The 120000-nt window shown below is 39.1% G+C and overlaps 7 protein-coding genes across 8 annotated transcripts in view; 6 read left to right on the forward strand and 1 right to left on the reverse strand.

The window, feature by feature from the left end:
- Nucleotides 1-14497, reverse strand: part of rhpn2 (rhophilin, Rho GTPase binding protein 2) — a 30067-nt gene extending 15570 nt beyond the window's left edge. Inside the window, exons 1-3 of one of the 2 annotated variants that reach the window (XM_060859040.1) lie at nt 14240-14497; nt 9414-9529; nt 96-224 (exon numbers count right to left, since the gene is read on the reverse strand). In XM_060859040.1, the coding sequence (XP_060715023.1) occupies nt 96-224; nt 9414-9529; nt 14240-14308 (314 nt within the window). In that variant the 5' untranslated portion in view covers nt 14309-14497. The remainder of the gene's footprint in view (nt 1-95; nt 225-9413; nt 9530-14239) is intronic. The other variant, XM_060859039.1, reaches the window with a different exon arrangement.
- Nucleotides 14498-39619: 25122 nt separating this feature from the next.
- On the forward strand, nt 39620-45877 carry LOC132838564 (cadherin-1-like). The gene is made up of 11 exons (XM_060858956.1): nt 39620-39770; nt 40042-40156; nt 41017-41270; nt 42020-42154; nt 42234-42389; nt 42538-42682; nt 42784-42956; nt 43192-43290; nt 44212-44292; nt 45178-45333; nt 45463-45877. The coding sequence occupies exons 1-11, from the start codon at nt 39720-39722 to the stop codon at nt 45700-45702; spliced, it is 1605 nt and encodes a 534-aa protein (XP_060714939.1). The 5' UTR covers nt 39620-39719; the 3' UTR covers nt 45703-45877.
- On the forward strand, nt 45696-49285 carry si:busm1-71b9.3 (cadherin-1). The gene is made up of 8 exons (XM_060858960.1): nt 45696-45877; nt 45977-46087; nt 47018-47101; nt 47185-47340; nt 47601-47733; nt 47829-48001; nt 48080-48184; nt 48854-49285. Exons 1-7 carry the CDS (start codon nt 45716-45718, stop codon nt 48173-48175), a joined length of 915 nt encoding a protein of 304 aa, XP_060714943.1. The 5' UTR covers nt 45696-45715; the 3' UTR covers nt 48176-48184; nt 48854-49285.
- A 12655-nt stretch (nt 49286-61940) lies between these two features.
- LOC132838500 (uncharacterized) lies at nt 61941-83916 on the forward strand. Its single transcript, XM_060858826.1, has 32 exons — nt 61941-62099; nt 62288-62396; nt 63561-63814; nt 64433-64567; nt 64647-64802; nt 64957-65101; nt 65265-65437; nt 66391-66519; nt 66695-66880; nt 66969-67213; nt 67300-67442; nt 67529-67753; nt 68071-68289; nt 68442-68572; nt 68666-68809; nt 70387-70588; nt 74201-74355; nt 74545-74653; nt 75830-76083; nt 76846-76980; nt 77060-77215; nt 77370-77514; nt 77678-77850; nt 78806-78934; nt 79099-79284; nt 79373-79617; nt 79704-79846; nt 79934-80158; nt 80473-80691; nt 80848-80978; nt 81080-81223; nt 82296-83916. Exons 1-32 carry the CDS (start codon nt 62049-62051, stop codon nt 82497-82499), a joined length of 5400 nt encoding a protein of 1799 aa, XP_060714809.1. The 5' UTR covers nt 61941-62048; the 3' UTR covers nt 82500-83916.
- Nucleotides 83917-88291: 4375 nt separating this feature from the next.
- On the forward strand, nt 88292-96283 carry LOC132838501 (B-cadherin-like). The gene is made up of 16 exons (XM_060858828.1): nt 88292-88342; nt 88532-88640; nt 89916-90160; nt 90932-91066; nt 91146-91301; nt 91456-91600; nt 91764-91936; nt 92593-92721; nt 92898-93083; nt 93172-93416; nt 93503-93645; nt 93732-93956; nt 94270-94488; nt 94647-94777; nt 94874-95017; nt 96080-96283. Exons 1-16 carry the CDS (start codon nt 88292-88294, stop codon nt 96281-96283), a joined length of 2640 nt encoding a protein of 879 aa, XP_060714811.1.
- A 2322-nt stretch (nt 96284-98605) lies between these two features.
- LOC132838572 (ferritin, heavy subunit) lies at nt 98606-99383 on the forward strand. The gene has a single exon (XM_060858966.1). It carries the CDS (start codon nt 98664-98666, stop codon nt 99195-99197), a length of 534 nt encoding a protein of 177 aa, XP_060714949.1. The 5' UTR covers nt 98606-98663; the 3' UTR covers nt 99198-99383.
- A 3999-nt stretch (nt 99384-103382) lies between these two features.
- snai3 (snail family zinc finger 3) lies at nt 103383-106685 on the forward strand. Its single transcript, XM_060858963.1, has 3 exons — nt 103383-103529; nt 105399-105989; nt 106224-106685. The coding sequence occupies exons 1-3, from the start codon at nt 103451-103453 to the stop codon at nt 106403-106405; spliced, it is 852 nt and encodes a 283-aa protein (XP_060714946.1). The 5' UTR covers nt 103383-103450; the 3' UTR covers nt 106406-106685.
- Nucleotides 106686-120000: the final 13315 nt, after the last annotated feature.

A 120000-nucleotide genomic window follows, 5' to 3' on the forward strand; every position in this document is an offset into this window, starting at 1 on the left:
ATGCATAGTCTTAATATGTCAATAGAATACACTTACAAGGATCACAAGATGACCAATGAACACGTGTGTGTGTGTGTGTGTGTGTGTGTACTTACTGTACATTCTGATAAACCTCTACTGAACTGTTCAGGCCTTCCAGTTGCTCCATAAGAAGCTGCAAGTTGGAGTTCACATAGCTCAGCTCCAGCAGAACCATATCTTTTACTTTATTGTTTGCTGTGGCCCTGAGAGAGAGGGAGACAATGAAAGTGACAGAATTAGTAATTTTTATAATTTCCATCGTTCTTGATAAGTTTTACTCGGTGCCACTTGTTTGTGCTGACACCAGAGAGGACAGCAGTACAGTATGTGCACTCAACTACTCAGTTGAAATCTTTTACTTTTATTGGTCAGTGGTGGCTCGCGTTACTGAAGTTCAAACCCAAACACTGACAAACTGCCACAGTTGGAGCCTTGACTAAGGCCCTTAACCCTATTTGCTCCACAGGCACCCTATCCTGACCCTGCACTCTGACCGTAGCGTCCTAAAAACCAGTGAATTTCACTGTACTGTAATATATGTGACAAATAAAGCCTTCTGTTTTATTCCCAGAAGTCCTGAAGAAAGAAGATAGGCATCTCACAGTTAATGTGTGTCATCAGTTTTAATGAGAACCTCTCTCATACCACCCCCCACACACGCACACACACCCACACACACACTATCTGACCTGCATAATTCTCTCTTATACCGAGCTGCCAACAGTGCTAGTAATATAATACTCAGAAAGAGAGAGAGGGAGAGAGAGAGAGCACAATGTGACCACAAAACTCCAGTTTATGGACCATCAGTTAAAAAAAACTTGCAAAGCAGAATTCCAGGTGTGAACATTAAGCAGCTCATCCAGTTTTTAAAACCATTTATTAGGCCACAAGTCTGGGGCTCATGCATTCACAGGCTCAACATCCTACATAAAAATCTGAAGAAGGTGGAAACAAATTTGTGTCATTTATGTCCCACATACATTCCTCTTCAGGGACCTGTCACTTCTGCTGAGTGCACTTCATTTGTGTTTTGTCTGTAAATATTAGCTGAAAACCTCCAGAAAAGAACAGAACAGCTTTTCACTTTTGACATGACGTTTCACTTGCACTTCGGTCATCCTGTCGAACCTTTAGCAAACTCAAATGAGCAGCTTAGAAATTTCCAGTACACAAATATCCAATACTGGGGAAAGATGTAGCACTTCATTTAAGAACACAGAGTAAATTCCTGCTTGTCATGTCCTTATTTGCAACCCGATGTACAGGCATCTAGATCTTTTGATAAATAGAAAAAATAAGCTTGTACTCAAATGTACTCAAACGAAAAAAATTAATCTGCTGTACTCATTACACTCATTACAATTTGCCAGTTTCTTAAACCTAATGACGGTAGACCCATTGGTTTTAGAGACTAGAGGATGGTTTTAAAGATAAACTCTTATAAAAGTTAAGTTCACTGCAATATCCTTTTAAATATTAGACATGAAAGGGAATGACAGAATACTGCATATTTTTTTGCTGCAACTTAAAAAATGGCCGACAGGGCAGGTGCACTACACGGCACGTACTATGGTCTACTCCAAAGCACACAAATGATCTCCAGGAGCCATTAGCACAAGGGCTTCCCAGAAAAGGCCAGTGAGTCAGTCTTTTATCTTGGCAGATGTCCCAACGTTTCTATGTAAACAAGACAATAACTTGATTCATCTTTCTCTCAACCCCCCAACTTAAAATTCAGCTTGACGTAGTCTGTTTGTTTTAGATAATCCACGTCTCATTGTTGAGAGATTATGGGTTAAATCATTTCACAAGGATTGTACATCAGTGCTCTGCAGTACTAGGTTTTACCTTTAAAACAAAAGGCAGCCAAGCCAAATCTTTATACCTTTTACTCATTTTGATTCACTGCGTATTTGGAAACATCTGTAAACGTTTCTGGAAACATTTCACGTGTTTTCAACTGTCTAAAAACTATCTAGCTCTTATTTAACTGCTAATAAATTTGCAAAATGTAGAAACAAGCCAGGGGGGCATGGTGGCTTAGTGGTTAGTACGTTCGCCTCACACCTCCAGGATTGGGGGTTCGATTCCTGCCTCCACCTTGTGTGTGTGGAGTTTGCATGTTCTCCCCGTGCCTCGGGGGTTTCCTCCGGGTACTCCGGTTTCCTCCCCCGGTCCAAAGACATGCATGGTAGGTTGATTGGCATCTCTGGAAAATTGTCCGTAGTGTGTGATTGCGTGAGTGAATGAGAGTGTGTGTGTGCCCTGCGATGGGTTGGCACTCCGTCCAGGGTGTATTCTGCCTTGATGCCTGATGACGCAGAGGCTCCCCGTGACCCGAGGTAGTTCGGATAAGCGGTAGAAAATGAGTGAGTGTGAGTGAGAGAGAAACAAGCCACGTTTCAGTTCCCGAGTACCAATTATTTTTATGTAAATTTTTAAACATTATACCACAACACTGATACATTCTCAACAGTCAGAAAAAAAGGATTTTATAATTTCTACACAACCGTATATCGATATAGTGACATTTTCTGAGAAGAGAATTTTCTTCAGCATTTATGAAAAGAGTCTTCAGAGTCAGAGTGTGTGAAAAAGTGTGTCATTCTTTAATAAATAAAATGTAATCGTAGTTGTTTGTTAACTGCTGTGACACAAGATGAATAAAATTACTCTGAATGGCCCGGCATGAGAAATAAATCTTTAGCATTACTGTTTATTTTTGTTATTTTGTTCCTCACAAAGAAGTAGTCAATGTTTTCTAACACACACACACACACACACACACATTCTGTGCCTGGAGGATTTCAGATATCACATTCTCATCTAATCTCAGACATGACTTGCCCTGCTTTGGCGTTTTGGAGATCATTTCCTGTTATCAGTAGCTGAGCGCATTTACAACTCCTTAGTTAGTTTCTATGGTAGTATGAAATGCTTTCAATCTTCAGACTAATCTGACTAATCAATCTTTCCATGTCACCATCAAGAAACAAGACAAGAGGAAATGAAACAACTGTTGAGCAGTTCTGTTCATTCACACCATTTTTATATGCTGTATGTTTTTTTTTTCTGTTTCACCCTCACTATGCGGTCTCCCCAACATGCTCTCATATGAAGCAACTTTAATCATCCCATCAATCCAGTCTTTCAGATCTGGGGTTTGGGGGAATTTCCATTTGCATAAAATCCTTCTGGCAGCTGTGACACAACCAGTCTTAATAAGGGTGAGTGTTAGATTAGTGTTTAAGGTGTTGGGCCACTGATGGGCAAGGTTGTGAGCTTGAATCCCAGGTCCCTGATCCCTGAGAAAGGCCCTTAACCCTCAATTTCTCAGTTGTATAAAAAACAAAAAATTATCTCGCTCTGGATAAGGTGATCTGCCAAATGCTTGAAATGTAAATCAGAGCCCAAGTACTCTCAGAATTTTTGTAAATAAAAAACTTATAATCTTTATTACCCTGTCCATTAAAGCCAAATTTATTGAGACTAACACAATGTTTTGTATGTGGAAAGTGCAAAATAACACAACAAAAGATTAACGAAACCTGTTTTGCACGCAACTAACTCAAGAAAGAATGCGGACATGCCAATGACATATGAGAGAGAGAGAGAGAGAGTGAGAGTGAGAGAGAGAGAGAGAGAGAGAGAGAGAGAGGGAGAGAGAGAGAGAGAGAGAGAGAGAGACATTCTGATCAGTTACAACTATTTATACCATGATATCACATTACACTATTTGAAAAGTCTTCACAAAACCTTTTTATTAATTAAATGCCTCTTGGGTGATCAGTATACCTGTGTGAACATGAAAGGTACAAAGACTCAGATAGATCAAAAACACCCGAGTGTCTTTGTATGTTTTTTCTTAATATTAAACTGGAAGTTCAAATTCTCTCCTTGCTCCCAACAAAGACTTACTGGGTTCAAGCTAATAGCAAGCAGTTTATAGCTGGTTCATAGTGGAAAATAGAGAGTCAGTAAACAGTTAGTAAGTTGCTCCAGGAACTTGCAGATATTAACCCAAAATCAAGCAAACTCAGAAGAAAATTCAGAAGTCTAAAACCTCTTTGATTCACGTCTGTCAGACGTTCGTACAGCCATCACAGAAAGTAATTACATGCAGCATGTGTCTTCAATTCAACTAGTTTTCCACACAAAAAAAAAGTAGTAAATAAAATGAAATGCAGCAAAAATAAAATAAAATGCAGCAAAAATCGAAGGTTTTTGGCTTCAACAATCATTTCGAAGACTCTTTGGCTTCAGAGTCTTCGAAATACTGGAGCAAATAATAGCAGTTCCATTTTTCTTTCTTGCTTTCTTTCTTTTAAAGAAACCATAGCCACTTCAGATTTCAATTAACTCACGCTTCCACAAATGGCAAGATTATTTATTTATTTCTTTTGAAATGTGAAATTCCCTTTTTAACTCCCACTTTTTTTTACTATTCCCTACAGTGACGATTATGTTTAGAGCTTTGGCTTGTGTCGATGTGACCTCTAAGGCTTTGCAGTGCCAAGTAGTGTCAAAGTTGAAGTGCTGAACTAAAGTGCTTGCTCCAGGTGTTATATCTCCCATGAACCATTTCAAACTGTTTTCTATGATGTACGTATGTCCATGCAAGAGTGTGAGTATATATAAACATGCCCCTGGCCATAACCACAATGTTAGAATAGTGTTTCCTTGCCACTGGGGCCTCTAAGGGGTTGCCTTTTGTTATCCTGAGGTTCGTCCTCACAGCAACGTTCATCTCAGAAGATGTTCATTAAGGGATTTATTTGAAGTAACGAATGGCATGAAGTTTGTTATGCAGAGAAGGATACTCTATATGTGACTGTGATGGCAGATTATATTAGGATTAAAATTCAGCTTGTTGGTACTGGGTTACTGCATAAACTGCTCAAAACGTGTGGCTCTGATTCGGCGAGGAAAAATAAAGTCAGGCTTATCAAAGGCACACAACCTTCTCTGTGAACCAGACTGTTACTTACTGTTACAAAGGGTTTACATAGTCAAGGTTGGTGATAGAAAACATATGTGAGCCTCTGGGATAATGACCTCCACAAAAAGAGGAAGTGGATTCAGGTTTATAGTTTTTTCGTTAGTGTGTCTAACAATCATTAAAAAATTGGTTGACCATTTTACAATCATCTTCATGTGCAACATGGCATGATCAAAAGAGATCTCCTTGTAACCATGTAAATCTTCATGACAGAGGATTTCTAATGACATCAGGATGTCTAATGTCTGGACTTTTTACTATGTTATATATATATGGCATGATGATTGTAAGAGAAAAGAAGGGAAGTACATACTATATCTATAATATGTACTCAACAATCATCAACCTTTTTTGGGTTTGAAAACAGATTGAAAACATTAGTTCTGTATATTACAGAATGGCAGTCAGAGCTCTGAACTCAAGCTAAAATAAAATGAAATGCTAGAAAGCAAGAATCTGTAAGAAGTAAGCATCCCACGAACAGAGGTGAAATGGGACAATGGAATGGGCAAAACTTTATAACCACTGCAACAGCTTTAAAAAGGGTATCAGGCTTTGACTTGATGGTGCCATATACAGACGTGTGACAAATTAATGGAAAATCTGTCATATATTGGAATTACTGGACTGCTAAAACCTTCCTGAATAAAAAAAAAATCCCCTCATTCAGCAAGCAGCAGTTCTTCATGTTGAAATGCCTTGCTGATGAAAGAGATCTGACCGGAAGGCTACAATAACTTGAATAATCACTGTCGACAGCCATAGTGTGCAAAAAAGCATCTCTATTTGTAAATGCATGGCATGGAGGTGAATGAGCTACAACAGCAAAAGACCACATCAGAACCCAGTCCTGTCAGTCAAGAACAAGAACCTGAGGCTACGGCAGTAGATCTGACAAAGACCAGGTGACGTTTTTTTCCAGTCTTGAATATTAAAATTTATGACCATTTCCAGTCACTATTTACAATTGTATTTATGGCGTATGGAAATTGGTCTTATCCAGAGAAGCTTACAGAAGTTCACTGCAGTCTCCATCAACGTTGTAGAAAGGACATTATTTAAATTTACATTATTTACTGTTCATTATCACCCAAATGAGAATGAGGTTCACTTCTGAGTCTGGTTCCTCTCAAGGTTTCTTCCTCATGTCATCTCAGGGAGTTTTTCCTTTCCACTGTCACCCCAGACTTGCTCATTAGGATAGATATTAGAGATAAAGAATAATTTAATTTTAAACTTTACAATGTTTATTCTGTTTCTATACTTCTGCAAGTGGACAGTGTCCATTGTTAAAAGTTCTAGACAAATAAATTAAATTGAACCGAATTAATACAACAAGAAAAGCACACAGATGCCACATTGTTTTAATGACCGACATGCTAGTTTAAGTGCTTCAAGAATGGCTGTTGACAGCTGTGTGGAAAATATACATAATTTATGTAACACATGGTCAAATACCTTAAACTGGCAAACACTGATGTAGAACATATACAGTAGAGTCCAAAAGTCTGAGACTATTTACATGTAAACAAACGTATGACATTGGCCATGTTAAACCTGTGGTCAGAGTTTCCTTGACATAGCAACCCTTCGTTTGCACATGTAAGTAAAAAATAAAATAAAAAAACACTCCAACATGAAAATTTTATATGAAATTCACGTCAGCTCAAATGTTATTAAGGCAACAAGGGAACGTACCATAATACTAAGAAATTTGAAAATTCGGATCAATATTTTGAAGATTACCAGTGTTCAAAATAGATGGTCTCAGGCATTTGGTCCCCACTGGACATTTTATTTTTTATAGTGCTTTTCACAATGAACTGTGTCACAAAGCAGCTTTATAGAAATCTTAAATAAATGCACACCACAGTCAATGGTGCCTGAAAAAATTAGGAATATTTAATATTTATTAAATAAAATTGTTTGGAAAAAATGTTTATATACTTAATCCATCAGTAGCTCTACATAATATTTGTTATGCAGCTACACAGCTGTCACAACCTTGCACTTTGTAAAACAACAGATGATGTATACTGCTGTGCTGTTAAACCCTATCTGGTTTTATTATCATAAATATACTATCACTGTTAATGCTGAGCATTACTGTGTGAAACACTGCATCACATGTATGAGCACTAGCATTTATTCTCAGACACTTTTTTGTAATCTGTTTTCAAAAACATGGAAAAGATCCTACCTAAGGAAATATTGTCAAAGGTCTAAAATGATTTTATTGTAGGCGTGTTACTCCAGGCGGAGGCACGGCAACTGGCTTTAAAGCTTTTTGTACACCTTCCCGATTACAACCCTGTAACAGGAAATGCAAATCTCTTTTTTCCGCTAGTGAGATTCTCAATGGCTGTGCTGCTAATGACTTAGTTTGCATACTTTTAGAGTGGAACATGTATTCGTGCTAGTGCAGACAGACGTGGTGTACTATTAACAACAGCACAGTTAGTCTGGGTTACTTTTTTAATGGCCAGTGGGTCAAGTGAGGACGACCCTACAGAGCAGCCACAGAAAAGAAAAGAAAAAAGAAAAAAAGTGAAACTGGAAGCCACAAGGACATCAGTAGAACTAATCACATTCTTCAGTAGTAAGACCAGCAAAAGTGTGTGATACTCCTGTGAAACACCAAAAACATAAAAAAAAACTACTATAGCAATAATAACTGATAAGTCTAAAGCTTGAGTTTATGGCTCACTCTCACTCTCCCTCACTCTTGCACTCCCTCGCTCACTCTCGCTCTCCCTCACACACAGACATACTGTACACAGATGCCTACAATAAACTTAGTTTCCTGTTGTGTATGTGCGGTTTCCAGACCACTAATAAAACTCCGTAGCCTGGGGCACTGACCTGCGTGATGTCTTGCCATTTGAACCACTAAGGTAAGGCTACGAAAAACTGGATTCTGGATCAGCACCAAAGGCACAAGGTCCAAAGTTATGAGCTTCGGAACATTGCTGGAAATTCAATAAATCAGCAAGGATCAGAGAGAGAAAACCCTGGCAAGGCTGAACTGGGATAGAAATGAATCAACTTGTCATCTCTTACTTATAATTAAAAAAAAAAATCATCTGAACCAGATGTGGATTTGATCTGCTTTGATGATGGGTGTCTCCCTATTGTTTATTTCTGTTGTTTACCTGGAGCTGGTCTGCTCCTGGCAAGGAATATCGAATTGTATAAGACATTTCATAACAAGAAAAGTACTTTTAATCATTGGGGTCATCGAAAGCCAAAAAAAATAGTCACAAAACTAAAAAAATCCTTATGATGAGATAAGACAAAGTTCGTTAAAGGTTAAAGGTTAATTATCATCACAGCCTTCTCGGATTTAATCAAGAAAGGAAATTACTTCTGGCCTCCCAGTCATAAAAACAGATAAACCATGCAATTATACTTGTTAAAGGAAATCAGGAAATGAATTAGTATTGTAGAAAGAATGAATCATCGCAGGATTCCAGAATCATGCACATCACATGTACAATATCTTTTAAAGAAACGTCCAAATATATGCTCTAATCCAGGAAAGGCAAATGAAATGAACAAGTGTGGAGAGCAAGATGAGAGGAAATTAAATATATTTATTCTAAAAAAAATAAAAGAAATAAGCATTCTCATAATAAACACACAGTCACGGTTACCCACTCAGTTTAACTGCAAGAGGCCAAAGAAGACAAACCCAGATGATCTAACATACTCTAATGTTTGTACTTTCTGTTTATGGACACAGAGCACACACACACAGACACACACACATGCACAATTCTCTCAAGGTGTGTCATTACAATACATGCTGACAAGCATGAGGTCAGCATTTACACATAAGATTTCCAGTGTTCCAGCTCGCTCTTTCACATTTAATACATACTTTATAAAAGCATGCACAAGATATATGTGAGACAAGGGCAAAGTTAAGACTGGATGATTGGCCAGTGTAAACAAGGGAAAAAAGAAAAAAGATTCAAATTTTAAAATGACACATTTCACTCGCACACTCACACACACACACACTCACACACACACACACTCACGCACTCGCACTCGCGCACTCGCGCACTCGCACTCGCACTCGCGCACTCGCGCACACACTCAAAAAAATAAAACATTTTAAGCCTTGAAAAAACTCAAAATGGCAGTTGCTGTTAAACTAGACAGAAGAAAATGTCAACACATGGGTGTTGGCTTCCCTTCATTTCAAAGAATGGGTTTTATGAACTAGGTTCAAAGGCTTGCATATGTATGTGTGTACATGTATATATACAGACATACATGTTTATGTATATATGTACATGTGTATGTGTGTGGGTTAGCAGGTGTACATGCAAGTATGCGAGAGCCACTGCCTTTGTGCACATGTGTGTCTGCATGCATTACATACTTGAGCAGATTCTCAGCCCCCGCTCTCATTCTCATCTGTTTGATGATCTGCTGATTGAGGCTCGCTCTCTGGTTCTGAAGCTTACTGCGGCCGGTCTGAGCCAGTGGGTTACAGCCCTGAGAGAGAGAGAGAGAGAGAGAGATTTTAATCACAGGTGCTCTATAATATAATATAATATAATATAATATAATATAATATAATATAATATAATATAATATAATATAATATAATATAATAATTATAAAAAAATAATTTAATTATGGACCGTCTGTGTTCACATATTTAATACAAAAGTAAAAAACTCATTAAAGATATAATAGTGCCATGCTTTTGGGCAGGATCTTTGTCGTGTCAGCCACCATCACCAGTGGATGTCCAAACACAATTCTGACTAATACACTAATATAATTTAAGAATGTTCCTTCATATCTATGAATTCCTGACCAAATCATAACACAGATGCACTCATAAAAAGAATCAGTATCTACGACTTAGTCAGAGATACCACATGATAATCTGTTATGACTATCAGTTCTTACTCAAAGTTTAGGCATTTTAATACTATACTCTCTAAATGTCATTCACATCCTGTGTACATACTCTATCCACTGTGTCACTGAAGTGTGTCGCACCCATGACAGAGAAATGACAGAGAGAGAATGTGACCGAGTGGAACATTCCCAGCTAAATGACATCACATTCTTCAGCCCCACCTAAATAAAAGCTCAATAAATAGTGTGGGCAGTATCTAGAAAAGCCCTCGCAAAACACCTATGTGATACACAACGCTGAATCACACACCTGGATCATTACACATCTAGAACGTGCTTTTATACATTTGTCATGAACCCTGCTGGAAATTTCTTTATTGGATAGAGAAAGCCTTGCAAATGTTCCTAACCCACTAAAGTAAATATTGTCAAAGTACACAACCGCTAAAAGAACTACAAAAACAGCCAGGTAACTGCTGTTACACACACACATACACACATTTATACACACACATCCTTATCACTTTGTTTGTGTTCCAGCTGAAGCAATGCGATAGGACGCATATTACACCCTTCATGCAAAAAGACAAAAAAAAGTCGGTGAACAGACAAAATGTTCTGAGCCTTCATAGATTTTTTTTCTATCCTGTTTACACAGAGATTAGAAATACGTTTATAGCTTAAACAACTCAGAAAATTACTCTGAAATTCTTGAGTTTTTAATGGAGATTTAAAATGTTTTACTGTGTGTGTGTGTGTGTGTGTGTGTGTGTGTGTGTGTGTGTGTGTGTGTGTGTGTGTGTGTGTGTGTGTGTGTGAGAATCAAACCCTTGTGTATTTCCCTCTGACAGTAAAAACACAGCAATCACATTCCAAATACCAGGCCAACAGAATCTGTGCAAGGTTTGATTTCAGTCAGAAAGTGACTTGACACTGAATTAAATCCACGTGTTAAATGGGTTTTACTGCTTAATACTGATTGCAGCTTTGTTTTGTAGCTGCAGCTAAATTGAGCTATGGAGGTGAGGACTAGAAGGATAAGGCTGTATCTCTGCAGAAACTTAAGGTGCTCTGGATGTTTAGACAGATGAACAAAAAAAGGGCTAAATACTACGTGCAAAAAAAAACAAATTAGACTTGTTATATAATTATTAATCTAAGCTCCAATTTCTACACACATTTGCCAAAGAACCATGTAACTTTGTCACCTCATTTATGCTCAGTCACTACAAAGTACATTATCAGCCTGAAATGACCTTTTTTTTTGCTTTTAGTTTGGATGTGAAATTAAACAAACAAAATATGCCAAAGTCTCCTTTAAAGCTAACATGGCTAACGCCTATTTTATTGCTAGATTTTGAAACCAAACAGCAGAAATTTTTTATAATGAATATTTTAGAAGATTTGTGTGTTTTAATCTAAACAAAACCTAGCAAATTTTTTTTTCCCAAATGGGAGGCATGGCCACTGTGGCTAAATGTGACCCAGGAGATTCCCACCCAGATTATTCTAGCAATCATGCCATCAATTCACTTGCTTTTTACAGAGTCCCTAATAGCACAGAGTTGGTGGATCACTATGGAAAATCTGCCACAAGAAATTATCACGTGAGTGAAACTGTATCAATAGCTGGACCAATAGATAACTTAACAATAGCGTAACAATAGGTTAGCCAGGGCTCTCTCACCCTTTCTCTCTCTGTTTGCTTTCTTATTATCACCTATACAGTTTCTTATAAAAAAGAAACCATGACTAGGACATGTGTACTGTATGTATAACTGGTGCACGATACATTCATTTTACAGTTGATTTTAGTTTGTGTCAGTACACAGGCTCTATAACCACTGCTCTCTTTCTCACTAGCTCCCAAGCTAATCGTTTACTATTTACTGCTCTGTCTGGGACATTGAGACGTAGCTGGGTTATTTTACAATTATACAGCCTCGACAGAAGCCGAAACATCTGCGCTACATTAGCGTGTGTGGTTTGGCTGCATACTGATTTTGGCTAGTTGCGACGTCAACAGAGGAAAGACAAGTAAAACGTGCCGAATCTGCGATTCCTACTCTCTGGCCACAGAGACAGCTGAAGCAACGGTTCAAAACCATCTCCCCAATCTGCTACATTTACCATTATCAAATTACTCGCAACTTTTCAACTCAACTACTATTATCCTAAAATTCTCACTCAATAGATTACTCACCAAAAACTATTATGTCACAGTACAAGCGTGACCAAGCCAAATCTGCACCATACCCTAACCTGCATTACATACATTCACGAAACTATCCCCACCCTCTCATTCTTCATCTACTGGACCATAACCACGCCTCCACTTCTAAGGTGTCCAAACATCTTACACCCACTCTTTAATAGATTGCTTTCAATAAGTCGGTATTAATCAAAAACATTCCCTTACTACTGACTTTCTCATTCAAAACCAACAAACCACATCATATTCTAATCCCTGCAACTATTTTTTATCATGCTAAATACTAAATCTGATGAATAATCCCTGATAATCAATGCCAAAAACAAAAACAAACCCACTTGGATCATCTACTGCCCTAAACAATCTGCCATGCAAATTAGTTATCTGATCTGTGATTTCACTGCCAGTTATCCTCATGTTCTCACTGCATTATACTGACTCACTAGTCCAAACCACATTTATCATTAGCTATGGACCACAAACCATTTTCATTTCATGTTATCATGTTTCATGTTATCTATAAATATTACAAAGACCATTTTTCTATGACCAAAACTTTCAGCTTAAGTGAAACAGATTTTTTTGTTTTTTTACTCCTTCATTCATCTTCAGTAACCACTTTACCCTGGTCATCGTTGCTCTGGATTCAGAGTCATTCGCTTGAACGCTGGCCACAAAGCAAGAATACACCCTAAATGGGACGTCAGTCCATTACAGAGCCACTATTTTCTCCTAACTCAAAATTATTCGCCTTAATACCTTCAGTGTTGAAACATCCCCTGTCACTTTAAAGCTGGATTCTACATGGAAACTTTAACAGTACCAGAATGTTTGTTATGAATTTACTTAAAACAAGAAAGAAAACTAAATGATTTCAATCAGACTGATATCTTTAAGTGCATTCAGTCTCGAACTAGATTATTTAATTATATTTCATTTCCAGTGCAATGGCTGTTTCCCTGTGCAGGCTGTTGCTTGTCCCACAAGTGGAAATGAGAACGGTCAGTTTATGTGAGACGGAGATGTTAAACCCTTTGAGCTCATTGTCCAAATGGCTTCTGGCTAAGATACACTTTACTGCCTCCAGGAAGAACAGGACAAAACAGAAGGGCAGATACAGTTCACAAGCAAAGCTGTGCTTCCACAGAGACAAAAGCCTCTTTTCAGCCCTTGGATACACATACGGTTAGACAAAAAAGAAAACACCACACGGATGAATGAGCAAATATGTGACCACACAGGTTCCCCCGCTCAGATTAAGACCAGCTAAACTAACACAAACATCATGTTTTAGATAATTACAGTCTTCAATTATTGCATATAAACAACCAGATATATCATATCTGGTTATTTGTGCTCAATGTTTAAGGTCCAAACCAAGGTTTGTAGTTGTGCAAAGATAAAATCCATTTTTCATGGGAAGAATGCAGTAATGGAAAGACTCATAGGAATGTGTATTTGGGCAGAAATACTTCAAAGGAACTCATAAGCTATAACTCAGGATGTCCAGTGAGTTATTGTCCATCTCTCTTTCACTCTCAATAGTAGCTCCAACAATCCTTACTTCTCAACAGCATTTATTTCACCGTCTCTGTTTATATTTTTATTTATTATTCAAGAACAATTGCCTTGTTATTCAATCTAGTCATGCTGACTTTTTTAATCACGTTTATGTTTGTCTTCTGTTTCCTTCAATATTTCAGTATTCCTTAAAAAAAATTACATGCAGATCAATTTCAGTCCTTTGGTTCAAGTTGCTGTTGCGTAATTGTCATACAAACATACTGGATTACTAATCTAATATAATCTTTAAAAAAAATCTAATCCAATCAAAATAAAATAAAGCAAAAAGGAAAGCTAAACATTAGGTTTTTATTTCTAATTAATAGAAACCTATTTGTTTTCCTAATTTTTTGGTTGTATGATCACAATTATAAGCCACAAAGGTGTGAAAAATCATGTGGTCTTTCAAAGAAAGGTCAAAATGCCTACTTTAACTTTTTACATAGTGCGCGAATTGAATAGGGATTGATGCAAAACTGGGAAGAAAGTCAGTTCACACAGGTTACTTAACAGACCCAAAACCTAATCGAAAGCCCATCGAAACTCTCTCGCATTCTCACCCTTCTGAAGACGTCTTTCTCTCCCACTCCGTTGCTCTCGCATCCGTTTGGTATTAAGGCGTCCGTCATTTCTGAAATTTCAACCTCAGCGCTTGGCTTCGATCAAAAATCAGAAAGTGAGAAGCTGTTCGTCAGGAGATGTTCCACAACAGATGCGCATTTAAACAGACAGTCGATCCGGAGCTCGTCTTTCGTCTTCCTCCTTTCAAACTCTGATCTTTGTTATGGTCCTGTGGACGCGATCGTGTGTGTGTGTGTATGTGTGTGTGTGTGTGTCGGTGGGTGTGGTAGGTAGGAAAGCCACGCCCCTTTAGTGTGAAGCGTATGCTTGCGCTCACCTGCGCCTCTGTCCGGCATTAACGCACTTCGCCAAACGCGCACGCACTTTCATGTGTCACCGTGCGCAAACTCCCACTACAGCATGATGCTGAAAGAATTAAGGGAACACTTAAATACTATATGGGATCCTGATGCAAGAAATATTTAAACTGAAAATCTTTAATTATTTGATAATGTTCAATGAAACCCAAAATCATCAACCCATTGAGGGCTGGTTCAAAAATCACAGTGAAAATCAAAGTGGAATATTGAAATTAGACTCTAATCCATTTTATATAAATTCCATTATGGAATAGTAGTGTGCAGTCCACATGCACTCCTCACAATGTCCCTGAAAATATAGAGGATTGTGTCCTGTGAGATCTCCATCCAGCCCCATCAGTGAGCTCCTGGACAATTTATGGTGCTACTTGGCCCCAGATATCCTCAATTGGATTGAGGTTTGGGGAATGTGAGAGTCAGTCAGTGGCATCTGGGCCCACTGCACCAGCGTAAGGTCTGACAAAGGCTCTGAGGATTTCATTCCAGTTCCTAACAGCAGTAACAGCAACGTTGGATAGCACAAGGAGGTCTGAGAGTCTCTTATGGAACATTCCATAATAATATATTCACAACCCTTTGCCCATGTATTGTATTAGTGTATTTGCTCTGTATTTATCTATGTATTTATTGTCTTGTGCATTTAAGGATAATGGATGATTAGTGTCTTTCTATATGTGTATTAATGTCCTTAGTGTATAGTTTTACTATAGGTACACTATAGTGTACATCAATGTACAGTATACTATGTGTATACATTGTTTTTTCATATTTACAGTTAAGCTCATACTTGCATAGGAGTAACTTATTTTTTATGAAATTTACCAGTCGGGATTTAAGCCTAATTACAGTACTCAGTAGCGTTGGTTAAAGTGGTAAATAACAAATGTCTCCTTGATTGGAATGTCTCCGAAATGGAAGACTTCCTTCATGACATTGTGGTGGCTCTAAGAAATACTTGGTAATGCCATATGGGCTAACAAATGCACTAGCAGGTTTCCAAGCTTTTCTCACTGAGGTTTTCTGGGACTTAGTTAACATTTGTGTCATTGTCTACATTGATGACATTCTGATCTACTCCAACACTCAGTTTACTCAGTATACTGAGTTTATTTTAATGCCCTTAGCACTGATTGACACTATCATTTACATTCATAGAAGTGCAATGATTTCTAAACACACTATCCAGTGTCATTTTTTCTGCCTTTTAAGTTTGGTTCCTCATAAAATTTCTTCCTCTTGTTGCTACAGGGTTGTTTTCTTGGCCACCATTGCCTCTAGTTTGCTTATTACGGATACATTTCAATTAATCATATTTTATATAAGAAATTCTGTATTGACAATGTCTATCCCACTTTTTATCTGGTGAAATGGAGAGAACTTTATAATTTTGCACCAGTTCAGTGATCTTAATTCCAGACTCTGACATAGCTTATACTTAATATCTTCAGTTATTTTGAGTTTAAGTGAAATTTCTTGCATAAATCTCTTGAAGAATGTGCATTGTAGATTAATTTTATTTAATCTTGAATTAATGTTTAGATTAAGCTAAGTTATCTCACTTAACTGGTTCCCCGTATCTGCTGTCATTAACTTCAAGTTTCTACAGGATTTATCTACCTACACGTGTTGATATCACCATCTTGTGGTAAGATTAAGTGTATTACTTTAGTCATTTATTTCTTGTAGATATTTACCCTACTGTTCTATTACCTTGTCTGCCTTGTGACATTTAGCTATATAATTATTTATTTAAATACTTAATATTCCTGTCTATTTAATTTTAGTATGGTCCACAATACATTGCTCATTTTTAATCTCTGGTATCCTTCTGTTCTTCCATAATTTATTCTGACTCTAAATTCATTCATTCATTCATTCATCTTCTACCGCTTATCCGAACTACCTCGGGTCACGGGGAGCCTGTGCCTATCTCAGGCGTCATTGGGCATCAAGGCAGGATACACCCTGGACGGCGTACCAACCCATCGCAGGGCTCTTACTCTAAATTAAAGAGTTTAATTTTATTTGACTTAAAGACAGCCTAAGTTATTTGTTGATTTTAGATTACAAAAATAGAAAAGTTCACTACACCTTGGGACAATCACAAAGTGATTTGAACCCATATTAAAGAAAATCATACCATTAGTCTTCATTTTCAAGAAAATACAATATATTCTTATTGAAATCACTGTTTTATACAGAACGGTGTCTTTTTTTTCTTGCATTAATTTCAAAATCATGGTTCTAGTAAAACCTTGTAAAGAAAAAACAAAAAACTCTATAAAAGTACCAAGGTCCGGACTTCAATGTTGTCATAGTTTGTTCTGCATTTATATTATGAATACTTTAACACACTGCTTGGATTGGAATTTGCTGCTTAGATTGAAATTTGCCACATTTGTAAATCACATGCACATAAAAGCATTTGGCAGATGAAACTGTTAAACATCCAGGAACCACTATCAAAGAGGAAATCTAATGGCCTTCCTTTTGTATTTGTGCATATGCTGTTTATCTGTTTTTGTTTTTCCAGCTGTCAAAATCCAGGTGTGTGTGAGAGAGAGATTAGGTTAAAGACTTGAATTTAGCTTGGTTGGAGGTCACAATTTAATGCATAGTTACATGTTTATGAATTGGGTGTCCATTTTCATCTGTTTGTGGTTTTTAACCATTGAGAAACACCACTCTAACAGGAATTAGTAGGAGAACAGTTTAGAAACCATCTTTCGATAATGAAGTGAAAAACAAGTCTAGTCATTTTGCACCGCCACTTTTTTTTTGCTGTGATTTAATTACCCACCCACAGTGCATGATCACATATTTGTATATCACTTTTAACAATTGACAATCTATCCCTAATGAGCAAGCCTGAGGCGAGGGTGGCAAGATCAGTGTACCCTGAGATAATATGAGGAAGAAACCTTGAGAGGAACCAGGCTCAGAAGGGAAACTCATCCTTATTTTGATAACACTTCACAGTAAATAATGTCAATGTAAATAATGTCCTTTCTACAACAGTTTATAGTCGAGTTGAATTGTGCAAAAAAGAGCTCCTGAGAAATTAACAGGTCTGAATAATTTCTGAGTTCATTATAGATGTCAGGAACGGCTGGGACTATTCCCTGCCCGGAAACTAGGGGGACATTCTGGTAGGCTTTTTTTATCTGTGCCATGTGCTTTTGTTTTAGTTTTGTGTATCATCTGTTTGCCCAGCCCTATCCTTAACCCGTTCTCGCCACACCTGTTCCTTGTGTCTCTGTGACTGTCCTCCTTACGTATACCTGTTGTCTTGTGCCTGGTTTTTGTTGAGTCCTTGTCTTCGGTTTGTTGTTGTTTCCTGATTCTGTGTTTTGTGGTTCCATGTTCCTAGTGTTTGTAGCCTTTGTTATTTTTCCTAATTACGTTATCCCCACATTTGGGTCTTTTAATCTCTGTGAAGGCACCCGGTTTTCTGACCGAATAGACTGAATAGACAATAGACACTATTTCCTTCCTGCCGAAGTCATCAAATGTACACTGATGTTCACACGAAGCACAAAGCTGACCAATTCAATGACTGTTCAATGACGGTGTGATAGGCTCCAAGTGGTTCTATTTGCAGTAATCCGGGTGTCCAGGCAGATCTATCCCAGCAGAGTGCACCACCAAACGACGGGACTCAAACCAGGGGTAGGGTGTCAGGATGGATCAGGTAGAACCAGAAATGATCACCATGTGTGCTCTTAAGGAGTGCAGCTAAATATCCTCTCGTGATGCCACATCCAGTATGATTGATGAACGGATAAGACGTGAGTTCAGCAGAAGGTGCAGCTGACATTTATTTTCTTCAAATCCACAGTACTTCAACTTCAAGTTTATTCATTTATATAGCACATTTTACTGCAATTTCAATTGTCCAAAGTGCTGCACAATATTACAAAAAACATAAAGTAATATATATCAGACCGATTAACACAAAGAAAATTAAAACAGATAAAAAAATAAAATACATAAAAGCGAAACAGATAAAAGATAATATTAAATAAAATATATAAAAGCATCAAGAAACTATCTCTAAACAAGGTCTATTCTCAACGAACGCTAAATTAAAAAGATAAGTTTTTAACTGAGACTGAAAACCTTCTAAAGTTGAGGCCTGCCGAATGTGCAAAGGGATGCTGTTCCACAGTTTTGGGGCGATGACCATGAAAGCTCTATCGCCCCTCGATTTTTTTGAGGAACGGGGAACTGCCAGTAGAAGTTTATCTCCTGATCTCAGAGACCTGACTGGAGTATGGTACTTTAAGAGGTTGCCGATATAACTTGGGGCGATGTTGTGAAATGCTTTAAAATCCATCAATAAAATTTTTAAATCAATTCTATACTGGACTGGAAGCCAGTGAAGAGTAGATAATACTGGAGTTATATGTGTTCTCTAATTTTTGTGCCAGTTAAAAACCTAGCTGCCGCATTCTGCACTAATTGCAGATGAGATTGATTGTGTTTGCTTATCCCAACATTCAGAGAGTTGCAATAGTCCAGTCTTGAGGTGATAAAAGCATGCACTATGACCAGTAGGTCTTTAGTATTAAGGATGGGTTTCAGCCCGGAGATCAGTCTAAGTTGATAAAAACTACTCTTTACTACTGACTTAATCTGGTTGTCAAAGCTGAAGAAAGAGTCAATAATAACATCTAGATTCCTAACAGTATTTTTTATAGGTATATCCAGTGGGGCAATAGCACTAGACATAGCTTCCTTAAGTTTTGATGGACCAAAGATAATTATCTCAGATTTTTTCTCATTTAATTGAAGAAAATTGTGCGATAACCAGTGTTTGACTTCATCCAGGCAGAGTACTAAAGGCTGTAGCGAGTTCAAATTTCCAACTTTAAAAGGCAAATATAATTGAGTGTCATCAGCATACAAGTGATAAGAGATGTTTTGACGATGACAGATTGAGCCAAGTGGGCTCATGTACAAAGAAAATAAAATGGGCCCCAAAATAGAACCCTGAGGAAGACCGTATTTTAAAGATGCTAGCGAAGAAGAGTTATTTGCAAAATTCACAAAGAATGTTCTTTCATGCAAATATGACTTAAACCAATTTAAAGCAGTCCCCTTGATACCTACTTCATCCTCCAGGCATTTCAAAAGAATCGAATGATCTACCGTGTCAAAGAGATCCACTGAGATCCACTGAGATCCAGCATAATTAAAACAACCCCCAACCCAGTGTCGACTGACATTAGTAGATCATTTACTACTTTAACTAATGCAGTCTCTGTGCTGTGGCCAGCTCTAAAACCAGATTTTAAGCTATTTAAAATGTCATTTTCAATTAGAAAAGGAGTCATTTGAGAAAAACATCTTTTTCCAATACTTTTGTGAGACATTATTCAGCTCTGTAGGGTTACAGCCAGATTTTTTGAGTAAAGGAGAAACCACTGCTCGCTTAAGACAGGGAGGCACCACTCCATTTCTCAGAGAGCTGTTACAATAGATAGAATGCTAGGGCCCAAAATATCAAAAAGATCTTTTAGAAAGTGAGGAGGTATAGGATCTAGGGGAGTATATGATAGTTTCATGTGTTTAATAATATCTTCCAGAGCTGGAAGAGAGACTGAGTCAAAATGATCAAATGTACAGGAGATTGTGGTGGAAAATGCTAGAACACAATATGAAGGCATGATATCTTCTCTGATTAATTCAATCTTCCTTTGGAAAAAAGTCAAAAAGTCCTCACAAGTGTAAAGAGAGGAATCAGTAGAAGTAGCTATAGATGGATTAAGTACTGAATTTATTGTACTAAACAAAGTTTTGGGGCAGTGAGGAGATCTATTTATTAACTCTGAAACATATTTAGTTCTATCAGCTTTAACAGCATACTGATATTTCTTAAGAGATACCTGTAATATTTCAAAAGAAATCTGCAATTTATCACTCTTCCATCTATGTTCAGCTTGTCTGCAGACCTGTCTAAGAGCCCTTGTATCATCATTAAACCAAGGCTGAGGCAAAGATTTAGGCTTTTTCTTCAAAAATAGAGCGATATCGTTTATAATGTCCAAGCAGACAGAATTAAAAGCAACAGTCAATTTATCCGTGTCCATCAAAGGTCCAGCAGTTTCTAGTAACGATGAGATAGGGCTATTTGCATACGCCTTTGCAAAATGATTTGCCGTTGTCTCAGTCATCGAACAAAAATAAACATCTTTAAATGATCTCTTTGGTAAGGCAACGGCTAGATCAAATCTAAAAAATACTGGTCTATGGTCCGATATGAAATTGTCCTCTATAGCCACATCCTTAATAGGTGACCCCATGGATAAAACCAGATTGAGAGTATGCCCACGACTATGCATCGAGAACATTTTGTGTTAGATTAAAAGAGTCAATGAGATCAGAGAACTGGTGACCTAGAGGGTTTGACGAGCAGCACACATGAATATTAAAGTCCCCAACAATTAAGAGGTTGTCCATAATGGGTATGATGTGTGAGAGAAAGTCAGTGAAAGTGAAAGTCAGTGAGCGAAGTCCTGAATGAAATCCTTGTTATATTTAGGAGGAGGATAAATGAAAGCGCAGTAGAGGGTTTGTGCCAGGTTTAGTTTAAACAGCTGTACCTCAAATGAAGAATATTCCCCTGCTGATACAACAGAGCATTTGAAATGGTCTTTAAACAGAGTAGCCACCCCCACAACTCGACCAGACAGTCTTGGGGAGTTTAAAACATTATAGTTTGCAGGTAACAGCTCTGGATGAAAACAGCTGTCTGTCATTCAAGCCATGTCTCAGTTAAAAAATAGGAAATCCAAGTCTTTGGAGACCATGAAGTCGCGAAGTATAAAAGTTTTGTTTCTCACTGACCTCACATTTAGCAAAGCAGCACTGAGTCCAATAAGATCCAACGGGCGAGATTGAGGTAATGATGAGTACTGTAAATCCATTACATAGCGTTGAGCCGACGGTTTATTCCGCTTATGAGGCTTTGCCCACACACGCCGAGTAATGGCCAAAGGATAGACCGGCCGAAGCCATGACCAAACAAACCGATTGTCATTTGCCTGGTTTGCCTGTTTATTTTTTGCAGTTCTCACCAACCAGCCCCCACGCCCCACGTAGGCGTTGATGGCGGCGCGGGGACCTGCCGGGGACCTGCCTACCTTACCAAAACAACTGGAAATACATTTACAATCGACAGCGCCTCCTAGAAATCGGCAGCATGTACAAACAACAGCTGTCGCTGGAGACCACCGAAAGGCTAAGAGGCCTCTGTTTGCTGCGGGAGCCGAAACCCCAGACCGCGGACTCGCCAGAAAGCTGTTCATAGACTTCAGCTCAGCATTCAACACAATCATCCCACAAAAGCTCATTCAAAAACTGCAACTACTGGGCCTTAACCACTACCTCCGTAATTGGATCCTGGACTTTCTAACTGGAAGACCACAGTCAGTGCGTATCGGCCAAAAAACATTGAGCACTACAACACTGAGCACAGGCGCACCACAAGGCTGTGTGCTCAGCCCACTGCTCTTCATGCTGCTGACACACGACTGCACTGCAAAGTTCAGCTCCAACCGCATCGTCAAGTTTGTTGATGACACAACTGTGATTGGTCTCATCAGCAATAACGACGAAACGCACTACAGAGAGGAAGTGGCTCAGCTGGCTAAATGGTGTGAAATAAATAACCTGTCCCTTAATGTAGAAAAGACAAAGGAGGTTGTGATGGACTTCAGGAGAAACTCCATTGAGCACTGTCCACTGACCATCAACAACACAACAGTTGAGAGGTTGGCAGTACAAAATTCCTGGGGGTGCATATCACGGAGAATCTCACCTGGTCCACCAACACACGGTCACAGCATGTCTCCCTCCACCCATCCTCACCACCTTCTACAGAGGAACCATTGAGAGTGCGTTGATGAACTGCATCATTGTATGGCACGGGAACTGCAGTGCAGCTGACCGCAAGACCCTTCAGAGGATAGTGAATGCAGATGCAAAGCTCATCGGCGCCCCCCTCCCCTCGATTGAGGACATCTTCATGAAGCAATGCCTCAGCAGGGCCAACAGCATGGCGGGGGACCCCACCTATCCCTCCTACAACATCTTTCAGCTCCTACCATCAGGAAAAAAGGTGCTCCTGTACATTGCTTCATGAAGTGCAGAACAGTTTCTTCCCCCAAGCTGTGAGAGCCCTGAACTCAAACCTCCACTGCCACCCCTGAAAATACACAGGCCTCCTGTGACGTGACCCACCTGACTGCCACCAGTCACACTCACTTCACTACGGTGGCCGAGAAGTGCAAAACAAATGAACAAATCCGAAAACACAGTAACAAATCTGAAAACAAATTAACAAATCTGAAAACACATTAACAAATCCGAAAACACATTAAAAAATCCGTAAACAAATTAACAAATCCGAAAACACATTAACAAATCCGAAAACAAATTAACAAATCCGAAAACAAAATAACAAATCTGAAAACACATTAACAAATCTGAAAACAAATTAACAAATCCGAAAACACATGAACAAGTCAGACAACCCGGAGACGGTAGGTATCGTTTTTGAATGGAAACTTACCGATCATTGGACAAGACACCTGTCACTCAAGATATACAGATATGGAATCTTATGTGTAATGTGTAAAATTCTCCGTTTAAATATAAGAAAATAACAGAATTAATCCACAGTAATCCATTCCATCCATCCATTCCAACTTTTCCCTGCGGCAGACTGTTGAACTTCATGTATACCTTGAGTGACAGGTGTCTTGTCCAATGATCGGTACGTGTTCCAATCACAAACTATACCAACCTCTTCCAAGTTGTCTGAATTGTCGTTGTGTTTTCGGATTTGTTAATTTGTTTTCAGATTTGTTAATGTGTTTTTGGACTTGTTAATTAATGGTGCTTGCAAAGCAACATTCTTACTATCCTACATACTCTTCCGGACAAACCTTCGGCGCATAACTTGTCCCGCAGCTTTTGTCCTAGACCCATGAATGAGGTGTCAAATCGACCGGCTCATTGAGGAGAGGTGTGCTATTACTTTTCTAAGCGATCCGAGTATCGGTACTTCCGGTACCGGGTCTCAAAGTGGCCTTTTTTCCCATAGACTCCCATTATAAACTTTGGAGGTTTATAACGCGGCAAGCTTTCGAACTATCTACACCAAACTCGGCCAGCTCCTTTAGGGTGATACTCTGAACAAACTTTTAAATTGTTGTACTGACTGGTCTTTCGGTTGTGCCACAGCTCCGCCCCCAAAATATGCAAAATCAAAAAACTTTTTACAACATGGACATGTGACATATTAAAAACACTCAGAACAATGAGGGGAACTTCCTCACATGTAATTTAATGAAGTCACGTGATGTCACGTGTAGCCCCGCCCCCAAAATAAGCGAAATCAAAAAGTTAGCACAACATGGACATGTCATATATCAAAACACTCAGCCCGATGAGGGGAACTGCCTAACGCGTGTTTTGGTCACGTCACGTGACGTCACGTGTAGCCCCGCCCCCAAAATAAGCGAAATCAAAAAGTTAGCACAACATGGACATCATATATCAAAACACTCAGCACGATGAGGGGAACTGCCTCACGCGTGTTTTGGGCACGTCACGTGATGTCATATGTACAATATCAAGGAAGCATTGTAGAGTCTTCATACTTATATTTATTGCTTGAGTGTATTTTTTTGTGTATTTGCTTTGTTTTGTGCTTTTTGTTGTTTTTTGATGTTTAATGTCTGTATGGATGTTGCACCGTTTTGACCTGTGAGACACGACACCTTGTTCCACTGCATGTCTCAACATGTAGCGAAATGACAAATAAAGAAACTTGAACTTGAACTTGAACTTGAAGAAGCATTTATTGAGATTTCAACCATATATAGCTGTACACAGTAAAATGAGACAACATATCTCCAGGACCATGGTGCTATATAGAACAAAGACAGAGCTAGGGACTTAAGTAAGTTTGTACTAGCCACATACACACAAGTGCATCTGTGCAACCTGGCACAAACAGGACAAAAGAGAAAGACAGTGCAAACAAAAAAAAAACAAGACATTACACAAAAGAGATTACACAAAAGACAATACACAAAATCAGCACCAACCAGTGTAAATACTTTGTGTTCTATATTGCATGTGCAGAAATACTGGAATTGTAATGTATTGTGCAAAACAGCAATCGACTGAAATGTGATAGGCAGCATATGCAAAGAGCAAAATCAATGTGCAAAATATCATGTAAATAGTTTGATATGGTGCTGCTGTGTACATGGATGTATACTGGAAGAGTGTGTATTTGGTGTAGGTCAGTGAAGTCCATGCAGTTGCGTGTTTGTGTGTGTTTTTGTGTGTGTTGTGCTCAGTACAGTTCAGTTCAGTTACTGAGGAGTCTGATGGCTTGTGGAAAGAAATTGTTACACAGTCTGGTCATGAGGGCCCAAATATTTTGGTACCTTTTTCTAAACAACAGGAGGGTGAAGAGTGATGTGTGAGGGGTGTGTGGGGTCAACCTCAATGCTGTTGACTTTGCGGATGCAATGTGTGTTGTAAATGTCAATGATAGAGGAAAGAGAGATGGTGATCCGAGATGGTGCAGTTCCCAAACCAGTGAAGCAGCTGCTCAGGATGTTCTCAATGGTCCATCTGTAAAACGTAGTCAGGTCCAGGGAGGGAGATGTGCTTTTCTCAGCCTTTGTAAGAAGTAGAGGTGCTGCTGGGCTTTCTTGGTGATGGAGCTGGTGTTGAGTGACCAGGTAAAGTTCTCCGCTAGATGAACACCAAGACATTTGGTGCTCTTAATGATCTCTACAGATGATCCATCAATGTTCAGTAGAGAGTGGTCAGTCTGTACTCTCCTGAAGTCAACAACCATCTCTTTAGTTTTATCAACATTCAGAGACAGGTTTCTGGCTCTACACCAGGCAGTTAGCTGTTGCACCTCCTCTCTGAATGCTGTCTTGACATTCTTGCTGATGGGATCCCCACAGTCGTGTCATTGGCAAACTTGATGATATGGCTCAATCTGTGCATTGCTACACATTCGTGAGTCACCAAGGTGAACAGCAGTGGGCTAAGCACACAGCCCTGAGGGGCTCCAGTACTGAATGTGGTGGTGCGGAAGATGTTGTTCCCAATCCAGACTGACTGAGGACTCCCAGTCAGAAAATCCAGGATCCAGTTGCAGAGGGAGGCGTTCAGTCCCAGTAGGCTCAGCTTCTCAATCAGGTGCTGAGGGATGATTGTGTTAAATGCTAAACTAAAGTCTATGAGTATTTGTATGTAAGTGTCTTTATTGTCCAGGTGGGTGAGGGCTAATCGAAGTGCCGTGGCAATGGTATCGTCCGTGGAGTGGTTTGGATGATACGCGAACTGTAGGGGGTCCAGTGATCATGGTAGCTGGGTCTTGATGTGCCTCATGTGGAGCTTCTCAAAGCACTTCATTACAATGGGTGTGAGTGGGACGGGACAGTTGTCATTGAGGCAGGACACTGTAGACTTCTTTGGCATGGGGACAATAGTGGTTGTCTTGAGGCACGTTGGAACAAAGCGCTGCTCAGGGAAATGTTGAAGATGTCAGTGAAGACATCTGCTAGCTGTTCTGCACATTTTGTGAGTACCCTGCCAGAAATGTTGTCTGGTCCAGCAGCCTTCTGTGGGTTAACTCTGCGTAGAGTTCTCCTCACGTCGGCCGTGGATTGACAGAGTACCTGATCGTTGGGGGAGGGATGGTCTTTCTTGCTGCTACATTGTTCTGCACCTCAAACCGAGCATAGAAGTCATTCAGTGCATCTGGGAGGGAGGCATCACTATCACAGGCAGGTTGAAGCTGTCTTGTAGTTTGTGATTACTAATAGCCCCATAGATTTCACATAGAGCCAACTTTAGCATTAGCGCTGGGGGGGAATGTACACTCTGACAATGAAAACCATGGTGAATTCTTGTGGTAAATAAAATAGACTGCATTTAACAGTCAAACTCTTGCCGTTTAGTGAGTTTGAGGTGATGTAGTCCAGTTTATTGTCCAGGGAGCAAACATTTGAAAGTAGAATGGATGGGAGAGAGTAGAATGGATGGGAGAGCCGGCCAGCTAGGTTTTGTTTTTAGCCTAGAATGGACACCGCGCTTCCACTTCCTTCAAGAACCGCATTCGGCGTCCCCTCTCCTGTTCCCCGGTATCAGGCGATGCCAAGGAATGGAGGCCTGGTCCCCTAGCAAGTAGATGTTGCGAAGCCTTTCCAACACATCATCTTGCAGGTTGGTTGTTGCAAGATTTCTGTACTGTATTAACTTCTGGTGGTTGTATACATGAACACCACTGTCTCTGGTGTCCATGTACTTTTTTTAGTCAGGCTAAAAACCTAAATAGCACCATATTGTATCTGGATTGGCCTCCTGCCATGCCGCCATCTTAGCATAAAAATGCTGCTCACAGGTGCGGCTCTAGATTGGGTTGCAGCAATTTGGGACTCAGATCCCCAGGTATGAACCTTCTTTAAATACTTCTCTCAATTGTTGAGGGACAGATTCAAATACCCAGCGGGAGGCAGGGATATATCTGTACTGTTGCTTCAGCTGTGCCAATGTTATGATTTGACCTTAGCTGACCAGAGTGAATGGAATGATGCTGCAAAAGCCATTTTTTTGAGAGTGGATCAAGCCTGCGCTACAAGCAGACCTTGCTCGTTGTGGCGAAGATAATGATCTCTTTACATTAATCTGGCAATCCGCTTGGACAACCTCCTCCAAAACCAACCCCCGCCAAAACCATCCTCCGCACTGATCCACATCAGCTTTCCCATGCCTCAAAAGAGTAACCCTAGAGGAACAAACCAGATGCTTGTAACAGCAGTCATGTTTTTACTGTGGTCGCTCTGTGCATTGCTGTTCCAACTGCAATGTAAACAAACCTGGCACTTCAGCCTCTAAGGTGAGCCCCATTCTTAACTCTCGCTACAAATTCTGGTCCAAATCAATCTTGATAACCAATGACACTTTGTCCCAGCCTTAATAGTTTCAGGGTCCACCACCAACCTGATTCACAGAGGACTGGTGAAGGAACTCAAGCTGCCCACCTGCCCTGCCAAACCATGTCCCACTCCTATAAAAAATTACCACTGTGGACAATCAGCCTATTATAGAAGCCTACTTAACTCAGTAAACAGTCCATGTGTCACAACAAATTGGACTTTTTCATGTGAAGGAGATCAACACAGAGCTAAGAACTTAAAGTCCTGGACTCATAAAGTGCATCATGTGCAACCTAGGCAACACCACACCTAAAAGCAACCTGTCTATCCCTGTAACACACGCTGTGAAGGAATATATTGAGGAGACCTTAGCAACTGGCATAATCCAACCTTCAACATCCCCAGCAACAGCAGGGTTTTTCTTTGTTGAAAAAAGAATGAAGATTTATACATGCATGCTAGAGGGGACTCAACACTATACTAGTTCGCTAACAATACCCTCTATCCCTACCCTGCTAAAAAAAAACAGCATTGCTGGTCCAGCATAAGGTATGTTTTGCATGCTGGGACCAGCTTGGGATGGTGGTATGCTGGTCCAGAATTAGGTGCTGGTTGCTGGTGTGCTGGCCAACCAGCCTGGGATGCTGGTGTGCTGGCCGAACAGCCTGGGATGCTGGTGTGCTGGCCGACCAGCCTGGGATGCTGGTGTGCGGGCCGACCAGCCTGGGATTCTGGTGTGCTGGTCAACATATGCTGTCTATGAAGCTAGTATAATCCCAGCAAGACCACAACAAAACCCATTTGTTACATATATTACATATATATATATATATATACACACATACATACACACACACACATTATATATGTATATGTATATGTATAAGTTGTTTAAAATATTTATTGGACAATGACATTTGCCATCACACTGTAATATACACACGTGCACAAATAACGTTACACAATATAACCTTTACAACATACATTTTTGGTCTTAGCTTCCACTCTCTCTTTTAGCAAGTAACAAGTAGTATGTGGTGGCGATGACCATGTTTTTTTAAGAGGTGCTACCCGGAGTCGCTTGCCTTTAGACAACTCCTGCTCTGTCTTCTTTATTCTCTGAAAATTTATAGAAACAAAATAAGAAACAAAACTATATATACATTTATAAACGTATATAAACTATACATTTGTTTATATTGTGCAGTGAACGAGTTACGATAAAACAACTACTGCTTAAGTTACATACCTTTAAGCATTAGTATTTGTGCCCTGAAGAAGTCTTACTTCCATCGTACCCAATAAACCTGAGTTTGGTCAAACATGTCATAGTTAAAGTCCTTAATTTCGCTAGTTGAAACAACTGCCGTGCAGCCGTCATCCAGGTACCTCACTTATGCAAACATTCTGATTCCCAGTGATCAGCAGATTCGTTGTGTAGAAGCGGAAGCTTATTATTTATTTTATTTACACCCCAAAACAAAATCCTAATTAGGGCGGCAAAAACATGATGATCTGGAACACGTGCACTTATACTAATTTCGATAAACACTGTAAGGTATATAATGTAGTCGAAAACATTACGAGATTTATTTTTGGAAAGTGCAGAAACTACATGAACATAGTTGCTTTAAAGGTTGAAAGGCTGGTGCTGGGTAATATCTCTTCACATAGAGATACTAAAAAAACGGACAAACAACTTAACTACTTCTTAATTGAGACAAATGGATTATATATATATATACATATATATATATAATATATATCTTTCAAAAACCATAAACCATCATTCTGTATGATTTATATTCTGCTTCCCTCATGGAGCCCGGGAAGTCAACATTTGTTGGCATTACTATATTTAATTTGTGGAGACACTTTAATCCCTAACGAACGATTTTTAAATGTTTTTATTCTTTGTTATTCAAAGCTTTTTGAGCTTTGTTATTTCAGTTCTTTATTCAAAAGAGGGAGCAAAAGAAATAACACACTTATAATTAAATATATTCCAATATATCGTGTTTTAATCTTATATTAATGTGTTACATAGCAAAAACAAAGCAAAAGCAAAAACACAAGCAAAAACAAAGGTTGTTCCCATAAAGCTCATTCCAGCAAGATCATACTGGTTAACCAGCTACACCAGCCCCGTTTTGCTTGATAACACCATGACTATGCTGGCCACCCATCTATACCAGCACTATACCAGCACTGACTAGCATTATACCAGCACTATACCAGCATGAACGATTAAAAACCAGCCTGGACAGCATGGAATTCATACTGGTTTATGCTGGATTTTTCAGCAGGGTAGTTCCTCCAGCCCTGGAACAAATTTATGAGGCCTGGGTTTTCACCAAATTGGACCTATGAAGCACATAGAATCTGGTTTGCATACAGGAGGGGGACAAATGGAAGACTTCATGGCATCACAGGGGCACTATGTATACTTGGTATTGCTGTATGGGCTAACAAATGCGGCAGCTGTTTTCCAGGCTTTTCTCAAATTTTCTCAGGTTTTCTAAGACTTACTTAACATGTGTGTCTTTGTCTACATTGATGACAGTATAATCTATTCCAACGCTATAAAACAACTTGTTCTCCAGGAACACCATTTCGTATCATGCCTGTTATAGTACTAACTGTATGTCAAAGCAGACAAAATGTGAGTTTCATAAAAACTCTGTCTCCTTCCTGGGGTATATATTCAGTGACCTGAGCATAGAAATGGATACTAAGAAGGTTCAAGTGGTTACCGTATGGCCAGTGCCCACAAGCATTAAAGAACTACAGCATTTTTTTAAGGATTTGCTAACCTATACAGATGGTTCGTTTAAAACTACATCTCAATGGCTGCACCTCTCATGACCCTTCTATGAGTTGAGCCAAGAAAACTCCAATAGCCTCCTGCTGCTCTAAGGTTTGCAAAAGTCTTAAATCTAGATTCACCTCACCACCCATATAATAGGATTTATTTTTTAAATGCATTTATTTTACCGTGCCTTACAGACCTGGAACAAATAATGGAAAAGCTGATGCTCTCTACTGAAAGCATAATTTAGCAAACGATGGTCTCAACCCAGAACCCAATCAACTCCAGTCACTGGTCATCGCTCCCATCTAGTGGAACATTATGGAGGAAATTAAACAAGCACATTTTGCCAACAGACACCAAGGTATGTGTTCAAGCATGCACGTCCACTTCCCATTCCTTGTTGCCCAGTGTTGACATGGAATTCAACTTTCCATTCCATGGCTGCCCATTCATAGCGGTGGATTTTGTAACCAACCTCCCCAATTCTCATGGTCACACCGCAATACAGGAGGCTGTTACCATATTCTTGAGAGCATGTTAGCTGATACTGCTCAAGGGCCGTGCCTCAGCCACAGCAAAAGCCCTGTTCCACCATGTCTTCAGAAATTATGACCGACCAGAGGACATATTTTCAGACAGGAACACCAGTTCACCTCCAGTTCACCTTTTTTTTCTCCAGGGTTTGGAGAGCTTTTTATAAGAGCCTGGGAACTAAAATCAGCCTCATGTCCAGTTATTACCTGCTGTCAGGTGGAAGAGATGAACCAGGAAATAAGTTGCTACCTATGGTCACACCAGCAACACAAGTGGAGCAAATTCCTAAAGGGGTCCAACAGCGGCAGCTTAGAGGACCTGGGATCGAACTCACAACCTTCAGATTGTTAGCCCAACACCTTAACAACTGGCTACCACATGCCTATTTTTCCTTGCCACTGTTGCCTCAGGCTTGCTTATTAGAGATAGATATTAAAGACATATATAGCATTTAAAATTTTAAATTAATATTTTTAAATCATTTTTAAACTGTAAATGTATATATTTATTTCTTTATTTTTTATTCTTTTTTAAAAAAATTTCTTATTATAATTATTACTATCATTATTAATTTTTTCTCTTTTGTTTCTATACATCTATGTGAGACAATGTGAATTAAAAGCACTATATTGAATGTAATTGAATTAATCAGCCAAGACAACTAGTCTGGCTTTCCACTAGAAACCTCTGTCTTTGTTTGCTGTGCAAAAAACCTATCCCCAGAGGCCTTCCTGGAGGTGTTCCTATAGGAGGAGATTCTGTAATGAATCCACCACCCACCACCTGCAAACCAGCAGAAGGAGCCATCTCATGAACAGATTTTTGGGTTGTCTCCTAGAACTTCTAGGTCATTGCTATTTATGCCACACTAGCATTAGCAAATGCTGCAAAGTATTGTCAGCTTTCCCTGCAATTCCAAGACATTCCATTGTTTTCTGTGTTTTGACCTTGCTACTGTTTACCTCTATTTACGAGTTATCTTTGTGATTTGGATTTGTTCACTGTTCTGATGGTTTATTCTGATTATTAAACTTTTTGCCTGTTTGTATTGACCGCGTTTCCTGTTTGCTCTCCTACTGTGTTTGCCCTGTGTTATCTTTAATAAATAAAACCAATATAGATATTTTGACTACTGGCCAAGGATTACCAGGTTTCAAAATTTTGTTTCTGTTGTATCACTTTGGGAGCCACACTTTGTGCCAATAGGTTGGGGAAGGCACAATTATGGATCCAAATGATTAAACGAATTGTTTGAATGTTAAAACCTGTCCTTTCTTGTTTCCAGTAAAGTATTCAAATACTTTAAATAAGAATATAATTGTTTGAAAAATGCCTGTATATAAACCTTGTTGTTTTATATAAAAGGCTTGTACAGACAGTTTTTCAAGCAGACAACTGTCTGTACAAGCCTGTATATAAACCTTGTTGTTTTATATAAAAGGCTTGTACAGACAGTTTTTCAAGCAGACTGTATCCTTATTTAACCTGAAAATAATCAGGTAAAAGTAAAAGTATTTTGCAAGATGATGTGAAGGAATTTCTGGAAAGTACAGGTAACTGCCTTTACATCATCTTGCAAAATACTTTTACTTTTACAGTACCTGTTTATTTTCAGGTTAAATAAGGATACAGTCTGCTTGAAAAACTGTCTGTACAAGCCTTTTATATAAAACAACAAGGTTTATATACAGGCATTTTTCAAACAATTATATTCTTATTTAAAGTATTTGAATACTTTACTGGAAACAAGAAAGGACAGGTTTTAACAGTCTAAAGACAGCTTACAGAAATAGTACATTGTCACTCCCCCAATTTCCTGCTCCATTATTCAGCTTAAATTCGTGTAACAACTGCTTGAACCAGATGGGACCATATTCATGCAGTGAAAACTACACTGTATTACATATGGCTAAACAAGATTCATTTAATAATTCATTACATTTTGCAGAGCTTTTTGTTATCAAATGGAGTCTGCAAGCAGTGTAAACTGGGCAACTGTGATTTTTTTAATCCAGGTAAATTCCTTCTGTTTATCAGTTATGTAACACTGTCAGTTAAGCTGTATGTTATATTTATTTAATATGGCTTAGATAAATGAATTTCGAAAGCAATCGGATACTTTTACAAGGTGATGTGGTTCATCTTCATTCCATATTATGGTAATGAATTCATTGCCTTATGACCTAAGGTAATGTACGAAAACTAAACTTGCCACAATATCAATTTATGTACAATTTAATACAGTTTGATTATTATTTTAAACAAAATTTCAGGCATTAGTTTTAGCTGAATTTAAAATAAAAGAAAACACACCCAATTTTAACTGGAAAGGCTGTTAGTTAGCTAATTTATTTAGTCAGGTATGTGTTACGACCTGCTCTAGGTCAGACCGTAACATACAGGTAAAAAATAAAAATCAGTATGAAAATGAAAGGAGAAAAAAACTAAACGTGGCACGACACAGTTTCACTTCTTGGATTTATTCATTCTTTTTTTCTTTTGGGTGGTGACGGGGAAAGGCCAAGATAATAAATAAAACTCCCTCTAACTCAACAGATACAACTCAGTTAATCTGATCCAAAGAAAAGAAAATGCATGTCCTTCCCTCGCTCCCTATCTAGCCAAAAACAATAATAAACAGAATAACAAAACTGGCACAGACCTCCTACAAACCACCGAACAGGGTGTATTTACAATATCTACATATAACCATATTTACAAAATCTACATGGAAACACATACAACAGGACGCACATACAACGAGGCAGAAAACACAGAATGACTAAGTCAGCACAAGCTCTATAACACACAGTGCTTTGCACAACGTGGTAACACGGCACGCAAGCCACAGTACACAACCATTCAAAACCGGCTATTTCCCTTCCTCTGGAACTCTCGCTGACGTGGTTTAAAAGTCCACCTGAAGTTCCCATCCAGCCAATAGCACGGTGAAGAAGAGGGGCATAGCGTGTCATATGATGATCGTCCAATGAAGTACAGGCGGAAACGTGATGTAATTAGAAGGGTTGAAACAAGAAACAGACACCAAAAGACACCCAGCCACCAGTGACAGTCACAAAAGAGTAAGCAAAATTCCAAGCATACTAAGGCGTAACACCCCCTCCCTTAAAAGTGAATGTCAGGTTCAACTTCAATTATGGCCTCGCGATAACGAATCAGCTACCACATTCTCAGAACCTTTCTTATGCCGAATTTCTAAGTTAAAACTTTGCAGAACTAAAGATTGGTTGTTTTTTGACATACGACTTAAAAACACTAGGGGATTGTGGTCTGTAAAAACCATAATGGGATCATTGCATGAACCAATGTAAACTTCAAAGTGTTGAAGAGCAAGCAAAAGGGCAAGGGCTTCCTTCTCAATAGTGCTATAGTTAAGTTGGTAACGGTTGAACTTGCGTGAGAAGAAACTGACAGGATAATCTATGCCATGAACGTCCTCTTGAATTAGGATAGCACCAGTACCACTTGCGTCTACTTCAAGTTTAAAGGGTTTCTTGAAATCAGGTGCTGCAAGAACAGGAGCACTACATAAAAGTAATTTTACAGATTCAAATGTGGCTTTACAGCTAGAAGACCACACAAAAGGGACTGAACCACGGAGGAGATTTGTAAGAGGCAATACAACATCTGAGAAGTTTCTACAAAAACTCCTATAATACCCAGCCATCCCCAAAAATCGCCTAAGCTCCCGTTTAGTCTTTGGGGCAGGAAAAGTGGCGACAGACTCAATCTTAGCTTCCACAGGGCGAACAACACCTTGCCCCAGGTAGGTCACCGTAGCTTGACCAAACTCTCATTTTGCCCGGTTGAGCATAAGGGAGGCAGCCTGAAGGTTAGCAAACACCTTGTTTAAGGTGCCAACATGGCTGCTCCATGTGTCTGAAAAAACAACCACATCATCAATGTAGACCTCACAGTTGTCTACATTACCTAGGACCTGAGACATAAAACACTGAAATGTAGCAGGAGCATTTTTTAGACCAAAAGCCATAACCGTATATTGGAGGAATCTATCTGGTATGCTAAAAGCAGAAATTTCTGTTGCACATGGGGTGAGTGGAACCTGCCAATAGCCCTTCAGAAGATCCAACTTTGTTACAAACTTAGCACTATCTATCCGATCAACACAATCCTCCATCCTGGGTAGGGGAAAAGCATCTGCTTTAGTTAGAGCATTAACCTTTCTATAATCAGTGCAAATTCAAAAGCTTCGATCAGGTTTGGGAACTAGTATGCAAGGTGAACACCAGGGACTACAGCTAGGCACAGCAAGACCATTTTCAATCAAATAATCGGTTTCTGCTTTCATCATGGCATGCTTTGTGGGATTAACCCTGTACGCATGCTGTTTAACATTATCACCAACATCAATGTCATGTTTAAGAATAGTTGCACGTGAAGGAATGTCAGAGAAAAGTGATGGAAATTGTTGAATAAGACTAATCAAGTCTCTTTGGGCTGGTGGTGACAAATGAGCAAGTTTGACCTGCATATTACACAACCATTCTGAATTTTTCAAATGAGCACCTGGAAAACAAGCACTACCTAGGAAGATCCCATCCATTTCTGGAGAATAATCAGATGGTGGCACTCCCATAGAGACAACAGCTACTGAAATCCCTTATGGAATTTAAGAACCAACATCTGGGGATCGAGAAACATAAGGCTTAAGAATATTCATATGGCAAACACGAGACATCCTTCTACGATCAGGAGTCTTTACAACGTAGTCTGTGTCACTCAACTTAGACTCAATAACATAGGGCCCAGAAAACCTAGCGTGGAGAGCTGAGCCTGGTAAAGGCAATAAAAGCAAAACCTCATCCCCTACTTGGAATGTACGCTCCACTGCTTCCTTATTAAATCGCATTTTCATACGGGACTGTGTTGTAGCCAGCGAGTGTTTGGCTAATTTACAAGCTGCATGAAGATGCTCACGAAAAGGCACTAACATATTCTACGACGCTCTTGACTGGAGATTTCCTAGAGCTCTGAGACAAGAACTCTTCCTGTAACACCTTTAAAGGACCACAAACCGTATGACCAAAGACTAATTCAGCTGGGCTGAACCCAAGTGACTCTTGCACTGCATCTAAAGCACCTTGGGATTCAGGATGGTATGCACTAGATACCTGGTGGTGAATGTGCAGTTGAGTCATAACCTTTCTAAAAAGTGTGGACATAAAATTTGAACCTTGGTCTGACTGGATGTATTTTGGTAACCCAAAGGTGGTAAAAACTTAACAAGGCTCTTAATGATGGCTCTAGACTTTATGCTACGCAAAGATATGACTTCAGGGTACCTAGTAGCAGCACACATCATTGTTAGCAAGTAGGTATGACCAGACTTGGTTCGAGGAAGGGGTCCCACACAGTCTATTAAAATTCTTTCAAAAGGCTCACCCATCCCAGGTATAGGTTGAAGAAGTGCAGGGGGAATAACCTGATTAGGTTTACCCGCTACTTGACAACTGGATTTCATAGCAGGCCAAAAGAAGTGCTTTAATACACGGTTATAAGTCTTTCTCACCCCTAAGTGGCCCGAGAGATCATGGTCATGAGCGACACTTAAAACTTTATGGCTCTATATGGCTTTGGAACCACCACTTGGAAGACTGACCTCCAATCATGTTCCGAGTTTGGAGGTGTCCATTTACGCATTAACACATCATCATCAAAGAAATAAGCTGTTGAATAGTTAGCCAAGTTTTACTTTTCCACAACCACAGCAGTACACTGTTTATCAGTTTATCACATTCCTCCTTCAGTACAGAAATAACTTTAATGTCTGGGTCAGTTTCAGAACTGGGGATCAGATCTTTGCTTTCACACACAGGATTAGTGCTACACATAAATGAGTCTGAAAGATCATCAGCATCTTTCATTTTTTGGGCCTGGACACACGTCACCACACAAGAAGTAAAAACAGAGAGAAATTCGCGTGACAGCTCATCACTTTCATTCAAAGTTGGGTTGTCAGTTACCAAAGGCCAACAAAAAACCTTCCCACCCGCTAAATCGTTGCCCAAAATAAATGAAACCCCCTTAACTGGCAACTGCGATCGAACTGCAACTTTAACAAATCCAGCCACGACACCGGATCGAAGATAAATATTATGCAAAGGTGCATTCACTACCCCAAGTTCAATACCCTGAACCAGAACATCTGTACCACAACTAGACTGGTCCGATAATGGGTGAACACCCTCCAAAATAAAGGACTGAGTGGCTCCAGTGTCTCTCAGACTGCGCACCAACTTAAAATCCAAACCCGTGTCAGAAAGTGAAACCATACCATCCATAATAAAAGGTTCGAATGTAGAATCAACTGAGTCAAGTGAAAGTAAACTGTCAGCGTTGCGGTGGAATATGTGCTAAAGCAACACTTTTCGGACTGTTTTGTGCTTTCTGCCGATTTTTGCGGGTTGTGGGAGATGTCCAGACTCACGACAATAAAAACATTCACGTAACTCACTAATATTTTTAGGAGTATTCACAGAGACCCTCTCGGAAACGTCACGCCACGGAGAAGAAAATACAGTTCGGTGAGTAAGCACAAACTCGTCTGCCAAAACAGCAGCATTAGCCAGCGAAGCGACTTTTTGTTCATTCAGATAAACCACTATTTTATCAGAAAGACACAACTTAAATTCTTCCAACAGAATCAATTCTTTTAACTGCTCTAAAGTAACAAAGTAACTGCTCTAGCGCACCACTGCAAACAAAGCAGATTTCTTACGCGCAAATTCAACATACGTTTGGCTGGTGGTTTTACAAAAAAAAATGTTTACAAAATTTTTGTCGATAGGCTTCCAGAACAAGTTCATATGCCCTCAAGACAGACGATTTCACAGTTTCATAATCCATACTTTGTTCTAATGATAACGCTGAACACACGTCCTGAGCTTTCCCCACAAACTTGCATTGCAATAATAATGTCGAAATGTTTCTAGGCCACTGCAAGGTGGCGGCAATGCGCTCAAAAACAGAGAAATATGTGTCCACCTCTCTTTCCCTAAACATAGGAACTAAGGCAATATGCCTACTAACATCAAACCCAGCAAATTCACTCAAGAGTGCATGAGTGAATGAGAGTGTGTGTGCCCTGCGATGGGTTGGCACTCCGTCCAGGGTGTATCCTGCCTTGATGCCTGATGACGCCTGAGATATGCACAGGCTCCCCGTGACCCGAGGTAGTTCGGATAACTTACAGAGGAGGTTCCTTGGTATGCACACTCTAACACCGGTGACGATGCATGTAGAGGCACAGGCGGCGCAGGTGCAGGAGACGCAGGTGCAGGAGACGCAGGTGCAGGAAATGCAGGCGCCGGAGACTCAGGCGCCGGAGGTACATTAGGACCATATTCTGGCCTCTCTCCAAGTGCAAGCCTTAACTCCAGCTCCTTGAGTTTTATCTCCTTCTTTGCCTCCAGCTCCAAGGTTTGTAAATGTATTAGTTGAGACTGATACTGCTGACGACTTAACTCAAGGTCAAGTTTTTTTAGTTGGAGCGCTAGCATGGGCTCCTCCAGCGGTGAACCTGCTAAAAGCACTATATTGAATTTAATTGAATTAAGCCAAGTTAATGGTTAGCACGTTCGCCTCACACCTCCAGGGTTGGGGGTTAGATTCCCGCCTCCGCCTTGTGTGTTAGAAAAAACCTATCCCCAGAGGCCTTCCTGGAGTTGTTCCTATAGGGGGAGATTCTGTAATGAATCCACCCCCCACCATCTGCAAACCACCAGAAGGAGCCATCTCATGAACAGATTTTTGGGTTGTCTCCTAGAACTTCTAGGTCATTGCTATTTATGCCACACTAGCATTAGCAAATGCTGCAAAGTATTGTCAGCGTTCCCTGCAATTCCAAGACATTCCATTGTTTTCTGTGTTTTGACCTTGCTACTGTTTACCTCTATTTACGAGTTATCTTTGTGATTTGAATTTGCTCACTGTTCTGACGGTTTATTCTGATTATTGAAATTTTTGCTTGTTTGTATTGACCGTGTTTCCTGTTTGCTCTCCTACTGTGTTTGCCCTGTGTTATCTTTAATAAATAAAACCAATATAGATATTTTGACTACTGCCCAAGGATTACCAGGTTTCAAAATTTTGTTTCTGTTGTGTCACTTTGGGAACCACACTTTGTGCCAATAGGTTGGGGGAAGGCACAATTATGGATGCAATGGTCATGGGTCCATGTATGTTGTGTTTCACTACAAACATATGCTATATGTTGTGTTCAGTGAAAATAATAAATGATTAAATGAATTGTTTGAAAAATGCCTGTATATAAACCTTGTTGTTTTATATAAAAAGGCTTGTACAGACAGTTTTTCAAGCAGACTGTATCCTTATTTAACCTGAACATAAACAGGTAAAAGTAAAAGTATTTTGCAAGATGTGAAGGAATTTTTGGAAAGTACAGGTAACTGCCTTTACATGTTAAGGACGGTAAGTCTTGTCATGTTGAATGGCATACTCCCTCACTATTCCCAAATATTCTTATTTAAAGTATCTGAATACTTTACTGGAAATAAGAAAGGACAAGTTTTAACAGTCTAAAAATAGCTTACAGAAATAGTACATTGTCACTCCCCCAATTTCCTGTTCCAGTATTCAGCTTAAATTCGTGTAACAACTGCTTGAACCAGATGGGACCATATTCATGCAGTGAAAACCACACTGTATTACATATGGTTAAACAAGATTCATTTAATAATTCATTACATTTTGCAGAGCTTTTTGTTATCAAATGGAGTCTGCAAGCAGTGTAAACTGGGCAACTGTGATTTTTTTAATCCAGGTAAATTCCTTCTGTTTATCAGTTATGTAACACTGTCAGTTAAGCTGTATGTTATATTTATTTAATATGGCTTAGATAAATGAATTTTGAAAGCAATCAGATACTTTTACAAGGTGATGTGGTTCATCTTCATTCCATATTATGGTAATGAATTCATTGCCTTATGACCTAAGGTAATGTATGAAAACTAAACTTGCCACAATATCAATTTATGTACAATTTAATACAGTTTGATTATTATTTTAAACAAAATTTTTTTTTTCTTGCCCAGGTTCTGTGGTGTGGAATTGGTGAGTCTCAGCAATGTTCTCCTGGATTTGGTTCTGATCTTTTCCTGTTCAAAGTTCCCAGAGAACACCTAGAGAGGGGCACAAGGATCGGCACAAGTAGGACAACCTTACTTCAGCATTTGCATTTCTTATCTCAGTGTAGAGCTAGAAAGATTTTAGTTGTACTCTTTGAAGTTGATAAACAGACTCGCTGACCTCACCATAGGAATGTCACAATACTAGTGTATAAGAAGCTTTTTTGGCACATAATATATCACTAAAATGACACAGAAAACATAAAATAATATATAATACTTAAAATACATACATGAAATAATATATAATATAATACTTGATAAGGGGGGCAAGGTGGCTTAGTGGTTAGCACGTTCGCCTCACACCTCCAGGGTTGGGGGTTCGATTCCCGCCTCCGCCTTGTGTGTGTGGAGTTTGCATGTTCTCCCTGTGCCTAGGGGGTTTCCTCCGGGTACTCCGGTTTCCTCCCCCGGTCCAAAGACATGCATGGTAGGTTGATTGGCATCTCTGGAAAATTGTCTGTAGTGTGTGATTGCGTGAGTGAATAAGAGTGTGTGTGTGCCCTGCGATGGGTTGGCACTCCATCCAGGGTGTATCCTGCCTTGATGCCCAATGACGCCTGAGATAGGCACAGGCTCCTTGTGACCCGAGGTAGTTCGGATAAGCGGTAGAAAATGAATGAATGAATGAATGAATAATACTTGATAACTGACTCATATTAAAACAAAATCACATTATAACTTATTCACCTCACTGACAGTTGTGTTGGATCTGAGTGCTTTGTGGTCCAGATTAGGAAATCATTTATTCACATTTTACTTAACGTGTCCTTATTTACAGCCCCTTTCAAGCTGAATTAATTTCCATTACTACAGTTTCTGCATTCTCTACCTTGTTGACCAATTTTATATCTTTTTTTATGTTTTCTCGGTTGTTTTCAGTTGTTTTCAATGAATGCAGTGGAAGATCACATATTGACTTTATGCCTAGCGACACAGAGTATCAAGTAGACTCGGATGGCACAGTGGTGCTGAAGAGACAGGTTACTCTTCTTAATGGCCATAAGATGTTCTCTGTCCATGCTTGGGACTCCAAGGGAAAGAAACACACTGCATTGGTGAGAGTGGAACACGAGGGTAGAGCTAATCACCTTCAGGAGCAACAGGAAGATGGTGACGAGCTCATGTCAGCACAGGTACACCTCTTATCTAGTCGCATCTCTGCTGGACAAACTGTAGAATTTCCTGTTTGCTGGAAAATAGTTCCAATAGTCCCTTCACAATTTTTGTAGACTTGCTTAAGACTTTAAAGTGACTGTTGGCAGCAAGTTTATTATAATACCTACACTATTACACTTCAGGTTATTTATTTCCTTAAAAAAACGTTTCTGTCCCTTGATTTTGTTTTTCATCTTCTTTGTTTATCTGTTTAAACTGATATGCTTTAGATAAAACTACTTAGACAGAGCAATTCCTGAGTCAACCTCAGTTCTCAAAAAAAAATTGAGTATTAAAACATCTAAGGTGAGTTGAGGAGGAGAGAAATAGAGTTCACCATTCCTCCAATCAGAATGTTAGAGAATGTATGAGGCCCCTTTCCAAAGCAGAAAGTAAAGGTGAGAACATAAGAAACCTGGCTTCACTGAAAATAATTACTGTTTCACAATTCACAATTAACAATTATACACCACTCCTGCATGATGTACAGAATAATTAACAGTTATAAAATCTATTTCATTCAGATAAATTTGTTAAGATCATTGTTTCTACATTAATGAATTGTTTTAAACGTTTGCTTTTGAGCTTTTATCTACAGGTTGTCACAGATTACATCCACCCATGAAAAAGAAACAAAGATTGAATACAGCATCACTGGTTTTGGTGTTGGCAAATTGAAGGAATGTTACTCAACAACATGTTTGTTTTGTTTATTGTTTTTCTATAGCTTCAATCTCCCTCGATTCTGCTTCTGGAGTTTCCAAAATCAAGCGGGTTGCGGAGGAGAAAAAGAGAGTGGGTCATTCCACCGATCAAAATCTTGGAGAACGAGAGAGGTCCTTTTCCTAGTAAGCTTGCGCAGGTATGTAGCGCTAATCTTAATCTGAGACAGCTTTTTCCTGTGCATCTTTTAATATCAAGTTCTCACATTTTGTGCACAGATTAAATCCAGTCATGAAAAAGAAACCAAGATGGTGTACAGAATCACTGGTGACGGTGCAGACCAGCCTCCAGTGGGACTGTTTACAATAGACAAATTCACTGGTCTAATGTATGTGGGGAGGCCTCTTGACCGAGAAGAACAAGATAAATATGTGGTGAGTCCTTTCAGTTTGTTGGTATCTGTTTTGAAGTGTGTTAGCAAACAGTAGAATCTATTGTTGGTTGATTTAAAAAAACCTTGCTCTCATTACAGGATATTGGTGCATGTTTTCGTAATTTAACCTGTTTATCTGTTAACTCTAGCTGCAAGCCCATGCTGAGTCACTTCATGATGTTGTTATAGAACCTGCCATGGAGGTTATAGTTGAAGTGCTGGACAGTAATGATAACCATCCTGTCTTCACCCAAGATCCATTCTATGGCAGTGTACCAGAAGCTTCAAAAATAGGTAGCTATATCAATAATGTGATGTAGCAATCAAGCATATTCTCTGTCCCACTCCACATACAGTCACAAGGTTTCACAATCTTCATTCCCTTCTCCCTAAAGGCTTTGAGTTCATGACAGTCAGTGCCACTGATGCAGATGATCCAAACACTGACCATGCTGCTATTAGGTACTCCATTGTTGAGCAGATTCCACCAGAACCACATCCTAACATGTTTGCGATTAACCCTATGAGTGGAACAATCCGAGTGAATATTGATGGACTGGACAGTAATGTGAGTGCAAGAAATTTTTCATTCATTCATTCATTCATTTTCTACCGCTTTATCTGAACTTCTCGGGTCACGGGGAGCCTGTGCCTATCTCAGGCGTCATCGGGCATCGAGGCAGGATACACCCTGGATGGAGTGCCAACCCATCACAGGGCACACACACACTCTCACAAGAAATCAGATTTTTGTAATTATTTAAGTAGTGGCAGAATGAATAAATAAATGTAATCTTTTTCAGGAATATCATGAATACACTCTGACTATTCAAGCAGTAGACCTGCAGGGAGAAGGTCACCCTGCCACAGGAAAAGCTGTTATTTCTGTTACACACCACAAGGTAAGACAGTTAACAGCTGTGGTTTGCAAAGCTGTCATATAAATCAAAAGCCTTCATATACAATTATTCAATGTTTATTCATTATCAACTTTATTATAAGTGCTTAGTAGTATTTTCTGTTCAGGTTTGTGTGAGTACTGCTGCAGTCTTAGCCCCACTCCCAAATACTCTCATTAGTTGATTCGCATGATAACATATAACCCTTGCCAGTACTGATTAACATCCCACCCCTCCTGTGACCCATGGTTTGTATGTGTATTTAGTGCCAATGAGCAATGGACTTTAATAATAATAGTAATAATAATAATAATAATAATAAATGTGTTACTGCATGATAAAATAATTGTCAGCGGTAATTAATTAATTAATTAATTAATGTGTTAGTGCAATAATAATGCGTCAACGTGGCCAGCCCTATTTATTATATTTGTTTATCAAATATATTTAGACATAGAAGACAAAATTTTTGCATTTACATACTTGTGATTTTGTCTGCTATGTAGTTTCTTGACCAAATATGACTTTTTGGCAGATGATCATATCCACACTGACTTACATTTATCTCATTTATACAACTAAGCAGTTGAGGGCAAAGCTGATGCTGCCAGTGCAAGTGAAAGCAATCCAAATCAACCTGCAACAACAGAAACATTATCTCACAAAAAATATATATTTTATTGGCTGATTTATGGAGTCATACTGCTGTGAGATGTCTATAATCTTTTGCGACACTTTTTCATTAAATTGTGAGACACAACAGGCCTGTTACTGTAAGAAGAGAAGACTAATTGAAGCACATTACATCAGTTATTAATGTCAATTCAGAATTTTTACAAAACTAACAGTCAAGATATATGAAATGAAATACATCGTAGGACCATATCTGAATCATTATTAATATTTGTTTTAATTTAAATCTAGGATACATGGCTGATTCCTCCAATCCGAGTCTCTGAAAATGAAGGGGAATTTAAGGAGCATTTCCCTAAGGAGATAGCAGAGGTCTGTGCAAACTATCTCTAAAATCTTCACTATTAAATACCTCTCAGTATTAACACATTTGATGTATTTTTTTTATTTTACCACTATTTTCCGAACTAAACCAATGCCAAACACAAATCACAAATTTCATTGTACTGACTCATATAACATGCCACACACATGTTTTGTGGTTGATCATATGTTCCACAATAGAAGACAGGACTTTAATATCTTATATTTCTTGACCATGTAAACACTCACAAAAGACATTGTTGTACTTGTAAACTTGTAAAATGAAAACAAATAATGTACATGAATAAAAATAATATATTGTCTATCATTACAAAATGTCACTACTCTGAGCTCATGGGATCTTAAAGAGAATTACGCTCTCCTACAGGAGAATATTGGTTATGCTGATATTTATGAAAATACAAAAAAATATGCTTTTTACTTACACTTGTAACTAAAACTAAGTGTATCTGCTTTATTTTCTCTTTTAATTAAGATATATAGATATGGCGTTGCATTAAATAACCTGGCCTTGACAGTCTATAAATTTAATAAATGCATTTTGGGTTGATTTTGACTGGAAATTAAAAGGAAAAACATCTGGGAACCTCTTAAAACAGCCTAAAGAATACCAAGTGGGCTATTTCAACAACAGTGGATAGCTACTTTAAATAAGCTGAAATATAAGACCGTTCTTTGTCAGTACTTTAAAACAATTCAAATGTTCATTGTAACTGCTATGTCATGTTTTTCTAAAAAATGCAACACCTAAAGTAAAGTAAAAATAAGTAGATTTGCCTAAATATATTGTATATTATATTATATTATATTATATTATATTATATTATATTATATTATACTGTATATTTTGTTGTTGTTGTTTCTTATGTCTAGTTCAAGTCCAGTCATGCCAAAACATCTAGAGTGAAGTATGTCATCAGTGGTGGCGGAGCAAACCTGCCTCCAGTGGGACTATTTGTTATGGACAAAAACACAGGAAAGCTTTATTTGTTAAGATCACTAGATAGAGAGACAAAGGATGAGTATGTGGTAAGAGACTCTTATAAATAAAGACATTTGTCTGGATCTGTCTTGATGTGCTTACTTTAGCAGCCTGTAAGATTATATTAGGTTTAAATGTGAATTCAGTGTGAAAATTGTTTATATTTTTTTTTATAGCTTCAAGCCCATTTAATGGGTGACAATATACATGATGAGGTTGTGGAGTTCATCATCCAGGTAGTAGACCAAAATGATAATAAACCAGTCTTCACCCAAGATCCGTTTATTGGCAGTGTTTCAGACGCGTCTAAAATAGGTAGCTTAGATCAAAGTGTTGAGAGTTTTGATAAAGCTAATACGGTTATTATCTATTCCAGTCTGTACAAGGATTCACAATCTTCATTCCCTTCTCCCTAAAGGCTTTGGGTTCATGACAGTCAGTGCCACTGATGCAGATGATCCTAACACTGAAAACTCTGATATCAGGTACTCCATCATCAGTCAGGATCCACCAGAGCCAAAACCAAACATGTTTGCCATCAACCCTATTACTGGTGTGATTCGAGTGAATGCTGAAGGACTGGACTTTTCGGTAAGAGCACAGATCTAATATCTTAACATCAATGAACATCAATGAAGTGTGTGTATCAATTAATTATAACACTTAGGATTTTAAACATCATCTTTCCAGAAACATTCTAAATATGTCTTGAAGATTCAAGCAGCCGATATGCAGGGTAATGGCTTGACAAGCACTGAAGACGCTGTTATTTTTGTGATTAACAGCAAGGATGTAACCAAGGTAAGATGATTTCTACATGCAATTTGCATGGTGTTCACTTGGTACTAAATTTTCCCTTATCTGCCACATTAGCCTCATAGATCCAGTCCAAGAATTAATAAATAAGTGAACTTCAGACCTTTAAAATATGTATTTTCTTTATTCTCAGCATCAGTATTCATGTAAAACAAGTAATGTTGAGGTTAGGGGGAATATGGAATACACACACACAGAGAGAATATATACAGTGATATATTGCAGTTCTGAGGAATTCATCAATATGATGTAGGAATTTTGGTATCAGTGGGGGAGCAGTGAGTTATAGAGTTCAGTAAGGAGATTGTTGTGGGGTAAAAGCTGTTCTTTAGCCTGTTGGCCTTGGACTGCAGGTATGTGAACCTCTTCCCAGAGGGTAGGAGGGTAAACAGTGTATAGGCTGGGTGAGAGGTATCCTTGATGATGCTGCAAGCTTTAAACAGACAGCGCTTCCTCTGGACAACCTCAACGGCAGGAAGTCAGGACTCAATAACACGCTGGACAGTTTTCACCACCTTCTGTAGTGCTTTACATTCAAGGACGGAATGGTGAGGATGCTCTCAAATGCACAGCAGTAGAAATTCTTCAAGATAGCTTTAGAAAAGTGGTTCTTCCTCAATAATCTCAGGAAGAAGAGGTGCTAGAGAGCTTTCTTGATTAGTGTGGAAACAGACAAGACAAGTACTCAGAGATTTTGGGTTAGTTTTATGTATAGGCATGATTTTAATTAATTACATTATTAATTATATCAGTAGGAGATGTTCAGAAGTATAGAGGCAGGAATTTCTGACAATATTTTAGCCTTAATGATACAGAGAGCAAACATAAATTCTGAAAAGGTTGCTGATACTTATGCAAATTAATACAAGCAAATTTTACTTTTATATGTGAAGGCTACATGTGTATGTCCTACAGCCTTCATCTCCTGGGATATGGGAGATTTCTCCAATCTGCTTCCCAGAGAATGACAGAGGACCTTTCCCTAAACACTTAGCCCAGGTTTGTTTCAGACTGTAGGCAAATGTCAATAATCTTACCTATGTATCTTTTATTTGAAGTTAAATTGTCACTCCTGTTTTCAGATTAAGTCCAACCATGATAAACAAAGTAAGGTTGTGTACAGCATCACTGGAAATGGAGCAGACCAGCCTCCAGTGGGACTTTTCACTGTGGATAAAGACAGTGGTTTTCTGTCTGTAACAAGGCCTTTAGACAGAGAGACCAATCATGAGTATGTGGTAAGTGGAAGTTTTCAAATTTTTGTAGTCACACAAAAATTAGAACAGTTTGTCTGTATCTTCAGATACAAGGCTATGCAAATTTTTTAGCCGCATAAACAAATTCTGTAAGCAAAGAAGCCTTCGGTAATATTTAATTTAAACAAAAAAACAGCAGTAACAGCACTACAGGCAGTGTTTGTTGTGACAATCCTTTGCTTTTAGGCACACTTTGAGACAACATGTTTTCTAGAAATAAAATATATTTTTGCTCTAACTAGCTTCATGTCCATAGAGGTGGTATAAATGAGCAGCCAACGCAAATCACCATCTCCGTGATTGACCAGAATGATAATAAGCCTGTCTTCACCCAAGATCCATTTCGGGGCAGTGTACCAAATGCATCAAAACCAGGTAGCTTGATCAATGTTGTGTTGAGCGCATTGATAATCCTAATAACTTTATTTATACCAGCCATGTTTCACTATAATCATTAACCTCTTGCAAAGGTTTTGAATTCATGACCATCTCAGCGACTGATGCAGATGATCCTAAGACTGAAAATGCAAATATCAGATACTCCATCATCAGTCAAGATCCTGCACTGCCACAACTCGACATGTTTGAGATCAACGCCATCAGTGGAGAGATTCAAGTGAAAACTGATGGACTGGACAGAGAGGTGAGAGCAAAAACAAGGATTCAAACTCACCAGATGTTTTGGAGAAGAGATTTCAGTTGTGAACACTATTTCTTTCAGAAATACCCTGAATACACCTTGGAGATTCAGGCAGCAGATATGCAGGGCAATGGCCTCCAAAGCAGAGGAAAGGCTGTTATTACTGTAACAGTCTGAAAAACCTTGGTAAGGCAGATTTCTCTTCATTACATATGTGAATCCATGAATATTTGGGATAGTGAAACAATTATTTTTGTCTCTGCACTAGGGTAAGGCATAACTGAAACGAACTGGATCATTTTCTTATTAAAATACAATATTGAACTAATACTGTAACTTAAAACATAAAAATATTTTAGACAATGTAAATAAATAAATAAATAAAAAAACACTCAATAACTCTCTATCTGCTCTACCATGATAATGCTTGTCCTGACAAAGAAAAAATAAAAACTGGTGTTAGTAGCTTGTAATCTGGGAAGGTGGAGGACTCAGAATTGACTGGATAGGATGCCAGTCTATCAGAAATCTTAAATCTATAGCATACACACTCATGGACCTCGATAGATAGATAATTATGTAATTATAATATCTAATTATGCATGATGTCTAATTATGAAATTATGTAATGACATTGAAGGATATAACCAAGATGAAATTTTTTTAATTAACTTAATTTTTGTTTACTGTTCACACTTTAACCTCTTAAATGTTCAAACAAAATCTCTGCCCATGCATTGCTTCCATATATATTTGCTGGGGTACTAAGACTATATAACAACACCAGCATGACTAAACCAGATTTTCCAAATATAATCATAGTTTATTTCTCTTTTTGATATATTTGTTTTGCAGGAGAAAATAGTGCCTCGGGCGAAGACACGATTTCAACATTATTGCTTGTGCTAATCTTTAAAAATATTCACCATCCCTGTCTCATTGATCTGTGAGACAGCAAAAGGTCCATTAAGCTAAAACCACATTTTGACCGAACACAAGTGCTATGTAGGAAGTGTATTGCATATATATATTATATATATACTATAAGGAGGACTACAGGACTACAAGAAAGTATATTATATGATGAGAAAATTTCAAGATATGGTGCCTGTAGAAAAACCCAGTTTGAATCAACTGAGTTTTATCTATCTCATATGAATAGTTTGACACAAAATTATGCAAATACAGTAAAGAATAGTTGCTGCAAAAATTCATAATAGCTTACTTATTACTTTTGCTTCATTAAACTACTTATGACAAAAATAAAGATCAATGCATGAAACAAAACTGACAAATGTCATATTTTTCATGTCTGTGGAAATGTTTTTATATAATAGCTTTTTTATGTGTTTAAAAATTTATGAAAGGCTGGGTACATAAGAAAAGGGGCTTCTTATTAGGCTAGAACTATGAGAACCGCCAAGAACATAAACATAGGAGAACATGCAAACTCCACACACACAAGGCGGAGGCGGGAATCGAACCTCCAACCCTGGAGGTGTGAGGCGAGGCAAGGAAAAACTCCCTTAGACGGTAAAGGAAGAAACCTTGAGAGGAACCAGACTCAAAGGGGAACCCATCCTCATATGGGTGACACTGGAGGGTGTGATTATAAATATACAGTCAAACAAATGTTGTATTGATGCAAAAGACCACATGGAGTTCACATCTCCTCTTTAGTATCACAGAGTCTGACTGGAGCTGGTAGATCTCTAGATGCCTCAGGATTCTCAGAGTCGGCCTCATCTCAGTGGAGGTCCAAAATCTTCATTGCACGGAAGACGATCGGAGCTGGTACGATTTCTGGATGCCTCGAGATGGGTAGAAAGAGAGAAGCAGTGGAGAGGGATTAACACATCTGCTGTTCATAAAATGTGCAAGGCTGATATAATAGTGCACAATATTATGGGATGTATTATGTGTACGCCTGACTAAAGAGATGAGTTTTTAATCTACATTTAAACTGGGAAAGTGTGTCTGAGCCACAAACACTATCAGGAAGACTATTCCAAAGTTTAGTACAAAAACACTCTACTGCCTTTAGTAGACTTTAATATTCTTGGAACTACCAGAAGTCCTGAGTTTTGTGATCTCAGAGAGCGTGAATGATTGTAATGTGTTAGAAGACTAGTTAGATACATGGGAGCTAAACCATTAAGAGCCTTATACATGAGTAGCAGCAGTTTGTAATCAATTCTAAAGTTAACAGGTAGCCAGTGTAGAGATGATAAATTGGGGTTATATGATCATATTTTCATCATATAACCCCAAGAATGAATCCAAGCAAGTATAGAGAAAGTGTATTCATACTTTAAACAGAGCAACATTACAACATTACCAACATATGGACTTCCAGTACAGTCTGAGATGAACTTGAACCCCAGATTCATATATACCAATTCTCCAGTGGAGTGAGTGGAGTGGTGTTACTTGTTCAGCACTGCAATGCTGTTCCTGAGTTCATCCATGATGGGTTTGACCACCATGTTAAACTCTGTACCCCAGTTGCAAAAGTTTTTATGTTAACTTTATTAATGTCATACCCCATTAAAGAATCTTTTTTGCCTTTACACACCTGTGAGGTAGGTAAGCAAATGTGTGTCCTGATTGGGACACTGTGACACAGGATGGGATGTTCATGCAAGCATTACTGATGACTAAAACAAAAAAGCAGATTCTTTTAATTACTGTACATTTTACAAATCTTACAAGTTTACAAATTTTCTGTAGCTGCTGATTGAACACACTGGTTAATCATTTGCTATCCAAGCAGTAAAACATACATGTACTTTTTCCTGTTTGTAGAGTAAATGATTAATCAATGGGTTCAAGAAAGACATGAACACTTTGTGTATTAGAATGAATACAGAATGTGTTTGTCTATTATTATGACAGATATATCCCCTTTATCTCCAAGATCCTAGAAAGGCTTGTAGCTCAGCAGTTATACTCATACCTACATGGGAATAATATTCATGATAGCACATAGACAGGGCTGGTTAAAGCTGTAACTGACCTGTTACTGGCCTCTGATCAGGGTTGTGTCTCTTTGCTGGTGTTTCTTGATTTATTGCAGCTTTTGATACCACTGACCATGCTATTCTACTTGATAGGTCTACTTGATTGTTGTTTCTGTTAAAGGGACATCCTGTTCCTGGATCAGGTCTTATTTAACAGATCAATATCAGTTCGTAGATCTAAATGGTGACTACTCTATACAAACTAAGGTAATGTTTGGTGTTCCGCAAGGTTCTGTTTTAGGCCCATTGCTTTTCTCCCTATATATGTTACCCCTTGGTGCAATTATTCATAAACATGATACTGGCTACCACTGTTATGCTGATGACACACAGCTATATGTTTCAGCTAAGTCAGATGTGTCACCAGCTTAATAAGATTGAAGATTGTGTGAAGGACATTAGACAGTGAATGCTTACTAACTTATTCCTGCTTAACTTTGACAAGCCAGAATGACCACAGGCAGCCAGAAGTAAGCTTTCTGATTACAGAGTAACTCTGGGTGGTCTTTTTATTACATCATGTGCAGCAGTAAAAGACCTTGGTGTAATTATTGATACCGGCCCCTAATTTGAAGCTCACATAAATAATATCATAAGGGTAGCCTTCTTCTATCTCAGAAATATTGCTAAGATAAGAAATATGATGTCATTACATGATGCAAAAACACTAGTTCATGCATTTGTTACCTTTAGGTTTAATTATTGAAGCTTTGCTGTCTGGATGTTCCAGTAGGAGCATAAACAAGCTACAGTTAGTCCAGAACACAGCAACTAGAGTCCTAACTATAACTAGAAGATATGAACACATCACCCCGATCTTATCCTCATTGCATTGGCTCCCAGTCAAGTTTCGCATTGATTACAAAATACTATTACTAACCTATAAAGCATTTAATGGTCTAGCTTTTTATGAATAGCTTTTCTTAGGTAAAGGAGTAGATCTGGAGAGTTTATGGGCATAGAGGGTTTGGTGAACTGGGATGACTGGATGCAGTCAGCTTACCATTCTTGCAAGTCGTTCAGGTTTGCAGATTGTGGAGTGGTGGGACGCTTTACATCCCAGGAAGCCCTCATGTCTGTGTCACCTTCTGGCTCTAGCATTTTAGTTACAGTATGCTGTCATAGCTAGTCTTGTCTGAGTCCCTGTCTGCACTTTGCACATAATTAACATTGTCCATCTCCTGATTACAATCATACCTAACAAGCTATATATAACACTCCCGAGCTCAACCGATAAACCGACAACCCGACAGAGTGACAACCGATAAACCGACAACCCGATATGGTCTGGTCTTTATCAGCAATCAAGTCTAACCCATTAGTTCCTTATCAGCTCTCAGTTGCACTATTATAAACTATTGTAGAAAGGTCATTATTTACATTTACTCTTTATATTTCCTGTTCAGTGTCACCCAAATGAGGATGGGTTCGCTTCTGAGCTTGGTTCCTTTCAAGGTTTCTTCCTCATATCATCTCAGAGAGTTTTTCCTTGCCTCCGTCGCCTCCAGCTTGCTCATTAGCACGGTAGATAGGGATAGATATATAGTATTGAAAATTTTTAATTCATTTTAAAATTGAATTGTATCTATTCATTTATTTATTTTTATCCTTATTTTTCTTCTTCTTCTTCTTATTATTATTATTATTATTATTATTATTATTATTATTATTATTATATTTTTTTTCTCTCTTCTGTTTCAATACTTCTTTAAAGCTGATTTGAGACAATGGAAATTGTAAAAAAGTGCTATATAAATAAATTGAATTTGAATTTTGAATTTGAGAAATGAGAAAATGAGAAATGCTGGAATCCAGATCACAGGGTTCAGAAACAATTCTTGCAAAAATACACACATATTCACAAAGACCTGGTCATATGCCTGACTGTTTCTTAACACATTTTAATATACTCTTAAAATTGTAGGTAATGGAAGTCTTTTAATAATCCTGACAAGATTGGTATATTGAATGTTGTCCAAAATCTTAATTATGACTGATTCTGCACTCTCAACAACTTCTTTGCAATACTTTGTTCAAGCTTGTGTGTTTTTCTTTTAACCTTCATGCAGGCTGAAACATGCTGTGAATGAATTTGTGCTAGTAGTAAGTCACTGCATTCATATCCAAAAGGTTTTTCAGAAAAATTAGATATTTAAAAATTGGATATTTACGGTTTTCTACTTTACTGTTTAACTGTTACTGTATTTAGTTGTGGTATGTAGGCTTTGGTTGTGATACACAATGTCACATTTGTTTGAGTTTAAAAGTTTTAATGCATACTTTCATGCATTGAGACAATTCAGCAAGTAAACCAAAAGATGGCAGCAATTCTCCTGAAAGTCATAATAGTGCTCTCAATATGTAAATAAGTAACTAAAGCAAAAGTTAATACATGAATAAAATTCAACAGAACAATTTTGTCTATTCTTTCACAAAGATTACAATGATTAAGATATAAATTCTTTAATTTCATTTACTTTTTTTTTAAATTCTATTCAATTCAATTTAATTTTATAGAGCTTTTCCAAATTCACATTGTCTCAAAGCAGCTTCACATACGTCTGGAAAAAGAATAAAATTTACTGACGTTAAAATTAAAGTTTAAAATTAAGTTAGTATTTATCTCTAACAATGAACAAGCTTGAGGTGACGGTGGAAGGAAAACTCCCTGAGATGATATGGGGAAGAAACCTTGAGAGGAACCAGAATCAGAAGAAACCTCATCCTCATTTGGATGATAATGGGCAGTAAATAATGTAAATGTAAATAATGTCCTTTCTACAACAGTTTGTAACTGTTTGTAATTTCATGCTTTGTAATTATGTGGGATCAGAGCAGTTTGACCCTCTCATTTTTCAGTTGTGATTGTGGGCTTATATTTAAAGTTCCTTTCTCTGTAGAAACAGAAAATGTGTTTAAATAACTAAATAAATAAATAACCTAAAATTTGCTAAAAATTCACATTTTATATTTCATTTTCACTACAATTTTGAAATTGATTTATGTTAGTGATTAAAACTTATTTTTTATACTGGAATTAATAATAAATCTATAGATGGCCAATAGATGGCAGCATTTCCCTGTCTCCTGTTATTCATAATCCTAAACTAGTTCTAAAATTAATTAGAGGCAGAAACAACATAAAGCAGCTAAGTAATGTGTTAAACCCATCAGGAATCACCAGAAGAGTTTAAATGGAGCGTGTTATATAGAGTCCACATGGTTTTGGATGTGTATGTGATGGATGAGCAGTGTTCCTCTAAAAACTATTCCCTTGGTTGGTGTTTTGATGGTGAGTGATAGAGAGTGTTGTCTAACATATCACATTAAAATCTACAAGATAGGTACATAAATATGGGTGAAATCAAGTGAGTGTAAATGGTATAGCATAAGATTTACATTGTTTTTAACTCATCAAACCGTCCAAAGAGGTCTTCCAGGCCAGGTTCATGGTTTCCAGGTTCATCCTGGAAGTGACCGTTGTTATCAAGATAGAAATGTTTCATCACAGGATTAAAAATAAAGGTCAGTGAGAAGAACTTTGTTCTGTTTTGTAACCTGTACAAAAAGCCCAGCAACAAGGCCCTACAACATAGCCACCATTTGCCTTTAATTTCTTTCCTGTTCTTTTTGTTGAAAAGTAATATTTAATGTAACTTACAAATATTTAAATAAAAGTATATTGTCTTTACATAGACATGCTTTTACTAATTGAACTCAAATGCAAAAGAGGCAACTTTATAGAAAATCTTAGCCTGGAAAGTCCCTTAATCATTTAGACCAATAATAAGAGATTCATTCTCTCGTTCTCTCTCTGTCTTACACACACACACACACACACACACACACACTTATCTTCATTGGTCTAAACAGATTATTCACCAAGGCACAATGCCTTCTTGTTTGAAACAATAAGCAATAGCCAATAAGTATCATATAAATATGTGGACGGAAATTAGATCTATGTTTGGAAAAAAGAGAACCACTGATATTGAATGTTTTTGACGTAAAACACGGTCTGTCATGTGAGTGTTTGAAAACGTTTTTTTTGACTTTGTTCAACTGGATTTTGTCTTTGTCGCAAGGATAAATAAAACTATTATTTTGCTATTTTTCCTGCCTGCCTGATTTAAATGTCAATAATAGTGGCAACAAAAAAAAGACCTGTTTTGTGAGGTGGCTTGTGACACTTTGCTATACTCTCATGTTAGCACTTGTATGTTTTCCTTTTCGTCATTGTGTCTTATGCACGCTTAAACATGCCATGAACAGGTTTTGTGACACTACAATGTGTCAATGCTTTCTCATTTATGCTTCAGTTTCTTTTTTATAGAATACTCATTTCACATAAACACAGACAGGAAGTCAGTCAGACATTGTCAGACTTTAATTGTAAACAAAGGGTAGTACATACCTAGGTGATGATTTATAGGAATACATCAAAATGATTATTGTTAGAGGATATTTTGCACAGTTGCTGAAGACTACAAGCTAATGAACTGATGTACTATATGATAGATAGTTCAATAAAAATCAGTTTCTGCTTAAAAATATTTAGTGCTTTTCTATATCACCTAGCAGTTTAATTACATGGTTTGATTCAAAAGTCCAAAATGGCTGTTTTTTACTCAGCAACTGTCATGCGTGTGAAGCTCCTTTGTGCCCTTAAGCCTGTCTCAGCCTGAAATACCACTTATACAAAGCCTGATAACACACCTTCCATATCCATTTGCATTCACAAATGTCAATGTTTAAAAATGTTCTTATTATTCAGAACCTAGTTTCAGTGCAAAATCACAGAAATTATAATATTTTTGTATTCATTGCCACGTCCATGAGAATTGGTGAATCTATTGTAATAATCCATTGTAGGTGTAAACCCAAGGAATGCAGCTCACACAGCATGCTTACTTTGTTGACTATAGCTTTTAAGGTAAGATTCAGGCTTCATTTGAGATTTTGGGTGTGGTGAGTTTGTTCAGGGCTAAACACAGTCCATCTAACCCTTAGGCTGCCATTATCAGCAACCCCCTCTTTGCCTCCCTCCATGACTGAACAGGAAACACAATACCAACAGCGACCAGTTTGTTCTGATGAACAAAGACGATGTCAAAGGAGAATATTTATTGTCAACAAAGCTTGAGCTGAGGGTAAACCTGTCGGAGGAACAGCAAAGAATGTGACGACGACGTGCAACACACGGTGAACTCCTGCACAAATACTTAAACAAAGACACATGAGAAACTTACTTTAACACCGGAAGAGCATTCCTTTAAACCTAGAGTAATGTGACTCCTGATTTTTCTCCTGATCTTAAGGTATTGCTTAAGATATTTCACAATGGAAATATTTGGTACTTTTTTGGGAAGGGGTGGTGTGTGTACTTTATATGGTTATTGGTATATGTAATGACATTTTACTGAAGTGTCACTGCCCATTTCTACAGTTTCTGCTTGATACCTGATATCAGTCATGGTATCACTAAGGGTAAAAGATTAGAAGATAAAACAGAAACTGAGCCCCATCAAGCCAGAAGACTGAATAAAGCTAATATGTAATACTAACTGGCAAGATGTGTTTCATTTTCATAGTCACAGATCACAATAAGCCTCCAGCCATGGAGCCATTCACTTAGATCAGCAGGAGCCGGGAGGTTTCTCACATTCCATGGAACAAAGCATCAAGAAATAGGGCAAAACAAGATAGGACACGTCTTCTGGCTATGAAACCCACCTTGTGTCAGCTGCTCTGAGAGCATGATTTTAGTTGCATCTTCCTGATGACGCTGTTCGGGAAATCGACACCGCCAGCTAATATGATTTTTAAAGTTGCGTAAGCATAAACATTTCATGGAATCTAAAAGCAGCTTTCATCTGTGATGGGCTTTTAAAGGCTGTAGGTCAATCACTGGGAGGAGGAGACGGATATTGGCTGATGGTTGCATTTTAGCTGCTGGAAGGGGAGGGATATTGGCTGAGGGGAGCGTTTTAGTCCTTATCATCAGTGTTCATTAGAGTCCAGACGCATTACTGATTATGCACCATGCAGAGCATTATGCTTGGTAAAAGCTAGTGTAATAGGCAACATTTGCCCTGGTGATTGTTCATTGCAGTCTTGATCTGAGTGCGACAGTTGTGTCAAAAGCACAGTGTGTAACTTTGAAGTGGATAAGTAGGGAGCTTTGATGGCGCAATACAAAACTGGTTTGTTCATGAAGAGATAAGCTCCCTTCCCCCTGCCATCAGCTATAGAGCCTCACCCAGTTCTCAGCACTCTCTCAACACTCACTCAGAAATCTCCCATGGCTTGTTCTCCAACCACAATACAGACCACATCTATCATTAATGGTCAAAACAAGTCCAGTTCACATCTGTCTGCTGGAAAAGGCACTTCAGTGGAAGTTCAGAGTAAATGTATAAAGTAAAATTATGGAATAACAACTTCAAATTACGACACTTTGAGACACCTTAAACTATTATAGTGCATAGTTTCTTCTTCTATTGTCCAGTGTTATAATTGAATCTCAAATTCATGCATCATTACCTCTTTAACCTGGCAGTTATCCATAGAGTACGGGTTGTTTACTTTCTAAAAAGAACTATGTCTGGTTAATCATTATTAGACTACACTAAAGGTGGTGGCTAAAAGCAAGGTCCATAAAAAAGTCTGTTGCCATTGCCTTTCCTAAACAAAGTGGCATTTATCACCTTCTTCTTAGCTGCTGTATACAAAACACTTGCCATGAACTAAGCCTAAAAACACTGGGTGGTGCAGTCACTTCAAAAGTGTCTATATAATTCTAACACACAGGGACACTAAATGCAGGAACATATATGTATCATATAATGCATGTCAAACACATTTCAGTATTCAATAAAGTCTGTACAGGAATTTAGCATATATTGCCTATCAAACACAACCCTCAATGTACATATGAAAGTACATATAAAATGTAGCTGATATTGATATGGACGAAAATCTGGAAACATTACAAATCTTTATAAAATGCCAAATGTAGCATGAGTAACACTGCCAGAATCTTTATCGCCAGTATCTGTCTTACACTGAAAAACTACTTTTGTTTCTCTTTCAGCAAAAGGAAATTTATAAAACAAGAAAGTAACGGTTTAACTACATGGCCCAATGTTATAATGTTTCCTTCCCACACTAATACAATGAATGTTCATTCATTCTTCTTCAGTAATTGTTTTAACCAGATCAAGGTCAATATCTGGAGCCTATGCTAGAACGACTGAACACAATGTGGAAATGTACCTTGGATAAGCTGCCAGTTCAACACAGGTCACCACGCACACATCAATTTACACCTAAAGGCAATTTTTACTGTTGGCAATTTATCTACCACTTTACCTGTTTGTGGGAGCTGGAAAGAAAGTGGAAAACTGGATAAACAAGTGCAGGAGGCTGTTTGACAGTAACCCAAGTTCAGGATCGAACCAGGGAAGCCGTTTAGATTTAATATCAAAAGTACTAGTGTATTCATAATGAATAATAACCTTTTGTCTGTGAGGCAAAAAGAATTTCAACAGAAAGAATTACGTCAGTGGAAATGATCGTATCAGGTTAACAGTAAAATGTCACAATGTACCTTTAATTTACTAACTGGAAGCATGATTACATGGAATCCTGTTTGTGTTTTCTGTATACTTTGTACTAACTTTCAATTATTATTAACCCTCATCATTTCTTATAAATTAAAACGTTCTGAAATTTGGTGCTTTAGTAAAAGAACAGTCTCTTCTAAACCAGGATTCCAGGCACACAAATTATGTTTACACGATTTATCTCAAGTTGATAAAGAGGCACCAAAACAAAACCGTCCTCTTCATAACAAAATTCCATTGAAATACTTCAGCCATAACCGATATATTAAAAAGAAGCATGTTTGTCAATGCTGAAGTCAAGATCTCACCCCCCAGCATGTACTCGCTGACCTCGTGGTTCAGTCTGGGAAAACTTTGCAGACACAGTTCACAATCTCTCCTTATGGTCACATGTTAGCATAAACTTTACTGTTCAACCCAACTGGGGTATTTGTCCTCTGGGGCTAATCTACAACACAGATACACAGAATCCAAACAAATGATTAACACGATCCTCTCTTTTCTCTCCCTGTTCTCATAGGAATTTGAGTCTAATAATTAGCAAAGCCAAGTACATTGTGGAGGCCAGTATTCATTCCATCATTGTACAGAAGTAGAGAAATTCCATCGTGGTACAGAAGGAAAGTAGAAAATTCCAGAAAAACTATTAAGCTACTATACTGGCTACACAGCAGGCAGAATTTATTTACAAGGGTGTGATCATGTTGATTGCCAAACTATGTTAGATTTCAATGATGTCATGATGCTTACATGAAATCCATTTTGAAGAAGCACTCAGAAAAATCAGATTTCATACAAAAAACACTTACACTAACGCATCCTAGACATTTTTCAGAGTGACATATGGTGATCCAGCACAGCAGCTGGATGGATTTTCTTGTAAGACCATAGCAGGTTTCTATTGACAACATTCATCAACCATCATCTGCCTGTAAATGTGTTTATAGATAGATTTGTCAGGACAGGGTTTATTTAAGAAATGGTCCAAATGTTATGAATTGCATTTTGCAGCTGGTAAATGAACTGAGGTAATTATATATATATATATATATATATATATATATAGAGAGAGAGAGAGAGAGAGAGAGAGAGAGAGAGAGAGAGAGAGAGAGAGAGAGAGGAAAAAAATGTAATAATAATCATTAAATTTATCACAAAATTAATAATCATTATTTGTGTGCCATCTAATTGTTCTGTATAATCTTACTATGTGAACATAAATGTGTAGAGGAACTGGAAATAGAAAAGTCCTGTTGCCATGTCCACGGTTATAACGTGGTAGCCTTTTCTCTCCTTTAAACTTTTTACTCTTTTGTTTGGCATCTGGTGGTTTTATTAGAATTATTGTTATTATTTTTTATTATTGTTATTAATGTTTTATTTGTGATCTATTCAATAAAACGTGCATTATGTTTCATATGAAGTGCTCTCATCTCATGCAAATCTTTGGATCCTGCTTTGAACATAAATGCATTAATGTAAATATCTACGAATTATATTATATACACCTGGCAACTCAGAATAAAAAAATCCCTGAGGTAAATTTGATTTTTTACACTGCAGGTGCAACAGATAAGTACAACGATTATTTAAAATAAATTATTACAAAATACAAACTGTTTAAACTTACTAAAGACTACATACATCAATTTAGATAATTATTTTAGTTAACGTTACATAAATTTTAGCTAGATTAATGTAGCATACCTTAGCTAAATTAGCCATGTCCAAATAAATACAAAGGAAGTTAGCACAACTGAGCTAATTTAGCTAATTTGGCTAGTTTGTAAATTATAAATATGGCTGGTTTGGAAAACCTTTTAAACAGCTAAAGTAGCTTGTTAGGTGGGTCAAAGGAAGAGCAAATTGCATTAATTTTTAATAAACGTTTGATATTTTACTTTCAATTGAGGATTTTTTAATTTTTTTGCCATTTATCTGTGTGGAAAAAAGTCAGAGCTCCTTTTCTATTAATAGTGATAAATAAACAGTGTGATCACATTGAAAACTCATGATCAAACTGGAGGAAAACAGCAGTACGTTTCATTGCTATTAAAAAGATCTTTTGCAAGATTTTATGTTTGTTTACTACCAATGTTCCTATTAATGAAGATTGAAACAAGGGACACAGTGACAAAATCATTATTTGCAATAAATCTTACAATGTAAATAAATAGGCTAAATATATACATAGGTAGAACATGACTAAAAAGCTAGCTATTAGATCCATTTTTCCCAGCCAGCGGTATAAAGCAGCCCATAAACTCTACTGCATTATTAATGCATGTCTAACCAGTCAAAGATGATGAGTAGGAAAGGAATCATGAGTAAGCTGCCTGTTAAGATTTTGTAATAATGTTTGCTGGGAACTCATCTCACACTCGTTTTAAACTTACAAATATTATGTATGTATGTACAGAGCTCGCGTGAAGGTTCTTTAAATATTTGCAATAAAACATAAACGAATTTACAACAAATGAGTAGTACAGACCAAGAGACTTGCTTAAGTAGTTGCAGAGCCATTTCATTTCATCAGTTTGAACATTTTTTTAATGCCATAACCTTATAACCTTCTACTTCTTGTTCCTTCACAACAGTGTCTGCACATTTTTTTCAGTGCCGAAGAATTAGAACCATTTACTTGTACTTTTCAACAATGTCCACACATCTCTGCACTGCTATAGCTTTTATATTTATTCACTGTACACATGTTTACATATATACCATTACATGCGGTACATGTTTACATATATATCTATATTTATATTACATGCTGTATATATGCTACATATTTATCTGCACTTTTTTATATTTATCTGCACATGTCTCTTTGCACTTCTGGTGGATGCCAAACTGCATTTCATTGCTGTCTGTCTATCTATCTGTCTGTCTGTCTGTCTCTCTCATATATATATATATATATATGCATCATTAAGCGTAAACGCCTCTTTCAGCTCCACTCCCCCTGAACCTTACAGGCTGCAGCTCTTTCACATGTGAGCAGTGTGTTTCACTGGAGTAACACTAGGAAGCATAAATGTTTGTGTAGATACACAAGTCTGTAAGGAAGGTGAGCATCTGGAAACTTCAGGAATAATTTATTCCGTGCGTGCGAGTCATGATGTGTATTTTACTATCATTATCTATGCTTTTGTTTATTTCCATTATTAAATTTTTTTTTTAAGTGCTGGAAGGTTTACCTGTTCGGTGGGCGGAGCTTCTCTCGGCAGAAGTGTCCATATTTGGAGCGCGCACGAGCGGAGGGGCGCGGTTACATCACCGCCGAAACTACCTGCTCATTTCCTCAAATCGCTCCGCCGAGTAAAAAAAATCTTCACTCGGCCTCAGCGCAGTTTGGGCTCTCAAGCTGAAAGGATTATATTTTGGACTTTCATTCCGCGCCGAATGGAGATTAAATTGGACATACGGTTTGGAGTTTTGATCGTTTTACTACAGGTAAATATTTTTATCTGTTTTTCCTCTTGGCTTCACGCCACGTTTGTTCTTGTTAGAATTTGAACGTGTCGCTTTGACCAAGAAGTTTAGAAATGATTTAAACTATTTCAAAAATGTTTTTCTCCTCCTTTTTAACATATAAAAAAGTTAATGAACTGTTTCCACTTGGATGTCCCTTCGTTCCTCAGGTCCTCTGCGGTGTGGAGGCGACGCCATGTTCCCCAGGCTTTGCTTCAGATGTGTTTGTCCTCATAGTTCACAGGTCTCACCTGCAGAGGGGCACGAGGATCGGTGCAGGTAACACTTTATCATCTCAAATATCACACCTATGAAGGGCTTTTTCAAAACTATTTGATGTAGTGAATCAGGTTTAATTATAGAGTACATCTTGTTCGGTGAAGTTTAAAACCAAGCGTGTTTGTGTGTTTATTTTTTTGTCTGTCTGTCTGTGTGTGAGTTGCTTTGTTTAATTAGGGCTGTTTTTGCTTTCACGTATTGTGAACACCCAGCAGCTCATCACTAGTATTTTGCTTGAATAAGTGGTGCTTTTCTTTTTAACTACCTGAAAATGCTGGGTTTTGTGCATCACCTTCGAGGTGCTAGATGATTTGAATTAGAATGGATGAAGAGCTACTGCAGTGTTCTGCGTCATTAGACCACTGCATGTGTTAATGTGTGTACTGTTGGTCAGATACATGAGCTCATATCTGTGCTTTCACTCATGAGTTTCTGTGGTTGTGGAAATGCAAGCTTGAACAAGGCCAGGTGAGCTTTACTTCCTCAAAGCTTATATGGTGACTGTTCAACTCTCAAATTATATTTGTATGTTTTTTCCACTTCTCCCCCCTCTCTCTCCTCGGACTAAAATCATCCATCAAGGCCATATTATTGAGCCATAACTATATAGAACTGACCAGCCAAATAGGCTGTTTAGTTATTTAAGTTATTGTTTAGTTATTTATATACAAGATTAGGTTAATAATATCCTTATTTTTTTTTGTGTGTGTGTGTGTGTATATATATATATTATGATGGCTTGTTTTTTGTGTGTGTCACAAACCTTGGCATCAACTGCTGCTTTTAGCTTTTATTATTATTATTACATCCTCAGTTCAACCCATTCCCATGCTGACTGACTGATAGCAATTTAATTTAGTTCTCTGTCCTCACTACAGATATGTCTAATATTCTTGACACCTAATGCTTTACCTTGCTTATGACTTTTGAGTCCTCATCAAATCCTGGTGTTTATGCAAAACGTTATGTGGTTTTGTTTTTGTAGGGCCTAGACAAAGTGCATGATGTTCCATATAATTTGTTTTATGCATAAATATTTTAGCTATTCAACTAGTGGCTTATAACTCTAGTCTTAGTTTGACTGCAATTTGTACAGCCAGTGTTTTTTTTTAAAAAGATCAGTGCCAAAATCATTATTAATACTTGTTTCTATGAATTCTTTAGTTGTTTTCCACGACTGCAGCGGAAGGACACAGTCCATCTTTGACACTGCTGATAAGCGGTTTCGTGTAGATTCAGATGGCACAGTGAAGCTGAAGAGACAGGTCACTCTGCATAATGGCCATAAGGTGTTCTCTGTCCATGCGTGGGACTCCAAGGGAAAGAAACACACTGCATTGGTGAGAGTGGAACATGAGGGTAGTGCTAACCACCATAAGGAGCAGCAGGAAGATGTTGAGGCATCTGAGCTTGTGCAGGTACACGTCTTATTCTGACTCCTGTTGGACAAACTACAGAAATTTGTCTTCTGTGCTTCCACTGTATTCTTTCCTTAAATAATGTGTAATCTTTAAAGGGTGAGCAATATAGTAGACATAAATCGGATTGATCAAAGATGTTTCGTAATAGTTTTGCTAGCAAAATTATGGATCCAGTTCACTTCAATGTAAACAGGAAAGTTTCATATGACTGGTATTTAAACATCCTTGTGTAAGCACACATTTAAATTTACATATACATGTATAGTGTTTCAAGTGAGTTTCAACAGTTCTATTCCTAAACAAGAAATTAAGAGATTAAATAATTCACATTTTATGTATGGCGTGACCAAAAATTGTTTTCCTTCAAATTGACCCCAAAGAAGTTGACTAAATGACACAAATGACTTTTTCTAAAAAAGTCCAAATGACTAATTCTATCTTATCCAAGAATGCCAGTTTCTCCTTTTAAAAACATGAATGTATAAAGTAATTTTAGTAATTTAAGTAATCTTAAGATGTTTAAGCTAATGGTTTTTATTTACCTTTGGTTTATAAGTCACACAAATTGGAGGAATGTTATTCAGTAACATGTTTTTGTTTATTGTTTTTCTATAGCTTCAATCTCCCTCGATTCCGCTTCTGGAGTTTCCAAAATCAAGCGGGTTGCGGAGGAGAAAGAGAGAGTGGGTCATTCCACCGGTCAAAATCTTGGAGAACGAGAGAGGTCCTTTTCCTAGTAAGCTTGTGCAGGTATGTAGCGCTAATCTTAATCTGAGACAGCTTTTTCCTGTGCATCTTTTAATATCAAGTTCTCACATTTTGTGCACAGATTAAATCCAGTCATGATAAAGAAACCAAGATGGTGTACAGAATCACTGGTGTCGGTGCAGACCAGCCTCCAGTGGGACTGTTTACAATAGACAAATTCACTGGTCAAATGTATGTGGGGAGGCCTCTTGACCGAGAAGCTAAAGATAAATATGTGGTGAGTCCTTTCAGTTTGTTGGTATCTGTTTTGAAGTTTGTTAGCAAACAGTAGAATCTATTGTTGGTTGATTTTAAAAAATAATAAAAGAAAAACATTACAGGATGTGCACATTTTTATTAATTAATTTAACCTTTTTATCTGTTAACTCTAGCTGCAAGCCCATGCTGAGTCACTTACTGATGCTGTTGTAGAACCTGCCATGGAGGTTATAGTTGAAGTGCTGGACAGTAATGATAACCTTCCTGTCTTCACCCAAGATCCATTCATTGGCAGTGTACCAGAAGCTTCAAAACCAGGTAGTTTTGTTAAATCCTTTATGATCCAAAATCAGTCCAATGCCATACTTGTGAATGCAAGTGCATGTTGTATGGGTGGCATGGGCAGATGTACACTTACTTTTGAAAATGTTTACCAATGCTCTGAGTCACACGGTGCTCATGTTTTCCTCCCTCTTTGAAGGCTTTGAGTTCATGACAGTCAGTGCCACTGATGCAGATGATCCAAACACTGACCATGCTGCTATTAGGTACTTCATTGTTGAGCAGATTCCACCAGAACCACATCCTAACATGTTTGCGATTAACCCTATGAGTGGAGCAATCCGAGTGAATATTGATGGACTGGACAGAGAGGTAAGTTCACAAATCAGCTTTTTCTACAGGCTGTAGTTGCATCCAGGCTACTTGTCACTAGTCTGTACAAGTGTGTGTGCTACGGCTTCTTCTTTTGCAATATTTTATTAGTTGCTGCTGTAAATGACCATGTTTCATTTCAAGCTGGATTGAGGCTTCGCAGTGTGCTGTGCCATCACTGGCTTCATCCAATAACACACTCCCTGTTTAAAAATAAAAACTCTGCACAGAGAAGGGTGTATTGTTCTGAGAGATTTCTGACCAAGAGATGCCAAAACACGTTGAGTTTTGTTGCTGTAATGCAGGTGTGGCCAATCCGCGGCTCCCGAGCCTCATGCGGCTCTTTGCCTAGTTTCTTGCGCCTCTTGCCATCATGTCGACGTTTGTATTTGTGTCTTTTTAATATGCGTGTTCACTTTGCTTGAGTTCAATACAGTATTTTCATCAAACGCACATGTGAGTGGGATGAAAATACCTCAAGGTTTCCCAGTAGGAGCAAGATGATTTGAGTAAACAATTTGTGTCAAGTTCGCTCTGGGGGAAAAAGGTGATCAAGTTTGCCCATGTGTATAATGCGGCTCTTTGCGGTAACACAGTAAAAAATGTGGCTCTTGGTCTCTGACTGGTTGGCCACCCCTGCTGTAATGTTTAAATTGATGTGTGTACGTATATGATGTAAATGTATAAATCTGGCAGAAGATTTATTTGGCTTATCCACACAACTTTAGGGTTCATAACTAACCTACTAGATGCATTTAAATAGGGGAAGGAAAAGGTAACAATCTAGTAAGGTCATTTTTATAGCTAATGTTGCTCACTGTATTCATTTGAACTTGGTTTGAAATATTACATTCTTGTCGACTGTTTAATATTGGGGTATGTGTAAACTGTAAATGTTCCATTTTGGATGCAGACTTGAATGTGGTTCTAAGTTATCATGTTTTCTTTTAAAGAAATATAGAGAATACACCTTGAAAATTCAAGCAGCAGATATGAATGGGGACGGCCGCGCAGTTCCTGGAACAGCTGTTATTACAGTCACAGACAGCAATGACAATGCACCTAAATTTGCCAAGACCTTGGTAAGGCAATGTTTAATATAGATTAGTTTAGTATCTGTAGGATTTTCAGTTGCTTTAGAAATGAATATCTGCTCCAAATCTTTAAATACTTTCTGTTTTGAGGTTTTTCAAGCTGTTACAATTTTTAATTAACAAAAATCTTCACTATTCTTAATGCAAACATTTCCCCCCCCAGTTCAATGTTACTGTCCCAGAGGATAAAGTGGGAGTTATTGTGGCAAAACTGCCAGTGACTGACGAAGATGAACCACAATCATCTGCCTGGGCAGCAAAATTTAGGATTGTTAGTGGTGACCCAAGTGGATTTTTCAACATTAGCACAGGACCAAGCAAACAGGACGGCATCATTACCACGATCAAGGTACAGCACCAACCCTGTTGAAGTGTTGTCAGTTATATGGCCCTTATATGGAATTTTACTTTTCATTTTAACATACTTGTTTTCTCAGGGGTTGGACTATGAGAACAACAACAAATTCACACTGCTGGTAGCTGTGGAAAATGAGGTTCCATTTGCTAGAGCTTTGCCTACCTCCACTGCTACTGTTATCGTAAATGTTCTTGATGTGAACGAGGCTCCAGTGTTTGATCCCAAGGAGATGATTGTTTCCAAACCTGAAGATCTAGCAATTGATAGTGAACTGACAGTGTACACTGCCACTGATCCGGACACGTACCGGAACCAGAAATTGACGTAAGTGGATGCTTCAGTGTTGGATGTTTTTGGGGTTTTTCCTCTGGCACCGTTATAGTAACTTGGTATTATTCTGTGTGTTTCAGGTATCGTGTAGGCAATGATCCTGCTGGCTGGCTGACTGTTATCCCAGACACTGGACTAATCAAAGTCAGGAGTTCTATGGACAGAGAATCAACTTTTGTGAAAGATGGCAAATACAGAGCCCTAATTCTAGCTATAGATGATGGTAAACAGCTCCCATTTCTTCTTTTTCTCTTGTTTGTCTTGTCTTTGTTTTTATATCATCTCACCAGTATCTCCATGTGTCTGCAGATGTCCTTCCAGCAACTGGAACTGGTACACTTATAATTGAGCTGGAGGATGTGAATGATAACGTTCCAACAATTGAGGAGCAGAAAATCCAATTTTGTAATAAGGATTCCGTTCCAAGGACCCTGGCTGTGGTTGATAAGGATGGACCTGGCTTTGCTGCTCCTTTCACCGTAGAGCTGCAAGGAGATAGCAAGAACAATTGGACTGCTAGGATGAATGATTCAAGTAGGCTTCAAGTTTTGTTTTTGAATTTTTATTCTCTGCTTGCTGCCTTTCTCAAAGTTTTTAAACAGAAGTTCTAAGGATTCTACAATGACATGGTCACTGCTAGGAGCTTAAGAACCATATAGTCAAAAGCGACTGCATTCAAGTCACTTTTACATTTCTACTAACTTGATTGATAAGATTTATCTCAACCCTCACCATTTCAGCCTAAACTTTGCAACAAGTCTATAATCGCTGATCTGGCTTGCATGAAGTTTTGTATAGTTTGTATACTGAAGCGAATTCCCCCCCCCCTTTCTTTTCCCTTTCTGTTATAGAAACAGGGATCATACTTGCACTTAAGATGCCACTCCAACAGGGACCTTACAATGTTGTTATGAGGGTGTACGACAACCAGCTCCAATCGCAAGTCAACACTGTGCCGGTCACTGTATGTGACTGCAAAGGAGAGGACTTTAAGTGCAAAGACCTGCGTGCAGCAGACTTTGGCCTTCCTGGGGTGCTCGGAATTCTGGGGGCTATTTTGGCTCTGCTGTGTAAGATGTTGTCCTCGTATTCTAGTTTTGTTTTAAAAATAAAAGCTAATAGAATAAAACTTGAAGAATAATTTCTAATGTTAACTCTCTCACAACCAATATTGGTAATACAAATTAAGTGTTGAATGACATGTTGTGATCTCTCTGTGCAGTGCTGCTCTTGCTGCTGCTTCTGTTCCTTAAAAGGAAAGGCACTAAGAAAGAGCAGCCCCTTATTAACGACGATGATATCCGTGACAATGTTTACTGTTATGATGAAGAGGGTGGTGGAGAAGATGATCAGGTTTGTTTCACTTGTCTTAAAATTTTTTTTTATGTGTAAAACTGGTTTTGGGGTTTCTCAGATTTACAACAATTGACTATTGCTTTTTAACAGGATTATGATCTGAGCGTTTTGCACAGAGGCCTTGACAACCGCCCTGATGTGTTCCGCAACGATGTGGCTCCCACCTTTATGCCTGCTCCACAATATCGGCCGCGGCCTGCAAACCCAGAGGAGATCGGCACCTTCATTGATGACGTAAGACGTGTGCTTTGTGTGTATGCTGTAGAATGTGGCTTTGCCACAGAACAGGTTGTATTGTGTTTTTAAAAGGGATCTGACTTCTTATGTGCTCATTCTGAACATCACAAATGTTCCGTCCTGCCACAGAATGCTACCTTTCTACTGTCTGGATTTTAGTCTAACCTTCCTTTAGCTGATCAGCATCTGCCTCGTTTATCAATTTTACTGAACTGGAATTCGGAGCAAATGGTGTATCACTATAGCAAACAATTAGTGGCATATGATGAATGCGTTTCAAAGGTGGTTTTTAACTTGTAACACGCAAACAGAAAGGCCAGATTAGACTCTGCTATAAAACATCTAAAACAGAATTCCAAGTTCTCGAGCAAGCTTCTTTGATTACATGAAACCAAGATGAACTTGTAGCCAAATAATGGGAAGTGAAGAGTATAGAGATGGAAAGGAAGGACTCATGATCCAAAGCATGTACCACATCTGTCAAACATGGTGGAGGCAATGTTCTGGCATGAGCTGTTATAGTACTGGTTACTAGTGTCTATTAATGTGACGTTAGGTACCAGTATGAATTGCTGCTTCAGGTTCCGTCATGCTAAACTGCTAGAACTTCACAACAGAGAGTCAAGTTAACGCTGGATAAAGACACACAATATACTGCAAAAGGATCCAAAATCTTCTTAAGCTTCTGAAGGCAACTGCAGCAGGAGGCTGTTAACTAAATTTCCTCCCTCGAGATGCTTTATGTCCATTGGTTTTAAAATTTAGTCAGTGACCCCAAAGGATGCAAGTCCATCTGATAATGATGAATGTTTATGAATTCAAATTCACTGTCAATACTTTTGTACTTGACTCAGTATATGGATGGAAAGAACTGTGCAAAAATATTAACATAGAAGTAATACAAACACCATTTATTTTCAAACGTTACTTTTCCACCAAAGACTTTTTGTGTGTATACTGTATATCGCCCATTGGATTGAGAGTGAATTCTCATTTTACGTAATCCGGACAATGAAGTCTGTACAATTGTCAGAATCAGAATCAGAAAGGTCTTTATTGCCAAGTATGTTTCCACATACAAGGAATTTTTTCTAGTACAGGAGCTCCACAGTGTAAACATGTAGCAATGGTAAGACATGAACATATAAATAATAGACAGTTGTATGTGCAAATTGTAATATAAGTGTGCAAATTAAAGTAAAGATGTGCAAATTCAAATATAGATGTACAAAATAAAATATAAATGCGTACTTGCAGACAATGTAAGAATAGGTATTGTTCTGTGTATGTTAGGTGTCCATCAGATGTATATGTTAAGTGTTCATCAGATGTATTGCCTGAGGGAAGAAACTGTTCCTATATCTGGTCGTTTTGGTACACAGGGCTCTGTAGCGTCGGCCAGATGGCAACAGTTCAAATAGTAAGTGTGCTGGATGTGAGGGGTCCAGAGTGATTTTCTTTGCCCTTTTGCTCACTCTGGAGAAGTACAGGTCTTGGAGTGTAGGGAGAGTTTGTTATGCCATTTTTGCATTGTTATGCCATTTACATCTGTGTTTCTGCTTAATTTGCTGTAGAACCTGAAGGCGGCTGATAACGACCCCACAGCTCCCCCCTATGACTCTCTGCTGGTGTTTGATTATGAAGGTGGTGGATCAGAGGCAGGATCCCTCAGCTCCCTGAACTCCTCCAGCTCAGGAGATCAGGACTATGATCGTATTGGTGAGTGGGGACCGCGCTTCAAGAAACTAGCTGACATGTATGGAGGAGGAGAGGACTAAGAACGTGTGTATGAGAGAGGAGTTCTTTCAGAAAAATCTGGTCAGGCATGAAGCACAAGGATGGATGTAAATACAGGACAGTTTTAGTTTCCCTGTTGCCTTATTAATATTGGAACAGTGCAGTCTGAAATGGAAACGGGCCAGTCTTGCTAAATAAATTGCTATTTTTTTGTGTGGTTCAGTTATGTACACGGATGACCTTTCTGCATGGTTTTCAAAGCACTGGGGTACAATGTTTAACCAACAATAAAGTTTTATGAAGTGTTTACCCATTTCTGTTTAAGATTTTTACATTTGTCTTTTTTTGTTTTTTTTTAATTCAACTGACTATAGCCATTTTTACTTTATATATTTATATAAATTGTAGCTTTTTTTTATTTCTTGAATGTATGGTTATTGATATTGGATGTATGATTAAATGTTCTTTTAGAGCCAGCCATCAATAAAGTTGATAACCTACACCTGATAGTCATTTATGGTATTTGATTTCCTGTTCCAAGGTTGACGAATACCTTCTAAATGTAATGTTAAAGCATGACAGGAAAGATTAAGCACAATTTAATGAATAAATGACCTAATGTTTGGCATAAAGTTTTTTTTATGCAACTGTTCAAATGTACAAAAAAAAATGTTCTTGTTTGAGAAGTATTCTATTGTGCTACAATGGTGTGTCAAGGATGGTGAAATACAAACTGTCACCTGTATTTTGACTAAACAAAGAATAAAATATACAGCTGTTTTATTTTTATTTAAGGACCAAGCCATTTTTCTGCAGGAGTAGAATTGGCGAAAGGCTGAAAAATCCCTACATGATGGCAACACTGATCTGTTCTGTATTACTCACTATACTGCAAATGGTGTACAACACTGTTATATATGTATTAGTGTATGTGTTACTCTGTACTGAATAGGCGTGATACATGGGGATGACTTCATCAATATGGATCAGAATTTCAAAGGAATCTTGTGGAAACCAGAACCGAGGCAGTTTTGATAGCGGCTGGAGATCTACCTATGGTTATAGTGTTTCTTAATAAACTTGAAAATGTAGCCTATAAGTACAGGTAGATAGTATATTTGCAAAATAGTAATAAATCTTACAACTGTAAAACATTGTTTTAGAGAAGACTATACAAAGAGCTTTCTAGTCAGTTTTTGGTCTTTTATTTTATATAAATTCATATAAAAATATTTTAATCTTTATGGCACATTAACTGCAGGAAAGGTGAGTTGTAAGCCAAGGCTCATATGTAAAAGATGTGGTGTATGATCTGAATACATTTCGAGTGTAAGGTGAAAAAGACCCAATAGAAGAATAGATGGTGCAATTGGGTTTTAGTGTGAAAATCCCAGAAACTACCAAAGATTTGAATGGGGAATTCTTAAATTTCCTCTACACCATGGGTCGGCAACCCGTGGCTCTGGAGCCGCAAGTGGCTCTTTCATCCCCCTATACATTTGGAAAATAAATATTTAATTTGAATTTATTTTAGTTAGTTTTTAAAAAAAATTTAATTCTAAGATTATGATGCTCTTGTAACATTAACAGGGCTCTCAAGTTTTGAAGACAGGCAAGCGTGACATCTCCAAAGCGCGAAAATACCCTAGCTAATGAATATGCTTTCTTTTTCATTGGTTGTTGCGTTAAATCTTACCCAGATAGTGCTATTTTCTGATTGGCTATTGTGTAGCCTCCTTTTTTTGATTGGCTGATAAGTGTCAGGCTCGACTAAGAGCTCCAGGGGAGACGCGCTTGATTCCTGCCCGGTTCCATAGAGACAGCGGTGCGGACTGAAACATTTTGGGCGCTGTGGGTTATTAGATATATGATAAATAGTCAAAAAGTTTTTCTGCGTGAGAAATACGATGTGTGGTGGGAGAGCATGAGAAAAGACCCAAATGCGTGACTGTCACTTTCAATGCGTGACACTTGACAGCCCTGCATTAAAATAAATCGTGTTTAATTTGTTTTTGTCGCTCAAAATATGCGTCATAACTGCCGACTTGCGAAATCCGACACACAGAAGCAGACGCATTTTTGGTTTTCTGCAGCCGACAATTTTGATGTCATGAATACGAAGAGGGGGGGGGCACGGTGGCTTAGTGGTTAGCACGTTCGCCTCACACCTCCAGGGTCAGGGTTCGATTCCCGCCTCCACCTTGTGTGTGTGTGGAGTTTGCATGTTCTCCCCGTGCCTCGGGGGTTTCCTCCGGGTACTCCGGTTTCCTCCCCCGGTCCAAAGACATGCATGGTAGGTTGATTGGCATCTCTGGAAAATTGTCCCTAGTGTGTGATTGTGTGAGTGAATGAGAGTGTGTGTGTGTGCCCTGCGATGGGTTGGCACTCCGTCCAGGGTGTATCCTGCCTTGATGCCCGATGACGCCTGAGATAGGCACAGGCTCCCCGTGACCCGAGGTAGTTCGGATAAGCGGTAGAAGATGAATGAATGAATGAACGAAGAGGACTCAATTACATTGAACATTTTTTTGAAAGTAACCTTCAACCCAGAGTCTTTTTTGTTAAGGTTAGTTCAAACTGTTCAAAATATTTTGTTTGTTTGCAGAAATAAAATTTCATTTACTCCCTAGTAGTTCATCTCATTAATACAACACACTACAGTTTTTTCTATACTTTACATAAAGGTAAAAACCGATATATGAACGATTTTAAATGTCAAAAGGGTTTTGTGGCTCCCTGTGTTTTTTCTGTGGGAAACGGGTCCAAATGGCTTTGAGTGTTTAAGGTTGCCGACCCCTGGTCTAAGCTCTCATACGCATCGTTCTCTTCTATTCTCCTAGTCACTGTAGATGTAAAGGAGACTCTCAATACATTTATCAACTACATACCATCAAACCAATGATTCGAAAACTATTGGCCGCCAGTCAATACATTTACCACACATCTATCTATCTATCTATCTATCTATCTATCTATCTATCTATCTATTCATTCAACATTAAGAATTACATGTACCGTATAATATGCAGTATAATAATAAGTAGAATCCCATAATGACTGCAGTATTGACATAAAATGTCCAAACCCTCAGAAGCCACTTTTCTCCAATAGTATTGGCACCCCACCGGGTATTCTGGTGACGACACGTGCAGTCTGGCCCCCAAAATAAGCAAAATCAAAAATTAGCACAATATGAACGTGTCATATATTAAAGCACTCAATGAGGGGACCTGCCTCGCGTGTATTCTGATCACGTCACGTGGCGTCACGTGAAAAATAATTAGCACTACACAGACATGTGACATATCAAAACACTCAGCCCAATGTGGGGAACTTCCTCAAGAGTATTCGGATGACGTCACATGCTCGTCTCCACTTGCCTCTAAATGTTTGGGCACCCTAACTTTCTGTCCACTTGCCTCAAAAAGTAACACATACCCTTATGTCCAGTCGCCTCCAAAAAGCACCGGCCTTTGCGAATACTTGCTTCATCAAAGCCAACATCAAAGTTTTTCGATACGAACTTTACAAATCTAGTTAAAGTTTACCTGGCCGGTGGGCGGAGCTTCTCTCGGCAGAAGTGTCCATATTTGGTGCGCGCACGAGCGGAAGGGCGCAGTCATCTGGACTCCGCCGAAACTACCTGCTGAAACTCATTTCCTCAAATCGACAAGTTAAAAATCTCTACGCAGGTTCAGCGCAGTTTGGTCTCTCAAGCTAAAAGGATTATATTTTGGACTTTCATTCCGCGCCGAATGGAGATTAAATTGGACATACGGTTTGGAGTTTTGATCGTTTTACTACAGGTAAATATTTTTATCTGTTTTTCCTCTTGGCTTCACGCCACGTTTGTTCTTGTTAGAATTTGAACGTGTCGCTTTGACCAAGAAGTTTAGAAATGATTTAAACTATTTCAAAAATGTTTTTCTCCTCCTCTTTAACATATAAAAAAAGTTAATGAACTGTTTCCACTTGGATGTCCCTTCGTTCCTCAGGTCCTCTGCGGTGTGGAGGCGACGCCATGTTCCCCAGGCTTTGCTTCAGATGTGTTTGTCCTCATAGTTCACAGGTCTCACCTGCAGAGGGGCACGAGGATCGGTGCAGGTAACACTTTATCATCTCAAATATCACACCTATGAAGGGCTTTTTCAAAACTATTTGATGTAGTGAATCAGGTTTAATTATAGAGTACATCTTGTTCGGTGAAGTTTAAAACCAAGCGTGTTTGTGTGTTTATTTTTTTGTCTGTCTGTCTGTGTGTGAGTTGCTTTGTTTAATTAGGGCTGTTTTTGCTTTCACGTATTGTGAACACCCAGCAGCTCATCACTAGTATTTTGCTTGAATAAGTGGTGCTTTTCCTTTTAACTACCTGAAAATGCTGGGTTTTGTGCATCACCTTCGAGGTGCTAGATGATTTGAATTAGAATGGATGAAGAGCTACTGCAGTGTTCTGCGTCATTAGACCACTGCATGTGTTAATGTGTGTACTGTTGGTCAGATACATGAGCTCATATCTGTGCTTTCACTCTTGAGTTTCTGTGGTTGTGGAAATGCAAGCTTGAACAAGGCCAGGTGAGCTTTACTTCCTCAAAGCTTATATGGTGACTGTTCAACTCTCAAATTATATTTGTATGTTTGTTCCCCCCCCCCCCCCCCAGACTAAAATCATCCATCAAGGCCATATTATTTATTATTGAGCCATAACTATATTGAACTGACCAGCCAAATAGGCTGTTTAGTTATTTAAGTTATTGTTTAGTAATTTATATACAAGATTAGGTTAATAATAACCTTATTTTGTGTGTGTGTGTAATATATATTAATTACATATCACACACACACACACACACAACCTTGGCATCAACTGCTGCATTTAGCTTCATTATTATTATTATTACATGAAATACTATGTAGAAATCCCCAGTTCAACCCATTCCCATGCTGACTGACTGATAGCAATTTAATTTTGATTTAGTTCTCTGTCCTCACTACAGATATGTCTAATATTCTTGACACCTAATGCTTTACCTTGCTTATGACTTTTGAGTCCTCATCAAATCCTGGTGTTTATGCAAAACGTTATGTGGTTTTGTTTTTGTAGGGCCTAGACAAAGTGCATGATGTTCCATATAATTTGTTTTATGCATAAATATTTTAGCTATTCAACTAGTGGCTTATAACTCTAGTCTTAGTTTGACTGCAATTTGTACAGCCAGTGTTTTTTTTTAAAAAGATCAGTTCCAAAATCATTATTAATACTTGTTTCTATGAATTCTTTAGTTGTTTTCCACGACTGCAGCGGAAGGACACAGTCCATCTTTGACACTGCTGATAAGCGGTTTCGTGTAGATTCAGATGGCACAGTGAAGCTGAAGAGACCGGTCACTCTGCGTAATGGCCATAAGGTGTTCTCTGTCCATGCGTGGGACTCCAAGGGAAAGAAACACACTGCATTGGTGAGAGTGGAACATGAGGGTAGTGCTAACCACCATAAGGAGCAGCAGGAATATGTTGAGGCATCTGAGCTTGTGCAGGTACACGTCTTATTCTGACCCCTGTTGGACAAACTACAGAAATTTGTCTTCTGTGCGTCCACTGTATTCTTTCCTTAAATAATGTGTAATCTTTAAAGGGTGAGCAATATAGTAGACATAAATCAGATTGATCAAAGATGTTTCGTAATAATAGTTTTGCTAGCAAAATTATGGATCCAGTTCACTTCAATGTAAACAGGAAAGTTTCATATGACTGGTATTTAAACGTCCTTGTATAAGCACACTTTTAAATTTACATATACATGTATAGTGTTTCAAGTGAGTTTCAACAGTTCTATTTCTAAACAAGAAATTAAGAGATTAAATAATTCACATTTTATGTATGGCGTGACCAAAAATTGTTTTCCTTCAAATTGTCCCCAAAGAAGTTGACTAAATGACTTGTTCACTTAGATTTTATTGTCACTTTGGTCCTGGAAAATTTATTTACTTTTTTCATAAAGGTTGTTATATATCTGATATTTTATTTGGGTTATTTTTTAATGCCCTGTAATTTATGACTCTTTTGCTATTTTCTATCTCCGGGAGGTGTATTGACTAATTCTATCTTATCCAAGAATACCAGTTTCTCCTTTAAAAACATGAATGTATAAAGTAATTTATCTTGGTGTTACAGCTGGATGAGTATCAGTGCTCTTAAGATGTTTAAGCTAATGGTTTTTATTTACCTTTGGTTTATAAGTCACACAAATTGGAGGAATGTTATTCAGTAACATGTTTTTGTTTATTGTTTTTCTATAGCTTCAATCTCCCTCGATTCCGCTTCTGGAGTTTCCAAAATCAAGCGGGTTGCGGAGGAGAAAGAGAGAGTGGGTCATTCCACCGGTCAAAATCTTGGAGAACGAGAGAGGTCCTTTTCCTAGTAAGCTTGTGCAGGTATGTAGCGCTAATCTTAATCTGAGACAGCTTTTTCCTGTGCATCTTTTAATATCAAGTTCTCACATTTTGTGCACAGATTAAATCCAGTCATGATAAAGAAACCAAGATGGTGTACAGAATCACTGGTGACGGTGCAGACCAGCCTCCAGTGGGACTGTTTACAATAGACAAATTCACTGGTCAAATGTATGTGGGGAGGCCTCTTGACCGAGAAGCTAAAGATAAATATGTGGTGAGTCCTTTCAGTTTGTTGGTATCTGTTTTGAAGTTTGTTAGCAAACAGTAGAATCTATTGTTGGTTGATTTTAAAAAATAATAAAAGAAAAACATTACAGGATGTGCACATTTTTATTAATTAATTTAACCTTTTTATCTGTTAACTCTAGCTGCAAGCCCATGCTGAGTCACTTACTGATGCTGTTGTAGAACCTGCCATGGAGGTTATAGTTGAAGTGCTGGACAGTAATGATAACCTTCCTGTCTTCACCCAAGATCCATTCATTGGCAGTGTACCAGAAGCTTCAAAACCAGGTAGTTTTGTTAAATCCTTTATGATCCAAAATCAGTCCAATGCCATACTTGTGAATGCAAGTGCATGTTGTATGGGTGGCATGGGCAGATGTACACTTACTTTTGAAAATGTTTACCAATGCTCTGAGTCACACGGTGCTCATATTTTCCTCCCTCTTTGAAGGCTTTGAGTTCATGACAGTCAGTGCCACTGATGCAGATGATCCAAACACTGACCATGCTGCTATTAGGTACTCCATTGTTGAGCAGATTCCACCAGAACCACATCCTAACATGTTTGCGATTAACCCTATGAGTGGAGCAATCCGAGTGAATATTGATGGACTGGACAGAGAGGTAAGTTCACAAATCAGCTTTTTCTACAGGCTATAGTTGCATCCAGGCTACTTGTCACTAGTCTGTACAAGTGTGTGTGCTACGGCTTCTTCTTTTGCAATATTTTATTAGTTGCTGCTGTAAATGACCATGTTTCATTTCAAGCTGGATTGAGGCTTCGCAGTGTGCTGTGCCATCACTGGCTTCATCCAATAACACACTCCCTGTTTAAAAATAAAAACTCTGCACAGAGAAGGGTGTATTGTTCTGAGAGATTTCTGACCAAGAGATGCCAAAACACGTTGAGTTTTGATGCTGTAATGCAGGTGTGGCCAATCCGCGGCTCCCGAGCCTCATGCGGCTCTTTGCCCGGTTTCTTGCGGCTCTTGCCATCATGTCGAAGTTTGTATTTGTGTCTTTTTAATATGCGTGTTCACTTTGCTTGAGTTCAATACAGTATTTTCATCAAGCGCACATGTGAGTGGGATGAAAATACCTCAAAGTTTCCCAGTAGGAGCAAGATGATTTGAGTAAACAATTTGTGTCAAGTTCGCTCTGGGGGGAAAAAAGGTGATCAAGTTTGCCCATGTGTATAATGCGGCTCTTTGCGGTAACACAGTAAAAAATGTGGCTCTTGGTCTCTGACTGGTTGGCCACCCCTGCTGTAATGTTTAAATTGATGTGTGTACGTATATGATGTAAATGTATAAATCTGGCAGAAGATTTATTTGGCTTATCCACACAACTTTAGGGTTCATAACTAACCTACTAGATGCATTTAAATAGGGGAAGGAAAAGGTAACAATCTAGTAAGGTCATTTTTATAGCTAATGTTGCTCACTGTATTCATTTGAACTTGGTTTGAAATATTACATTCTTGTCGACTGTTTAATATTGGGGTATGTGTAAACTGTAAATGTTCCATTTTGGATGCAGACTTGAATGTGGTTCTAAGTTATCATGTTTTCTTTTAAAGAAATATAGAGAATACACCTTGAAAATTCAAGCAGCAGATATGAATGGGGACGGCCGCGCAGTTCCTGGAACAGCTGTTATTACAGTCACAGACAGCAATGACAATGCACCTAAATTTACCAAGAACTTGGTAAGGCAATGTTTAATATAGATTAGTTTAGTATCTGTAGGATTTTCAGTTGCTTTAGAAATGAATATCTGCTCCAAATCTTTAAATACTTTCTGTTTTGAGGTTTTTCAAGCTGTTACAATTTTTAATTAACAAAAATCTTCACCATTCTTAATGCAAACCAGTTCAATGTTACTGTCCCAGAGGATAAAGTGGGAGTTATTGTGGCAAAACTGCCAGTGACTGACGAAGATGAACCACAATCATCTGCCTGGGCAGCAAAATTTAGGATTGTTAGTGGTGACCCAAGTGGATTTTTCAACATTAGCACAGGACCAAGCAAACAGGACGGCATCATTACCACGATCAAGGTACAGCACCAACCCTGTTGAAGTGTTGTCAGTTATATGGCCCTGATATGAAATTTTACTTTTCATTTTAACATACTTGTTTTCTCAGGGGTTGGACTATGAGAACAACAACAAATTCACACTGCTGGTAGCTGTGGAAAATGAGGTTCCATTTGCTAGAGCTTTGCCTACCTCCACTGCTACTGTTATCGTAAATGTTCTTGATGTGAACGAGGCTCCAGTGTTTGATCCCAAGGAGATGATTGTTTCCAAACCTGAAGATCTAGCAATTGATAGTGAACTGACAGTGTACACTGCCACTGATCCGGACACGTACCGGAACCAGAAATTGACGTAAGTGGATGCTTCAGTGCTGGATGTTTTTGGGGTTTTTCCTCTGGCACCGTTATAGTAACTTGGTATTATTCTGTGTGTTTCAGGTATCGTGTAGGCAATGATCCTGCTGGCTGGCTGACTGTTATCCCAGACACTGGACTAATCAAAGTCAGGAGTTCTATGGACAGAGAATCAACTTTTGTGAAAGATGGCAAATACAGAGCCCTAATTCTAGCTATAGATGATGGTAAACAGCTCCCATTTCTTCTTTTTCTCTTGTTTGTCTTGTCTTTTGTTTTTATATCATCTCACCAGTATCTCCATGTGTCTGCAGATGTCCTTCCAGCAACTGGAACTGGTACACTTATAATTGAGCTGGAGGATGTGAATGATAACGCTCCAACAATTGAGGAGCGGGAAATCAACATATGTAATAAGGATTCCGCTCCAAGGACCCTGGCTGTGGTTGATAAGGATGGACCTGGCTTTGCTGCTCCTTTCACCGTAGAGCTGCAAGGAGATAGCAAGAACAATTGGACTGCTAGGATGAATGATTCAAGTAGGCTTCAAGTTTTGTTTTTGAATTTTTATTCTCTGCTTGCTGCCTTTCTCAAAGTTTTTAAACGAAAGTTCTAAGGATTCTACAATGACATGGTCACTGCTAGGAGCTTAAGAACCATATAGTCAAAAGCGACTGCATTCAAGTCACTTACATTTCTACTAACTTGATTTATCTCAACCCTCACCATTTCAGCCTAAACTTTGCAACAAGGCTATAATGGCTGATTTGGCTTGCATGAAGTTTTGTATAGTTTGTATACTGAAGCGATCCCCCCCCCCCCTTTTTTTCTTTCTTTTCCCTTTCTGTTATAGAAACAGGGATCATACTTACACTTAAGATGCCACTCCAACAGGGAACTTACAATGTTGTTATGAGGGTGTACGACAACCAGCTCCAATCGCAAGTCAACACTGTGCTGGTCACTGTATGTGACTGCACAGGAGAGGACTTTAACTGCAAAGACCTGCGTGCAGCAGACTTTGGCCTTCCTGGGGTGCTTGGAATTCTGGGGGCTATTTTGGCTCTGCTGTGTAAGATGTTCTTCTATTCTAGTTTTGTGTTTTAAAAAAAATAAAAAATCTAATAGAATAAAACTTGAAGAATAATTTCTAATGTTAACTCTCTCATAACCAATATTGGTAATACAAATTAAGTGTTGAATGACATGTTGTGATCTCTCTGTGCAGTGCTGCTCTTGCTGCTGCTTCTGTTCCTTAAAAGGAAAGGCACTAAGAAAGAGCAGCCCCTTATTAACGACGATGATATCCGTGACAATGTTTACTGTTATGATGAAGAGGGTGGTGGAGAAGATGATCAGGTTTGTTTCACTTGTCTTGGACCTTTTTTTTTTTTTTAAATGTATAAAACTGGTTTTGGGGTTTCTCAGATTTACAACAATTGACTATTGCTTTTTAACAGGATTATGATCTGAGCGTTTTGCACAGAGGCCTTGACAACCGCCCTGATGTGTTCCGCAACGATGTGGCTCCCACCTTTATGCCTGCTCCACAATATCGGCCGCGGCCTGCGAACCCAGAGGAGATCGGCACCTTCATTGATGACGTAAGACGTGTGCTTTGTGTATGCTGTAGAATGTGGCTTTGCCACAGAACAGGTTGTATTGTGTTTTTAAAAGGGATCTGACTTCTTACTTGCTCATTCTGAACATCACAAATGTTCCGTCCTGCCACAGAATGCTACCTTTCTACTGTCTGGATTTTAGTCTAACCTTCCTTTAGCTGATCAGCATCTGCCTCGTTTTATCAATTTTATTGAACTGGAATTCAGAGCAAATGGTGTATCACTATAGCAAACAATTAGTGGCATATGATGAATGCGTTTCTAAGGTGGTTTTTAACTTGTAACACGCAAACAGAAAGGCCAGATTAGACTCTGCTATAAAACATCTAAAACAGAATTCCAAGTTCTTGAGCAAGCTTCTTTGATTACATGAAACTAAGATGAACTTGTAGCCAAATAATGGGAAGTGAAGAGTATAGAGATGGAAAGGAAGGACTCATGATCCAAAGCATGTACCACATCTGTCAAACATGGTGGAGGCAATGTTCTGGCATGAGCTGTTATAGTACTGGCTTACTAGTGTCTATTAATGTGACGTTAGGTACCAGTATGAATTGCTGCTTCAGGTTCCGTCATGCTAAACTGCTAGAACTTCACAACAGAGAGTCAAGTTAACGCTGGATAAAGACACACAATATACTGCAAAAGGATCCAAAATCTTAAGCTTCTGAAGGCAACTGCAGCAGGAGGCTGTTAACTAAATTTCCTCCCTCGAGATGCTTTATGTCCATTGGTTTTAAAATTTAGTCAGTGACCCCAAAGGATGCAAGTCCATCTGATAATGCAATGTTTATGAATTAAAATTCACTGTCAATACTTTTGTACTTGACTCAGTATATGGATGGAAAGAACTGTGCAAAAATATTAACATAGAAGTAATACAAACACCATTTATTTTCAAACGTTACTTTTCCACCAAAGACTTTTTATTTGTGTGTATACTGTATATCGCCCATTGGATTGAGAGTGAATTCTCATTTTACGTAATCCGGACAATGAAGTCTGTACAATTGTTATGCCATTTACATCTGTGTTTCTGCTTAATTTGCTGTAGAACCTGAAGGCGGCTGATAACGACCCCACAGCTCCCCCCTATGACTCTCTGCTGGTGTTTGATTATGAAGGTGGTGGATCAGAGGCAGGATCCCTCAGCTCCCTGAACTCCTCCAGCTCAGGAGATCAGGACTATGATCGTATTGGTGAGTGGGGACCGCGCTTCAAGAAACTAGCTGACATGTATGGAGGAGGAGAGGACTAAGAACGTGTGTATGAGAGAGAGGAGTTCTTTCAGAAAAATCTGGTCAGGCATGAAGCACAAGGATGGATGTAAATACAGGACAGTTTTAGTTTCCCTGTTGCCTTATTAATATTGTAACAGTGCAGTCTGAAATGGAAACGGGCCAGTCTTGCTAAATAAATTGCTATTTTTTTTGTGTGGCTCAGTTATGTTAATGGATGACCTTTCTGCATGGTTTTCAAAGCACTGGGGTACAATGTTTAACCAACAATAAAGTTTTATGAAGTGTTTGTACCCCATTTCTGTTTAAGATTTTTACATTTGTCTTTTTTTTTTTTTTTTTTTTTTTTTTTTTAATTCAACTGACTGTATTGCCATTTGTACTTTTTTATTTATATATATATATATATAAATAAAAAGTAGCTTTTTTTTTTTTTATTTCTTGAACGTATGGTTATTGATAATGACTGTACGATTAAATGTTCTTTTAGAGCCAGCCATCAATAAAGTTGAGTTGAATTCTTTAAAGAATAACCTACACCTGATAGTCATTTATGGTATTTGATTTCCTGTTCCAAGGTTGACGAATACCTTCTAAATGTAATGTTAAAGCATGACAGGAAAGATTAAGCACAATTTAATGGATAAATGACCCTAACGTTTGGATAGTTTTTTTTTTTGTTTTTTTTTTTAATGCAACTGTTCAAATGTACAAAAAAATGTTCTTGTTTGAGAAGTATGCTATTGTGCTACATGATGGCAATACTGATCTGTTCTGTATTACTCACTATACTGCAAATGGTGTACAACACTGTTATATATGTATTAGTGTATGTGTTACTCTGTACTGAATAGGCGTGATACATGGGGATGACTTCATCAATATGGATCAGAATTTCAAAGGAATCTTGTGGAAACCAGAACCGAGGCAGTTTTGATAGCGGCTGGAGATCTACCTATGGTTATAGTGTTTCTTAATAAACTTGAAAATGTAGCCTATAAGTACAGGTAGATAGTATATTTGCAAAATAGTAATAAATCTTACAACTGTAAAACATTGTTTTAGAGAAGACTATACAAAGCTTTCTAGTCAGTTTTTGGTCTTTTATTTTATATAAATTCAGAAAAATATTTTAATCTTTATGGCACATTAACTGCAGGAAAGGTGAGTTGTAAGCCAAGGCTCATATGTAAAAGATGTGGTGTATGATCTGAATACTTTGAGTGTAAGGTGAAAAAGACTCAATAGATGAATAGATGGTGCAATTGGGTTTTAGTGTGAAAATCCCAGAAACTCCCAAAGATTTGAATGGGGAATTCTTAAAATTTCCTCCACACCATGGGTCGGCAACCCGCGGCTCTGGAGCCGCAAGTGGCTCTTTCATCCCTCTGTGCAGCTCCCTGTACATTTGGAAAATAAATATTTAATTTGAATTTATTTTATTTTAGTTAGTTAGTTTTTTAAAAAATGTAATTCTAAGATTATGATGCTCTTGTAACATTAACAGGGCTCTCAGGTTTTGAAGACAGGCAAGCGTGACATCTCCAAAGCACGAAAATACCCTAGCTAATGAATATGCTTTCTTTTTCATTGGTTGTTGCGTTAAATCTTACCCAGATAGTGCTATTCTCTGATTGGCTATTGTGTAGCCTCCTTTTTTTGATTGGCTGATAAGTGTCAGGCTCGACTAAGAGCTCCAGGGGAGACGCGCTTGATTCCTGCCCGGTTCCATAGAGACAGCGGTGTGGACTGAAACATTTTGGGTGCTGTGGCTTATTAGATATATGATAAATAGTCAAAAAGTTTTTCTGCGTGAGAAATACGATGTGTGGCGGGAGAGCATGAGAAAAGACCCAAATGCGTGACACTTGACAGCCCTGCATTAAAATAAATCGTGTTTAATTTGTTTGTCCCCTCCTTGTACCACCACCTTATTGTGGTGGAGGGGTTTGCGTGCCTGAATGATCCTAGGAGCTATGTTGTCTGGGGCTTTTTGCCCCTGGTAGGGTCTCCCGAGGCAAACAGGTCCTGGGTGACGGGCCAGACAAAGAGCGGTTCAAAACCCCTTTATGAAGAGAAATATAGCAAGGTCCGTGACGTCGCCCGGTATGGCGCAACCGGGGCCCCACCCTGGAGCCAGGCCCGGGGTTGGGGCTCGCATGCGAGCGCCTGGTGGCCGGGTCTTACCCCATGGGGCCCGGCCGGGCTCAGCCCGAAGGAGCGACATGGGGCCGATCTCCTGTGGGCCCACCACCTGCAGGAGAAACCGTAAGGGGCTGGTGCAATGTGGATTGGGTGGCAGTCGAAGGCAGGAGCCTCGGCGACCCAATCCCCGGACACGGAATCTGGCTCTAGGGACATGGAATGTCACCTCGCTGGGGGGGGAAGGAGCCTGAGCTGGTGCGGGAGGTTGAGAGATACCGACTAGATATAGTTGGGCTCGCCTCCACGCACGGCTTCCACCAACTCTGGGCTCTCTACTATTCTGGAGTTGCCTGCGGTGAGAGGCAGCGGGCTGGTGTGGGCTTGCTCATAGCCCCCCAGCTCAGCAGCCATGTGTTGGAGTTCACCCCGGTGAACGAGAGGGTCGTTTCCCTGCGCCTTCGGGTCGGGGATAGGTCTCTTACTGTTATTTGTGCTTACGGGCCAAATGGCAGTGTAGAGTACCCGACCATCTTGGCGTCTCTGGGAGGGGTGCTGGAAAGTGCTCCGACCAGGGACGCCGTCGTTCTACTGGGGGACTTCAATGCTCACGTGGGCAGCGACAGTGACACCTGGAGGGGCGTGATTGGGAGGAACGGCCCCCCCGAACTGAACCCGAGTGGTGTTCTGTTATTGGACTTCTGTGCTAGTCACAGTTTGTCCATAACAAACACCATGTTCAAGCATAAGGGTGTCCATCAGTACACATGGCATCAGGACACCCTAGGTCAGAGGTCGATGATCGACTTTGTGGTTGTTTCATCTGACCTCCGGCCGTATGTCTTGGACACTCGGGTAAAGAGAGGGGCGGAGCTGTCAACTGATCACCACCTGGTGGTGAGTTGGATCCGATGGCCGGGGAGGAAGTTGGACAGACTTGGCAGACCCAAACGTACTGTGAGGGTCCGCTGGGAACGTTTGGCAGAGTCTCCGGTCAGAGAGATCTTCAACTCCCACCTCCGGCAGAGCTTCAACCAGATCCCGAGTGAGGTTGGAGACATTGAGTCTGAGTGGACCATGTTCTCCACCTCCATTGTCGACGCAGCCGCGCGGAGCTGTGGCCGTAAGGTCTCCGGTGCCTGTCGTGGCTGCAATCCCCGAACCCGGTGGTGGACACCGGAAGTAAGGGATGCCGTCAAGCTGAAGAAGGAGTCCTATCGAGCCTGGTTGGCTCGGGGGACTCCGGAAGCAGCTGATAGGTACCAGAGGGCCAAGCGAGCTTCAGCACGGGTGGTTGCAGAGGCAAAAACTCGGGTCTGGGAGGAGTTCGGTGAGGCCATGGAGAAGGACTATCAGTTGGCCTCGAAGAAATTCTGGCAAATCGTCCGGCGCCTCAGGAGGGGGAAGCAGTGCCCTGCTCACACTGTTTACAGTGGGAGTGGGAATCTGCTGACTTCGACTGGGGACATTCTCGGACGGTGGAAGGAGTACTTCGAGGATCTCCTCAACCCCACCGACATGTCTTCCACTGAGGAAGCAGAGGCAGAGGGCTCAGTTGAGTACTCATCAATCCCCCAAGCTGAGGTCACTGAGGTGGTTGAGAAGCTCCTCTGTGGCAAGGCATCCGCCCTGGGTGGATGAGATCCGCCCTGAGTACCTCAAGTCTCTGGATGTTGTGGGGCTGTCTTGGTTGACACACCTCTGCAACATTGCGTGGCGGCTGAGGACAGTGCCTCTGGACTGGCAGACTGGGGTGGTGGTCCCTCTGTTTAAGAAGGGGGACCGGAGGGTGTGTTACAACTACAGGGGATCACACTCCTCAGCCTCCCTGGAAAAGTCTATGCAAGGGTACTGGAGAGGAGAATTCGGCCGATAGTTGAACCTCGGATTCAGGAGGAACAATGCGGGTTTCGTCCCGGTCGTGGAACACTGGACCATCTCTACACCCTCACCAGGTTGCTGGAGGGTTCATGGGAGTTTGCCCAACCAGTCCACATGTGCTTTGTGGATCTGGAGAAGGCATTCGACTGTGTCCCTCGTGGTGATCTGTGGGGGGTGCTCTGGGAGTATGTCTCTCGGCTGGCCGGGGAACGCCTCGGCATTCCCCCGGAGGAGCTGGAGGAAGTGTCTGGGGAGAGGGAAGTCTGGGTGTCCCTGCTCAGACTGCTGCCCCTGCGACCCGGCCCCGGATAAGCGGTAGAAGATGGATGGATGGATGGATTGAATGAAAATCATCATTGTGTAGCTGATTGTGTCAGCGTTCTGTGATAGGCTAGTCACAGCGCCCCTCCCCTACACACATACAGATGTATTGTGTTGCTGTGTCTCGCTCTGCTCACTCACAGTCACACACAGAACAGCTCTCTGTCTCTCCCTCAGTCACTCGGGTTCGCGGGTCTTTTCCGTTAACGTTTAGGGTTTCTTCAGCTTTTTACTTCGGGTTGTAACGTTAATAATACGTACTTACTAACCAGTAGAGTTCTGGTAAACGTGGGTTCGTTCAGACGTGGTGCTTGCTTGGTAGAATGCGACTCGCATTGCGTCTCTGCCTGTCGGAGATTTTTTTTCTTTTTTAAACCTTCAGCTGTCTCTAACCAGTAACCAGACACTGAGCGTCTGACACGTTTTTGTTGTATTTCATAAAAACATAAAGGTAGTAAGCTAGTGTTATAAATATTACAAATTAATTATTACCAGTTAAAGCCCCGCCCATTTCGAGATAAGCCCCATAATTCATATGGTTAACAGATACAGATAATGCTGTACTCGCTCATCCCTACTCTCAATACATTTAATTATCAACTACACACTATCAATCCAATGATTCCAAAAGTATTGGCCCCCAGTCAATACAATTACCACACCTCTCTCTATCTATCTATCGATCGATCTATCTATCTATCTATCTATTCATTCAACATTAAGAATTACATGTACTGTTCTATGCAGTATAATAATAAGTAGAATCCCATAATGACTGCAGTATTGACATAAAATGTCCAAACCCTCAGAAGCCACTTTTCTCCAAAAGTATTGGCACCCCACCGGGTATTCTGGTGACGACACGTGCAGCCCGGCCCCCCAAATAAGCAAAATCAAAAATTAGCACAATATGGACGTGTCATATATCAAAACACTCAGCCCAATGAGGGGACCTGCCTCGCGTGTATTCTGATCACGTCACGTGGCGTCACGTGAAAATAAATAATTAGCACTACACAGACATGTGACATATCAAAACACTCAGCCCAATGTGGGGAACTTCCTCAAGAGTATTCGGATGACGTCACATGCTCGTCTCCACTTGCCTCTAAATGTTTGGGCACCCTAACTTTCTGTCCACTTGCCTCAAAAAGTAACACATACCCTTATGTCCAGTCGCCTCCAAAAAGCACCGGCCTTTGCGAATACTTGCTTCATCAAAGCCAACATCAAAGTTTTTCGATACGAACTTTACAAATCTAGTTAAAGTTTACCTGGCCGGTGGGCGGAGCTTCTCTCGGCAGAAGTGTCCATATTTGGTGCGCGCACGAGCGGAAGGGCGCAGTTACCTGGTCACCGCAGAAACTCATTTCCTCAAATCGACAAGTTAAAAATCTCTACGCAGGTTCAGCGCAGTTTGGTCTCTCAAGCTGAAAGGATTATATTTTGGACTTTCATTCCGCGCCGAATGGAGATTAAATTGGACATACGGTTTGGAGTTTTGATCGTTTTACTACAGGTAAATATTTTTATCTGTTTTTCCTCTTGGCTTCACGCCACGTTTGTTCTTGTTAGAATTTGAACGTGTCGCTTTGACCAAGAAGTTTAGAAATGATTTAAACTATTTCAAAAATGTTTTTCTCCTCCTCTTTAACATATAAAAAAAGTTAATGAACTGTTTCCACTTGGATGTCCCTTCGTTCCTCAGGTCCTCTGCGGTGTGGAGGCGACGCCATGTTCCCCAGGCTTTGCTTCAGATGTGTTTGTCCTCATAGTTCACAGGTCTCACCTGCAGAGGGGCACGAGGATCGGTGCAGGTAACACTTTATCATCTCAAATATCACACCTATGAAGGGCTTTTTCAAAACTTAGTTGTAGTGAATCGGGATTAATTATAGGGTATGTCTTGGTCCTTAAGTTTAGTGAAGTTTAAAACCAAGCCCTGTGTGTGTGTGTGTGTGTGTGTGTGTGTGTGTTTTCTTTGATTTGCTTTTTTTAATTAGGGCTGTTTTTGCTTTCATGGATTGTGTTTGAACACCCAGCAGCTCATCACTAGTATTTTGCTTGAATAAGTGGTGCTTTTCCTTTAACTACCTGAAAATGCTGGGTTTTGTGCATCACCTTCGAGGTGCTAGATGATTTGAATTAGAATGGATGAAGAGCTACTGCAGTGTTCTGCGTCATTAGGCCACTGCATGTGTTAATGTGTGTACTGTTGGTCAGATACATGAGCTCATATCTGTGCTTTCACTCTTGAGTTTCTGTGGGTGTGGAAATGCAAGCTTGAACAAGGCCAGGTGAGCTTTACTTCCTCAAAGCTTATATGGTGACTGTTCAACTCTCAAATTATATTTGTATGTTTTTTCCACTTCTCCCCCCTCTCTCTCCTCGGACTAAAATCATCCATCAAGGCCATATTATTGAGCCATAACTATATTGAACTGACCAGCCAAATAGGCTGTTTAGTTATTTATATACAAGATTAGGTTAATAATATCCTTATTGTGTGTGTGTGTGTGTGTGTGTGTGTATATATATATATATATATATATATATATATATATATATATATATATATATATATATATATATATATATATATATATATAATATGTGTATGATGGCTTGTTTTTTGTGTGTGATTGTCACAAAACCTTGGCATCAACTGCTGCATTTAGCTTCATTATTATTATTATTATTATTATTATTACATGAAATGCTATGTATAAATCCTCAGTTTAACCTGTTCCCATGCTGACTGACTGAGCAATTTAATTTTGATTTAGTTCTCCGTCCTCACTACAGATATGTCTAATATTCTTGACACCTAATGATTTACCTTGCTTATGACTTTTGAGTCCTCATCAAATCCTGGTGTGTGTTATGCAAAACGTTATGTGGTTTTGTTTTTGTAGGGCCTAGACAAAGTGCATGATGTTCCATATAATTTGTTTTATGCATGAATATTTTAGCTATTCAACTAGTGGCTTATAACTCTAGTCTTAGTTTGACTGCAATTTGTACAGCCAGTGTTTTTTAAAAAAGATCAGTGCCAAAATCATTATTAATACTTGTTTCTATGAATTCTTTAGTTGTTTTCCACGACTGCAGCGGAAGGACACAGTCCATCTTTGACACTGCTGATAAGCGGTTTCGTGTAGATTCAGATGGCACAGTGAAGCTGAAGAGACCGGTCACTCTGCATAATGGCCATAAGGTGTTCTCTGTCCATGCGTGGGACTCCAAGGGAAAGAAACACACTGCATTGGTGAGAGTGGAACATGAGGGTAGTGCTAACCACCATAAAGAGCAGCAGGAAGATGTTGAGCTTGTGCAGGTACACGTCTTATTCTGACCCCTGCTGGACAAACTACAGAAATTTGTCTTCTGTGCTTCCACTGTATTCTTTCCTTAAATAATGTGTAATCTTTAAAGGGTGAGCAATATAGTAGATATAAATCAGATTGATCAAAGATGTTTCGTAATAATAGTTTTGCTAGCAAAATTATGGATCCAGTTCACTTCAATGTAAACAGGAAAGTTTCATATGACTGGTATTTAAACGTCCTTGTGTAAGCACACATTTAAATTTACATATACATGTATAGTGTTTCAAGTGAGTTTCAACAGTTCTATTTCTAAACAAGAAATTAAGAGATTAAATAATTCACATTTTATGTATGGCATGACCAAAAATTGTTTTCCTTCAAATTGACCCCAAAGAAGTTGACTAAATGACAAAAATGACTTGTTCACTTGGATATTATTGTCACTTTGGTCCTGGAAAATGTATTTATTTTTTTCATAAAGGTTGTTAAATATCTGATATTTTATTTGGGTTATTTTTTAATGCCCTGTAATTTATGGCTCTTTAGATATTTTCTATCTCCGGGAGGTGTATTGACTAATTCTATCTTATCCAAGAATACCAGTTTCTCCTTTAAAAACATGAATGTATAAAGTAATTTATCTTGGTGTTACAGCTGGATGAGTATCAGTGCTCTTAAGATGTTTAAGCTAATGGTTTTTATTTACCTTTGGTTTATAAGTCACACAAATTGGAGGAATGTTATTCAGTAACATGTTTTTGTTTATTGTTTTTCTATAGCTTCAATCTCCCTCGATTCCGCTTCTGGAGTTTCCAAAATCAAGCGGGTTGCGGAGGAGAAAGAGAGAGTGGGTCATTCCACCGGTCAAAATCTTGGAGAACGAGAGAGGTCCTTTTCCTAGTAAGCTTGTGCAGGTATGTAGCGCTAATCTTAATCTGAGACAGCTTTTTCCTGTGCATCTTTTAATATCAAGTTCTCACATTTTGTGCACAGATTAAATCCAGTCATGATAAAGAAACCAAGATGGTGTACAGAATCACTGGTGACGGTGCAGACCAGCCTCCAGTGGGACTGTTTACAATAGACAAATTCACTGGTCAAATGTATGTGGGGAGGCCTCTTGACCGAGAAGCTAAAGATAAATATGTGGTGAGTCCTTTCAGTTTGTTGGTATGTGTTTTGAAGTTTGTTAGCAAACAGTAGAATCTATTGTTGGTTGATTTTAAAAAATAATAAAAGAAAAACATTACAGGATGTGCACATTTTTATTAATTAATTTAACCTTTTTATCTGTTAACTCTAGCTGCAAGCCCATGCTGAGTCACTTACTGATGCTGTTGTAGAACCTGCCATGGAGGTTATAGTTGAAGTGCTGGACAGTAATGATAACCTTCCTGTCTTCACCCAAGATCCATTCATTGGCAGTGTACCAGAAGCTTCAAAACCAGGTAGTTTTGTTAAATCCTTTATGATCCAAAATCAGTCCAATGCCATACTTGTGAATGCAAGTGCATGTTGTATGGGTGGCATGGGCAGATGTACACTTACTTTTGAAAATGTTTACCAATGCTCCGAGTCACACGGTGCTCATGTTTTCCTCCCTCTTTGAAGGCTTTGAGTTCATGACAGTCAGTGCCACTGATGCAGATGATCCAAACACTGACCATGCTGCTATTAGGTACTCCATTGTTGAGCAGATTCCACCAGAACCACATCCTAACATGTTTGCGATTAACCCTTTGAGTGGAGCAATCCGAGTGAATATTGATGGACTGGACAGAGAGGTAAGTTCACAAATCAGCTTTTTCTACAGGCTGTAGTTGCATCCAGGCTACTTGTCACTAGTCTGTACAAGATTGTGTGCTACGGCTTCTTCTTTTGCAATATTTTATTAGTTGCTGCTGTAAATGACCATGTTTCATTTCAAGCTGGATTGAGGCTTCGCAGTGTGCTGTGCCATCACTGGCTTCATCCAATAACACACTCCCTGTTTAAAAATAAAAACTCTGCACAGAGAAGGGTGTATTGTTCTGAGAGATTTCTGACCAAGAGATGCCAAAACGCATTGAGTTTTGATGCTGTAATGCAGGTGTGGCCAATCCGTGCTGCTGTAATGTTTAAATTGATGTGTGTACGTATATGATGTAAATGTATAAATCTGGCAGAAGCTTTATTTGGCTTATCCACACAACGTTAGGGTTCATAACTAACCTACTAGATGCATTTAAATAGGGGAAGGAAAAGGTAACAATCTAGTAAGGTCATTTTTATAGCTAATGTTGCTCACTGTATTCATTTGAACTTGGTTTGAAATATTACATTCTTGTCGACTGTTTAATATTGGGGTATGTGTAAACTGTAAATGTTCCATTTTGGATGAATACTTTTGCACAAATGCAGACTTGAATGTGGTTCTAAGTTATCATGTTTTCTTTTAAAGAAATATAGAGAATATACCTTGAAAATTGAAGCAGCAGATATGAAGGGGGACGGCCGCGCAGTTCCTGGAACAGCTGTTATTACAGTCACAGACAGCAATGACAATGCACCTAAATTTGCCAAGAACTTGGTAAGGCAATGTTTAATATAGATTAGTTTAGTATCTGTAGGATTTTCAGTTGCTTTAGAAATGAATATCTGCTCCAAATCTTTAAATACTTTCTGTTTTGAGGTTTTTCAAGCTGTTACAATTTTTAATTAACAAAAATCTTCACTATTCTTAATGCAAACATTTCCCCCCCCCAGTTCAATGTTACTGTCCCAGAGGATAAAGTGGGAGTTATTGTGGCAAAACTGCCAGTGACTGACGAAGATGAACCACAATCATCTGCCTGGGCAGCAAAATTTAGGATTGTTAGTGGTGACCCAAGTGGATTTTTCAACATTAGCACAGGACCAAGCAAACAGGACGGCATCATTACCACGATCAAGGTACAGCACCAACCCTGTTGAAGTGTTGTCAGTTATATGGCCCTTATATGGAATTTTACTTTTCATTTTAACATACTTGTTTTCTCAGGGGTTGGACTATGAGAACAACAACAAATTCACACTGCTGGTAGCTGTGGAAAATGAGGTTCCATTTGCTAGAGCTTTGCCTACCTCCACTGCTACTGTTATCGTAAATGTTCTTGATGTGAACGAGGCTCCAGTGTTTGATCCCAAGGAGATGATTGTTTCCAAACCTGAAGATCTAGCAATTGATAGTGAACTGACAGTGTACACTGCCACTGATCCGGACACGTACCGGAACCAGAAATTGACGTAAGTGGATGCTTCAGTGCTGGATGTTTTTGGGGTTTTTCCTCTGACACCGTTATAGTAACTTGGTATTATTCTGTGTGTTTCAGGTATCGTGTAGGCAATGATCCTGCTGGCTGGCTGACTGTTATCCCAGACACTGGACTAATCAAAGTCAGGAGTTCTATGGACAGAGAATCAACTTTTGTGAAAGATGGCAAATACAGAGCCCTAATTCTAGCTATAGATGATGGTAAACAGCTCCCATTTCTTCTTTTTCTCTTGTTTGTCTTGTCTTTGTTTTTATATCATCTCACCAGTATCTCCATGTGTCTGCAGATGTCCTTCCAGCAACTGGAACTGGTACACTTATAATTGAGCTGGAGGATGTGAATGATAACGCTCCAACAATTGAGGAGCGGGAAATCAACTTTTGTAATAAGGATTCCGTTCCAAGGACCCTGGCTGTGGTTGATAAGGATGGACCTGGCTTTGCTGCTCCTTTCACCGTAGAGCTGCAAGGAGATAGCAAGAACAATTGGACTGCTAGGATGAATGATTCAAGTAGGCTTCAAGTTTTGTTTTTGAATTTTTATTCTCTGCTTGCTGCCTTTCTCAAAGTTTTTAAACAGAAGTTCTAAGGATTCCACAATGACATGGTCACTGCTAGGAGCTTAAGAACCATATAGTCAAAAGCGACTGCATTCAAGTCACTTACATGTCTACTAACTTGATTTATCTCAACCCTCACCATTTCAGCCTAAACTTTGCAACAAGGCTATAATGGCTGATTTGGCTTGCATGAAGTTTTGTATAGTTTGTATACTGAAGCGATTTCCCCCCCCCCTTTTTTTCTTCTTTTCCCTTTCTGTTATAGAAACAGGGATCATACTTACACTTAAGATGCCACTCCAACAGGGAACTTACAATGTTGTTATGAGGGTGTACGACAACCAGCTCCAATCGCAAGTCAACACTGTGCTGGTCACTGTATGTGACTGCACAGGAGAGGACTTTAAGTGCAAAGACCTGCGTGCAGCAGACTTTGGCCTTCCTGGGGTGCTTGGAATTCTGGGGGCTATTTTGGCTCTGCTGTGTAAGATGTTCTTGTATTCTAGTTTTGTTTTTTAAAAAAAAAAAAAAAAAGCTAATAGAATTAAACTTGAAGAATAATTTCTAATGTTAACTCTCTCATAACCAATATTGGTAATACTAATTAAGTGTTGAATGACATGTTGTGATCTCTCTATGCAGTGCTGCTCTTGCTGCTGCTTCTGTTCCTTAAAAGGAAAGGCACTAAGAAAGAGCAGCCCCTTATTAACGACGATGATATCCGTGACAATGTTTACTGTTATGATGAAGAGGGTGGTGGAGAAGATGATCAGGTTTATTTCACTTGTCTTAAACTTTTTTTATTTTTGTGTAAAACTGGTTTTGGGGTTTCTCAGATTTACAACAATTGACTATTGCTTTTTTAACAGGATTATGATCTGAGCGTTTTGCACAGAGGCCTTGACAACCGCCCTGATGTGTTCCGCAACGATGTGGCTCCCACCTTTATGCCTGCTCCACAATATCGGCCGCGGCCTGCAAACCCAGAGGAGATCGGCACCTTCATTGATGACGTAAGATGTGTGCTTTGTGTATGCTGTAGAATGTGGCTTTGCCACAGAACAGGTTGTATTGTGTTTTTAAAAGGGATCTGACTTCTTATGTGCTCATTCTGAACATCACAAATGTTCCGTCCTGCCACAGAATGCTACCTTTCTACTGTCTGGATTTTAGTCTAACCTTCCTTTAGCTGATCAGCATCTGCCTTGTTTTATCAATTTTACTGAACTGGAATTCGGAGCAAATGGTGTATCACTATAGCAAACAATTAGTGGCATATGATGAATGCGTTTCTAAGGTGGTTTTTAACTTGTAACACGCAAACAGAAAGGCCAGATTAGACTCTGCTATAAAACATCTAAAACAGAATTCCAAGTTCTCGAGCAAGCTTCTTTGATTACATGAAACCAAGATGAACTTGTAGCCGAATGATGGGAAGTGAAGAGTATAGAGATGGAAGGGAAGGACTCATGATCCAAAGCATGTACCACATCTGTCAAACATGGTGGAGGCAATGTTCTGGCATGAGCTGTTATAGTACTGGCTTACTAGTGTCTATTAATGTGACGTTAGGTACCAGTATGAATTGCTGCTTCAGGTTCCGTCATGCTAAACTGCTAGAACTTCACAACAGAGAGTCAAGTTAACGCTGGATAAAGACACACAATATACTGCAAAAGGATCCAAAATCTTCTTAAGCTTCTGAAGGCAACTGCAGCAGGAGGCTGTTAACTAAATTTCCTCCCTCGAGATGCTTTATGTCCATTGGTTTTAAAATTTAGTCAGTGACCCCAAAGGATGCAAGTCCATCTGATAATGCAATGTTTATGAATTAAAATTCACTGTCAATACTTTTGTACTTGACTCAGTATATGGATGGAAAGAACTGTGCAAAAATATTAACATAAGTAATACAAACACCATTTATTTTCAAACGTTACTTTTCCACCAAAAACTTATTTGTGTGTATACTGTATATGGCTTGAGAGTGAATTCTCATTTTACGTAATCCGGACAATGAAGTCTGTACAATTGTTATGCCATTTACATCTGTGTTTCTGCTTAATTTGCTGTAGAACCTGAAGGCGGCTGATAACGACCCCACAGCTCCCCCCTATGACTCTCTGCTGGTGTTTGATTATGAAGGTGGTGGATCAGAGGCAGGATCCCTCAGCTCCCTGAACTCCTCCAGCTCAGGAGATCAGGACTATGATCGTATTGGTGAGTGGGGACCGCGCTTCAAGAAACTAGCTGACATGTATGGAGGAGGAGAGGACTAATGCCCCTTTTCCACCGAGGCAGTTCGAGTGCTGGTTCGGAGCCAGAGCCTAATTTAGAACCAGTTCTTTCTTTTTCGACAGCCAAAGCACCGGCTCTGAACCAGGAAAAGTGGTCTAGACTTAAGAACCGCTTGTATCAGGGGCTGTGGGCGGGGCTACTGTTAGCACATTTGATAATGTACCTTAAGTATACTAATGTTTAATACACTTTTACTTTACTGCGATATGATACATTATCAGCACACATGATAATAACTTGGCTACATGCTAAGGCTAACTTTTTTCTGTGTTAAAGATAAAATAACGTTATGTACTTTCTCGATAACAACCTCCGTTTATACAGATTACATGGAGCTTCACGTACACGTTGGATTCGCCGCGTTTAGGTGTTAATGTAGGTTCACAAAGCCATGAGCATTAAAAGTAAAGCAACGGTTCTTTTTGGTTGAAAAAAGGCATAAGAACTGTGTATGAGAGAGAGGAGTTCTTTCAGAAAAATCTGGTCAGACATGAAGCACAAGGATGGATGTAAATACAGGACTGTTTTAGTTTTCCTGTTGGCTTATTAATATTGGAACAGTGCTGTCTGAAATGGAAACGGGCCAGTCTTGCTAAATAAATTGCTATTTTTTTGTGTGTCTCAGTTATGTTAATGGATGACCTTTCTGCATGCTTTTCAAAGCACTGAGGTACAATGTTTAACCGACAATAAAAAGTTTTATGAAGTGTTTGTACCCCATTTCTGTTTAAGATTTTTACATTTGTCTTTTTTTTTTTTAATTCAACTGACTGTATAGCCATTTTTATAGCTTTTTATTTTTATATATATATATATATATATATATATATATATATATATATATATATATATATATATATATATATATATATATATAAAAAATTTATTGTAGCTATGGTAATACCATTGGTAAATAATGGTCCATGTGTATGTTACACCTACACCGTACACTATTAACTGGAACACCACTCAGTAATACAAGTACTCTACCAGGAAACAGACACACCACCAACATAAACGAATCAAAGTGTATTGTACAAAATGTACTATTTACAAATGTATACAAAAATCCCTTAAAACCCAATAAGTGAAATGTGTGTGAAGTGTCCTTTAAGTCCTCAGTGAGTGAAATGTCCTTATTTGGCACAATGTCACCGGATGTAGTGATGTGTTAGGAAGTCATGATCTCCTGTTTTAATGTTACAACTTGTTTGACACAATGACATTTTGACTGCTGTTAGAGATGTTTCCCAGATAATCAGCATCAATTTTTCATGAGTGTCTGTAACTTAGCCAACAGTTTTACAGCCTGTTCACTGACAACAGCTGCTCAGAGCAAGTAGTCTAGGCCAGTGGTTCTCAAACTGGGGGCCCTGAGATGGTGCCAGGGGGCCCGGTTCACTGACATTTTATAAAATAATGAATTTATCATAAATTAAATCGCAGAAAAATAAGGCTACTAACCACTAGCACTACATTGTATAATTTAATATTCATTCATTCTCATTTTCTACCGCTTATCCAAACTACCTCGGGTCATGGGGAGCCTGTGCCTATCTCAGGCGTTATATTAAAAATATGTCACTCTTGCCTGTCTTCAAAACTTGAGAGCCCTGCTGATTGAAAGGCAAAACAGCATGGCAGAGGAGGTAAAGCGTAGAGTGGCCGCACAACAATCTAGACACGCTAGATGCTACAATGCTCGACGGAAGGATGCGCAGTTCCAGCCGGGCGATGTGGACTGGATTAGAACATACCCACTCTGTTCGACCTCGAACAAATTCTCTGTCAAAATAGTGCCCAAGTGGGAGGGACCAGCTGATAATAATAAAAGAATGGGGCTAATAAATTAGTTTGTTTCAACAATTCTGTTGCTGGTTCTTGTCATTTTCCTGTGTGCTATTTTACTCCTAAAGTTCAATCAAATAAACAAATTGTTGGAAAAAAAACTCTATGTAGCAGAGCCACATGATGTGACGCAATGTATAAAGGCATAACCATTCTTTAAAGGTAGCCATTGCTTAATTGTGTACACCAGTAATATGTTCCGTTTCGTTCGTGTTGCCCCGTTTCTCGCTCTCGCGAGACCACGCAGATGACGTCACGCGACATCGCTTCACTTCCGGTTTTTTTCCCATATAAGGAAGCAAACCGAACGTCGTTCCCGAACAGACCGAAGGTTCTCCGCTTCAACAGTGCTTGGACGGCAACCTTAGCTTCTGTCATCGCCATTAGTTCGTTTAATTCTGATCATTAAATCACTATTTAAAGTATTTTGCTTTATTCGCTGAATAAAGCCGCGGATCCTCCGCTTGAAGCCGTTCATCATAACTGCATTACAAACCTAACCAACGGAGCAACATGAACTCTCAGGTGAGACAAAATTTCCACCAGGATTGTGAGGCTGCCATCAACCGGCAAATCAACCTGGAGTTGTACGCATCCTACGTCTACCTGTCTATGTCATACTACTTTGACAGAGATGACCAGGCTCTACACAACTTTGCCAAGTTTTTCCGCAAGCAGTCGCATGAGGAGCGCGAGCATGCAGAGAAACTGATGAAAGTCCAGAACCAGAGGGGAGGAAGAATCTTCCTGCAGGACATCAGGAAACCAGAGCGTGACGAGTGGGGCAGCGGTGTGGAGGCTCTGGAGTGTGCACTACAGCTGGAGAAGAACGTCAACCAATCCTTGCTGGACATGCACAAGGTGGCCTCTGATCACATTGACCCTCATATGTGTGACTTCATTGAGACGCACTACCTGGACGAACAGGTGAAGTCCATTAAGGAGCTTGCTGATTGGGTCGCTAACCTGCGCCGTATGGGAGCGCCTCAGAATGGCATGGCTGAATATCTGTTTGATAAACACACACTGGGCAGTGAAAGCAGCTAAACCCCTTCACACCGGGACAAACCATCCTACCATCTGAATTTTTGGTGTAATTAATTGCTCTCGGCTTTCTCCTGCTTCAACAATTCTGTTGCTGGTTTGTGTCATTTCCCTGTGTGTGCTATTTTACTCCTAATGTTCAATCAAATAAACAAATTGTTGGGAAAAAAAATCCCTTTGATTCGTTTATATTGGTGGTGTGTGTGTGTGTCTGTTTCCTGGTAGAGTACTTGTATTAGGGAGTGGTGCCCCAGTGAATAGTGTACGGTTTAGGTGTAACACACACATGGATTGTTACAAAAGAATAACCTACACCTGATAGTCATATATGACAGGTATTTGAGTAATGCAAAAGAAGCCTTTTCTGCACACACGCCACAAACGGAGTTGCTTGAGGCATGCAAATGCACATTTGGACAAGCCAGCTTCATTTTGGAATAAGGTTCTGTGGAGCGATGAAACAAAAATTGAGTTATTTGGTCATAACAAGGGGCGTTATGCATGGTGGCAAAAGAACACAGCATTCCAAGAAAAACATTTGCTACCCACAGTTAAATTTGGTGTAGGTTCCATCATGCTGTGGGGCTGTGTGGCCAGTGCCGGTACTGGGAATCTGGTTATCAGCCATGCTGGATATTTCAACAAGACCACGACCCAAAACACTGCTCAAAATCTACTCAGGCATTTATGCAGAGAAACAAGTACAATGTTCTTGAATAACCATCCCAGTCCCCAAACCTGAAGATCATTGAACATCTGTGGGGTGATTTGAAGCAGGCTGTCCATGCTCGGCAACCATAAACCTAACTGAACTGGAGATGTTTTGTAAGGAGGAATGGTCCAAAATGCATTCATCCAGAATCCAGATACTCATTACAGGCTATAGGAAGCATCTAGAGGCTGTTATTTCTGCTAAAGGAGGCTCTACTGAATATTGATGTGATTTTTCTGTTCGGGTGCCCAAATTTATGCACCTGTCTAATTTAGTTTTGATGCATATTGTGCATTTTCTGTTAATCCAATAAAAAAATTTCACTACTGAAATATTACTGTGTCCTTCAGTTATTTGATAGATCAAAATGAAATTGCTGATCCAAACACTCAAATATTTATAAATGAAAATCATGGAAATTGTCAGGGGTTCCTAATTCCTAAAGTAAGTTCCTAAAGTATTCCTTTGCATACAACTGTATGTAAAAGAAGTGTTTCGAGTGTAAGGTGAAAAAGGCCCAATAGATGGTGCAATTGAGTTTTAGTTTGACCTGCAGTCTTGTAGGCATTTTATGCATAGAAAATGCAAAAAAATTGTGTATTAGTACGGTAAAAAATACAACTGCAAAACATTAATTTACTCTGTTGGAGATCATAGTGTAATGTTAGTTAGACTGTGAGGAAGAGAATTCCATACGATGTCCATTATTTTTTGTCATCTTCAGCCCATACAAGTGAGCTTCTTACCCTGTGAATGAGGCAGATATAATCACTTATAGTTTTGCATCACTGAAATGTTAAATCTTCAGTCTTTGTGATGGCTATTAACCCTTTAATGTAACGTTATTGTTGGACTATTTGTACTGCCAGTGATCTCACCGATATTTCAGTCACCTGAAGGAGAGTTGCTCTTCTGTTTCTTCCTTTCATAATTCCCTAAGACTACTGCATTATTGATGTTGTTCCCATAGATCTAACTGTGGATGTCACTTTCTCCTGAAATGACACCATTACATGCACAAATAATGAAGCTTCTTTTAAAGTCTCACATCCTTTCCTCTTTCCAAGTTGATCCAATATTAATATTAATATTATTGCCTGTATGTGTAAAGTGTTGAATTGTACTGAATTGAATTGAGATAACACTGAAGTTCATGGAGCTGATTGGACATGTCGCTCTCTAATTTTTTTTTTGGCAGCAGTGGATCCTGAGGCATACTGGGAATACTGGGGGTTAGGTCGGAATACATCTTGTAAGAGATACCGGTCCATCACAGCACATCATGCACACACATGCACAAATAGGGGCAAGTTATCTTAACCAAGCCACATCTCCATAATTGCAGGTTTACAGAAGGCTGAAGGAAACTGGAAACTGAAGGAAACCCACAGGAAGGACACAGGAAGAATATGAACAAAAAACTCCACACACTGACACTAACCTGAGCTCAGGATCGAGTCCAGGACTCTGGAGCTGTGAGGAATAATAATAATAATAATAATAATAATAATAATAATAATATACTAATATTCTAAACTTTAAGCTTTCATAGAAAAGTAAAAAAAAACACTGCAGCAAATTTTCTTTACTACTAATATTTGTACGGGAATTATATGTAATCTATGGGTTAGTCTAACAGCCCAAGCAATATTTCAAAAAGTTATTTTGGTACTAAAATAATACTTTAACTTTATTAACTTAATTAACTCAACTATTCAGATGTAAATGCTTTGAGTTTCACTTCACGTTTTGTTAACTCAATTCTACAGCACCAACGCTGCCCTTTTCACACACACATCTGAACAGCTCCTTCTAACAATAAGATCTGCTTTCTATGAACCCAAAGAGGTGCATGTGGTGCGAAAATAATGAGAGAAGGAAAAGAGTGTGTGTGTGTGTGTGTGTGTGTGTGTGGTGTGTGTGTGTGTGTGTGTGTGTGTGTGTGTGTGTGTGTGTGTGTGTGTGTGTGTTTGTGTGTGTGTGTGTGTGTGTGTGTGTGTGTGTGTGTGTGTGTGTGTGTGTGGGTGTGTGTTTGTGTGTGTGTGTGTGTATGTGTGAAACCACTTCACATCAGCTAAAACATAAACTCTATAAAACCTGCAGTAGAGTGTACACAACACAACACACACACACAATCTACAGGTCAAAAGTTTTAGAAAAACCCCATTTATTTTTATTGCTATTTAATCCAGTGAAAAACCTGAAATGGTACAAACTGCCACAGGTTTAAAAATATAAACTGAACACTAAAATGAAAACATAATGCACACTTTAAATCATTTAAAAAATTCTTTTCAATTAACAATTGGTTAAAAAATTACAAATGATCGTTGTCCCAATTGATGTTGATTACTTCCAAACCCTTTGTCTGTAAAAAAGCCGACTGTGTTATTACATAATCTTAAACATTGCACTGTGGGATGTAGTATATTAGGCAATTAACAAAGAAAACCATTGCCAAAAACAGAAATAAAGAAAAAGAGGAATAACTGGAAGACTGGAAGAAGGTCTGATGAACCAACAAATCAAATTGGATCACTGTCTTTAGTTAATCACACATGGTTCTTGTAAGCCATTGCGTAGGTGAAAGGCCAGTTGCTCAGTGTGTGACACCAACTGGCATGGAGGATGTAGAAGAGAGCCACCACAGCACCATTCATCAGGGTTCATCCTATAGCTAGATAAATGAGACAGAGCATATCTCCAGGCTAGGTTAGAACTACGTGAAGAACAAGACAGTAAGCTACAAGTGATGGAAGGAGCAGCGCAGTCTCCAGACTTTGAACTCATCAAGCCGGCTTGAAATGTACTGGACAGAAAAGCAAAGCAAAAAAAAAAACCTACAAGATCAACACAAGTGTGAGAACCTCTTCAGTACTATCAGAGTCAACAGTTTGTGTGATATTCAACAGTCTAATTTCCCAAACAATGTTTCATTTCCAATATAGAAAGAATGCTTTGGGTGTGTTTAGCTGTAATATCAGCATAAACGTCATTGAACAAAATCTACAAAATTGTGTTGAACAAATTATTTCTCAAGTATTTACAATTACTTCTATATCACAAATTTTATTTTAGTGGCCAAAACCTCAATACCAGAAAATTCATACATTAACAATATATCCACTGAACTATCTAAATATTTTTAGCAAGCTATCAAACATTTCCACTGTAAAACCTCAAAAGTCTTAATGGCCCGATTGTAAACTACCCTAACACGCTGCCACACGTGGCTGTGTTTTGCTATTTTGATCCCACAGGCCCACATGCACCTGTTTTGTTGGGGTATGCGGCTCAAAATATGACTCCGCCCCTTCCACTTGTTCTTTAATTCTCATTGGCTGTCTGGGATGTTTATGCTAATTAGCAGCTTGCCCCCTGCACCTGACTCCCTTTGAGACGGCCCTCAAGCATCAGCTAGACTTATTTAAACCTGCCATCTCTAACCCTGGGCATAAACTCTGATTCTTCTCATACTGGCATGCTGACAAAGGAGTCGCAGCTACTTTAAACAAAAGTTTCTAAAAACTTCTAGGATATTAAGATGCCTCGATCTTTCCTGGTGAAAAAACACCTCAGTCACAAGAAGCCAGACTATGGCACGTTGGATTCACAGAGTGGTGGTGAGTTATTTTTAAATTTCTGTCACAGCTTTAGACTTTAATGCAATGCAGAAAAATGCAGAAAAACTGATTGGACTAGAGCTGGATCACTGGAGCACAGATTAGTGAATTCCTGCTAATTAAAGGGAACGTTGAATGTTATTTATGAAGAAACTCACCTAAAAAGTCCTAAAATCTGAGCCTAAGGAACAGGAATTTGGTACCACTGCTTAACTCTATTATTGACTTATTAATATTTTTTTTTTACTCTGTAAAAGCAGTTGTGAAACACTTCAGACAAACTGTTTGGTCTGTACGAACAGAATATAAGATTTATGAGCTGATGGGTTGGTGATGCTCTGCATCAGAGACGACTCGGTCGTGACAGAAGTGAAGTAAACCTTTGCAACAGATCCAACAAACCCAGTTGGAGTTTAGCAGGTGCAGGATTTCTCCCAAAAGAGAAGCTTTTATTGTCAGCCCTTGTTTTGGACATCTGAAGAGTCCCATTAAACATAGTGAAGGGGGCTTGCTAGAGCATGATTTGCCTGAAATCGTTGGGTTTTGTTCACAGGCTTTCTCTTAAGCAAACAAGCCCCTTAACCTCTTCTGAGAAAAGGACATGCTTAACTATTCAGCAATGAACTTATCTGCAATTAAGCAGCTGGGCCAAGAAAAAAATGGTTGGGAAGGTCTCTGTTTTTTCTGATCGTGTCCCTGTTCCATACTGACTGAGTAAAATAACTAAACTGCAGTTCGGTCAAATTATTTTACAGGTTTAAGATGTTCACTTAAAACAAGAAGTCACTTGATATATATTTTAGTAGCAAGAATTTCTCATTAAAGGGGAGGTTAAGCTCCAAAATCTGTTCAGAAAATATATGTCCTATACCACATCCGGGTTCTTCAGTGATGAGACCTATAAAAATGAACAGAATGTCATGGTGTAGCTGAACACTGTGATACAAACCGACATAACCTTCTTATGGTCATTTAATATCATTCCATACCTCTGGTCTTGCCTCTAAAAACTTAAAGGTGAAATTGCACTGAAAATCTGAAACTCTACAAGTTATTTAAGTGGAATTATAATCACGCTCTTAACTAAAATGTGTACAATTATTTTGGAATATAAATGTCTGCAAATACAGGAAGATTTTTTGCAGATGGAAGAGATGCACATCCTTAAATTTAAGGATACAAAAATCCCTTAGATGATGTTTTATGCTTAACACTTTTTGCTAACTCTTCTTTAATCTATGTCTAATAAGTTTTATTATTAACTTTCTTTAATTATATTCTACTGATTAAGGACCAGAGTTATAAATCTAGAGAAACTTTATAGATAGTTGTTTAATCACATGCATTCATGTTTGACTTATACACCAACCCAAGCATAGAGCTGAGGGTGACGGTAAAAGATCCTTCTGGCCCCAAAGCGGATCTCTCGTGGTTCTGGATCTTACAACTCTCATGTGAATTATTCATAACTGCAATCAATGCCCTTACGAAAAAAAAAGCCTAGATGACCGTCCTTCCTAAATAAACACGTGATGCAGGTGAAATTTGGACATGCTTTATGTTAGATTTCACCCATTTTCACATGCTTGTAGCTTTCATGTCACTATTCCAATGATTTATTTATTTCTAAATGAGATTTATTTATTTCCACGATTGCACAATTTTACCCAGTTAGATTCTTTTCTCATTACTTGAGTCCACGTGCAGTTTCAGTGAACAAAATATAAATGTGATCACAATCACCTCTGAAAAACACAGTCATGTGATTTTTCCATAAAAATGAGCTTCTAATGAATATCTTCAAATATCTGATCAACCAACAAATATTATTTAAAACACAAAACCTGTCACTTGTTGTTAATGTTACAGATCCTCACACACAAACGATCCCTGTGCTGTCTTCGAGTTCTGAACTCACCTCTCCTTATGCTGATGAAATTTTTATTCCTGGGCCATGCCTACTGAACCAAGCTATAAGGTCAGTGTCACAGACAAGGTCCAATTGTGCCGTGATTGAACCGCAGCCTTTACAGGACTCCAGACTGCTTTCAGAAGGACACGCTTGCATCCTACCCGTGAATCCAAGCCCTCTGCGAGCCTGTGAGCCTGCGGCACCTCAGCGTGATCAAAACAACAGAGCATTGCAGGACAGGGTTGTGTCTGACGTTACTGTTTCCTTGTTAGGACTTGCTTCAAAGGGCAACATCCAGGAGCACTTTGAGTGTTTTGACTGTCATAAAACCTACTTCACCTTCTCTGGCTTGGCCAAACACAGACAGCTTCAGTGTGAGTGGCCGTGTCAGAAATACTTCAGCTGCAAGTACTGCGACAAGGAGTATGTGAGCCTCGGTGCTCTGAAGATGCACATCCGCACACATACACTGCCATGTGTGTGTAAGCTGTGTGGCAAAGCCTTCTCCAGGCCCTGGCTGCTTCAGGGACACATACGCACACACACAGGTACACACACACATATAGGTATAGACACAAACAGATATACATACAGTCATAGAACTCAGAGTCTCTTCATCTATTCATGTGTTGAAATAAATTATCTCAGTCTATCTATCTATCTATCTATCTATCTATCTATCTATCTATCTATCTATCTATCTATCTATCTATCTATCTATCTATCTATCTATCTTGTCTATAAAGCATATGTTAATGTAGTACTGTACTCTGTTATTTCAGGTGAGAAGCCATTCTCATGTCCTCACTGCAGCCGAGCATTCGCTGATCGCTCGAACCTGCGCGCTCACCTGCAGACACACTCCGACGTTAAGAAGTATCAGTGTAGGACCTGCTCAAAGACATTCTCCAGAATCTCACTTCTGTCCAAACACGAAGAGGCTGGCTGTTGCCTGACATCCTGAAGGTCAAGCATTACCTTCTATCATCACACCATGACACTTGAGGCCCTGGTTTCTCTCAGGTTACCTGAGCACTGTGATGTTTATATATGAGAGGAAACTGGGAGTCCGCACTGTTCTAACTCATTTTGGAAACACTGTTTCTTTAAGGTTTGTATATTTGTAAGTGTTTATGCTAAGTGACTTGCATGAACTGCAGGGATCTTCTGTTCAAGATTTTCTATAGCAATGGTTTTAAAATAAAAATTATTTTCTTCATTTGTCTGATGCTTTATACCAAAAGAAAATCACAACTGACACAACTGACTCTCCTGTCCCACAAACATGCTCATGATAGAGCCTCCATTCCTGATTCAACGTATGATGTTCTTTAAGGGGCAAAATGACTGTGTACAAGTGGACATTGTTGAGCTGTTTTGTCGTTCCGGTCATCTTGTTGTTTATGAGGTTGTTTTTAGGTGTCAACCTTTCACCTGGCTGTGTTGTTAACATGTGGTGGTAATATCTTAACTTGTCAATGACACCAAACAAAATACCAGTTGGATAAATCGTGGAGAAATTTTCATTCTGTTAGTTGGTAATTACCGTAAGAACCATACAGCATGCAGTACAGCTCAAAGAATAGCTGACAGATTGCAAGATGCCTTTGAGGACTTAGCAGATCATATAAGAAACTCACATATGCTGAAATTTAAACATCTCACATACCTCACACTCTCAAGCTACATTCACAGTCTCCAGCCACTGGCCTATGAAGTCATCAGTAGGCGGTCCTACTACTGGTTGCCATAGTAATGTGATAGCTCATTGGATAAGGTGTTGGATTACTGATTGGAAGATGAGATAAATGAGATAAATGTAAGTTGATCTAGATTAGTGAATTAATTAGAGAACTTTTAGAGATCGGTTAGTATATAAAACATATTATATTTGATGAAGCAGAGTGTGTTCTACTATCTTCACTCCCATAGGTAGCTGCTGCAAGTGCTGCTAAGTTCAACTTTGTCACATTGCTGGACACAAACGCATGTATTCACCAACTCTAGCTGTCACTCATGTCACTTTAAGTCACCAGTGTTTCTCTGAAGGTAGCGTTACACTCACCTAAACAAACCTCAAACCACAATTTGCACTGAAATGTTAGCAATATGAGAAGAAATGCTTACAGGTGTACTCTGTTTAATGACCACTGGCTGAACAAGAAACCAAGTTAAGTATAACTAAAGAGTAGATTTCACCTCTAAGCCATTGAAAGATTAATCTCTGTTATTGATCAGGGGTCCAGGGATTCTCCTGTTTAAGGTACAGGTGAAATAAATGCTTCTAGGTAGTCTCTAACAGGAACAGGATCTACACTATATGGGCAACCGTATGTGGTCCTGAGTATGAAAAATCCTACTCCTTAATCATGGGTATTAATATTGAGCTGTTCCTCATGGACACTTGAGTTCTTCCACTTCAGTCTTGGTGAACTTCATGTCTTCATGGAACGTGCTTTGTGCACAGTGGTATTGCCATGCTGGAATAGGTTCCAGCCTCTTGAAGGGAAATACTAATTCTACAGCATAGTCTTAGACAGTTGGGTTTAAAGAAGAACTGCAAAAGGGTGTGAAGTTCAGGAGTCCACAAACTGGCCATATAGTGTAAATTAGTAAGAAGTTAGTAGAATTTACACTGAAGTACATCATTTATATAGAAATCTCATATCTCGTCTTTTTTTTTTTTTGTTCAAAACATCACAACTCATTAAACTTCAATCCAATAAATATTTCCACAAAAGTTTTACTGTATTATGTACAGAGAACAGAATACTGTTTTATTGACTTGGATTGTTATGCGGTGAATTTTCCAGCTGTTGTTGCTATTTAAGCTGCTTGTTGTTTAGGCACTGATCACATCATTTCTTCATTCGAACATCACAGCACAATAGACAGAAGAGTCAGGTCCGTGTGACACCACTTGCCATTAACCAGGGCTGTACTTTACAGCTCTCTTTTTTCTATTGCTAATTAATATGTCTATTTGGAGGACAGCTGTGCACAGGGAGAATTTTACAAGTCTAAATAAAACCCCACAATGCTTCCCGTTAGTAATGGAGCATGGAAAATTCCTCATATATATGAGTGTTTATTGGCAGGTGGATGTGGGCCAACTGCATGCTGAGGTGGCACTGTGCCAGGGACGAGGGGGTTTGAGGGTCAGAGAGAGAAGAGAAGAAGGGGAAGAGAGAGAGAGAGAGAGAGAGAGAGAGAGAGAGAGAGAGAGAGAGAGAGAGAGATGGGTGATCAAAAATAGTGAAAGAAATGAAGAGAGAAGGATACGTGAAGACAGATGAAGAATGAAGAACGAGCAAGTAAACTAAGTAAAAAACAGATAGAATTTAAAAAGAAAGAAAGAAAGAAAGAAAGAAAGAAAGAAAGAAAGAAAGAAAGAAAGAAAGAAAGAAAGAAAGAAAGAAAAAGGAACAAAAAAGCAAAAGCAAGACAGTGTAAGAGAGAGACGGACAGAAAGATAATTTTAAAAAGATGAAAAGATGAAAAGAAAAGGAAGAAAAAAAACCAAGAAGAAAGACAAAAGACACAACAAAGAAAGGCAAAGACACAAAGAAAGATCAACAAAAAGAAAAAGTGCAATGAGAAAAATGAGAGAAATGTAAAAAAAAAAACAGACGTTAGAGAAGAAAGAGAAAAAGAGGAATAAGGAAAGACAGATATGGAGAGATGGAGGTGTCACTCACTCCTAACAGAAATGCCCTTTTCTCCTGCAGAATGTCAGTCATGGCTGAAATGCAGGTTGGAGCCACTGAGCCGACTAATTTAGTTCATACAGACAGAGCAGCGGAGCCACCGAGTGTTAAACACAAACATACAGCAGTCACACACACTACTGGACCGACTCGGCCACCTGTCACAACAAACACACTCGTCCTACAGTTACAAGTTGATCTGTTTAAAAAAAGTTTCTGTAGCATTTCTATGATTTTCCCCCCATTTACACTGGAGATAAAAATTGTCACACAAAGTTCTGTCAGTTCCAAAATTATACTAGAATTATATTATAATAAAATATATAACATGTATATACATAAAACATTTTTTATAATAAATAAAATTAACATATAATGTATAAAAAAAACAATAATTCATATTTTTCACAATTTTCAAGAGCCTTGTTAAGTAATAGCATTTTCTCTTAATAGATATAGGGCAAAATTATTGAAGATCCATAAATAATCTACAGTTTACTTTACTGTAAATCAAAAAATAATTAAATAAATTATTATTATTATTTATTTATTTTATTTATTTATTTTTATAATCACCCCCCCAATAAATATATAGAAATAAATAAATAAATGAATGAATACATAAAATAAAACCCATCATCATGTAAAAAATAACTTTTCAACAAAAGTGACAAATGATTGTTGATTGTTGCCACTCATCAAATAATGCACAGTAATATAGATACAGGTTTATTAGTCATTTATTACCAAAATAATAATATAATAATATAATAATTTAATAATAAACCGGTTTTAATGGTCTGTATCAGACCAAGTGTCTCCAACTGTTTTTGTACATTAAAAAGAAGCACGATGCTGCTATTCTTTCATGGAACTTTAATAATGATTAATTGTGGAGGTGAAAATTACAATACACTACTGAAGAAAAGTAAAATAAAACCAATATTCCATTCCAGTTTGTATTATATGGATTCAGGTATTCAGGCTCATTACAGGTCTGTTTTTTATGTTTTAATTATTGCTCTAATAGTGCATAGTGTGCATCTTCTGACATGTGAAACTTTTATGCGATTCATGCCAAACTTTTGTCTCATTCTGTGTTTTGTCTCATTCCGTGTTTTGTCTAGTGTTTACCACCTCATATTTCTACAGTATTTCATGATCGACTGATCAAAAGTTCCTAATCACTGTTTTCTAACATAAACATTAAAAGGAAATAGAAATGTATGTTATGTACATCAGATTATAAGATCACTGTTACATGATGGTAACACTTAGAAACTATGAAGGTGGCTTTGCAGTCCAGTCTCCATCAGTGAACAGGTGATAACTGCATTTAATGACCATATAGTAAAGTGGAGGTAGGAGAACACAGGTAGACTACATCCTTTGTAGAAGAGGCAATCTGACAGAGATTAGTGACTGTAAAGTGGTAGTGGGAGAGAGTGTAGCCAGACAGCATAGGATGGTGGTGTGTAGGATGACTCTGATGGTCTGTAAGAGGAAGAGGTCAAAGATAGAGAAGAAAACTAAGTGGTGGAAGCTGAAAAAGGAGGAATGTTGTGAGGAATTTAGACAGAAGTTGAGGCAGGCTCTGGGTGGTCAGGTAGTGCTGCCAGATGACTGGGAAACTACAGCAGAAGTGATCAGGGAGACAGGGAGAAAGGTGCTGGGTGTGTCATCTGGAAGGAGGAAAGAAGATAAGGAGACTTGGTGGTGGAATGAGGAAGTTCAGGATAGTATACAGAGGAAGAGATTAGCCAAGAAGAAGTGGGATATGGACAGGACTGAAGAGAATAGACAGGAATACAAGGAGTTACAGCGCAGAGTGAAGAGGGAGGTGTCTAAGGCCAAGCAGAAGGCATATGACGAGTTGTACACTAGGTTAGACACTAGAGAAGGAGAGAAGGACTTGTACAGGTTAGCTAGACAGAGGGATCGAGATGGGAACGATGTGCAGCAAGTTAGAATTATTAAGGATACAGATGGAAGGGTGCTAACAAGTGCGGAGAGTGTACAGAGGAGATGGATGGAATACTTTGAGGAGCTGATGAATGAGGAAAATGAGAGGGAAAAAAGAGTAGAAGGGGTGAACTCTGTGGAACAGGAAGTAGATAAGATTAGAAAGGATGAAGTCAGGAAGGCTTTGAAGAGGATGAAAAGTGGAAAGTCAGTTGGTCCTGACGACATCCCGGTAGAGGTCTGGAAGTGTCTAGGAGAGGCAGCAGTGGAATTTTTAACTAGTTTGTTCAACAGGGTATTAGAAAGTGAGAGGATGCCTGAGGAATGGAGAAGGAGTGTGTTAGTACCGATCTTTAAGAATAAGGGTGACGTGCAGAGTTGCAGCAACTATAGGGGGATAAAGTTGATGAGCCATACAATGAAGTTGTGGGAAAGAGTAGTGGAAGCTAGGTTAAGGAAGGTGGTAGAAATTTGTGAGCAGCAGTATGGCTTCATGCCCAGAAAGAGCACAACAGATGCAATTTTTGCTCTGAGAATGTTGATGGAGAAGTATAGGGATGGTCAGAGGGAGTTGCACTGTGTGTTTGTAGACTTAGAGAAAGCGTATGACAGGGTGCCAAGAGAAGAGCTGTGGTACTGTATGAGGAAGTCAGGAGTAGCAGAGAAGTATGTCAGAGTGGTGCAGGACATGTATGAGAGGAGCAGGACAGTGGTGAGGTGTGCTGTAGGTCAGACAGAGGAGTTTACAGTGGAGGTGGGACTGCATCAGGGATCAGCTCTGAGCCCCTTCCTGTTTGCTATAGTGATGGACCAGTTGTCAGAGGAGGTCAGACAGGAGTCTCCTTGGACGATGATGTTTGCAGATGACATTGTGATCTGTAGTGAGAGCAGGGAGCAGGTGGAGGAAAACCTGGAGAGGTGGAGGTTTGCGCTAGAGAGAAGAGGAATGAAAGTCAGCCGTAGTAAGACTGAGTACATGTGTGTGAATGAAAGGGAGGGAAGTGGAACAGTAAGGTTACAGGGTGAAGAGGTGAAGAAGGTACAGGAGTTTAAGTACTTGGGGTCAACAGTCCAGAGTAATGGAGAGAGTGGGAAAGAAGTAAAGAAGCGAGTGCAGGCAGGTTGGAGTGGGTGGAGAAAGGTGTCAGGAGTTCTGTGTGATAGGAAAATATCAGCAAGAATCAAGGGGAAGGTGTACAGGACAGTGGTGAGACCGGCCATGCTGTATGGTTTAGAGACAGTGTCACTGAAGAAGAGACAGGAGTCAGAGCTAGAGGTAGCCGAACTGAAGATGTTGAGGTTCTCTTTGGGAGTGACAAGATTGGACAGGATTAGGAACGAGTACATCAGAGGGACAGCCCATGTTGGACGTTTGGGGGACAAAGTTAGGGAGACAAGATTAAAATGGTTTGGACATGTTCAGAGGAGGGAGTGTGAGTATATTGGTAGGAGAATGTTGGACATGGAGCTGCCAGGCAGGAGGCAAAGAGGAAGGCCAAAGAGGAGGTATATGGATGTAATTAATGAGCATATGAACCTAGTGGGTGCAAGTGTTGAGGATGCAGAAGATAGGGATAGGTTTAGAGAGATGATTCGCTGTGGCGACCCCTGAAGGGAAAAGCCAAAAGAAGAAGAAGAAGATAGTAAACAGCTATAGAAGTGAAGATGTTGACAGCTTTCATCTTGAGTCAGGAAAAAATCTTGCTCATGTCTCCTTTTTGCTCGTCATCATCACCTCTGGCTTGGTCATTAGGAATAAAAATGTCAATACTGAATTTATATATTTCACCACTTATAAAGCCACTTTGTGACAATGTCCGTTGTTAATATTATTATACAAATAAAATTACATTTTATTGAAATGGGAATGGGGGGCACGGTGGCTTAGTGGTTAGCACGTTTGCCTCACACCTCCAGGGTCGGGGTTCGATTCCCGCCTCCACCTTGTGTGTGTGGAGTTTGCATGTTCTCCCTGTGCCTCGGCTGTTTCCTCCGGGTACTCCGGTTTCCTCCCCCGGTCCAAAGACATGCATGGTAGGTTGATTGGCATCTCTGGAAAATTGTCCCTAGTGTGTGATTGTGTGAGTGAAAGAGAGTGTGTGTGTGTGCCCTGCGATGGGTTGGCACTCCGTCCAGGGTGTATCCTGCCTTGATGCCCAATGGCACCTGAGATAGGCACAGGCTCCCCGTGACCCGAGGTAGTTCGGATAAGCGGTAGAAAATGAATGAATGAATGAATGAATGAAATGGGAATTGTTTTGGTTCCAATTTGTTTATATGAATTTTTCGGGTGCCAGAAAATGTAACACCAGTAATTGTCTTTTTTTTTTTTTTTTTTTGCAGGACATTGTGTAAAACACCTCAGCTTTAAGATCTGTTTTAATTCTCGATCACACACATTGGAAGGCTGTGTTCTATATTTTAAAGTGCTTAAAGTCTTATCTAAGAATGTTTCCATGTTTTTTCAGCTAAATCCTATAAACTGAGTAAAATCCTATAACTGAGTCAAGTTTTAAGAAAGCTAAGAATCCTTAACTTTTCAAAGTAGCATCTGAAGAGCCATAACAAGTCTGTATGTTTAAGCAGCTCATATCCTCTAAAGGGTTAGCGTTGTGCACAAAAAGACAGGTTTGGGGGGTCAGAGATCAGGGGTTAGGTGTCAGGCTCCATCTGTGAGGCTCCCTGCAATTTTACTAGAGCTGTGATACTGCAGGCACCAGCCAGACAGATTCCTTGGCAAACTCTGCCTGGAGCATCCTTCACCTCTGAGACTCTGAACTTACACCAACGGCATTCTTCTAAATTCCAGCCAGAACTCAGTGAGACTCCATCACCTGTGGATCTGGTGGCCAAACGGGATCAACCCAGGAATCTGTCTTACTGGTGCCTGCAGTGTCACGTATACACATCCTTTTTTGAGTGAGGTCGCTGCCACCTGGCCGCTGAGTTTGAGTTTGAAGCTGAAGAATGCATTAAACATGAGCACTACTGGATATGCTCATGATCTCCCATCAAAGAGCGCCGATAGTTTTGCATCAGCTGATGTCCTAGGCTCCTATCTATAGCCACTGTGACTTCACAAAAGACTGAATTAGGCCTAAGAATATGCTATAGTCAGCCTGAGACAGGCATGAACCCTCACCCCAAACTCTACACTGAGTCAAAAATAGAGGCTGGAAGGCTATTTCTGAATAAGAGCAATGCAGAAGCAGCACTTGGGACTTCCATCTCTCACTTGCTCCTGGCACAGAGGAGTGGAACTCAGTTTCCACTGAGTTAGTGTCCTCTGAGTCCATTGTGGACATCTGTGCTTTTTTACTTTAGATAACAAACCTGGAGCATTTATTGCTAACTCTTTATTCCATCTTCAAACTTAGAGCACCCAAAACATCTCTCATACTATCTCACATTGTCATTTCTACATTGCCATTTCTATTGGTTACAGTTTGTCCTCGAGGCCACTGGGTTCACTGAGGCTACTTACTGGAAAGAGGTTTTTTAATGACAGTATGATCATCAGGGATCTGTCCAAATGTACTTTCTTCCAAAAACAGTACAGTAATTTGCAATGCTGGCCAAATGCTCTGTGGTTCATGTGTTTCCTCAGGATACTCCAGTTTCCTCCACTAGTTCAAAGACGTGCGTTGTAGGTAGATGAATATCTCTAAATTGACTATAGTATGTGAATGGGTGTGTGAGTGCACAATGGTATTCTGGGGTTTGACTCCAGGTTGCTTGTGACCCTGTGTAAGGATAAGCGAGTACAGAAAATGAATGAATGTGATAGAGAAGAATTCTGGAGAGAGTTCTGCAGAGCTGTGGTACTAATGCTGTTATATCAAATGTTATAAATATCTCAGCAGCAGGCATAATGTAGTAACTAATTCCTCACACAGATCATCTTGTGGTTTGAGAGATGGAAAGGTAAGACATGGAAAAGGTGGGGAAAAAAACACATAATCTTAATTATTAGGCCTTTTGTCATCTGGTCAAATCAAAATGTAGATTTATGCCTAATGACTGCTGCTTTCTTCATCAAGACATCCTGTGCTCATCTCAGGACACTTAGTGAGCAATGTCTACATCTAAATATCAGCCAGTATCTACTGTTAAAAATGCTACACCTCAACATAATACTAGTATTCATAGGACTCAATGATAACTGCCAAAATTAAAAAACAATAATCATTAAGGTGACACAGAACAGATCATTATTATTAAAAATCACATAAATAAACAGCAGTCTGATGACAGTGGACACTTAACAGAATAAGGATTACGGTTTAATCCAGTTGGCATGAAGGTTTATCATATGGTTTATTGTAAGTGACGAATGTTTATTGTAAACAAATGTATCTAATGAAAAAATACAGTAGGAATCTTCCTGATCTCAAATCTCTACCAATCTCACCTCAATCAGTTCAAAGTAAAGTTGGGATTTTGTGTTTTCTGAAACAATGACACGTTCCAAACACAAATAAAGAACAATGGCAATGGAAAAGCAGAATAAAGTGAGTAATCGCTAAAAACATTTCTTAGCATTACGCTCAAGATTCTGATTAGCTTGTAGCTCAACATTGATTTTATTTTCTACCAGTGAACTTATTATAATTAATCTTAAAAACCTATCACAGGACAAGGATACCAAAGCAAGTGATGAGACATGAGATGTACAAAAATAATCAATGGGCTTCATAAGATATCCAGTGCCATTTCTGGGATATTAATACAGTCTTGTCAGTCTATAAATACAGAGCGGTGTATTTATAATAAGAGAACCATTGCATCTCCATTGCGTCGTGGCAAACTATTACGATCCAGTTGCCACTTTTAGCACAGTGAAGACAAAGTTGGTCTATATTTAGGCCACACGGCAGATGCTAACCGACCTAAGGGGGATATTTCGGTGGTTGTCCTTGGAGCTGGTGGAATATTTTCCACAGTGAGTGCTGGCTCCGTATAAATATCGAGCTCGGCAGCTTGCTGACACACACTTCATGAACGCAATGCATTGCACTTGTTACCCAAACCATGCCACCAGGGGCGAGGAAGGGGAAGGGGGTCTGCTGCTTATATCTGTCCACTTGTTGTGGAAAAAAGCCTCTGAACAGGTGCAGCGCGCTAACATTTCAGGGCCAGTTCCAGTTCCATCCACCCCACCCTGTTTTTCCACCTTACTTTGTGAAATCTGTTTTCCATAGCTGCCTGGCTGCGGCCTGCTGCCTGCACTTTGCTTTCCATGCCGCGGCCTTTAACCCCAAAGGTCAAGCAGCGGCACCGCTCCGGAGTAGGCGCCTGTAGTGTTGACCTGGCTCATCAAACACTCAGCTCACTTTCCCTTGAAGTGTAAATCTCAGCTTCTATCACTCAGCACTGAGCTCTAGGACATTTTTACAGGACCATGAATAGAAGTAAAGTATTATGCTTTGTTGAGCATGTTTAATACGCTTTAATCAGAATGAAAAATAAATTATCCATCCCTGACATTATGCCAGTGTCATTTCACATGAATGCTATGATTGTTTAAAGCATGGTTACATCCAGGGGTGTTTGGGTTAGTGAGAATGTTGCACCACCCTCTAGTGGGACAAGGTGAATATGACGTTAAACATACATATTTTTTTGTATTATTCCTTTTTGCTACTTAATCAATACTTATTAAAGGTATATCTGAACCAGTACAAACATAATAAGTGCAATTCACTGTTGTTAGTTCATTAATCAGTTGGAAAACCTCTGAGAATGAAGACTAAGAGCACACAATACACAATAACACAGCAATGGTTATTGGTTCATTGTCTACACTGCACACTATACATTCTTAATAATTAAGTATATATATATATAAGAGCCTTTGTCTCTGGCTTGCTCATTAGGAATAAATATACAATTTAAAACTTCTATGTTTTTATTCAGCTGCATTGTGACATATTTTTAGAAATGATGCTGACCTATTAGTTCCTCGGGAGGTCTTGGTTGCTTAATTCCACTCAATTACAAACTGTTGTAGAGTTGACTATTTTCATTTACATTATTTACTATTCAGTGTCACCCAAATGAGGATGAGGTTCCCTTCTGAGTCTGTTCCTCTCAAGGTTTCTTCTCATGTCATCACAGGGAGTTTTTCCTTTCCATCCTGACCTCAGCCTTGTTCATTAGGGACAGATGTTAGATGTTATGACAGATGTTATGTCCACAATTCTGGAGTAAGATCCAAATGAAATTAGAAACCATATTTGTGTACTCTGTATGTAAGTGTCCTAGGAGTTTATACTAGGATTGATAAATAATGATTGACACTCACACCAGGCAAATTAAATCTGACTCAGAAGTTGCTGTTCATTATCTTATTGACTTTTTTATTTTTTTTTTTGCCATTTTTAGAGCTTGGTCTAAGAGTCATTACCTGAAAAAATGTATAAGATAAGATAAGATAAGATAAGATAAGATAAGATAAGATAAGATAAGATAAGATAAGATAAGATATACCTTTATTCGTCCCATAATGGGGAAATTTCACTGTTACAGCAGCCAAGAGTAATAAAATGCAAATATATAAAAAGAATAGAGACATAATAAAAAGAATAGAGACATAAGCTGCTGCAACAGGAAGCCATTTGGGCGGTGCCAGGAAAGATATAAATATATAGATATAAGACTAGATAGATATGGATATCTATATATATAAGATATAAGATATAAGATATACGAGTATGCTTGCAACTACTCTGGCACTGGAGCTGGGAGTTTGTTTTTTTTGTTTTTTTTTCTGTGTGAGTTTCTGTCCATCTGTAATAGTTAATGTATTTTAATAATTTTGATCTGTGTTACATTTTACATTGTATTTACTCTTAGAAACCAGTAAACTGTACAGTAGAAAAAAAAATAACAATGCAAAAATGAATAGATTTCAAAACTGGTGAAAAAAAGGGAATGACCGGTTTTTAACATTCAACATTTTATAAAGCGTAACATGCAAGCGAAATGAAGCAAGTTAGAAATTCATAAGCTTGATGATAATTTGATGCAAAGCAAAAGGAGGCAGATTGTGTGTGTACTTTGTGTGTGAATGTTAATGCTCCATTATTGTTGTTATTATTATTAGGGTTCAAGCGCGAAGCGCTGGAAACCTATTGTTTTTGTTAGGATTTTTATTATTATTATTATTATTATTATTATTATTATTATTATTATTCCGCCCTAGAAACGGTCGTGCAGCCCAAACCGTAAGGCCTAGAGAGCTCAAACTTGGTCAGATGGTAGTACTGGTCACAGTTACTCAGGGCCAAAATCTCAGCGGAATCGGACAATTTGGGGCACTTTAGCGCCCCAAAACGTGTTTGTCCCCATAACCCCCAAACCCCTAAAACCCCTATGTCCAAATCTCAAGTGCTTTATATCATTGGAATCCTTGGCTCATGACTTAAAAAACGTATATCTCCGATTTCATTTCTGAAATTAAATTTTTTCGCTATAGCGCATTTTGTCCGAAACCTACTTTTGCTAACTAGTCCTAGGTTTTTCGCCTGATCAAGACCAATCCAGTGCAGTAATATTCTCTGGAGTCTCAATGACAATAATTTTCAAAAAAAAGTCGAAATTTTGATTCAGGGTCCTTAAGGGGCCCCAAAACGTTTGGACTGTGAGGAGCCAGTTTTAATAAAATGTCAATAACTCAAGAATTAAATGAGCTATCAACACCAAACTTGGGACACATGTGAAAGAGGTCAAACTCCAGTTCACAGTTCAAAAACCGTGGCGATTGGCCACTTCGTGGTGCTATAATGGAAAAATCACTAAAAACAGCCATTTTAAAAAAAAAGCCCTCTAGCGCCACCAACAGTCCAAAAACCCAATTTTGTGCTGACTTGTAAGGCAAAGATTCTGATTCTGCTTCTGACTCGGAATGGGTGGGGCCTAACCCGGAAGTAAGGGGTTTTAGGGGATAATTAATTTGTAATATTTATAACACTAGCTTACTACCTTTATGTTTTTATGAAATACAGCAAAAACGTGTCAGACACACAGTGTCTGGTTACTGGTTAGAGACAGCTGAAGGTTTAAAAAAGAAAAAAAATCTCTGAGTCAGAGACGCAATGCGAGTCGCATTCTACCAAGCAAGCACCACGTCTGAACGAACCCACGTTTACCAGAACCCTACTGGTTAGTAAGTACGTATTATTAAAGTTACAACCCGAAGTAAAAAGCTGAAGAAACCCTAAACCTTAACGGAAAAGACCCGCGAACCCGAGTGACTGAGGGAGAGACAGAGAGCTGTTCTGTGTGTGACTGTGAGTGAGCAGAGCGAGACACAGCAACACAATACATCTGTATGTGTGTAGGGGAGGGGTGCTGTGACTAGCCTATCACTGTAGGGGAGGGGCGCTGTGGCTAGCCTATCACTGTAGGGGAGGGGCGCTGTGAATAGCCTATCACTGTAGGGGAGGGGCGCTGTGACTAGCCTATCACTGTAGGGGAGGGGCGCTGTGACTAGCCTATCACTGTAGGGGAGGGGCGCTGTGAATAGCCTATCACTGTAGGGGAGGGGCGCTGTGACTAGCCTATCACTGTAGGGGAGGGGCGCTGTGACTAGCCTATCACTGTAGGGGAGGGGCGCTGTGACTAGCCTATCACTGTAGGGGAGGGGCGCTGTGACTAGCCTATCACTGTAGGGGAGGGGCGCTGTGACTAGCCTATCACTGTAGGGGAGGGGCGCTGTGACTAGCCTATCACTGAACGCTGACACAATCAGCTAGCCAATGATGATTTTCATTCAATCCGAGCACAGATATTGACTCGTATTTCTCGTATAATACTCGTACTCGGCAGAAGTGCTTTATCCGTACCGGATACTCGTTTCAGCCAAGTATCCGGCTCATCTCTAATGGAT

The sequence above is a fragment of the Tachysurus vachellii genome, chromosome 23 (assembly GCF_030014155.1).
Source record: "Tachysurus vachellii isolate PV-2020 chromosome 23, HZAU_Pvac_v1, whole genome shotgun sequence".
Classification (NCBI taxonomy): Eukaryota; Metazoa; Chordata; class Actinopteri; order Siluriformes; family Bagridae; genus Tachysurus; species Tachysurus vachellii.

What these genes read in the sequence shown, in the direction of transcription:
- si:busm1-71b9.3 (XM_060858960.1), top strand. Translation starts at nt 45,716, where the DNA reads ATGACAGTCAGTGCCACTGATGCAGATGATCCTAACACTGAAAACTCT. An exon ending in TCCCTAAACACTTAGCCCAG is followed by an intron (nt 47,102 to 47,184) that starts GTTTGTTTCAGA and finishes TCCTGTTTTCAG; the next exon opens with ATTAAGTCCAACCATGATAA. An exon ending in CTGATGGACTGGACAGAGAG is followed by an intron (nt 48,002 to 48,079) that starts GTGAGAGCAAAA and finishes TATTTCTTTCAG; the next exon opens with AAATACCCTGAATACACCTT.
- LOC132838500 (XM_060858826.1), top strand. Translation starts at nt 62,049, where the DNA reads ATGGAGATTAAATTGGACATACGGTTTGGAGTTTTGATCGTTTTACTA. An exon ending in AGGCATCTGAGCTTGTGCAG is followed by an intron (nt 63,815 to 64,432) that starts GTACACGTCTTA and finishes GTTTTTCTATAG; the next exon opens with CTTCAATCTCCCTCGATTCC. An exon ending in GCATCATTACCACGATCAAG is followed by an intron (nt 79,285 to 79,372) that starts GTACAGCACCAA and finishes TTGTTTTCTCAG; the next exon opens with GGGTTGGACTATGAGAACAA.
- LOC132838501 (XM_060858828.1), top strand. Translation starts at nt 88,292, where the DNA reads ATGGAGATTAAATTGGACATACGGTTTGGAGTTTTGATCGTTTTACTA. An exon ending in TACCGGAACCAGAAATTGAC is followed by an intron (nt 93,417 to 93,502) that starts GTAAGTGGATGC and finishes TGTGTGTTTCAG; the next exon opens with GTATCGTGTAGGCAATGATC. An exon ending in TGCTAGGATGAATGATTCAA is followed by an intron (nt 93,957 to 94,269) that starts GTAGGCTTCAAG and finishes TTTCTGTTATAG; the next exon opens with AAACAGGGATCATACTTACA.
- LOC132838572 (XM_060858966.1), top strand. Translation starts at nt 98,664, where the DNA reads ATGAACTCTCAGGTGAGACAAAATTTCCACCAGGATTGTGAGGCTGCC.
- snai3 (XM_060858963.1), top strand. Translation starts at nt 103,451, where the DNA reads ATGCCTCGATCTTTCCTGGTGAAAAAACACCTCAGTCACAAGAAGCCA. An exon ending in GTTGGATTCACAGAGTGGTG is followed by an intron (nt 103,530 to 105,398) that starts GTGAGTTATTTT and finishes TTAATGTTACAG; the next exon opens with ATCCTCACACACAAACGATC. An exon ending in ACACATACGCACACACACAG is followed by an intron (nt 105,990 to 106,223) that starts GTACACACACAC and finishes CTGTTATTTCAG; the next exon opens with GTGAGAAGCCATTCTCATGT.
- LOC132838564 (XM_060858956.1), top strand. Translation starts at nt 39,720, where the DNA reads ATGGAGTCTGCAAGCAGTGTAAACTGGGCAACTGTGATTTTTTTAATC. An exon ending in CTGTGATTTTTTTAATCCAG is followed by an intron (nt 39,771 to 40,041) that starts GTAAATTCCTTC and finishes TTTCTTGCCCAG; the next exon opens with GTTCTGTGGTGTGGAATTGG. An exon ending in ACCAGAAGCTTCAAAAATAG is followed by an intron (nt 42,683 to 42,783) that starts GTAGCTATATCA and finishes TTCTCCCTAAAG; the next exon opens with GCTTTGAGTTCATGACAGTC.